General features: G+C 36.5%; 3 protein-coding genes and 1 pseudogene across 3 annotated transcripts in view; 2 read left to right on the forward strand and 2 right to left on the reverse strand.

The window, feature by feature from the left end:
* Positions 1 to 13,296: 13,296 nt before the first annotated feature.
* Positions 13,297 to 64,528, reverse strand: cplane1 (ciliogenesis and planar polarity effector 1). The gene is made up of 32 exons (XM_073830192.1): positions 64,415 to 64,528; positions 64,195 to 64,330; positions 63,997 to 64,116; positions 61,501 to 61,739; positions 61,311 to 61,417; positions 58,917 to 59,073; positions 58,722 to 58,825; positions 58,460 to 58,642; positions 56,173 to 56,422; positions 55,945 to 56,094; positions 53,385 to 54,058; positions 51,759 to 51,940; positions 46,769 to 46,849; positions 46,537 to 46,692; positions 38,963 to 39,118; positions 36,128 to 36,356; positions 35,939 to 36,054; positions 33,936 to 34,153; positions 33,685 to 33,849; positions 31,946 to 32,075; positions 31,321 to 31,430; positions 31,102 to 31,248; positions 28,689 to 28,815; positions 28,261 to 28,547; positions 24,917 to 25,771; positions 22,378 to 22,538; positions 18,777 to 18,901; positions 16,614 to 16,681; positions 15,440 to 15,498; positions 14,009 to 14,068; positions 13,784 to 13,934; positions 13,297 to 13,467 (listed from the first exon to the last, which is right to left on the reverse strand). The coding sequence occupies exons 1-32, from the start codon at positions 64,493 to 64,495 to the stop codon at positions 13,297 to 13,299; spliced, it is 5,955 nt and encodes a 1,984-aa protein (XP_073686293.1). The 5' UTR covers positions 64,496 to 64,528.
* Positions 64,529 to 81,726: 17,198 nt separating this feature from the next.
* On the forward strand, positions 81,727 to 82,701 carry ora5 (olfactory receptor class A related 5). The gene is made up of 2 exons (XM_073830240.1): positions 81,727 to 82,367; positions 82,452 to 82,701. The coding sequence occupies exons 1-2, from the start codon at positions 81,727 to 81,729 to the stop codon at positions 82,699 to 82,701; spliced, it is 891 nt and encodes a 296-aa protein (XP_073686341.1).
* Positions 82,702 to 85,221: 2,520 nt separating this feature from the next.
* On the forward strand, positions 85,222 to 86,993 carry LOC141299829 (rhodopsin-like; annotated as a pseudogene).
* A 4,294-nt stretch (positions 86,994 to 91,287) lies between these two features.
* nup155 (nucleoporin 155) overlaps positions 91,288 to 109,415 on the reverse strand; it is a 48,884-nt gene continuing 30,756 nt past the window's right edge. The window contains exons 3-14 of the mRNA XM_073830193.1: positions 108,969 to 109,107; positions 108,738 to 108,873; positions 107,674 to 107,827; positions 106,000 to 106,104; positions 105,759 to 105,913; positions 104,131 to 104,260; positions 98,107 to 98,220; positions 97,905 to 98,025; positions 97,721 to 97,831; positions 93,568 to 93,704; positions 92,074 to 92,180; positions 91,288 to 92,000 (exon numbers count right to left, since the gene is read on the reverse strand). Of these exons, the coding sequence (XP_073686294.1) occupies positions 91,862 to 92,000; positions 92,074 to 92,180; positions 93,568 to 93,704; positions 97,721 to 97,831; positions 97,905 to 98,025; positions 98,107 to 98,220; positions 104,131 to 104,260; positions 105,759 to 105,913; positions 106,000 to 106,104; positions 107,674 to 107,827; positions 108,738 to 108,873; positions 108,969 to 109,107 (1,548 nt within the window). The 3' untranslated portion in view covers positions 91,288 to 91,861. The remainder of the gene's footprint in view (positions 92,001 to 92,073; positions 92,181 to 93,567; positions 93,705 to 97,720; positions 97,832 to 97,904; positions 98,026 to 98,106; positions 98,221 to 104,130; positions 104,261 to 105,758; positions 105,914 to 105,999; positions 106,105 to 107,673; positions 107,828 to 108,737; positions 108,874 to 108,968; positions 109,108 to 109,415) is intronic.

Raw genomic sequence — 109,415 nt, forward strand, 5'->3', positions numbered from 1 at the left:
ATCTTTGGTAAGCGTACACATTTTGAGGTTAGGGGCCAGATACAACTGCTCGTTATTATCGTGGTAGGCGACGACCTCGGGAGTGTGTATTTTGACATAGGTATCCCTTTGCCAAAAGCCCACGTTCACGACGTCCTTTAACCGGTAGATGTTATTGGAGTCAATGATGGGTAAACTGAGGAGAAAGGCTATGTCTCCTGCATCTGGGTCGACATACAATGGGATGGCGCTGCCCAGGGAGTAGGCGAGATGGGCTTGAAGGGGATTAGCGGGACCAGTGGTCGAGGCGGCTAGTATGTCTTGGACTAGGCTTAGGGGTATTAGGTAGGGAGGAATTCTGCCCATGGCTAAACTGTCAATTGAGGAGCTTATCTCTCTTAACATGTCAGTCATGAGATTGGTTAACAATTGAATTTGAGCTAGGTCGTCTTGCACGACCGAAAACAGCTTATTGAGGGCATGGATTGTTTGGTTGAGCAGAGTGCTGTGGGTGTTCAAGACTGTAATGGTGCCGTTCAGTGATTTTCCGAAAGTTTGTAGGGCCAAGCTTTGGACTAGAAGCTGGTGCCGGATGTCGGGTATTTCGGCTTGGATCTCACCCACATGTCGTCTGACTGTGGCCAGGTTTACCGCATTGGCGGTAGTCATGCCGATGTTAAACAGAGTTCCTACAGCCGCGGCAGCTCCCAACAGGGCGCCCAAAAACCGTTTGGAACGTCGGTTGTACCCGCTTAACTCAGCTTGGGTTACGGTCATTTTTTGTAACTGGCGCAGCATGTGTGTCACATCTGCTTGTGCGTGGGTGAAGGCTTCCCGAGTCCAACGGGTGCCTGCCCACGTGGTCTTAGGAGATGGGAGGGTGTAGTGTGCTCGGAAAACGTCGCGGGGGTTGAATCGGACGTACACCTTTTGGGTGTAGGTTTTACAATTAGTGATCAATAATCCCGGTTGTTCGCGGAGTACGATCCCTGACGCTGGTCCGAGCGTGGCGACTTCTGGTTGGGGTACGACCCCGACTACGCAGAGCAACAGGACGGCGAGTCTGAACATCTTCCTGGTAACAGAGAACACAAAAGGGGACAGTTAGCTATGAGGACCATGGGTGGCGGAGCCGCCTTTATTGTTAACCGAGATTTGTGACAATAGTTTGCTCATAATTTGGCGCACAGTGTCAGTTCCACCTTCAGAATCTAGGCTCAAAGGAAAAATGGGTTAAGTTTTGGTGGGGCCTAGAGGAAAAGGAAAGCGGAAAAAGGGAAAACAACACACAAAGACGTTAAACGAGGTTAGACGTCTGGGATGATCGTCTCCTCGCAGAGAGGCGGTGAGGACAGGTGTAGGTGGTTTGTGTTGTGTTTGTGAAGGGGGTTGTGTGTGTTTTCCTAGGGGGATAAAACAAAACAAAAACATACAAACAAAACATAACAACTTGTGTTAGCGTGAGATGTGGTCTGGGCTTGGTCTGTGTCAGTTGGTCTGGTCTTCCCCCTCTTCTGATCTGTTGGAGCCCCAATGTTTCTTGATCTGGTTTCGATGTACCCATCGAAGTACTGGTTCGTTGCGGCCTTGCCTGATTCTGATTCGGTAGGCAACGGGCGAGAGCTTGTCTACGATCTGGTGGGGTCCAGTCCAGTGAGGTAGGAATTTCTTCGACAGACGATAGGGCCCGCTTTGCCGCGGCTGGGCAAAGCGGAAGTACCACACTTTGTCCCCAACATTGAATTCCTGATGTGAGGCCTTTTGGTCGTAATAGGCTTTACGACCTTCTGCGCTTTTTTGGAGTTGTTGTTGAGCGAATGAGAAGGTCGTTCTCAGGTGTTGGTGCAGTTCTTCAAGGTACTGGTGAGTGGTGTATGCGGTGGCGAGGTTTGTATCTCCGGGTTGGTACAGCAGGTGTAATGGGAGTGTCATTTGTCGCCCCGTCATCATTTCAAATGGCGGTACACCAGTGGACTTGTGTGGGGTGGCTCTGGCAGCCATCAGTACCAGGGGCAACTTAATGTCCCAATCCTTTTGGTTGGCTGCTACATACTTTTTCAGCATGCTGACCACCGTGCGATGAACCCTCTCAACTTGCCCAGAGGCTCTTGGATGGTGGCTTATATGTAGCTTAGCTTGTATCCCGAGCAGTCTCCAGACTTCCTGCATTACTTCAGCTGTGAAGTGGGTTCCTCGGTCCGAGTTGATCCTCAGAGGTAGCCCGAATCTTGAAAAGACGTGATTCATCAGCAGGCAGGCAGTGGTTTCTGCGGTGTCATTAGGGGCGGGGAGGCACTCCACCCACTTGGTGAACTCGCAAACCACGGAGAGGAAGTATTTGTTACCTCGGGTTGACCGCGGCAAAGGTCCCACCCAGTCTATCTGAAGGTCTGACCAAGGGAAGGTGACTCCTTTCCGTTGTAGTGGTGCTCGGTGATTTGAGTTTGCTGGTTGGAACTGGCAGCAAACTAGGCATCCCTTCACGTAATCTGCAATGTCTTGCTGCATTCCAGGCCAGTATGCCACCTGTTTCAGCGTATCGTAGGTGGCCTTTGCTCCGTGGTGTCCAGCACATGGGACATCGTGAGCGTGCGCGAGCATAATCCCCCTCTGGCACTGAGGGACCACAAGCTGCGGCGCAGTGAGTGGCTCAGGGACGTATGTGAGGAGACCGTCGCGTAGATGCAGCATGTGCTTGATAGAATGGAGCGTGCGGAGGTCGGAAGACCGTGCTAGGTCGGAAGGAGAGATAGGGTGGTTTGTTGGATCGGAGATATGAGAAATAATAGTCTGTAGTATTGGGTCTGAGGCTTGGAGGGTGAGTAGGTCACTTGGACTGAACTGTGGGGACAGTTCGACATGGGTGGAGGCGGGGCTGTGGTTGGCATTGGCCTGTTGGCGGCGGGTAATAGCGGAGACAGCGGGGTAGGGTGCAAGGGGGGGTGGGGTCCACGCTTCTCCATGCAGTGCACCTGTTTTAGCTAGTGCATCCGTTTGATCATTAAGGTCTTTGTCTTGGCCTGGTTGTCGTGAGTGGCCTCGGACCTTCTTCCAATACACGGTTATATCATGGTTTAGGATGATGGCCTCGCATGCTTGGAATAGCTCTTGATGCTTGACAGGTTTGTTGTTGGCAGTCTTGTATCCATTTTGCTTCCATCCCGCCAGGTGGCATGTGAAGCTCGTGCGAGCGTAGTTTGAGTCAGTGCAGATGAGGAGTTCTTTGATGTTGTGTGATGCAGCCAGCTGCAGCGTGATGAGGATGGCTGCCACTTCTGCATATTGAGAGGAATGCGGGCCTAGTTTGAAGTGTTGTGGTTGGCAGGGGTTGTTGTTGAGCCAGACCACGCCAGCGCCCGCTTTCAAGGTTCCTTGGTTGTTGTAGGAGCAACCGTCGACATAAGCAGTGGGCATGCCTTCGCACACATTCTCATCAAAGTATTTGTGGTTTGTAAGCAGTGGTTGCGCTGGTTCGTTGGGCTCTGTGATTGTGCATTGTGTATCGCTGGAGCAATTCTGGCAAGCTGCAAGTCCATTACCCAAAGCTGATTTGTGGTTTTGGGCATATCGTGCCTCGACATCGCGTCCTTGAAGCGTCATCAGCCAGGTGGCTATGCGTGCGTTTGTTACCACGCCATCTCGGATTCGTTGGCTGTTGAGGAAAGTCACGGGTTGGTGACAGGTTTCTATGATGACTTTCTGGGCTCCAATGTAGTTAGAGAAGCGTTGAATGGCCCAGACGGTGCACAACAGAGCTTTCTCACAGTCTGAATATTTGCATTCAGGTGGTAACAGTGTTTTACTGGCGTAGGCGACCACTCGCTTGTCTTTGTCATGTAGCTGATATAGGCCTGCGCTGAGGCAATGTTTGGAAAAACCTGCTTCCAGATGGAATTCTTTTCCTGGGTCTGGGTAGGCTAGACAGGGAGCAGAGCACAGACGTTGTTTAAGCTCGCTCATCGCTTTGTCCTGGTCTTCCGTCCAAATGAAGGGTTCATCTTTCTTGAGGAGAGATGTGAGTGGTCGTGCAATGTCAGAATAATTTTCAATGAACTGTCTTGAATAGTTGCAGACTCCCAGGAAGCTTCGCAGCTCAGTGATATTAGTGGGGGGTTTTATGGTTTGGATTGCTTGAGTGCGGCTGGATTGCGGTTCGATTCCTTCTCGTCCAACAAGGAGGCCGACATAGTTCACTTTGGTTTTGCACCATTGGCCTTTGTGGAGTGCAATTTTGGCACCTGCTGTAGTCAGTTGATTTAGGACGTGGTCGATTTCCTTTAGATGGTCTGCCGCGTTGGTGTTCTGCAAGAGCAAATCATCAACATAGATTATGTTGCCTCTGGCTCTGGCATCAGGGCAGGCTTTGTTTAGAAAGATGTTGAATTCAGCTGGTGAGTTGGCATAGCCGAAAGGACACCGCGTGAAGGTATATTGTCGGTTGCCAAAATTGAATGCCAGCTTGTGTTGGTCGTCTGGATGTACGGGAATGGTCCAAAATCCGGAGGCAACGTCCATAGTGGATAGGATCGTGGAGCCTTTGATTTTGGGTATTTCTTGGTCCAGTTGTGTCATGGGCCATCGTGACAGGGGTACCTGTTTGTTCAGTTTACGATAGTCAATAGTAGGCCGCCATTTGCCGTTAGGCTTGAGAACTGGCCAAATAGGTGCAGAGTATGTGCTGTTGCAGGGGCGGATGATTCCCTTTTCTAGCATGGAGTCGATGATTTCTTGTACCGACTCATATGATGCGATAGGAATTTTGTACTGGCGCACATATGTGGGTGGTGCACTTGGGTTTGTCGGAATGCGCACGGTGTGGATGTTGGTTAGGCCACAGTCCAGAGAGTCCTTAGCAAAGGAGTCTTTGTATTTATGTAGGACTTCTTTGAGTCCCTGGCGCTCAGCGTCGCAGTGGAGGGCGTCTGCTTCCTCCAAGATCTGTTGGATCTGTGCGTTGAACCCGGGGTAGGGTTCATCTGTGGGTTGTGTGTTTAAAGAGTTCTGAGCCATGAGGGTCACTTGTTCTGCTTGTGCTGTCAGAGGTTGGGAGGAGACAGCGTAGACTGCCAGGTGTGTGTCATCGGTCAGCTCTGAACGACAGACGCTTTCTTTGGATACAGGCAGCACAGATGTGATGGAGATAGTTCCATGCGGTTTAGTGAAGATTACGGCATCGTCCTCTTCGTCTGTCAGCAGCTGGGCTGGTATGGGGCCTATGATAGGTACTGTTAGCTCAAAGTCATGGAATTCTTGGCTGATGAGCCATCCCACGTGGCTGGCTTTAGAGAGTTTGATGTCTTGAGCCGTGCAGTTGTTGACCAAGACGTATACGGAGCGGGATGACACTTCCATGAGGGGCGTGGCTTCCAGGGTCAGACCTAGCCTTAGGTAGGTCCTGGAAGGATGGAAGAAACCTAGTTTGCTGTTCAGAGCTTGTCCTGGTCGCATGTTCAGGCGGACGCTGACGCTCTTTCTGTAGGCAGGTATGGTGACTTCCTGTTCGTTAATCATGGCACAGGCGTCCGGCACTGTCTGACCAGATTGAAGGTTTTGTAGGTTGACAGTGGGGTTCAGTTGATGTGATGCCGGGGCCCAGATGATGTCATTCACCGTGTCGATGCAGGCGTTGAGTCTGACAATGATGTCGGCTCCAACATATAGTTCGTGAGGCAGATCAGGGATTACCAGGAAGTAGTGGCTTAGCAGCCGGTTGTTCCACTGTATGTCTGCTGCACAGATTATTTTGGAGGTAGCCATTGTTGTTGATTCGGGACTGAGAGGGAAGCGGCTATGCTTGGAAACATGTGGCAGGTGCTTTTGTCTCTGCTTCAGCGTTTTAAAAAGGCTTAGACTGATGGCTGAGATCTCAGTCCAGAGAGCCAATACTGCATCGGACACAGGAAGGTCCTGGATGTTTACAGCAGTTCTGATTTGGGGAGGACCTGAGGTTGAGTCCCACGTCTGCAGTGCGCAGAGAAAAGGGTCGAGAGCTTTGCTAGTTGCAGCTGGACTTGGGCTTGGCTCTGACCTTGACCTTGCTTCGTCCTGTCGTAGACGATGGTCGGTGTCTGTGGTTTGACACTGCGGTGCTTGTGGGTTTACTGACTGTAACGGGAGGGGCTCGCGGACCTGTGTCCACATCTTCAGGTGTTTAAAGTCAATTAGAGGTTCAAAGCGATTTAGCAGGTCTTTCCCGATGAGAAGTGGGTAGGTGTTTAGTGGTGAAATGTAAACTGGGTGGATGAGATCCATTGGTCCTACAGTTAGCTGGATCGGGGCCACGTGTTTGAGTTGCAGGCCCGTGTGTGAGTATGCTTGGAGGTTTAGTTCACACCTTTGGAGCTTGAGGGTGCTGTTTGCTCTCCTGTTTCTCTCTTGGATTTCTTCCAGGAGTTCAGTTGACATTAGAGTGATGTCTGCTCCTGTGTCCAAGAGGGCTTCCACTTTGATGTGGCGTTCGATGATGATGGAGAGGTAGAACTTTTTAGCGATACCCTTCTCGATGAGGTCGCCCAGAAGTTGAGGCACTGGAGTGTGGGGTGAAACGGGTAGACTATGGAAACTGGTTTGGGTTTCTTCAGAGGCATGGCAGACAACCAGAACGGCACTTTCGGGCACTGTGGTGGTATCATCAGCAGGGGGTGATGGGCAGCTGCTAACATCCACCGTGCTAGGTGTTAGGTCGGTGTCACCCGCTGGAGCGGGGTGTTCGGGGTGACTTCCCTGTTCACCTGTGGTTGAGATGGTTGCAATATTTTGAGGGTGAGGTGCACGGGTGTTTTGGTCTGAGGTTTGTTGTGCCAGGTGGGTGCTGTCTTGTTGTTCTGCCGCTAGTCAGGCCGAATCTGGTTTTTCTTTCTTTTCCCATTTCCGATCCTGCTCTCTGCTCTGGAAGAACTCTTTCATCATCATCTTTAACAGTTCTTGAGAGTCAAGACTAGTTGATGTCTTTTGCTCTTGTACAGTTTCTGTTTGGGTTCTGTCAGTATGGAATCTCGGTGGGTTTTTCCGACGGTTTCTTGGGCTGGTGGCCCCAGAGCGTGACTGTCGCGTCCCGTTGGACCCTCCGTTAGAGTCCCAAGATCCTCTGCCTGAGTGTTGCGAGTTCCATGATTTTTCCCATCGGCCTTCCTGCTGCCGTGGCTGGTTCCACGATCTCTCCCAGCGTTGTCCAGTTGATGACTGTCCATCCCAGCGGTCGTTTTTTTGTTTTGGTCGGGTGCCACTTTGGAGGTTCCGCTCCTTGTTAAGTGAGGATGACTTCCATTCTTTGGGTCGTGGCTTGACGCTGTCTTGGGGACCGGCGCCCTCCAGTGCCATCCCTTGACTTTGCGTGTTGATGTCAAGAATTGCGGCAGGTTTGGAGCCCTTTTCTGAAGCCATTTTTTGCTTGGCGTAGGCTTTGTGTGCCAAGTCTCGCAGTTGCTGAGATGTCATTGTTCGTGGGCATGCTAGGACGCCAAGGTGGTGGCTTACCCCAGGATGGAGATTTCTGAGGAAGAGAGTTCTGAAATTCTGGTCTTCTTCCATGCCCGGCTCATTGCGAGCTCCGAAGTATGATCGTCTCAGTCGGTTGTAATAAGCTTGGGGCGTTTCGTGACGACCCTGCTTGGTCTCCAGGGCGGCCACCAGTCCTTGCTCTGATTCAGGGTCTGCGAACTCTTTGATGAGGGCTTGGCGGAGCAGATGGAAATCAGTCTTTGTGTGTGAAGGCTGTCGGTCCAAAAAGCTTCGTACCTCAGGGCTCGAAGTCGATCGCAGAAGATAAAGTCTGTCTTTGTCCGTAACATTGGGTCTCATTTCTAGATGAAATTCTAAGTCTTTCAAGTAGGCGTGGACGTCTTGAAAACCTTGAGCACTCGGGGAAAACTTGCTTATGTTTCGAGCCAGCTTGTCGAGGTCTTTTAGGTCCAGTCCGTGCGATGCTTGCAGGCCGGCCCGTGGAAGTTCTCGTAGCTTGGGTGTGACGTAGGTCTCTTCGGAGGGAGCTGGTGAGGGTTTTAAAGTTGCTCCCTCCCCCTTTTGTTCACGTGAGGTTCCAGGGACGGGGGACCCAGGCCTGCTTGGTAGGGGTGAGGCCGGGGCCCGTCGGGTCCTGGTTGGCTCGGGACGCAGCTCATAAGCGTGTTTGAGTTCATCTCTGACACTTTCAGCTTCTTCTTTTATGTCGTCCAGCTGTTGAGTGAGGTAACTTAGTTCAGTCCTTGCCTCGTTCAAATGAGTTTCGAGGGCTTTAATTCTGCTGTTCTTGTCTTTGAAGTCCAGTTGTGCCTTTTCTAGTAGCTGTTCGGCGTACCGGAGCTTGTCGCTGACTTCCGTGTAGGCTGCCTTTGCTTGTTCCATTTCTTGGGCGGTGGTCGCCAGAGTTTCTTTCAGTTTGTTGATCTCCTCAGTAGTTCTGGGGTTCGTTCCGTCGGACCATTCCTGATGGTCTTGAGCCTCCAGTTCAAGCTGTCCGATGCGTTGTTGTGCGCTTTTGAGCTCCTGCTGGAGATGGGCGGTTTGCCTGTCACTCAGTTTGAGGGAAGCGATGAGGGTGTGACTCAGGGAACCGGTGATCTTGGCTAGCTCTTTGTGTCCATAGCTTTGGCTGGGATCATTCTCCATGATGCCTGTTATGTTGTTGTCCAGTTGGTCTTGTGTCTGATGTTTGACAGCTTCGGCGGCTTTGGGTAAGAGGCTGTCCGTCATGGCGCTTAGCCAGATTTCCAAGTCCTCCCAGTGGCCAACGGGGTCTGTGGTGCGAGACATGTTTCGATGCCGCGAGGGGAGACCAAACCACTGACTGACACAGACCTGAAGGAGAAAGAACAAACAAAAACAAAACAAAAAGAGAAACAAACAGACAAAACTGGAACAGGGGTGTGAGTGTAGTGATGTCAGGTGTAAGTGGTGTCAGGTGTAAGTGGGGTCTGGGCGTGTGGTATGGAGGTGAGCGTGTTTCTCCCCACAGGTGGCTCGCTGGTGTGTGTAGCCTCCAGCTAGTGTCGCTTTGACGGAGGGTGAGGGGAGGTGTCACGGGTGTTGTAACTGAAAAAGAGAAAAGAAACAGAAAAGAACACACAGCAGGGCCGGCGTGGTCGGCTGCTTCTCCTTTTCCTAAGACAAGAGAGAGAGGAGACAACACAAAGAAACAAACAAACAGGGAAAAACAAAACAAAAACAAAACAAAAAACTGTGCACTTAGGGAAAGGCAGGAGGAGAAGAGAGAGATTGGGGCTTTGCCCCGCCTGGACTATGACTGCTATTGCAGCTTCCTCCGGGGGAGGAAGCGTACGATAACAATGACAGTGTCGGCCTTGCAGCTGGTAGAAGTGACACTGTACACCAAACAGAGAGTTTCTGCTGACGGCTTCACGACCGGTGCCTATCGACCTTTGCTGTGCTCAGTGGGGCTTTATCTGTGGTAGTTCAGATGGGGAAAAGAAGGGAGAGTTAACACGAGTTTAAATGACAACCTCAGGTTGACTGGGTATCGATTAATTGTCTTTTAACAGCCCAAATTCTCTGCTTGCATGATTTTCACAGGCACAATTGAGGAAACAACAGGTCCATCCCAGAGGAGAACGGTTAGAAGGAGAGAGAGAAAGGAGGGAGTGAGGGGAGAGTTATCCAATCAGAGAGTGTGGTTTTGCTCCCGCCCGTCTAGAAATGTGACCGGTCCTACCAAGACGATTCAAGCTTTGCTTCACCGAATAAATTTAGGTTTACATTCAGTAGTGATGGTTATAAGACTCGATTGTTAACACTTGTTAATGTTTTAATCAGCTGTTGTGATCAATTAGCCAGTACAAACAATTGAAGTTTAAGGATGAGAAGTGACTATTGATTGAGAAATACTGAGTCTTGTCTCAAATCAGTAAACAACTGTTTCTGTTTACAATTTGGAAGACCTCATCAAAATCAGTCAAGCCACCGTCATGTTACTGCTCAAATGTGCATCATATGACATATGATATGAGAGTGGAAAAGCAAAAAAAAAAAAAAAAAGTTTTATTAAAAAAAAAATTATTTTTATTTTTATTGTGATTAAACTTAAAAATCAGAAGTGTTAAAATTATAAATTAAATCAATTACTTGATTAATTAATTTAAAAACATAACGTAAGCATCAATTTCAGAATTAAAGATCAATAATCTTAAAATTAGGAATTAAAGTTGAACAATCACAGTCCAAAATTTAAAGTTCAAGATGTAAGATTTAAAAGAAAAGGAAAGAAACAAAATTCAATTTTGTATAAGTTTTCCACTTGGAAATGACAGGTGGTGACCAAACTTTAATAATGTCACATTAACTTGTTTACTAATGATCAACATCAAATCAAATCAAAGGAATGTACTGTAGCAAGGAGATGTTGTTATTTATCAGTATTGATCAAAGTAACCAAATTAATCAGCTTTAGTATTTGATTGCAAAGCTCACCGCTTGGGGTCTTTGGACAAACATGCACTCAGCAGGAAATGGAGCTTTTAAATCAAATACATGTAAATAGACAAACCACAAACTATAATGTAATTTCGAGATTCTATAATAATATGATATAGTAATGATAATGATTCTGATGGCTGGTTACAGTCGCATCAAGAAGGGACTTAAATTTAAAATGAAATCGTCAGTATTCCTGTCAGATGGGGAGAGCAAAGAACAAAAAGGAATCACTGTGCAGCGATATGAAGTTATGAAACTTTGGGAAGTGAAAGTCAGACAGTTAGACAGAACGTTCAGCAGCTTGAGATTAAGTCACTCAGAAAACGTCACACACACTGCTTCAACTGTTACAGATCCACAACAATCGCTATGTGCTAACTGCTATTCCTCAAAGCTAATGGCTTTTACATCGGCTTGAATTAGCTTTTGCTATCTTAGCTGTTCCGCTGTTGTTTACAATCGTGCAAGGGCGGACTGCGCCTGCGCACCGAGGCTTTACCCGGAAAAGGTTTGTTAGGACTTCCGGGCCGTTTCTATGGCTGCGGAGATACAGTCAGCATGAAGTTCGGCAGTTTTAAATACCATGCATGAAATGGCAGCGCATTTCGGATTTGCACAACAAATAAGCACTATTTATATTCTCATCTTATGGCACTGGATCATCTCAGCTCGTTAGAGTGAGGCACATTTATCCACAGCTTTACTGCGAAAAAAAAAAAATACACAAATTGTACAGGTCTCGGCGGACCTTGAACCACTTAATTTTATTTGATTAAGATATCACAGTGCTCCCATAAAACGACGCTTGTGTGCTCGCTCTACGCGGCGCGTCTCAAGTTTACTAGTTTTAAGCAAATACTTGGTAAAAGATCGTTAGTTAGCTATTCTAGCGATCTTAAACGTGGGAGGTGTGTAACGTTAGCCTAGTTGAAAACAACAGTGGAACACGCACCGCGTCGCCAGGCTACAGAGCTCTATTTAACAGAAAAACAAGGAATTCGCTTACTTTCCTATTATTTTGTCTCGGCGGACAATTTCTAAACGTTTAATCTGTAGTTTAAATTCTTTAGAAGACAACTCGAGGCACACTTTTCACTCAATCCAAACCGTAGCCACAATAAAACTTGTTAACACAATAAACTGTTTCACTATCTGGTCTATTTTCTTCCGGATAAAAATAGAACAAATACATACAGAATGACTTGAATTTTATATCACAAAGTACAATTTGCCCGCATTCTCCACCATTTATGTAGAAATTAACTCAAATTTAATGTTGATTCGGATATAGAATCGAATCTAAACTTCAGGGAAATCAATTTAGAATTAATAGTTTATATTTCCTGACCGGTCGTCCACCGAATCGGTCAAATCAATACACTTTATCAATTCCAAAGTCTATTCACGTTCATTGGCAGGAGCGTGAATAAACTTAAATATTAATTTGGGAAACTAAAGCCAGGTAGCTTGATCTAGGCAAAATAGTACTTTGTGAACACAAAAGGCAAGACAATTCTCTCAATGAAAACAATGATTTATTGAAACTACACTAGGATTACAAAACTAAAACTACTCAAAACACGAACACATACACACACATTCACACGCACACTCATACAGTTTCAGAGATGGGATTTTATGAATTTTGAGAAGACCCAAGACTTGTTATATTACTGTTACTAGCTTCTCAAATCGCAACCTCAGAAAATCATCAAGCAGAGATCTAACTTAAACAAAACGCACCAGATTTCAACAAGAAATGGTAGACCTTGTTTACTTGCTCTTGGCCGGAATGGGGATTCCGTCCTGGCTGGAGGCTCGTCTCAGCGGATGCCCTGGTTGGCTGCGTGCTAGTCGGTCTCTCGGATGACGTCTTAGGGAATTCCTCAGGAGCTTGGAGTTGGGCAACGTGAGTTGCTCTCAGAGTTCGATTGGCGCTTGGGTTGCGAGGCGCGTAGGCTCTGAAGATTCAAACCGGGATGCGGAAGTCTTTTGCAGTTTCTTGTGAGTTCTGGAGGGCAAGAATGCCTTGTAGTTGGAACGAGCAGGCGATCTTCGGCAGAGAAAGTTTAGAGTCTTTCAGGATGTTTCAAGGCTCTTCTCGCTCAGTTCAATCAGGTCAAGTCGGCACTTCAAGCACAATTCAAGTCAATTCAAGCCAAGTTTCTGGTTCGGGTCAGTAAGTTTTAAAGGGTCTTCCTAAGTACCACCCCGAGGGCTGCGAACCAATGGGGTGGCCACGGGGCGGGGTCCCGCACCCATGCCACTCCTCCTGGCATGTAACTTTATTTGGGATATAGATTTCTCTGCGATTTAGTTATTAACTTCTGTTAACTAGCGTAATGCATACAATACACACAAAAATGAAATTCTCATTCACTCAGACAACCTGCAGTCGTTATGATCTTTCAAAAGAGACTAAATACAGAACTATAAGGTTACACATGGGATGCATGCTAAATAACTTGATTAATTAAGGCACAAGGTATAGTAAAGTACATGAATACACGACACCCATTGACATACAGAAAGGAGGGTGTCCTATCCTTTTGCATAGTAAGTTCGAGTGATCGAAATAAAGTTCTTGGTATCTTTTTTTTTTCTGTATCATATTTGTCCGCACATCCTTTGCGCGGTGGGGTATTTCTGGGTTTTGAGTGGAAAAAACCCCACGCTGCTTGAGCGGAGGTCAGTAAGAGTTCGGCGGGCCAGAACGGGCAATCTGGAATTGATCAATGTTCTTTGTTTATTCGTGACTCAGTTTATGATGGTCTCGGCCAAAGTGCGCGAGACAACTGGCTCTTTGTGGAATGTCGAGGGGGAAGACGATCTTTGGGGAATTGTCCTTTTCCGGGAGTTTCACCAGGATCAACAGATTGTAGTCATGAATTAGCGATTAGCTAGTTTACGCCGAACACAAATCACCGTTGTCTCCCTAATGGGATTAAGTTTATGGCCGCTCTGTTCCCTGCGGCGTAGCAAACGGACCATCGGGTAGACATCGTGACGCCAGTGTTTTCGCGCCGTTTCGGCAAATGGTTCAGACAAAAGAATCTTGATCTTCACATGGAGTATGGAGATTTGTTCATTACTTATGGTTTTTGCGTAACTAAAATCCTACAAAATATTTGATAAATTATTTAATTATATATTTATATATATATATATATATATATATATATATATATATATATATATATAAATAATTAAATAATTTATCAAATATATGTATTGTTTATGAATAAATAATACTGATACATTACTAGTATTATTGCTAAATTATTAAAGATATTATTGATTAATTATTGATGAAGAGATGCTTTGGCAAAGCATCTGTCAAACAATCCCTTTTTAATAATTATTTAAAAAAATGCACCTGCACTAGTCTGAACAGCTCGTCCTGGAGCAGCTGTCTGACGGGGTCTGGTTGTGTTTGGGTTTCGCTGTGAGGCGGATCAGCGCCGGGTCTCATGGGTAATGATGCTCCGTCTGTCCGCTGAACACCGACTGAAGCAGAGAGCTCAGGTCTGAAAGGAAAGCATATATGATTTCAGAGAAACACGCTGAGAGACAGTGTTTACAGCAGTGAGATGATCTTCACCTGCGTGTGATAGGAGGCGTGTGGTCCAGCGATGCACAGGAGATGTGATTTCCCTCAGATCTGAAATGAGATCACACACACACAGATGAAGGAAACATGAGCACCTGAGGTTTGTTTACCATCTCCATGGGAACTGAATCACCTGTGACTGAACAACTCTCAAAGATACAACACCAGGGGCCGGATTCACGAATATCTTCTTAAATAAATTGATAAATTCTAAGAAGTTCGTAAGAATGTACTTAAGTGCAATTTTTGAAAAAATCTTAAGAAGTTCTCAAAGATGTTCTTAAAAACATCGTAACTATTTTCTTAAGAAAAAAAATGATACATCTGAGTGAATGCATGGCTGAAGACGCATTTATAAACACTTAAACGTCTTTTTTTGTGGTTTCGGCAGATTATCCTAATAATCATAAACACACACATTTTCATCACGAACTTGACTGGCGCTTGGCTTCATGTTTTTAATGCGCCGTGTTTGTGAACCGTTACTTTTAAAGGGTCTGTCTTAAGCTTTGGCGATCAGTTTTATTCACTTTTTGTGTTGTTTTTGTTCCCTCGTCCGAATAAATGCTTCCGGTATGTGTGTGCGCTGCTACAGCAAACGCGTCCTGCACATATGAGCTAAATACGGCCAAAGATTATGTCGTATTTATCGGCCAAGTAAAATAAAAAATGTTTAATTAAACCTAACTAACTCGATTTTGTAGAGTTTTGATGTCGGCAAAAAGTAGGGTCATACATAGGCTAATCATGACCGATCATTGTTTACATTATCAGTCATTGCTGTCACTTCAGCGAACTCATGTTCATCTCTATTGATAGTCCTAATAAGTATTATATGTAGCTAGTAGTGTTGCAATGCTTAAATATAACAGTTAATTTGAAATAACCCAATCAATTAATTAAATAATTATTACCATTTGGGATTTAAGACAAGTCTCGGGCTATCCTAACTTTAAGAAGTTATTTACGATGCTTTTTAAGAAGATTCTTTTCAAGAATTTGAATTTTCTTAATTTTTGTCTTAAGAACAATCTTAAGTAAAAAGATAAGAATGTTCTTAAGACGATTTTTTCCGGGAATACAAAATATTCTTAACTTTTTTCTTATTTTAAAAAATAAGAAGAAAATGGCAGTTAAGAAGAAAATTCTTCTTAAGAATGTTTCGTGAATCTGGCCCCAGATTATTGAGCTTTTCCAGCCTCTTAAAGGTTGTATCAGCGATTTCAAGCCTGAAACATAAAGTGTCAAATTCAGCTGACCTTTCTTCACGATCCGCTCGCTGCCTGCCCCATAAATCGACTGTAAAAAAACTGAATTTGACACTTTATGTTTCAGGCTTGAAATCGCTGATACAACCTTTAATATGCGACAGAACGGCACTGAGCCTGTTTTATAGGTTAAAGTTGACTTGCACAGACTCACTGTGATTGTAATGAATGATCATCTGTGTCTGGACACTCAAGATCAGCCAGTGTTAATGCCTGTGGAAACATCAGGAGAGCTTGTTGACATCTGGATCTGACACTGACTACAGCGATGCATGTAATGAACTAACTGGACAACTACACTTCCAGCTTATGATATTGCTATTGCCATCCTATTAAATAACTAACTAAATAATAGAAATAAAAATTAAGTTTTGAACTTTATAAAGATAGATTAAATGATTAGCATGTAACTAGAATGTAGCATGATTCTAACATTTTTCTAAGATGTTTAGCATGATTCTAGCATGATTAGTAAGTTATTAGCATATTTCCAACATGACTAGCAATTTGCTAGCATGTTTCCAGCATGTTTCTACCATGAATAGCAAGTTGCTAGCATGTTTCTAGCCTGACTAACAAGTTGCTATCATGCTAACACGCTTCTAACATGTTTCTATCTATTTCTACATATGAATAACAACATTAATTATGATTGATAAATATATATTTTTAGTAAATTATATTATTGTATAATAATTACAAATAATCAGTACTGACAAATAATAATTCAACTTTACTATATACATCTATACATGTTTAATTATCATCAAAATAATGTCCTGTAAAAATCTTATTCTAAGGTAGGCTTGAATTTCTTTGTGCAAAATAAAATGTAACACTTCATTTAGATTTAGATTTGGTGTTGAAACTTGACCCAGTCAAATAAAAATAAAAAAGTAAACAAAATAAAAATCAAATACAATTAAAAAAATTAAGGAAAAATAAAATAAAATAAAATATTAGGTAAATGAACACAATAAATCATTTTAAATAATATTAAATAAATTATATTAATAAAAATAATTAATATTAAACATATAATCAGTGAATAAATAATACTAATAAATAAATAGTTTATTATTCTTGCTAAATTAATAAATAATTATTGATAAATGAATTATTTCTGATAAATATTATTGATCAAACTGAATCTACTTTGAGCTATATAGCTTAGTGTCATTAGACTGAATGAATGATGCGACAGATCCATGTAATGATGTCTTTTTGGACAATATTTGACCTCAAACCATTCAAAGCAAATGAGCTAGAGATGCAAATAATCTTTTAATTGATAATCTCTGTGGATTGATAGGGCAGCACACTATCACCTGATCTCTGTGAGCCTTGCTCTGATTGGACCGTGATGCCTCTGCAACATCAGCAACACTGCTCTCATCTGTAAACAAAACTACAATCAACAACAGTGGAGAAGACAGTTTTAATTGACATCAATAATAATTAGTGTTAATAATTTGATAAGGAGGCAACACTTCACAATTAGGTTCCTTAGTTAACATTAGCACAATTTGTTCGTGTGTTAGTGTATACATTAATGTTGACAAATGACACCTTATTGTAAAGTGTTACCGATAAAGAATTCAAACAGATTACTACGAGCGAAAAGGCATGAATATGTTTTAGTTTAGTGTAAAGCAGAGGTCTCAAACTCAATTCCTGGAGGTTTAGCTCCAACCAACTCCAACTCACACCTGCTTGGAAGTTTCTAGTAATCCTGAAGACCTTGGTCGTTTCTCAATATGCGTTTCTTGTCTGTACTTGTGGACTTGTGAAACGTACAGTAGCAAGTACAGTTCAAATCCCCGGATGTGTTCTTGCTCCGCCCCTTTTATCAAGGATGCATCAAGAGGAGACTTGTGCGAACTTGAGGCAGCCATGTATCCCAGAATGCAGTTTGCACCAATGAGAGGAGGAGAAAACCTGCATAATTTTCAAAATATTACTGTTATTGTGTCATGAAATGTAGGTTTAAGAGTATTTCAGGCGAGAATGTAGTTGTTTAAAACTCAAATCTGCAGTTTATTCACAAAGACAGCGCCTATTTGAAAATTTCGCCGATTTCGGAGATGCGAGTTCCAGGCGAACACTGGGTGCTCAGTGGTCATGTATCCCGCAGAGAGAGCCTCGCCACGGCTAGTCCTTCTGACGTTTGCCGCAGGTCCTGATGTCTCTGTAGTGGTTGAACAAGAGGTATAATTAGTTTTGGGTAAAGCTAATTTTTGGTCTCGTGAATCTATTATTTATTCCAGGTCGTATCGTTTTGACTGAGGACAAAGTTATGCTTCATAAATTATTTATCAATTCAACGCTGACTTTTTAGCATGCATTTGACCGAATTGTCTGCTTTTGTCTATATTTCCGATTACATACGTCTCTTATACTTTATACTTATACTTTTATAATGGCTAATATTGTTCATTAAAACTGACATTTAACAAAAAAGGCAGAGTTGTGCTTGTCATGTTTCATTTTATTATGCATAGAGTAAAGATGCATTATACACAGTGCACATATAGCTTTGTGGTGACCCTGGACCACAAAACCAGTCATAAGGTTAAATTTGACAAAACTGAGATATATATACATCATATGAATTTGAAAATCTGGAATCTAAGGGTGCAAAAAAATCAAAATACTGAGAAAATCACCTTTAAAGTTGTCCAAATTAAGTTCTTAGCAATGCATATTACTAATCAAAAATTACATTTTGATAGGTTTACAGTAGGAATTTTACAAATAATCTTAATGTAACATGATCTTTACTTAATTTCCTAATGATTTTTGACATAAAAGAAAAATCAATAATTTTGACCCATACTATGTATTTTTGGCTATTGCTACAAATATACCCCAGCGACTTAAGACTGGTTTTGTGGTCCAGGGTCACAAATGTGTTTTATTATTTTTAAAATGAGTATGAAAAGAGAGTTGTGGTTTATATTTTTAAGAAAAGAAGCAGTGGATATCACTTCCATTTATTGCAATTATTGTTTTGTAAGGCGTTGCATGAACCACATTTTTGTCGCTATTAATATGTTTAACGTTAAATGAAACGGAAAAGAGGCAATGCTGTTTGATATAACGTAATATTTAGTTTCACTCTAATGTTGTACATTCCATGAACTACGTTTTTGCAGCTATTAATATGTTTAAATGAAAACTGAAAGATGCAGAGGTGGTTGAAATCATATTTCGTCTTATTGTAAATAAAGTTACATACAGTGAAGATAACCGGAGTAGAAAAGGCGAGCTGACTGACGTTATCAAGTACGCTGCTGTTCCATTCGCAGCCAAGTCAAACTTCCAAGTCCGAACTACGAAGAACAAAAGACCGAGGTTTGCGCATTTTGGTATTGAGAAACGGCCCTTGATTAGCTGGATCAGGTGTGTTTGATTAGGGTTGGAGCTAAACTGTGCAGAGCTGTGGCGCTCCAGGAATTGAGTTTGAGACCAGTGTTGTGCAGGAATCAGACCGTCTTCAGCTGCAGATGTGTGTCTGATCTCAGTGATGTCCTTCTGTTCATCAGAGATCATGGTGTCCTCATGTTCAGAAAGCTGATCGTCTGTTTGATCCACGGCCTCCTCTGCATCATCCACACTGAGAACCAACATCACACATCATTAAGACTGCATTTGCATTGGTTCATTCTAATTGCCTTAAATTTTGGACAAATGCACTTCTAGTGTTTTGTAATTATTTTTGACATCTTTAAACTCTTTGACTCGATTGTCTGACTCTGAACACATTTGACTCTCTTATATTTAAGCATCTTCTTTGTGTCACATGGTTTTGTTACTACATCATTCCCGGAATTACAAGTTTATAATTTTTTTTAGGTTGGCTTAATATTTTTAACCCATTTAACTCTAGTCAAGCCTAGCAACTAGAATCATGCTAGTAACTTGCTAATCATGCTAGAAACATGCTAACAACTTGCTAATGATATTCTAATAATGAAAATAACGTTAATTATGCTAGAAACATGCTAGCAATATGCTAACAACTTGTTAATCATGTTAGAAACATGCTAATAACTTGCTAATCATGCTAGAAACATGCTAACAACTTGCTAATGATATTCTAATAATGAAAATAACGTTAATTATGCTAGAAACATGCTAGCAATATGCTAACAACTTGTTAATCATGTTAGAAACATGCTAATAACTTGTTAATCATGCTAGAAACATGCTAACAACTTGCTAATGATATTCTAATAATGAAAATAACGTTAATTATGCTAGAAACATGCTAGCAATATGCTAACAACTTGTTAATCATGTTAGAAACATGCTAATAACTTGCTAATCATGCTAGAAATATGCTAATAACTTGCTAATCATGCTAGAAATATGCTAATAACTTGCTAATCATGCTCGAAACATGCTAACAACTTGCTAATGATACGCTAATAATGAAAATAACGTTAATTATGCTAGAAACATGCTAGCAATATGCTAACAACTTGCTAATCATGTTAGAAACATGCTAACGACATGTTAGTAACTTGCTAATCATGCTAGAAACATGCTAACAACTTGCTAATGATATTCTAATAATGAAAACAACGTTAATTATGCTAGAAACATGCTAGCAATATGTTAACAACTTGTTAATCATGTTAGAAACATGCTAACGACATGCTAGTAACTTGCTTATCATGCTAGAAACATACTAATAACTTGCTAATCATGCTAGAAACATGCTAATAACTTGCTAATCATGCTCGAAACATGCTAACAACTTGCTAATGATACGGTAATAATGAAAATAACGTTGATTATGTTAGAAACATGCTAGCAATATGCTAACAACTTGCTAATCATGTTAGAAACATGCTAACGACATGCTAGTAACTTGCTAATCATGCTAGATATATGCTAACAACTTGCTGAAGATACGCTAATAATGAAAATAATGTTAATTATGCTAGAAACATGCTAACGACATGCTAGTAACTTGCTAATCATGTTAGAAACATGCTAACAACAATGCTAGTAACTTGCTAATCATGCTAGAAACATGCTAACAACTTGCTAATGACACGTTAATAATGAAAATAACATTAATTATGATAGAAACATGCTAGCATTATGTTAACAACTTGCTACTCATGTTATAACATGCTAACGACATGCTAGTAACTTGTTAATCATGCTAAAAGTATGCTAACAACTTGCTAATGTCACGCTAATAATGAAAATAACGTTAATTATGCTAGAAACATGCTAACAACTTGCTAATGACACGCTAATAATGAAAATAACGTTAATTATGCTAGAAACATGCTAGCAATATGCTAACAACTTGCTAATAATGTTAGAAACATGCTAACGACATGCTAGTAACTTGCTTATCATGCTAGAAACATGCTAACAACTTGCTTATAACACGCTAAATGGAAATAATGTTAATTATGCTAGCAACATGCTAGCAATATGCTAATCATGTTAGAAACATGCTAACAACATGCTAGTAACTTGCTAATCATGCTAGAAACATGCTAACAACTTGCTAATGACACGTTAATAATGAAAATAACATTAATTATGATAGAAACATGCTAGCATTATGCTAACAACTTGCTACTCATGTTAGAACATGCTAACGACATGCTAGTAACTTGCTAATCATGCTAGAAACATGCTAACAACTTGCTAATGACACGCTAATAATGAAAATAACGTTAATTACGCTAGAAACATGCTAGCAATATGCTAACAACTTGCTAATCATGTTAGAAACATGCTAACAACAATGCTAGTAACTTGCTAATCATGCTAGAAACATGCTAACAACTTGCTAATGACACGCTAATAATGAAAATAACGTTAATTATGCTAGAAACATGCTAACAATATGCTAACAACTTGCTAATCATGTTAGAAACATGCTAACGACATGCTACTAACTTGCTAATCATGCTAGAAACATGCTAACAACTTGCTAATGATACGCTAATAATGAAAATAACGTTAATTATGCTAGAAACATGCTAGCAATATGTTAACTTGCTAATCATGTTAGAAACATTCTAACGACATGCTAGTAACTTGCTAATCATGCTAGAAACATGCAAGAGTCATTCTAGCAACTTGCTAATCATGCTTGAAACATGTTAGAAACGTGCTAACTTGCTGATAATGCTAGAAACATGCTAGCAACATGCTAATCGTGTTAGAAACATGCTAATGACATGTTAGTAACTTGCTAATCATGCAAGAAATATGCTAATAACATGGTAATAACTTGCCAATGACATGCTAATAATGCAAGTAATGTTAATTATGTTAGTAACATGCTAGCAACATGCTAATCATGCTAAAAACATGCTCGCAACATGTTAGAAACATACTAAACATGCTAGAAAAATGTTAGAATCAGGCTAACTACTTTGTAATCATGCTAGCAACATGCTAATCATCTAATCTGTCTATATTAAATTCAAAACTTTTACAGCTGCTTTAAACTGGCCAACCTAAAGTTTGACTTGACGAACTTATTTATCTAGTTATTATTGTAACACACCACTTGGGAAAGAATTATTAAATTTTGTATTTTTGTTGGTTTAAAAAAAATGCAGTTTATAACAATAATAAAAAATGACTGGCACATAACAAAATGAAAATCTCAGCCATTTCAAAATACTAGCAAAAATTACAATAATATACTCATAATACTAGTCAAATAATATATCGTATGAGAACACAAAGAAATAAATATAAAAAAACTAATTTTTACCCAAAAATTACTACAATATGTCGAATTAAACGTGAAATCTCAACCAGAAAAAAAACATACTCCAATAATCTGTTTCATTTAAAAATTACATTTCAAAAACATCTTATAAGGTGCATATGCAAAGTATTCAGAATTAAGAATAAACAGATGTATCTAAATTGGTTGTGCATGCCAATGTACTGAAAAAGCTTTTGCTGATGCACTGCACACAGTTTTGTTGCTCACATGTGTTTCCTACGCACATACTTCTCTAGATCATCAGTCTGAGGTCCTTTGTGTTTAAAGGAGTGTCTGTCAGTCATGTTTTCAGCAGATGTGTGCTGTGGACTCACTTGTGGCTCTGGCTGTGTTGGACGTCCAGCTCTGGGAGTGTAATGGGCGTCCCTGCTGACCCTGGGTAACCCGTGTCCACACTGCTTTCTCTGTCCCGCCTCCAGCCTGTGATTGGCTGAGCGACTGACTCCTCTCTCTGATGGAGCGCAGGAGAGCGACGCTGCTGTGAACAGAAAGTTCAGAGTGTGTTTCACATTTCTGCTCATGTCCCTGTGGTGTCGTGATCTGGATCAGCTTTCAACTAAGTTTCCTCTGAGGCCCTGTATTATCATCCATCTCAGGTGATCTGATCATAAGTGGTCACTCGAGAGAGATCACAGTTGACACGGCATTAATATGCATCATAAATGTGTTTCCTGTGACCATGTGAGCAGCGTGACTGGATTTTATTAAGAGAAGACCTGATTTCATTGTCAGTGTGTCACTGCATGTTGATCGGGGTTGTTATTGTTCAACTAAAACTATTAAAACCATTTTTTGTTAATTGACAATGTTAAAATAAAAGACACTGGATGAAAAACTGAAGTACAAGCTGAAGCACTAAAATGACTAATTGTAGGGCCCTATGATTTCCAGCAATGTGCGAAAACATGGACTGAATCACAGAATTTGAGAAAAACTATTGTCATATCATATACAAATAGAAACGTACAGTTCTTTGCAGCAACCAGTCAAAATAAAAGCCCAGTTTAACTTAAATATTACTAAATGTGTTGATCGTACTACTACTAATAAAACTATTATTAAAACATTATTTTTTAAGAAACATTTACCAGAAGAAAATATTTACCAGAAAAATATATATTAAAAAAAAAAATACTAAATTAAATTATTTTTATTAAATCAATTAAAGATGCTTTTAATTATTAACAGTTAACGAAACCAATTAAATACATTAAATAACATTAAAAGGAAATTCAGAAAATTAATTGGTTATAAAATAACTAATAATAAAATATTTATTGACAGAAAAAAAATATTACTAAAATGTAATGACAGTACTGCTGCTAATTAAATTATTAAAACATTTTTTATTAAGAAATATTTATGAAAAAAAACATAAAAACACAGTAATTCTGAAAATAAATAAATATATATATATAATATATTTTATTTTATTATATCAATTAATTAGATATGCTTTTTAATATTAAAACTGAATGAAGCCATTCAAATAGAATTCAGAAAATTAATTGAAAAAACAAACAAACAGAATTTGGTAAAACAAAAATGAATTTGAGAAAGAAAAAAAAAGTGTAATTCTTAGGGCCTTAAAATATTAGTTTGTTTAACTTTTAATAAATTGCTGTTGAATTGTTTCTTGATTTAAATTAATAAGACATTCTTTTTGTTTAATAGCTTAATTTAACCATTAAAACAGTGTCCAGAAAAATTTAAACGGAAAAAGGCGAAATCCCCAAAAAAATTAAAATGAAAAAAAAAAAAAATTGGGGAAAAAAAAATATATATATTTTTGATTAAATCAATAAATTGATAATTAAAAAAAAATTTGCCATTAAAATTAAATTCAGAAAATTAATTGAAAAACTAAGAAAGAAAGAAAAAAAGCGTATTTCATAGGGCTTTAAAAATGTCAATTTTGTTCAGCTTTTAATAAGCCGCTGTTAAATTGTATTAAAAATACTTGTTTAATAATTATTCATTTAACCATTAAAACAGAGTCTAGAAAAAAAACGGAATCCAACAAAAATTAAAATGGAAAAAAATAAAACAGATTTCATAGGGCCCTATAATTGGAAATAAAACACAAACTAAATTAAAACTAAAACAAAACTAAAATAACAAGAAATTAAACCTAAATATAAAAAAAATAAAATCACACACTGGCTAAAAATGAAAATTAATACCATAAAAATGTAAAGCTAATTAAAATATTAATAAACACTATATATAATATATAAATAATACTACAATATAAGACAAAAACAAATCAATAAACGAAAGTGGGAAACAATTAAATTACATTATTTTATTATTGTCATTTAGTGTTTATTCTCATTGTTTTAAAAAAACAAATATTATTAAAAGAATAATGAAATGTCTAAAAAATTTTATAGAGAGAGAGAGAGAGAGAGAAAATAAATATATATTACTGAAAATATATGCACACATACATATATAATTATAGATAATACAATTTTAATATAATTGCATTATATATGCAATTATTTGATTTATTATAATTTATTTTTTATTAATTTATTTATATATTTTGCAGTGGTATTTCAATCAAAGTTCCATCACAATCCATTAGTAAGTTTTGTTTGCTTCTTGACAAAAAATGTTTGATAGGGATTAAAACAAAGGTCCTGTTGCAATTTAAAAAAGCCTTACAACCAGATAAACTTGTTCAACAATTCTACCACTTCTAAATAGTTTTTGTCTTTGAATGACTTTGCACTGCCACTAGTGAACCATTAAAAATAAAACAATCACATGACACCCACCCTGTTTTAAATGTAAGAATATGGAATAACAGTTTAATATAAAGCACTACATCTCAAAATGCAACCTTACCTCGGTATGGGAGTAATTTAAGCTTTCACCCAGCAGGGCGGCGCTGTACCTCCGCTCCAGCAGCTCCAGCGCTGTCAGCACCGCAGGAGTCGAAGCTTTGACCCTGATGACCACCGAATCACTGGAGCCCTCTGATGTCTTTCTGACCGGCTGAGAGAGCAGAACCCGTCTGTCGGCCCAGCGCATCATCCACTCCAGCAGCCGGGCAAGCTGAGGAAACCGGGCCTCGAGTGAGGAGTCCAGCTCCATCTGAACGTCTAATTCAGCCTCCGGGACGATCCTAAAGGATGTGGAGTCGACAACTAAGCCAGTCGAATTCACTTTAACATCTTTGGACTTTAACGTAGCGTGTTGACGAAGGCTGAAAAGACCTTGATGTTTCCCAGTATGGAGTCCAGGAAGAGCCCAAGGGGACATGGTGTTAACGGCAGCATGAGCGTCGGACTGAACCGGATCGACGGACTGTGGAGGTTCAGGTTTAACAGGAAGAGTTTGGAAGCAGTGACCGGCATGGAAGAGAGGTACTTGTGCGCTTCTTTTACGATCCTTCTGACGGCGTTTGAGAGTGGTCAGCATGTCAAAGGTTACCGAGTGCAGCTCTCTAGTATGGAGCTGATGTGAGAAGCTACTCAGTAAAGGCAGCTCGGACTCTTCTGCATCTAGTCTGTCTTTTCCGAGCATGTAGCTGAGGAATAAATCTAGGAAGAGCGTGTAATCCTCATCCTCCAGCTCAAACTCCCAGGTTCCCACTGTGGGTACGGTCGAGTCGGGTGCTTTGGGTCCCACTGAGCTGGATCTTTTATCACTTTTTCTGTCTTGTGTTGATTTCTCAGGTGCATCCAGAAACTTTGCGGTCTTGGAACTACAAACACAAGAGAAGAGGTAATGTTTACCACATTCACGCATTCATTTGCTCAAGCAAATTACTACTCAAACTATATTTGAAGTATGCACTATGCATACTGGGAATAGAACAGAATAGAATAGAAATATACCTCTACCTAACTTTCAAAGAATACTAAACATTAGGCTACAATGTGCATGTCCAAAAAACTACTAACATGTTAGTTAGTTAGTTAGTTAGTTAGTTAGTTAGTTAGTTAGTAAACTTTATAACCTGGTTAACTCAAGGTTATGAACTAACTCCCAAAGAATACCAAAATATTACAAAGGTACATGTCCAAATAAATTTTTAACATGTTAGTCAGTTAATAAGTTAGCAACCTCTACTTTAAACAGGTTAAATAAAGGTTACTAACTCAAATAGAACACTAAAACATTGCGTGTCCAAAGCAACTACTAACAAGTTAGTTAGTAACCTTTATTTTAACATGGTTAAATAAACCAGTCTAACTAACTCTCAAAGAATATTAAAATATTACAATGATACAATTCCAAAAACTACTAACATGTTAGTAAGTTAGTTAGTAACCTTTATAACCTGGTTAAAAGTTACTAACTCCCAAAGAATGCTAAAATATTACAAAAGTACACATCCAAAAAAGTTACTAACATGTTGATCAGTTAATAAGCTAGCAATCTTTATATTAAACAAGTTAAATAAAGGTTACTAGCTAACCCAAAAAGAACACTAAAACATTGCAATGGTATGTGTCCAAAGCAACTACTAACAACCTTTATTTTAACGTGGTTAAATAAACCAGTCTAACTATCTCTCAAAGAATATAAAAATATTACAGTGGCACAAGTCCAAAAACTACTAACATATTAATTAGTTAGTTAGTTAGTTAGTTAGTTAGTTAGTTAGTTTATATTATAAACTATTACGTTTATAACCTCATTAAGCACATTAGTTAGTAAGTTTTATTTTTTCCTAGTCAAATAAAGGTTACTAACTAACTCTCAAAGAGTACTAAAATATTTCAATAGTACATGACTAAAAAAAACACCTTAGTTAGTAACTTTTATTTTCCCTGGTTAAAAAAAGGTTACCAACTCTCAAAGAATACTAAAAACATTACAATGAAACATATCCAAAAAACTACTAGCACCTTAGTTAGTTAGTTACCTTTATTTCAATCTGGTTAAATAAATCTTACTAACTAACCCCCAAAGAATACTAAAAACATTGCAATGGTACATTGTCCAAAAAACTACCAACACATCAGTTTGAGTTAGTTAGTTAGTAACTTTTATTTTCCCTAGTTAAATAAAGGTTACTAACTTTTACTTTTACTAACTTTAACTCTCAAAGAATATTAAAACATTTTATTGGTACATAACCAAAAAACACTAACACCTTGGTTAGTTAGTAACCGTTATTTTCCCTGGTTAAAAAAAAAGTATACTAAAATACATTGCATTTGTACATTACCAAAAGAAACACTAACACCTTGGCCTTTATTTTAGCTTGTTTAAATAAATGTTACCAACTATTACTCGTAGTATTTAGTATTATCGCTAAGAATACTAAAAAACATTAGTTAGTTAGTTAGTTAATTTGTAACCTTTTTTCAGTCTGGTTAAATAAAGGTTACTAACTAACTCGCAAAGACTACTAAAACTTTACAATGGTCCATGTCCAAAAAACTACTAACACATTAGTATGTAACTTTTATTTTTTCCTGGTCAAATAAAGGTTACTAACTAACTCTTAAAGAAAACTAAAACATTTCAATGGTGCATGACTAAAAAACATCTTAGTTAGTTAGTAACTTTAATTTTACCTGGTTAAATAAATGTTACTAACTAACCCTCAAAGAATACTAAAAACATTACAATGGTACACTGTTCTAAAAACTACTAACACATCAGTTAGTTAGTTAGTTAGTTAGTTAGTTAGTAACTTTTATTTTTTTCCTGGTTAAATAAAGGTTACTTACTTTTACTAACTTTTTTTAAACTCTCAAAGAATATTAAAACATTTTATTGGTACATAACCAAAAAACACTAACACCTTGGTTAGTTAGTAACCTTTATTTTAGCCTGGTTAAATAAAGGTTACTAACCAACTTTAAAGCATACTAAAACATTACAAAGGTACATATAAAAAAAAATGATAATATTTATTTATGTCAGACAAATAAAAAAATCTTTATCTTTAATCTGATTAAATTAATGTTATTAACTTCCAAAGAATTCTAAGAAAAACTTCCAAAAAAAAACTACTAATAGTAGTTACGGCAAGTAACACACTGAATTAAACGTGAAATTTTTAAAGTAGACTGAATTTCCTTATAAAATACACTACAATAATCAGTTTTATTTACAGTGTGGATGACCTATTTGCCTCAATGTGCAGTTTACAACACATGCATATTGTTTTACACGCTATTAAAAAAATAGTAGCAGTATACAGTACACTAGCAGAGTTACCTGTGTGCAGATTTGGTCTGCAGCTCTGGGGAAAGGGGCTCTGACAGCGTCTCAGCCGTGTCACCCTCACTGTACACGAGGGGGCGCCCACAGTCTGTCAGCGTGCTGTCACTCAAACTAGTCCCGAAAGAGAGGCGATTCTGTATGGAGGAAGCACCTCCCCTGTCCTCCTCCTCCTCCCTCTCCCACAGGTATGGCTCTGGGATGCCCAAGTACTTTGTCAGGCGCCGAAGCTCCCGGCGTCGCTGCCTCAGCTGATCCTGAATCAGAATCAACATGGTATCGCCGCCCTCATCTTCCCGCTCGCTTCCTGGTGGCACATCTGTGAACATGAGCACCCCTGGTTAGTGGCTGACATCCTGACCAAAGGCTCTGATTTCTAAACAAAGCGAGGTATGACAACTTTGGGAGAGTTATTTTTCAAAGCAGCTCTTGCCTGGTGTCGAGGTGTCTGACACTATCACTGGTCTCAGTCTATGCACTAGTGATGTGTACTTCTCCCGCAGCGGCACACGAACAGACTCGATCTCATCAGGAAACGCTCTCGCTAAAGTTTCTGCCGTCTTAACGTTAGAAATGAAACACAAGCTTGAAACAACCGTGCTACAAAAATACTGTTAAGGTACTGTACATTGATGGATCAGAATAATACCAAATTATTACAAAGGTACATGTCCAAAAAACTACTAACATGTTAGTCTGTTAATAAGTTAGCAACCTTTATTTCAAACATGTTAAATAAAGGTCACTAACCCAACAAGAACACTAAAACATTGCAATTGTATGTGTCCAAAAAACTGCTAACATGTTTAGTTAGTTAGTTAGTTAGTTAGTTAGTTAGTTAGTTAGTAACATTTATATTAACCTGATTAAATAAAGGTTACTGACTCTCAAAGATTATTAAGATATTACAATGGTAAAATTACAAAAAACTACTAACATGTTAGTTAGTTAGTTAGTTAGTTAGTTAGTTAGTTAGTTAGTTAGTAACCTTTATAACCGGGTTAAATAGAGGTTATTAACTAATTCCCAAAGAATGCTAAAATATTACAAAGGTCCACATCTAAAAAAGTTATTATTATAACTGATATATAACTGATATTAGTCAGTTAATAGGTTAGCAACATTTTTTTAAACAGGTTAAATAAAGGTTACTAATGAATTCTAAAAGAACACTAAAACACTGCAATGGTATGTGTCCAAAAAATACTAACAGGTTAGTTAGTTAGTTAGTTAGTTAGTTAGTTAGTTAGTTAGTTAGTTAGTTAGTTAGTTAGTTAGTTAGTTAGTAACCTTTATTTTAACCAGGTTAAATAAAGGTTACTAACTCTCAGAAAATATTAAAATAATACAATGGTACATGTGTAAAAACTACTAACACTTTATTTTTTAGTTAGTTAGTTAATAAGTAACCTTTATTTTGTAGCCTAGTTAAATAAAGGTTAATAACTTTCAAAGAATATTAAAATAATACAATGGTACAAACGTAAAAACTACTAACACGTTAGTTTTTAGTTAGTTAGTTAGTTAGTTAGCTAGTTAATAAGTAACCTTTATTGTAGCCTGGTTAAATAAAGGTTACTAACTCCCAATGAATACTAAAAACATTACAATGGTACATATCCAAAAAACTACTAACACATTAGCTAGTTAGTTAGTTTCTTAGTTAGTGACCTTTATTTTAACCTGGTACAAACTAACTCTCAAAGAATATTAAAATATTACAATGGTAATATGTGTTAAAAAAAATTGTTAAAAACTATTAACACATTAATTACTTAGTAAGTTAGTTAATAAGTAACCTTAATTGTAGCCTTTATCATATTGTATAATGTGATGGTACAGTGATGGATCAGATATGATTATTTCAATTACACTGATATTTATGCAGATTTTGTTATATTAAACTGGTTTTGGACCATCACAATGCCTTAGTATTGTTTACAAGCTAGTTAGTAACCTTTATTTAACTAGATTAAAAATAAAGATTACTAACCAACTAACTAGCTTGCTTCCATTTACAAGACATCCAATGGTATATGTAAAAGTTAGTTATGTTTATTTATAATCTGGTTACTACAACATTATAATGGTAACATAATACATGATACTTAGTTAAATAGTGAGTAACCTTTATTTTTACCTGGTTAAATAAATGTTACCAACAAACTCCCACAAAACACTCAGACAAAGCGGTACATGTCCAAAATACTACTAACATGTTAGTTTTACTTAGTTAATAACCTTTACTTAACCAGGTGATATAAAGGTTTTAGCTTGATCCCCAAAAATAAATATTTAGTAAACATTACTTTACCAGTACAATGGTATGTGTCTAAAAACTACTAACATACTTTTTAGTTAGTTAATCACTAAGCTTTAATAACCAGGTTAAAAAAAATCCCACAAAGAATTCTAAGATAATAGAGTGGTTATTGGCAAAAAACTACCAACATGTTAGTTAGTTAGTTAGTTAGTTAGTTAGTTAGTTAGTTAGTTAGTTAGTTAGTTAGTTAGTTAGTTAGTTAGCTAGTTAGCTAGTTAGTAACCTTTATTTTTAATCTGGTTAAAAAAAAAACTTTACCATCCAACTCCCACAAAACACGCAGACAAAACAACAGTACATGTCCAAAAAACTACTAACATGTTAGTTTTACTTAGTTAATAACCTTTACTTAACCAGGTGAAATAAAGGTTTTAACTTAATTCCCAAAAATACCAAAACATTACAATGTTATGTTAGTTAGTAAACATTACTTTTTAACTTATGAAAAGACACTGATAATTTTACAGTACAAATCATAAATGATCCTTAACAAGTTTAAGTTTAGATTAGTGGTGTACATTACCACACGACTGGGTGGCAGTTCAGACACCAGGCTGAGCACCAAGTCCTGCAGGGCTTCCTCTGCATTCAGGAAACGGCAGAACGGCAGGAGACGGCACGCCCAACACAAAGCCTCAACACACAGATCTGATACACTCATGTCACTGACCTGAGAGACAAAGATATGGATTGACACACCTGGCATCTCTGAAATACTCATACATTCATTCTTTAAACACACCTGAGTGTCTTTCTCCCGTTGCCTTGCAGCCTGGTACCTTCTACAGGAAATGCTGAGCTGGTCCCTCACATGGAGCATCCAGCAAAGTGCACACAACTCACGGAAACAAACTGAACAAAGGCAGAAAATCATATAAATACACAGAGCTTCACATAGACACCACTATCTGAATAATCTAAAAGCTAATTATACCAGGGTTCATACAGAGACTGTTAAAAAAAAAATCTTTTTGGATTTTCAAGGACTTATACAGATATCTCACTTATCAAACAAAGTCTTATATTTCAAATTCAAGCAATGTCTGACTTTGGAAACTAATTTTCTCCTTAAATAAGAAGAGATCAATCAACAGATTAATGAGTTCATCCAATTTTCACAAAGAGCATATGGACGTTATTATAATATAAGTCAGACATTTAAGTGAATTGCTGTTTTTGTCACTTTTCTGAGAAAGATTCATTCAATTATTTGTCAATGAACCATACAGAGATATTGTGATCAGATTTATTAAGGTTCATCCAATCTCAGTTTTGTCAAAACTGTCTCTCTATTCATTGTCCTCTTTTTTTTTTTTTTTTGGCAACACCTCCATTACTCCAAAAAACAAACACATCAACAAACACACCTATGGTTTGCTTGGTGACACTATCCATGTCTTTACTGGGCCCCGATTGGAAGAACCCACAATGAGTGGAGAATTTCTTCAGTCCATCAGGAATCAATTCAGCTTTGGGTTCGGACGCTTTCTTCTGGATCTACCAACAGAAACCTCAAGATTCTTAAAACAACCCCCAATGAATACTAACTAGTAATTAATCCATATATTTTTGTACTAAATCTAAGACATTACATTGATACTTGTCCAAAAAATTACATGTTAATTGATTAGTTGGTTGGTTATTTAGTAATCTTTATTTTTAACCTGGCTAGATAAAGTTTACTAACTTCCAAAGAATACTAAGACATTATAATGGTACATGTCCAAGTAACTGCTAACATGTTAGTTAGTTAGTTAGTTAGTTAGTTAGTTAGTTAGTTAGTTAGTTGGGTAGTTAGTTAGTAGCCTTTATATTTAACCTGGTTATATAAAAGTTTCCAACATTTGAAGAATTCTAAGACATTTCAATCGCACTTGTTTAACAAAATACTAACATGTTACTTAGATAGTAAGTGACCTTTATATTTAACCTGGTTAGATAAAGATAGTTACTAACACCCCAAAAATACTAAGACATGACAATGGTTCTTTGTCCCAAAAACTGCTAACATGTTAATTAGTTAGTTGGCTGGTTGGTTGGTTAGTTTGTTTGTTAGTAAGTAACATTTATATTTAACCTGGTTAGATAAAGCTAGTTACTAACACCCCCAAAATACTAAGACATGACAATGGTTCTTTGTCCAAAAAACTGCTAACATGTTAATTAGTTAGTTGGCTGGTTGGTTGGTTAGTTTGTTAGTTAGTAAGTAACATTTATATTTAACCTGGTTAGATAAAGATAGTTACTAACACCCCCAAAAATACTAAGACATTACAATGTTTTTTGTCCAAAGAACTGCTAACATGTTAATCATTTACTTAGTTGGTTGGTTAGTTAGCTAGTTAGTAAGTAACCTTTATATTTAACCTGGTTAGATAAAGATAGTTACTAACACCCCAAAAAATGCTATGACATTACAATGGTTCTTTGTCCAAAAAACTGCTAACGTGTTAATTAGTTAGTTGGTTGGTTGGTTGGTTGGTTGGTTGGTTAGTTAGTATGTAACCGTTGTATTTAACCTGGTTAGATTAAGATAGTTACTAACACCCCAAAAAATGCTATGACATTACAATGGTTCTTTATCCAAAAAACTGCTAACATGTTAATTAGTTAGTTGGTTGGTTGGTTGGTTAGTTAGTATGTAACCGTTGTATTTAACCTGGTTAGATTAAGATAGTTACTAACACCCCCAAAAATACTAAGGCATTAAAATGGTTCTTTGTGCATAAAAATGCTAACTTGTTAATTAGTTTGTTGGTTGGTTAGTTTGCTAGTTTGTAAGCAACGTTTATATTTAACCTGGTTAGATAAAGCTAGTTACTAACACCCCCAAAATACTAAGACATGACAATGGTTCTTTGTCCAAACAAGTAACAGTTAACTGTTAACCAGGTTTATAGTTAACCTGGTTAGATAAAGGTTAGTAACACACATAATTTTAAGGCATCACAATGGTACTTGTCCAAGAAACTACTAACATATTAATTAGTAATATTTTATATTTACCTGGTTAGATAAAGGTTACTACACCCAAATAAGACATTATAATGTACATGTACTGGGTAACTCGGTAAGTAGGTGTAAGGCGGACACAAGGGAAACACACCTTGTGCTGTAAGTGTCTGCAGCGATGCAAGCTACTGATGTACCACTGCGCCGAAGGCCGAGAGATGTGTGCCACCCTGAAGAGCATCAGAACCTTCTGAACCAGCCCAGAAACTTGACAGCGAGACTCCCTCTCCAGAACCAGAGCTGCATCTCTCACAGAGTCCTGAGGAGATATAGACATAGTTAAATATGAGACAGATGTGACACAGATAGACATGACGGTTGGGTGTCTCTGTGGGTAAAATCCACCTGTGTGTTCGGTGAAGGCTGTGGACAGTACAAAGGAGGAGCAGGCAGGTAGAACATAGCAGGAACCAGAGCAGGAAGTGATGCCGCTCGCTCTTTGGCTGCGTCCAGCAGTCGTGTTAGAGGCTGAGAGATGACGTCCACCTCCGCCATTACAGACGCCTTCAGGATCTCCTGCACAGAGACCTGAACCAGATCCACATCCTCAACAGCCACTGTGCCTAAAGGAAAAACAAACAAGCAGCATATTAGCTGTAAACTGATCATTTATTATATTTTTAGAGTCATTTACTATCATCATCATATAATTCACCCTAGGCCTGTCACGACTATTAAATAACTGTCTGATTGTGATGAACAGTGTTATCAAAGTGAGCAGACATGAATCGCCATATTTTTGTCTTATTTTTATCATAAAGCATTTGGATTTTGTTTTTTCTACAACTAGTTCAGTTCGTTTTCGCACACACTTCATTAGAGCCCGAGTTCGTATTTTTTCCCCCTTCTCCCAAAACAGCTTACCATTTCAGGTATTAAAATAGTTCCGTTTTGTATGTAATGGCAAAGTTTTTTTATTAAGTTAATTTAGAAAAAACGTTTGTTTGTTAAATATAAGTTTCTGTTTTCTGAAGTAACAAAGAGCGGCCAGCGGAAGACTGTTCCGTTTAATCAATTTGCCTTCTCAAATCATCACGACTTGCCTAAAATAAAATCTATAGATATAAAACTACTTTTAAACTATTCATCAATAGGTTGTTTGCAATCACATGGTTCTGATGACACGCAAAATGCAGCTGGAGGGCAGGAAGAGATTTTTCCCAATAGGAATAAATAGCAGAAACTTGAAGTTGTTTATGGAAATTGGTAAAACCTAGAAATTTAATTTAATTTCATGTATGAAAATTTGCTGTTCATAAGGAGGAAAATGCAAGAAATTGACTGAAAAACACAGAAATGTAGCTTGTAAACCCGCGTCTGCGGTCAGGAGGAGAGTCGGATAATGCTTGTGTGTGCAAATGGTTTAAAAGATATAATAATGTTAAGATATAAATAAATATATAAATAGATACAGGGTGAGACAGTGAGAATTTGCTAAATATCACACATAGACACGATGTAAATAAGACATTATATGTGACCCTGGACCACAAAACCAGTCATAAGGTTAAATTTTACAAAACTGAGATATATACATCATATGAAATCTCAATAAATAAGCTTTCTACTGATGTATGGTTTGTTAGGATAGGACAATATTTGGCCGAGATACATCTATTTGAAAATCTGGAATCTGAGGGTGCAAAAAAATCAAAATACTGAGAAAAACACCTTTAAAGTTGTCCAAATTAAGCTCTTAACAATGCATATTACATTTTGATAGGTTTACAGTAGGAATTTTACAAAAAATCTTAATGTAACATGATCTTTACTTAATTTCCTAATGATTTTTGACATAAAAGAAAAATCAATAATTTTGACCCATACAATGTATTTTTGGCTATTGCTACAAATATACCCCAGCGACTTAAGACTGGTTTTGTGCTCCAGGGTCACATATTTGCGATTGATTACAATGAAACCTTGTGAGATTGCCATAAATTGAAGTGAGTGACCAGAATGGTCCCAGAGAGGACAGAATAGATGTGAAAGCAGAAAATACTGTAAAGGCACAGCAAATGCACTGTTTACGATTCTCAAAATATTAGAAGAAAAATCTATGTATTGGGGTGGGGTTGATATGAATGTGTCTCCAAAGATAACTGGTTTTGAGAAACATTTCCATGTTATGTTGTCCCTAATCACAATCCTTTGTAACAATTTAATGAACAATGTGCATAAAAATGTTTCAGCCATAAAACAGACAATTAATTGCCAAAATTGTCGATGCCCTAAACCAGACAATTAATCGACATAATCGCAATTATTTCTTAGACAATTAATTGTCAGCCAAATTTCATAATCGTGACCGCCCTAATTCACCCTGATTATAAATATCATATTTTTACCAGTGTTAGCATCTCCTTCAGACCCAGCCATTCGCCCCAGCAACATCTCCAGCTGATCCTGGAATATCACTGCAGGCTTCAGCTCGGTGGGAAGGTGCAGCTCTCTCCATCGCAGGCTTGAGAAATACGAAAACATCACTGTAAGTTTCTAAAACGACAGTGTACCAGATTGTCATGCTGACAACAAACCTGCTCATGTCTAAATGTGCACTGCAGTAGTCGGTGTAGGCCAGGCCGAGGGTGGCCGCCATTTTCCAGTCGCCCAGACGAAGTGCCATCCACGCAGCCTCAGGTATCAATCCGCCAAGCAGGAGAAGCTCCAGAGCGTAATCCACCGTCCACACCGCAGAGAGCTGCTCAGAGCGCACCGACAGCGACACACGAGTCTGACACAACTCTACCACACGTCCACCAGCGTCTATTAGACAAAAATCAATTCAGTTCAGTTTGTTTCATGACCTAATCTATCACACTCTGCTTTATTAGCCATATGAGACTTGAGTATGATTTTACATCATTTTTACATCATTTCGGGAAACAATACACAGCAATTCAGTTCATTTCATTACTGTCAACAGGGTTATTTTAGCATTATTAGGGGCTGAAATCCTATTGCAATTCTTAGAATGTTCACAATCAACAAGCTCCACATAAAACTGATCATGCACACCAAACAATAAATCATAGAGACTTCAAACTTGGAGGGATGATAGTACTCACACCGCCTACAATACGACCAATTTAAGTTAGCTTTAATGGTCACATATTGCACACCTTTTTGGAGGTTTGTTTTAGCTGTTGATGTCCTTAAGAATATATATGTGACCATGGATCACAAAACCAGTCATAAGGTTAACATTTTACAAAACTGAGATTTATACATCACATGAAAGCTCAATAGATAAGCTTTCTATTGATGTATGGTTTGTTAGGATATGACAATATTTGACCGAGATACATCTATTTGAAAATCAGGAATCTGAGGGTGCAGAATACTGAGAAAATCACCTTTAAAGTTGTCCAAATTAGGTTCTTAACAATGCATTTTACAAATCAAAAATTACATTTTGATATATTTACAGTAGGAATTTTACTAAAAATCTTCATGGAACATGATCTTTACTTAATTTCCTAATGATTTTTGGCATAAAAAAAAATCAAAAATTTTGACCCATACAATGTATTTTTTGGCTATTGCTAGAAATATACCTCAGCGACTTAAGACTGGTTTTGTGGTCCAGGGTCACATATTTGCGGTATAAGTGCCAAAAACCATCTCAATATATATTTTACAGCTCTTCTCTTAGGAGCTCTGTCAAGAACAGGTCGATTTTGACCCGACTAATTAATATTCATGAGCCTCTCTTCTGATTGGCCTGTTGCCTTTTGAGTGACGCCAATCACAGGTAACTACTGTCATGTATGCTGTAGCCTACTGTGGCTTGGTGATACTCAACAGGATGTTTCAGATTGGTAATTAATGTTTTTTTTTTTCAAACACGGAATGCAGTAAGCTACATCACTATTGCTTTAGTAAAGCCCCTTTCACACTTTCCACTGCTCTTTTATATTGATGTTGTTCAGAAGCCTGTGTAATGATGTAGTTTCCTGACATCCATCGACTGAACAGAGTTTTCTCCACTTGATTTCATGTTGTTGTTGCTTAGCAATGGAATGGACACGATGTTGTCTGGGGGTTTGACAAAAGGAGGGTGGGATGGTGCTTGGTGCTCTGGGTGGTGACTGAGTAGATCGGACGTCACATTTTTACGGAAGTCACAGTGGCTCGTGAAAAAGCACAGCTACTTTTTTGCAGGCTGTGTGCATTTTACTGTGGATTGACTGTTTTGGAACTTATATGATAGTTACATAGTCCCTAGACCTTAGTTATCATGAAAAAAGCCAAGAAATTAACAATATTGGAACTTTAATTTATTTTATTTCATTTTTAATTATAGTCATTTTAATACTTCAACTTAAAAAGCTGTTTTTTTTTCATATTTAACTTATCTATGATTTCAGTTTTAGTAATTTTAGTACTCAGCTTACTTATTTTTTGAAGTTAGCTGCCAAGGTACACATTTCTAACTTTCTAATATTTATAGTTCAGTGTTATTTTAGTATACACTGGTATATAAACAATCTTAAAAAGCATTTATTTTAATATTTTGAATGTCAACTTGGCAATTATATGTGCTTTTGTGAATCGCACTACTTCCAGTTTTTCTAATAAGTTTATTTATCTTTAAATTAAGTTTTTTAATAATTTTTGTAATATTATTTGATTTGAGCAACTAAATTAAGTGTTTTTCATCTTATATTTATATTTATTTTATTTCAACTTTATTTAAATTACCAAAAAAGATAACCATATGTGACCCTGGACCACAAAACCAATCTTAAGTCGCTGGGGTATATTTGTAGCAATAGCCAAAAATACATAGTATGAGTCAAAATGATTGATTTTTCTTTTATGCCAAAAATCATTAGGAAATTAAGCAAAGATTATGTTCCATGAAGATTTTTTGTAAAATTCCTACATTAAATATATAAAAATGTAATTTTTGATTAGTAATATGCATTGTTAAGAATTTAATTTGGACAACTTTAAAGGTGATTTTCTCAGTATTTTGATTTTTTTGCACCCTCAGATTTCAGATTTTCAAATAGATGTATCTCAGCCAAATATTGTCCGATCCTAACAAACCATACATCAATAGAAAGCTTATTTATTGAGTTTTCATATGATGTATACATCTCAGTTTTGTAAAATTTAACCTTATGACTGGTTTTGTGGTCCAGGGTCACATATATGGTTATTTTGCCTTTTATCCTAATTTTGTCTGAAAATGTCTGACATTTTAGTAGTCGGATCAAGTCAAGATAAGAAATAGATAAATTCATTTTAGGTTTATCTATCACATTATACAAAAGAAGATCAAGGGCAACGCATTACATTATGCGAAAATAACATACCGCTTGCAGAAACAGTACACATTCATATTTCATTAGTCCTGAACTCACCGTGTGGTAAGTGAAGAGGCGGCAGCACGTCCACATTGTGTGGAGGAAGTATGCAGAGCGGCCGGTTGGTGAAGTATGCAGCCATAAACCTGCCTAGAGACTGAACCACAGCACAGGCCGCTTCACGCCCCACCGGACCCTCAAACACATGATCATCTGCAGGGAGAAACACCACCAGTTATATAGGCAATATAGGAATACACTACTGTTTAAAAGATTGAGATCACTATGAATAATTAATAAATAATCAGAATAGAATGATTTCTAAAGGATCATGTGACACTGAAAACTAAAGTAATGATGCTGAAAATTCATCTTTGATCACAGGAATAACTGACATTTTAACAGATATTCACATAGAAAACAGGTTTTTTAAATAGTAATAATATTTTATAATTTTTACTGCATTTACTATATTTGTGACCCTGGACCACAAAACCAGTCATAAGGTTAGATTTTACAAAACTGAGATGTATACATCATATGAATACTCAATAAATAAGCTTTCTATTGATGTATGGTTTGTTATGATAGTACAATATTTGGTCGAGATACATCTATTTGAAAATCTGGAATCTGAGGGTGGAAAAAAATCAAAATACTGAGAAAATCACCTTTAAAGTTGTCCAAATTAGGTTCTTAACAATGCATATTACTAATCAAAAATTACATTTTGATATATTTAGAGTAGGAATTTTACAAAGAATCTTCATGGAACATGATCTTTACTTAATTTCCTAATTATTTTTGGCATAAAAGAAAAATCAAAAATTTTGACCCATGCAATGTATTTTTGGCTATTGCTACAAATATACCCCAGCGACTTAAGACTGGTTTTGTGGTCCAGGGTCACATTTTTAATAAACAAAAAGCTGTCTTGGTGAACGTTTAAAAAAAAAAAAAAAAAAAAATCGCACCACTTCAAAAATAATGAAGGGTAGTGTTTATGTAGGCTATAATATATGCACAGAAGTGGAAAGTTTTAGTGTTTTTTTTTTACACTATAAAATTCTAATACAGCATGCTATCCTCAAATGGAAAGTTTCCAGTTTTTAAGAATATGTGTGAGTGTGATGAGTTTGTAAATGCAATTTAAAATAAAAATTGAAATAGATATTACTGGTTTTTATGTAGGAAAAATTCATTAATGAAAAAAATGAACTTTATATATGCTCAAAAATTTGGGATCAGTAAAAAAAGTCTCTTATGCTCAACAAAGTTCCATTTATTTGATCAAAAACAGAAAAAAGGTAATATAAAATATTATTGCAATTCAGAAGTTTTTATTTTATTTTAATATACTTTGTAATTCATTTCTGTAATGCAAAGCTGAATTTTCAGCATCGTTACTCCAGTTTTCAGTGTCACATGATCCTTCAGAAATCATTCTAATATTCTGATTTATTATCAGTGCTGGAAACAGTTGTGCTGCTTAATATTTTTTTGGAAGCTGTGATACTTTTTCAGGATTCTGTAATGGATTCTTTACACAACTTAACACGTCCTTGCTGAATAAAAGTTCAAAGAGAAAAATAAATAAAAATATAAATAAAACAATGACTGACCCTAAAATTTTAACGAGGTGTTTATTGTTGCAAAGGTTTTCTATTTTAAACAAATGTGGTTCATTATAACATTTAATTTATCAAAGAATCCTGAAAAAAGTATCACAGGTTCCAAAAAAATATTAAGCAGCACAACTGTTTTCGACATTGATGATAAATTTAGCATATTAGAATGATTTCTGAAGGATTGTTTGACACTGAAGACTGAAGTTATGATGCTGAAAATTCAGCTTTGCATCACAGAAATAAATTATATTTTAAAGTATGTTAAAATAGAAATCCACTATTTTAAATTGCATTAACATTTCACAATATTACAGTTTTTCTGTATTTTTAATCAAACAAATGCAGCCTTCATGAGCAGAAAAGTCTCCTTAAAAAAGCATTAAAAATCTTACTGATCACAAATAAAAATACAATAACAAAAGTATATACTTATATGTATGAATCAAGGTTATTTTTTAGTTACGGAAACTAAAACTAAGACGAAAACGATTGATCTGAAAACATTTTCGTGAACTGAAATAAAAAAAAAACGTCAAAATAAATGAAAAACTAAAACGAAACTAAGCTAACAACTTTTATTGAAGAACTAACTGAGCTAAAATAATAATTATCAAAAATTAATAACCGTTTTCGTAATCATTACGTTTTCACCCCATGACGGAAAAATAATAAAGACTGCTACCTAAACAGCACCCGCATCTAATCTAGGCTACTGCATCAGTTTTAGGCAAAATTATGTTGTTTTTTTATGTAACACAAGCAATCAACCAAATTTACTAGAGCTGATTAATCGTTAAAGGAACAAGATTCAAACAACCACGCAATCTCATTTCTAAATGACAACGATTCCTCATGTCTATTAAACCTTTGAAAAAGTCTTACGGATCATTCAAATCTGTATTTGCACTGCCGCTAACACAGAGAGAGCAGTCATAATGTTTACATAAGAAACAGCTTCACAAACAGTGTTTTCAAATACCCAGTCGTTCATATTATCACTGCAATACTGGGATTAAAGGTTAGAGCTTAGATATTAACATTGATGTCTATGGTAGAGTTCAAAATAAAGCACTTCATCTTTTGAAAGTAACTGGCGCTTCACATAACGTTTGTGTCGATCGCATTGTTTCGCCACTAGGTGGAAACAAGTAACTGTACAGGGTCATTTATATGGATACACCTTAATAAAATGGGAACGGTTGGTGATATTAACGTCCTGTTTGTGGCACATTAGTATATGTGAGGGGGCAAACTTTTCAAGATGGGTGGTGGCCATTTTGAAGTCGGCCATCTTGGATCCAACTTTTGTTTTTTTCAATAGGAAGAGGGTCATGTGACACATCAAACTTATTGGGAATTTCACAAGAAAAACAATGGTGTGCTTGGTTTTAACGTAACTTTATTCTTTCATGAGTTATTTACAAGTTTCTCTTTGTTCACAGCCATTGACATGTCGAAGAGGTTAACACGTGAGAAGCGGATCGAAATTGTGTTGATATCTGGTGAACGCAGTAACCGGGTCATTGCAGCAGATTTCAATGCAAGACACCCTACGAGACCACCCATCTCCCATGCTACAGTTAGCAAACTGCTTGCTAAGTTTCGTGAAACTGGTTCAGTGTTGGATTTGCCAAAATGTGGACGCATGAAAACTGTCACTAATGTAGAAACATCAGTGGCATTAGTCAAACATCCCTTCGGCGGATATTAGCTACTCACAAATGGCACCCTTACAAACTCCAGCTACTGCAGCACAGAATTTGCAGGATGGGCAAAACAAAAATTGGAACAGGACTAGGGCTGCAACTAACGATTATTTTAATAATCGATTAATCTGTCGATTATTTTTTCGATTAATCGATGAATCGGATAAAAAAAAAACAAGGGATTTACAACCCTTTATTCAAAAACAGAACTAAAATCTTTAGAAAGTGCACGAACATGTTGCTCCTTGAACTGTTATAATAATAATAAAATAAAAATGGACTAACACAAAAAACACACACATGTATGCTTTACATCTGTCAAATATATAGACTAAATAAACTAAAATTACTATCCGTCAAGACAGCGGCTTGCTGTGGTGTACATGCTGCATGGTTGGCATTTCCCATCAAGAAGCCTCTCAAATTAAATTCCTCAGTGCGCATTAAAAAAGTCATGTGACTTTGCACGCTGGAACGGGATAACTTGACTAACTTTCTGCTACATTCATTCTGCCATGGCGGTGTTTAGTGTCCTGCCATCAGCAGCGACCAGCTGGAAGAGTTCCGCATTCAAATGCACGCAAAACTGGCCTCAAAGCCCCAGCAAAAGTAATTACCATGAATGAGTCAAGGCAAAAATTAAGAAAATATTCGAATTACTTATTAATAAACTAGTATTTTCTGATTCAGTGTTGCAAAGATGAATTTGACGATCCTGCCATCTGCTCATTAATGCCTAATGCAGAGGTCTCAAACTCAATTCCTGGAGGGCCGCAGCTCTGCAGAGTTTAGCTCCAACCAGCTCCGTCTCACACCTGCTTGAGTTTCTAGTGATCATGAAGAGCTTGATTAGCTGGATCAGGTGTGTTTGATTAGGGTTGGAGCGAAAACGTGCAGAGCTGTGGCCCTCCAGGAATTGAGTTTGAGACCTCTGGCCTAATGCATCTTTATGGATTAGCTAATGAAAGAGTTTTGTTTTCGATTTTAATTATTTCGTTTTATAGTAAAATAATAATTTAAAGCTTTCTATAGATATTGTGTTTGTGAGGCAATTACCTGGGTTTCGGTTAATTATTGTGAAGCGCTCCTGTTTAAACCAAAGATATCAAGCGTATTCTGTTTGTTTTCTTTAAGAGCACATTTTGTTGATACTGTTAGTACACACAAACTAAGCTAGACCCTTTACAGTTCCGGCCCGGTGGTAAATTACTCTTACCTTTATGAGCAAAAAAGAAATTTCACATTGCACTGGCGTCTCCATGTCCTGCAAAGCGCGCTTCTCTCCGCACAAACTTTGGAATTATCTTGATTGAATGATTAAACTAATATAGTGATATGTTTTAAGTTTTTTATATCAATGGATTTTAATTTAAATCGCGATGAATTAAGCAGGCTTTAGATCTGTCTGCCGCTGTTTGCTAGGTATAACTTTAAAAAACAAAAACTTGAATTTAACAAACAAAAAGTGTTCCAAATATATCTCTAAATTAACTTTATAAACTAAAGGAACGAAAATAAATGTAATCACTTTGCTATTAAAAACAGCAGCTGTGTAATGAGGAAGAGAAAGAGAAAAAAAGACAGTCGGACTGGAAATTCAGTCGGCCAAAAATTGATGAGCTGTCGGACATTTTTACAAGGAATGTTTGTTTAATAGCCTATTTAATACTCTTAGGCTACTTTCTTAATTAAATATATTATTTCTTTGATTTATTTTAGCGTTTTTAGGCTGCTTGTTCGCTGACTGAAGTGTAGGCTATATATAAAAAAACAACGTGCCACCGTCACAGCCCTATTCAAAACTGAGACGATTTCACCTCAGCAGAGCTCCTCTTTCTCCTTATGGTTGTGGTATGTTTTCGACACATTATACAGACAGACAGTGTTACAAAAACTATAGAAGTAGTTTTCTCCATCTCCACTATCCAACGACCCGTACAGCAGCTGTTTTGCGATCGAGCATTGGCTGCTGTGAAAGTACGCTAGCCAAAGTAGGCTTATCAAACATGTTTGATATAAATCGGGGCAGCATATATATATAATGTAGAAACGGTGCTTTATGCTCAAATGTTCCAGTTTTGCGCATAAGTTAAATTCGCATTTTTGGATGGAAACACAGCTTATGAGGTGCCGAACTCTGCTGGCATCAGTGCGGGAGAGAGACCGAATGTGTCCACTCCGCTCTGCGCTCAATTTTTTTTTTTAATATATATACTAACAACCAAATGTCTCTGCGTCGCGCGACACAACGAATCGATTATGAAATTCGTTGCCAACGCTTTTAGTAATCGATTTTTATCGATTTTATCGATTCGTTGTTGCAGCCCTAAACAGGACCCTCAGTTCACGCAGAAGATTTTGTTCAGTGATGAGGCCAACTTTTATGTGAATGGCGAAGTTAACAAACAAAACCACCGCTATTGGTCTGACACTTACCCACATTGGATAGATCCCTCAAAGACTGTTGGAACAAAAAAAGTGATGGTATGGTGTGGTATATGGGGTACAAAGATAGTGGGGCCATCCTTCATCAATGGAAACCTCAAGGCCACTGGATATTTGAAATTGCTACATGATGATGTGTTTCCCTCTTTATGCACTGAAGCTGGCACGTTCCCTGAGTTTTTCCAGCAAGATGGTGCACCACCACATTATGGGTGTCAGGTCCAAGCTTTCCTAGATGAACAGTTTCCTGAAAAGTGGATTGGTTGTCGTGGGCTAGTTGAATGGCCCCCAAGGTCTCCAGATCTGACCCCCTTAGACTTTTATCTTTGGGGTCATCTGAAGGCAATTGTCTATGATGTGAAGATACAAGATGTGCAACACCTGAAACTACGGATACTGGAAGCCTGTGCTGGCATTTCTCCTGCGGTGTTGCTATCAGTGTGTGAAGAGTGGGAGAAGAGGGTTGCATTGACAATCCACCACAATGGGCAGCACATTGAACACATTGAACACCACAAGTGGTCAGAAACTTGTAAATAACTCATGAAAGATAAATTGACGTTAAAACCAAGCACACCGTTGTTTTTCTTGTGAAATTCCCATTAAGTTTGATGTGTCACATGACCCTCTTCCTATTGAAAAAACAAAAGTTGGATCCAAGATGGCCGACTTCAAAATGGCCACCATGGTCACCACCCATCTTGAAAAGTTTGCCCCCTCACATATACTAATGTGCCACAAACAGGACGTTAATATCACCAACCGTTCCCATTTTATTAAGGTGTATCCATATAAATGGCCCACCCTGTATTTATCATTGAATAGAGAGATTCATTCAAAAATGTTGATTCATTCAGTTATGTTATCACGCACAAGTTGTTTATTAATTCAAACCACTTTTTCATAAATTTAATATTAAAAAATGTGTATATTAAACATATATTTAAACACATATATTATGTATTAAAATGTTTAATAATTTATTCAAATGAATTAAAACTTTCAAATAGACTGCAGCAATTGATATGCTGTCTCATTATTTTGCTTAGTTTAGAATTGCGGGGAAATCATGATCATTATATGTGACCCTGGACCACAATACCAGTTATAAGGTTAAATTTTACAAAACTGAGATGTATATACAATATGAAAGCTCAGTAAATAAGCTTTCTATTGATGTATGGTTTGTTAGGATAGGACAATATTTGGCCGAGATACATCTATTTGAAAATCTGGAATCTGAGGGTGCAAAAAAAATCAAAATCCTGAGAAAATCACCTTTAAAGTTGTCCAAATTAGGTTCTTAACAATGCATATTACTAATCAAAAATTACATTTTGATACATTTACAGTAGGAATTTTACAAAAAATCTTCATGGAACATGATCTCTACTTAATTTCCTAATGATTTTTGGCATAAAAGAAAAATCAATAATTTTGACCCATGCAATGTATTTTTGGCTATTGCTACAAACATATCCCAGCGACTTAAGACTGGTTTTGTGGTCCAGGGTCACATATGATCTCTAAAAAACTAAAACTAAAACTAAAACTGAAACTAAACTTTATAAAAAGTAAATAGAAATGTGTTCTCAAAATAAAAACGAAACTAAAACCAACAAAATAGTTAAAAAAAAACTAATAAAAACGAAACTACATTTTATTGCAAATTTGCAAATTATATTAAAATAAAACAAATTCAAAAAAGCAAATCTATAATAACCTTGGAATGAATTTGCTACTATATAGTTTAGAAGTAGGCATATTTGGACACAGCATTAGTCTGACTAATATTTGTCTATTTTGAAATGGTTTCCACTTGGTACTAGCCCTAAAGTAGTAATAACCGTACCTGCTGTTTCCTCTTCCTGTGGTCCTGCTGGCATCTGTAATTGACGTGCCAGACGGTCACACAGACCTTGAGCCTCTCGCAGTCGATACTGGAAGAGCTGCGAGTAGAGAAGAGCCAGACAGCAGCGTGTTTCCAGGTAACACGTCATCGGAGCCGCTGAGAGACGCAGGACGGATAAAGTGAGTGACGCGTGACATTTAATGTGAGAGTTTGATTAAAAACAGCGACTGACCTCTTTGTCTCTCTGCCCTCAGTTCAGCCCTCCAAACATGAACACAATCCGTATATACTCCTGAAATAAAGTGCTGTTCACCTGCGGATGGACAAAAGTAACATATAGCACCATGGTAATATACACTATATTGCTAAAAGTATTGGGCCACCCCCTTCTAACGAACAGGTTTGACTACTTTTGTAATTTCCATGAGTACAAATCTTAATGTTTAAGCACAGTGGTCGGGAACCTGTGGCTCTTTGACAAAATGAGATGGCTAGCCAGCTGTCTCCCTTCTCTAATATATGTGACCCTGGACCACAAAACCAGTCATAAGGTTAAATTTGACAAAACTGAGATTTATACATCATGTGAAAGCTCAATAAATAAGCTTTCTATTGATGTATGGTTTGTTAGGATAGGACAATATTTGACTAAGATACATCTATCTGAAATCAGAAATCTGAGGATGCAAAAAAATCAAAAAGACTGAGAAAATCACCTTTAAAGTTGTCCAAATTAGGTTCTTAACAATGCATATTACAATCAAAAATTACATTTTGATATGTTTACAGTAGGAATTTTACAAAAAATCTTCATGGAACATGAACTTTACTTAATTTCCTAATGATTTTTGGCATAAAAGAAAAATCTAGACCATGCAATGTATTTTTGGCTTTTGCTACAAATATACCCCAGCGACTTAAGACTGGTTTTGTGGTCCAGGGTCACATATTACAGTAAAAAAAATATAACCGTCACTAGAAATCAGTTCCCTGCGGGAAAATAAAAGTTGTACAGCAAATCAAAGTTAACTAAGAGTCCGTTTACAATAATATTACGTTATTCCGGTGCTTCAAGCGTCATAACACACATTGAGCGTGCAGATTTAAAGGTGCCATAGAATGGAAAACTGTATTTACCTTGGCATAGTTGAATAATAACATGACATCCTGTAAGTCTTAAACACTATTGTTTCCTCCTCCTTATATAAATCTGGTGTTTGCAAAAGACTGCATTTAAAGTCACACCAGAGGTGTTCAGCTGGGCCTTTGTTTTCTGCAGACCACTCAAGTTCTTCCACACTGACTGAATCAAAAATATCTTTTTGAAACTTGTCTTATACACAGAAGCATTGTGTTAGAATAGAAAAGGGTCCTGTCCAAACTGTCGCTATTAAATTAGGACAACACAATCCCCTATTATTACATGCTTAAACATTAAAGATGCCATTGAATGCATTGAAACAATATTTTAAATTGTTCTCTGATATCTACATAGAAGGTATATGGCATAGGAAAGGCCAAAAATTCTCCAGAAACGGTCCATAGACCTTTCTCACAGAAACCGGAAATACGAAATCGCAGGGTATGCAGACTTCCTGTGTAATGTCAACACAGCAGAAAGCCGGGTAATTTAAAATTAAAATGGAGAGAGTCTACACAACTTCCCTCACTGGTTTGCCAAAGATAACTTTTGCCGACGTGATAAGAGTCGTGGAGGAAAACTCCGTCACAAAGAGGAACAAATTGGATAAAGGATATAAATTTTTCCACTAAGAGTTTATCCGGGACGTTCTAAAAAAGCGTAACGTGAAAAACGCTTAACGTGGCTTAACGTATGTAAAAAAACGACCAGGAAACCCCAAGTTTCTGTCAAACCTTACTTGGAACAAACACTAACTACTATCAAAAGAACGAGCCCTTATTCCACAGATAAAGTGAATAATATCACGTTAAGCGTTTTCTCCCCTTAAGAAGCCCATTATAAGGAAACTGCTTAACGTGGTTTAACGTACCTCAACAGCGACCAGGGAAAACCAAACTTCTGTTAAATTTCACTTATAATAAACACTTGCTGCTGTCAAAAGAATGAGCTCTGATTCAGCATATAAAGTGTATAATATAAATTGAATAATATCACATTTTTCTCCCTATAGAACTCCATTAAGGAAAAAGCTTAACATGGTTTGTTATAATGGGCTTCTATGGGGGAGAAAACGCTTAACGTGATATTATTCACTTTATCTGTGGAATAAGGGCTCGTTCTTTTGATAGTAGTTAGTGTTTGTTCCAAGTAAGGTTTGACAGAAACTTGGGGTTTCCTGGTCGTTTTTTACATACGTTAAGCCACGTTACGCGTTTTTCACGTTAAAGGAACCGTATGTAGGATTGTGGCCAAAACTGGTACTGCAATCACTTTCAAAATACTGTAGAACGGTGTATCCCCTCCCGCTCCCCCCCTGACTCCAGGTTGCCAGCTAAGCTGCAGGAGTAGGCTGCTAGTGCTAAGGAGCTTCAATGGCAAGTGACGAGTCCTACACAGTAATTTGTTTTTCTTCTGTTAATTATGTTTATGCTTCACAAGGGATGTTTTGCGAAGTAATTATGTATCGCAAAAATTTACAGATGGCGATTAGCCAAATATTTCGCAAAGATGTACTGTAATACCACATTTCAGTCGGAACATAGGTTGTTTTCATACCCTGCTAGTGGTGCGATATAAAGCTTTTTATGAACGCATTTAGCACGGCCGACCGCGAAAAATCCACTGTGAACGGAAGCAAAGTTAGCCAAACATAGATGAATCTTACCTGTCCAGGAGAAAATCAGCAACGTTGGCGTCTATCTTCAAATTCTTCTACGTTTTCAGCCGTCTCCATCTGTCAAAGGCATCTCCTATACCAATCCTTGTTTTATTTCGGACTTTGTCACGACGTATTTCGGATTCATAACGAGGTCTTTTAGGTTTCGTAACGTTATACATGTTTTATTCGACACGTTCGTGCAGCTGTAACGCAGCTGTAACAGAGCTGGCAACCCGTCTCACAAAACTCTACTGACTTCGTGATTGGTAGATAGCTGGAGGGTGGAGCCTCAGACCAAAACACAAAATGACAACAATAACATCAGTTGTGGGCTGCAACTCTCACTTTTAAATGACAATATCCTGGCCGGACCACTGTTGTCAGTGATATAAGTATTTGAAATGAACATGATTTCTTAATGTCTAGTGACATGTCAGGGCCATTTTATGATTAACTGACATAAATTTCTTACATACGGTTCCTTTAAGCGTTTTAGAACGTCCCGTTTATCCATAACTTTCAAGGTAAGTAACGTAGCTAACGTTAGAGAGCAATCAGGCTAACAAATTACTAGTGTGTCCACTTAGACCGAGGACTAGGGTTATAAGGTTATGTATGGATAGTATAGAGGACATGTACAACTTTATTAAAGCAATATAACAGTCGTGGTCGTGATGTTACAAACAATCTTGCTCGATGTTTGCGCCGTCTTTGTTGTTTAAAGGAACACTCCACTTTTTTTGGAAATAGGCTCATTCTCCAACTCCCCCCGAGTTAATAAGTTGATTTTTACCGTTTTGAAATCCATTCAGCCATTCTCCTGTTCTGGCGATATCACTTTTAGCATAGCTTAGCATAGATCATTGAATCCTATTAGACCAATAGCATCGTGTTCAAAAATGACCAACGAGTTTCGATATTTGTCCTATTTAAAACTTGACTCTTCTGTAGTTATATCGTGTACTAAGACCAGCGGAAATGCAAAGCTTCAATTTTCTAGGCTGATAAGATTAGGAACTACACTTCCATTCCGGCGTAATAGTCGAGGAAGTTTGCTGCCGTAATAAGGCTGAAACAGGAGCAGTAATACCACGCAGCACATGTGCAAATGCTAAACTAGCTGGGAACTCATTTCTGATAATACTCCGCCTGCTTCAGCCTTATTACGGCAGTTAACTTCCTTGACTATTACGCCGGAATGGGAGTGTAGTTCCTAATCTTATCAGCCTAGAAACTCGCAGCTTTGCATTTCCACCGGTCTTAGTACACGATATAACTACAGAAGAGTCAAGTTTTAAATACAACAAATATTGAAACTCGTTTGTAATTTTTGAACGTGATGCTATTGGTCTAATAGGATTCAATGATCTATGCTAAGCTATGCTAAAAGTGATATCGCCAGAACAAGAGAACGGCTGAATGGATTTCAAAACGGTAAAAATCAACTTATTAACTCGGGGGGAGTTGGAGAATGAGCCTATTTCCAAAAAAAGTGGAATGTTCCTCTAACTGGTGACCGGCATACCGGGGCGGAAATAGGTTTACACAGCAATTGCGTATTTCCGGTGCAAAATACGGAAGTTGTGAGAAAGGTCTATTTACAACCCTAGGATTTGTCCCTAGAATGAAATGCTGTTATTGCCTTATTTGGAAGCTTTGTGAATATTAATGAGGGGCTCTGCTCTGATTGGCTGTTTCATAGAGCTGCTCATCTCAGTAGCTCGCACATGGAGGAAAATATATATTTAATTACGGAGCTCTTGTCGCTTTTAATATGCGGTTTGTTGAATCTGCCATTTTGACTCGTTGACATTTTCCTCTCACTATTGTGGTCGCATGTGCTCTGTGTAAAGTTATAATGCAGAGATACAAGTACTTACCCACACAAGTTTAGATGCTTGTCAGTGATACTCAAGATCTGTAAATCATTCACCATCATCAGCGCAGTCATCTCTCTGTTTATGTGGTAAGTGAAATCTTATGTACTGCAATGTAACAGGCTAGCGCTAGCATTAAGCTAACCATGTCCCTTCAGTGACTCGCCTTATTTTACTGATGTGCTGACGTTACTGATGATTGGGCGATGCAGATGTTGGGGGCGTAACTATTAACGATCCTGGGGCTATTGCGTAATAGTCTGTTATGTTGGAATTGACGTATTTTTCAGTGGTCTTTTGGAAACACCAGATTTATATAAGGAGGAAATGGTGGTGTTTGAGACTCATGGTATGTCATGTCCATGTGCTGAACTGTTATTATTTAATTATGCCAAGGTAAATACAGTTTTCCATTCTATGGCACCTTTAAGATTTGTACTCATGGAAATGAATAAAGTAGTCAAATCTGTTGATTAGAAGGGGGTGTGCCAATACTTTTGGCAATATAGCGTAAGATGCTTCTGTTTCGGTTGCTTATGCTCACCGCTGAAACTACGCAGCTGGTGGCTCTCCTCAAGACGGTCTCCAGCTGACTGTAAAGCTTGTTGGATTTGAGGTATAATAAGTGACATCTTCTCCAGCTCGTTTTTTACACCTCTGTGGTGACGTAATTCCTCCCGGTACCGTAAAGCCCTTTTGTACACCTCACGCCAAATAACCACCAACCTGAGAAACACAAGAGACGTCAGACCAGACCGAAGGTGCTTTCTCACATTTGTTATAATAAATAAACGAATGAATGAATGAATAAACAGACTTGATTAACTTATTGTATAACATTAGTAAATAAATGGAAATTTAAATAAATACATTTCAATGAATTCATTCAAAATTAAAATTAATTTAAAATTAAGTAAATTAAAAGTAAAAAAATAAATATTTGTTATTTTGATTAATAAATGTTGTAATTAACATAATAAATATATGGAAATTTAGGAAATACATTTAAATCTACTAATTTAAATAAATAATAAAAAAATAATTATTTAATTAATTGAAAAATAGTAATTAATAAAAAAAAATTATGTAATAAATAAATACTCTAAATAAACCGGTTAAAAATAAATGAATGTATTGAAATAAATAAACATAAAAATTCATGAATTAACTTAAAATTAACTTTATGTAAATAAAAAGTAATTATTTAATTAAAATTAAACACATTTAAATGAATTAATTATGATTCATTAATTGAACAATTATATAAATGCATAAAATAGTAATAAATAAAAATGTAATAAAATAAATACTGAAAATACAAGCTTAAAAATAAATGAATTAATATATTGAAAAAAATAAATATAAAAATAAATTAATTTACTTAAAATTAACTTTAAATAAAAAGCAGTTATTTAATTAAAATTAAATACATAAATAAAAAATACATTTAAATTAATTAATAAGGTTTTAATTAACATAATTAATAAATAAATGGAAATTTAAGAAATAAATTTAAATGTATTAATTCAAACTAAAAAATTATTTAATTAAAAATTAATTTCAATTACTCAATTACTAAATAAATATAAAAATTAATTAACTATATTTATGTTATATATTTAAATGAATTAATTATAAATCATTATAATTGAACAAATACATAAAACAGTAATAAATAAAAATAAATTAATGTATTCAAATAAATACTGAAAATACATGGTTAAAAAATATATCAATTAATGTATTGAAATAAATAAATATAAAAATAAATTAATTAATTATAAATCATTATAATTGAACAAATACATAAATACATATAACAGTAATAAATAAAAATACATGGTTAAAAATAAATAAATATAAAAATTAATTAATAACTTAAAAAGTAATTATTTAATTAAAATTAAATACATAAATTCAAATACATTTAAATTAATCAGTTAATTCTAATTGATAATTATTTAACAAATAAATCCATTCAAATCAATTAATTATAATTCATTATAATTAAACAAATATATAAATACATAAAATTATTGAAAAGTAATTAATTGTTTTCAAACTAAAAATACTGCAATAATTTTGTGAGTGGTGCTTGCAATGATGCTAGTGTGAAAACCCTAGTCAGGCAAAAACATAGTACTCCAGTACACCAAAAAAACACAAATACCTCTTAGAAGGTGCTGTCTGTGCTCCTGTCTCGGCGTCAGCATCATCTTGCAACAGTGGGACAGAAAATATATCAGAGTTATATGTTAGCTGGCCGTCCTCCCCATGATGCACTGCTCTCGACGGGAGGCTGTAGGTTCGATCCACACTGCGAGACGCTTGCTGCAAGACAATGAGCGCTGCGTTGAAGTTCTGGGAAGAAACTGCCACATCTGCTGATGAAAGTGAGAGGAACATGTCTACAAAACATCTGGTGAGCTGTACGGTGATCCCCAGACAGCTACGGCCTGCGGTGCGTGTGGCGTCCCACGGCAGGAAGGACAGCAGCGTCCTGAGGGTGTTAAGGGCGTGAGTGACCCACGTGCTTCTGCTCTTTCTGCCGGTTGAGTCGCTAAACCTAAGGAGGTTTATGAGACGAGTGACGCAGAGGACGGTGTATTTGAGGAGACGCTCTCTCTGCTCAATGAAGCTCAGAGAAACACCCAGAGCCCAGGCTCTCATGAGGCTCTTGTGAATCTTGTTCAGATCCTCTTGCAGATTCGAGGACGACGGACTGGGATGAGTTTGTGCTTGAGCGTGAAGTGTGTCAAACATAGATGCAAACTCCAGCTTGCCTCCGTCTTCCATGCGTGAGCGGGTATACGGAGCTTCGTCAGAATCGTGGTCTTCCTCATCCTTAGAAAATCATATAAAAAAATAAAAAATACAATTATATATACACTACCAGTCAAAAGTTTTGGACTCTCTCTTTGGTGTCTCTTCTGCTCACCAAGCCTGCATTTATTTGATTCAAAGTACACCAAAAACAGTAAAATTGTGAAATATTTTTACTAGTTAAAATAACTGCTTTCTTTTTGAATATATTTTAAAATGCAATTTTTTTCTGTGATTTCAAAGCTGAATTTCAGCATCATTACTCCAGTCTTCAGTGTCACATGATCCTTCAGAAATCATTCTAATATTTTGATTTGCTGTTAAAAAAACATTTATTATTATTAAGTTCAAAACAGCAGAGACTATTTTTAAATAAAATAAATAAATAAAAATACATAATATTTTAAACTTGTTTAAAAATTAATTGATTAGTAGAAATAAAAAATAAATAAAATTAATTTATTTAAAGATAAGTAAATTAAAAGTAAAAAAAAAAAGAAATATTTGTTATTTTAATTAATAAATGTTGTAATTAACATAAAGAAATATATGGACATTTAAAAAATACATTAAAATGTATTAATTCAAATAAATACAAAATATGTTTTAAATTACTTAATTTAATTATGGTTTCTTTGATTATTAGATAGTTCATCAAAAATTATATATATAATATACATAATAAAGTAGTAATAGTAATGTTAACATTTTTATTTTTTAAATTATTTATGAAACTGTTATTGAGTGATTTGTAAAATAAATAAAAAATGCATATATAAAATACATATATAATCACTACAACATTATAATCAAAATTGCAAAACTAATTTAATTTTAATAATTTAAAGGATCTAATTATATGTTATTCATTTGTAAACATTTTATTAAATGCTTAAATATTTACATTACAGTTCCTTTATAAACGTTGTCTTATTATACAATTATAAAATAAAATTTAATAAAAAAAATATTTATGAAACTGTTACTGAATCTATTTGCAAAAAATAAATTATTTATATAATATAATATATAATATTTATTTTAATAATAATAATAATAATAAATTATTTTAATAATGTATTTAATGAGTCAAATTATCAGTAAAAGTTAGTTTAAAAAATGTAATTAAATGTGTAAATATTTATATATTTCTTTTAAGTTAAAATAAAAGTTTTAAATAAAAGTAAAACCTTAAAATGGTTTATAAACATTAAATAAATTAGTTAAATTTTTAGATTAAATTAATTATACACTTCTCATAGACAATACAATTATATATATAAAAAAATATATATATATATATATATATAATAAAATATAACAGTTCCTTTAAAAACATTGTCTTATACAATTATACAAAAAAATAATATATATTTGTAATATATACAATTTTTTTTAATAATAATAATTTATTTTAATCATGTATTTAATAAAGTTATTTAACTTTTTATATTACGTGTAAATATTTATGTAGTATTTTTTAATTAAAAATGTAAATAATTAAGTTTTAAATAAAAGAAAAACCTTAAAATGGATTATAAATGTTAAATTAATTTATTTAATTTTTAGATTAAATTAAATATACACTTTAACTAATACGATTATATAATAAAATATATAATAAATAAATATATAAATATCAAATAAATGTATTATATATTATAGAAATATAGAAATATTATTAATATAAATAAAATATTTAAAATAAAAAATTATTTCTATATTATATATTATATTTTGTCATATCTGGCTTTTTTTTAACCATATTGTTTATCTTTTTTGCTTGTTTCATTGCTTTTTTTTTTTTTTTTTCTCATATTGCCATCAGCATTTTACTTGCAGCTCAATCTTAATAAATTGCATTTAATGGCCTTTATATGCAAAAAAGGTGTTTGACATTGGCTCACCTGAGTTCTCTCCGTATATTGTGTGAGGTCTCCTGTATCCTGCAGGTACAAAGGTAAAGTAGACAGCGGCGTTTCTTTCTCTTTAAGAGCCAGAAGACTTCCTGTGAATGTCAGAGTGGACATGGACTCCAGCCTAGACCTGAACTGAGGCTGAAACACCCAGAAGACACTAGTCAGCCATTGTAACAGCAATAAAACACAACATTAACTAACATCCCCTCCGCTGACCTGAGATGAGCACATGACCTTGCGTACGTCCTCCAGACCCTGAGCAGCGTCCAGCAGGGCGGCGCTCATAATGGCGGCAGCAGACGGCCGTTCTTTCGTCCTGAGCACAGTCACCATGTAGCCGTCGGACACGATGAGGAAGGGCTGGCGAGGATGCCATGTGACGGAGTAGCGCTGTCTCATGGGGTCACGCAGCGAAACGCTGGAGCTGGAGATGCTGCCGTCTTGAGTCTGTACAGCCACTGGAGGTCTGTGGATGAAATTGATGAATGTAGTCAGAAAACTTGAGGTTCAGAATCATATTCATGCATGACAGCATGCATCTGATATAAAGCTTGCATTTATATTTTTTATAGTGTTGCACATCATAAATTTGAGAGTACACTATTTGATGGAAAGATGAAAAATGTTGAATGGTCATTTAATAAGAAAGGTAATATATATAAAATATTTTGTAATAAACTTATTAAATTTGTAAACATTTGTACAATATGAATTAAATAATAAATAAAATATTTTATGCATTTTATAAAATGCATAATTGTAAACATTTGCACATATAAATGAAATATTAAATAAAATATTTTATGCATTTTATAAAATGCATAAAAATAAAAACATTTTTAATTAAAAACATAACCTTTTATTTAGAAACAGTTAAAAAGATGTAATTGTCTGTAAACAGTTAAAAAGATGTAAAATCCTGAAAGATATTTTAATTAAATTATTGTAAATATTTGTATAAAATTTTGTAAATTATAAAAATAAAATGAAAAATTAAATTTTAAATAATTTTTTTTAAAACATGCATTTTTATTTATAAACAGTTAAAAAAAATGTCAAATCCTAAAAGATACGTTGAAAATATTTGTAAATATTTTTATAATATGAATAAAAGATTAAATAAAATATTTTATGCATTTTATAAAATGCATAAAAATAAAAACATTTAATTCAAAAAAATCTAATTAAAAAATATTTTTTTATTTATAAACAGTTAAAAAGACGCCAAAAGATAAGATGTTGAAAAAATATTGTAATGACCTTATTAAATTTGTATAATATTAGTTAAATATTAAATAAAACAGTTATGCATTTTATGAAATTAATACAATTATGAAAATAAAATAAAAACATTTTAATTAAAAATGTCAAATTATTAAAAACATACATTTGTATTTCTAAACAGTTAAAAAGATGTCAAATCCTGAAAGATATACATTGAAAAAATGTTTAATAACTTTTTAAATTTGTAAACATTTGTACAATATGAATTAAATAATAAATAAAATATTTTATGTAAATATTTAAAATATTTTTAATTTTATAAAATGCATAAAAGAATAAAATATTTAAATTAAATGTTAAAAATATTAACAGTTAAAAAGATGCAAAATATTAAAAGATATTTTGAAAAAAAATGTAACAACTTTATTAAATTTGTAAATATTTGTATAAGTAGTAAAATGAAACCTTTTATGCATGCGTGTAATTAATACGATTTTACACCTAAAATAAATACATTTTAACAGAAAATGCTAAGTAATATTGGTTTTATTTATAAACTGTTAAAAAGATGTTCAAAAATATTTTTAATAACCTTATTTAATTTGTAAATACTTGTATAATAACAACTGAAATGAAATATTTTATGCATTTTGTATAATTAATCAAATTAAAAAAAATTATATAAAAACATTTAATTAAAAAATTCTAATTATTAAAAACTTTAAAAATATGTTGAAAAAATGTTGAAACATTTTTATAACCTTTTACAGTTATTACAACCCATTACTTTACTAAATATTTGCATAATAAATAGTAAAATTAACACAATAATAAACATAAAACAAAAACATTTTAATAAAAAATGCAAATTAATAAAAACATTTATTTATAAACAGTTAAAAGATGTAAAAAAATTACCTATTAAATCAGTAAATATAAAAATGAACTCTTTATAACATAGAATTAACAAAATGATAAAAAGAAAACATTTACATTTTTTTAAAACATTTAACTGTTATATATAAACAGTAAAAACACATCAGAAAATCTGAAAAATATGCTGGAGGAGAAAAAAAATGAATATAGATGTAAAAATGTTAATTGAAACAAAGAATAACAACGCTATTTTAAAAAGTGTAAAAGCTGAAAAATAAAAAATAGTTTTTGATCTCATAATGTTTCTAAAACCGCATGAGAAAAACAAACCCATCTAATAATTCACTCAGTGAGATCAAAAAGGTCAGTAAATAACGTCAACAAGAGGAAGCAATTAAATCACCTGTATGTGACCAGCGGGTGAAGAGGCAGGAAGTGGGCGGCTCCAAACTCAACGTTGCATCCTGTTGTTGACAGAGAGACGAGTCCACCCAGACGTGCCAGCATTAGCAGAGAGCCTCTCTTCAGCACACAGGCCAGATAAAGACCTTCTGGAGTCCAGCTCACAGAACTGGCCCAATACGACCTGCAGGAAAAATATCTTTCTCAACTTACTGTTCCCTAGTAAGTGCAATCAGACGCCAGAGACTTTTTAAATGACCCACCTCACATATTTTGCTGGTATATTGAGTGTTTTAACGCCACATCCTCCTAACCAGCTGGAAACGGTCACAAAGTTCTGAGTGCTGATGAACAACACCTGTGTGGCCTGAGAAAAACACACACAGGCTTTGAATCACTGCACAGATCTAATAGCTGCAGGTCTGATTTACTGCTAATGAATGCAGTGTTGAGTTTACCTGCGGGTCTTTCTGGTTAAGGACAACGGCGAGGAGTTGACCGTCTGGAGAGAACGCAGGGACTAGAGCACCTCTGGACTTCACCGGTTTACATGGAGGAAGGAGCTGGTTGAACGAGTAAGACTTAGAGATCCAGCGAATGCTGAAACCAATTGAACTGTCAAACAAAAAGCAGGGAATTTTAGGAAATGCATGAACATACACATATAGCTTAAAATGCAATGCAAGATTTTTTCTCCTCTTCCTGCTCTACCAGTCAAAGGTTTTTGAACAGTAACGTTTTTTTTAAAATAGCTTCTTTTGCTCACCAAGCCTGCATTTATTTTATCCAAAGTACAGCAAAAACAGTGAAATATTTTTACTGTTTAAAATAACCGCTTTCTATTGGAATATATTTTAAAATGTAATTTATTCCTGTGATTCAAAGCCGAATTTTCAGCATCATTACTCCAGACTTCAGTGTCACACGATTCATCAGAAATCATTCTAATATTCTGATTTGCTGTTCAATTATTGTTTTAAAAACAGCTGAGCAGAATTTGATGAATAGAAAGATCAGAAGAACAGCATTTGTCTGAAACAGAAATCTGTTGTAACATTATAAGCGTCTTTATCATCACTTCTTAAATCCTTGCTAAATAAAAAATATTAATTTCAGTCATTACTTTCCCAAAAATTATACTGACTCCAAGGTTTTGAATAGTATAGTGTATAATGTTACTAAAGCTTTTTATTTTTAAATAAATGCTGATCTTTGGATCTTTCTATTCATCAAAGAATCCTGAAAGAAATGTACTCAGCTGTTTTAAATAATGATTAAAATTCAGCTTTGATCACAGGAATAAATTGCATTTTAAAAAATATTTCAATAGAAAACACTTATTTTAAATAGTAAAAATATTTCACAATTTTACTGTTTTTGCTGTATTTTGGATCAAATAAATGCAGGCTTGGTGAGCAGAAGAGACTTCTTTAAATAACCTTAAAACTCTGTTCAAAAACGTTTGACTGGTAGTGTATATTATATAAATACATACACACATACACACAGTGCCTTGTGAAATTATTCATACCCCTTTATTTTTTCACATTTTGTTATGTTGCTGCCTAATATGTTAAACTACTTTAAATTACTTTTTTCCACATCAATCTACAGTCCCTACTCCATAATGGCAAAGAAAAAAATTGATTTTTAACATTTGTGCAAATTTGAAAGATCCCGTTGCATAAGTATTCACACCCTTTTGTGGGACACTCGAAATTTAGTTCAGGAGCATTAATATTGCTTCTAGATGTTCCTACACTTGGAGTGGAGTTAAACTGTGGGAAATTCATTTAAATGAGTCTGATTTAGGAAGGCAAACACCTCGCAGAAAAGGTCTAACAGCTGAAAATGCATATCAGAGCAAAAACCAAGTCCTGTGGTCAAGATAACTGCCTGTAGAGCTCAGTGAGAGACTTGCGTTAAGGCGATGATCTAGGGAAGAGTTCAGAAACAAATCTGCTGCATTGAAGGTTGACAGAAGCTTTATCCATAATGGAAGACGACTGGAACAACTAGGACTCTAGAAAATGTCTGACAGAGCTTGAGAGGTGAAAAGGTGACGCAAAGAATGGCAGATAATTGCCAAATGCAGATGTGCAAAGCTTGTCACATCAGACCCAAAAAGACTTGAGGCTGTAAAGGTGCTTCAACTATGTACTGAGTTAAGGGTATGAATACTTATGCAATGTACTTATTTCAGTGTTTTATTTTTAATACATTTGTAAAATTTGCAAATCTGTTTTTTTGCTTTGTCATTATTATGGTGTATGGAGTGTAAATTGATGTGGGGAAAAACTCATTTAAAGCAGTTTAACAATGCTGCAATAAAACAAAATGTGAAAAAAAAAGAAGGGGTATGAATATTTTTGCACAGTATATACACACACACAGCCGCTCAAAAGTTTGGGATCAGTAAGATTGTAAAATAACTGTTTTCTATGTGAATATTTTTCCTAAGACTAGAGTAACAGCTGATGAAAATTCAGCTTTGAATCACAGGAATAAATTATATTGTAAAATATACTAAAATAAAAAAACATTATTGTATATTGTAATAACATTTTGATCATTTCTTGATCAAATAAATAGAGGCTAAATGAGCATAAGAGACTTCTTTAAAACACATTACAAGTCCCTGATCCCAAACTTTTGAGCGGCAGTATATATATACTGTTTTTATTCATTTTATGTAGTCATGAAAAAAACTAAGCAATATAATGTTCAATGTTCAATAAATTATTACATTTATTAATAACAACCACCATAAAACAAATCAACAAATTGTGCTTTTAAATGAACATTATTGCTGGAAATTATAATACATAACAGGACATCTAACATCCTCTAACCTGAGTTTGTTGTCCCATGTCGAGTCCCACTGGATCTTCAGTAAGGTGACGATGAGCTGCGCCTCAGAATTGAAGACAAATGTGCTCAAACACACATCACCGACTGCCTAAAAACACCAGATCAAATATAACACACATGCAAGAAACCTAAACAACAATATCAATAGAGAAGTGTTTTTGCTGTTTTTACCTGGTTCTTCACAAACACACTATGAACGGAAGCCTCTTTGTCTTTTGTGGAGGGTAGCTGAATGTTTTCATGGTATGATATCTGACTCCAGCGTCCTGAGACGGCGGTATCCCGCGGGCCGCTCAGGTCCTGAGGTGAAGTACATTCCCAGAGGAACACCTGTCCTGTGACAGCAGCCAGGAAAACTCTCTGTGCATTCTCCGAAACCAGCAGAGAAAGCCGTATTATAGTCAATGAACCTTTGGAAGATAAGAACATGTTCGTTTAAGGGTGATTTACTCACCCTAAGGCCAACCAAGATGTAGATACGTTTGTTTCTTTATCAGATTTGGAGAAATGTAGCATTTGTAGCACTTGCTCACCAATGGATGTGAATGGGTGCCGTCAGAATGCGAGTCCAAACAGCTGATAAAAACATCACAATATTCCACACTACTCCAGTCACACATTAAAATTCAGCCACATGTTTGTTTAGAGCTGTTTTGGCTTGTAAACTGTGCTTAATCTGTGCAGATTTCTCTCCTGATTCAGACCAGACCACTTTTTCACTGGAGGAAGTGTTATTATGGATTATTCCTCCATTATTTTAGTTAAAAATGTCTTAAGGATGGATTTGTTTCTTACAAACACACAGCTTTTGGCTTCTCAAGATGTTAACTGATGGATTGGAGTGGTTTTGGATTAGTTGTGAATTATTGTCATGTTTTTATCAGCTGTTTGGACTCTCATTCTGACGGCACCCATTCACATTCATTGGTGAGCGAGCGACGGAATGACACATTTCTCTACAGCTGATGAGGAAACAAACTCATCTACGTCTTAGATGACGTGAGGATAAGTCAGATTTCGTCAAATTGTAATTTATTTAATTCACATCAATAATGTTATTTTTTTGTTTATTACCGTGAAGCTGCTTAGTATAAAAATTTAAATCTAAAATTACGAGATTAAAGTTGGATTATTCCGAGAATAAAGTCTAAATGTTTTCAGAATTAAATCGTAGCAATTACAGTTATAATATTTTAGGAGTATAGCCTACGCTGCAAATGGCTCGGATTGGGAGCACCGGGAGAAGTTGCTAACCACCAGAATTTATTTGAATATATGTGGGATTATTAGTAGAAATCATGCTATGTGTTTTACTCACAGGGACAGTACGCTTGGAAGTAACATTTTATGTCTTCGATTGCACACTTTATTCTCGTAGTATTTCCACTTTATTCTCAAAACATTCCGACTTTATTCTAGCGGTTTTTAAAATTTATTCTCGCGATATTTCGACTTTATTCATACAGTATTTCGACTTTATTCTAGCGGTATTTCAACTTTATTCTCACAATATTTCAAATTTATTTTCGTAGTATTTCGATGTTATTCTCGCAGTATTTCGGTGTTATTTTTGCGATATTTCGATTTTATTCTCTTAGTATTTCGATGTTATTCTCGCAATATTTCGACGTTATTCTCGCAGTATTTCAACTTTATTCTCGCAATATTTCGACTTTATTCTCGTAGTATTTCGATGTTATTCTCGCAGTATTTCAAAGTTATTCTCGCAGTATTTCGATGTTATTCTCGCAGTATTTCGACGTTATTCTCGCAGTATTTCGACGTTATTCTCGCAATATTTCGACGTTATTCTCGCAATATTTTCGACGTTATTCTCGCAGTATTTTGACGTTATTCTCGCAGTATTTCGACGTTATTCTCGCAGTATTTCGACGTTATTCTCGCAGTATTTCGACGTTATTCTCGCAGTATTTCGACGTTATTCTCGCAGTATTTCGACGTTATTCTCGCAATATTTCGACGTTATTCTCGCAATATTTTCGACGTTATTCTCGCAGTATTTTGACGTTATTCTCGCAGTATTTCGACGTTATTCTCGCAGTATTTCGACGTTATTCTCGCAGTATTTCGACGTTATTCTCGCAGTATTTCGACGTTATTCTCGCAGTATTTCGACGTTATTCTCGCAATATTTCGACGTTATTCTCGCAGTATTTCGACGTTATTCTCACAGTATTTCGACGTTATTCTCGCAGTATTTCGACGTTATTCTCGCAGTATTTCGACGTTATTCTCGCAGTATTTCGACGTTATTCTCGCAGTATTTCGACGTTAATCTCGCAGTTTTTCCATGTTATTCTCGCAATATTTCGACGTTATTCTTGCAATATTTCGACGTTATTCTTGCAATATTTCAACGTTATTCTCGCAATATTTCGACGTTATTCTCGCAGTATTTCGACGTTATTCTCTCAGTATTTCGACGTTATTCTCGCTGTATTTTGACGTTATTCTCGCGCCATTTCGACATTATTCTTGCAGTATTTCGACGTTATTCTCGCTGTATTTTGACGTTATTCTCTCAGTATTTCGACGTTATTCTCGCTGTATTTTGACGTTATTCTCGCGGCATTTCGAAGTTATTCTCGTGGCACTAAAACACTGTCGTAGCTAAGAAACATACAGAAATAAAAAAAAAACTCAGACCTTTGATGGAAGAAACCAGCTGATGAACCGCAGGAACAGCAAAGACCATCTTTAACGTATCCTTATCTTTATTCCACAGGAAAAGTTCTCCAGAGACCAGAAGACCCACCAGCCACATGCCTGCAATCAATAATAATAAACACACTTGTGACCTGCAGCACTGAAGATCCATCACAAAACAGATCACAAATAGTTTACCATTCTGAGACGCTGACATTGTCACCACCCTCGTCAGCAGCGGCTGGAGTTTTGGGGTCTTCTTTTTGGTCCGTCCCGAAACCAAATGTATTTCGCTGATCCGATTGTCATCTAACAGAAAAACACCCTCCTTTTCCTGAAAGCAAATACAGCTTATGTGTAACATATATCAGTGTTTGTATAAAACAACAGCAGATCACTTGTAAGTGTGTGATCTCACCCTGCCCAGCCAGCAGAATCTGGGCCATGGCTTCCTGCGCTTGATGCTGGACGACAACAAAACTTCCAACTTCACTTCCATTCTTGGCACTGACTGAGAGTTTCAGAGGACATCCAGACGGCCTGTATACTACAGCATTCAGCTTCATGTGGTTATGAAATTAAAACAAGGATAGGAAAATAATCAGTGAAATTGACTCGTATTTTCAGCCAACATAACATATTAAACAAGATATAAAATGCAAGATACTGAAGCAGCTCTATTAGCAATGGAATACAGCCTTTGAAGCATATGCAGTTGTTAATTTGTTTTTACCTGGTTTACAGCTAAATTATCAGTACAACCACAAATAAACATATTTAGTTTTCATTTTTATATAAGAGAAAATGCTTATTACTGAATATGTCAAGAGTCTTAAATTAATTGCATTATAATAAAAATACATAATAAATATATAAATTTTTTCAACCTGAGCAGTCAATTAGAGAGAATTACATGCATATAACTAAAAATTATCATATTGATTATAATTTAAACAATTTAGTCAGATAAATCAAATCAGGAGCCAAAATAAGGCATTTAAGAAAAAGTTTACAACTGAAAAAAATAATAATTTACTCTAATTAACATAAAATTAATTGCATTATTATTATTATTATTATTGTTATTATTATTAGTAAACAAATTAATCTGCAGTAGTCAGTCAGAAAATCAAGAAAGAATCAAATCAGCAGCCAAAATAGGGTATTTATTCAATTAAATGCATTTAATAAATTCTTAAAATCATATTGACTCAGTCTGTGATATTTTATCTAAACTTAAATGCATTATTATAATTCAAATAAATTAGTCAGATAAATTAAATCATAAGCTAAAAAATATATAAGTACATGCTTATAAAAAAAAAACAATTCATCCGCAGCAGTAGGTCAGATAAATAAAATCAACAGTGAAAATAAGATATTTAAGTAAATGCTTACATTTAAAAAAATAATAATTACTCTAAATAACCTACAATTGTATTAGTAATATTATTGAACAAATTAATCCGCAGCTGCAGTCAGATAAATCAAACCAGCCAAAATAAGGTATTCAATTAAATGCATATAACTAAAAAAAATCATGCTGGTTTAGTCTGTGATATTTAATTCAAATAAAATGAAATGCATTATTATAATAATGTAAAAAAAAAATCAGATAAATCAAATCATCAGAGTACATGCTTATAATTAAAAATGACAATATTCAACCTATTATTATATTTTTAAAAATTCATTCGCAGCAGTCAGTCAGATAAGTCAAATCAACAGCCAAAATAAGATATTTAAGTAAACTCTAACAATTAAAAAAAAAAAATCATATTTATTTAAGTAAAATTAATAGCATTATTATTATTGTCGAATAAACTCATCCACAACAGTCAGATCAATTAAATAAGCAGCCAAAATAAGGTATTAAATTAAATGCATAAAACTAAAATTTATCATATTGACTACTGGTATTTAATCTAAAATGAAATGCATTTTTATTATTATAATGTAAAAAAAAATTGTTAGATAAATCAAATCATCAGCTAAAAAAAAAGACTTAAGTACATGCTTATAATTTAAAAATTATTATATTTAATTTCAAATTAATTGCATTATTATATTTAGAAAAATGTATCCACAGCAGTCAGTCAGATAAGTCAAATCAACAGCCAAAATAAGATATTTAACATTATTATCATTATGTAAAAAAGTTAGACAAATCAAATCATTAGCCAAAAATTGTTTTAAGTACATGCTTATAATTAAAAATTATTATATTTAACTTCAAATTAATTGCATTATATAAAAAAAATCATCCGCAGCAGTCAGTCAGATAAGTCAAATCAACAGCCAAAATAAAATATTTAACATTATCATCATGTAAAAAAAATAGTTTTTTTTTGTTTTTTTAAGCACATGCTTATAATTAAAACTTTATATATATTTAACCTTAAATTGCATTATTATATTTAAAAAACGTATCCACAGCAGTCAGTCTGATAAGTCAAATCAACAGCCAAAATAAGATATTTAAGTAAACACTTACAATTTAAAAAAAGTAATTGAGTTATTATTATTATTATTATTATTATTATTATTATTATTATTGAATAAACTCATCCACAGCAGTCAGTCAGATAAGGCAAATCAACAGCCAAAATAAGATATTTAAGTAAACACTTACAATTAAAAAAAAAAAGTAATTGAGTTATTATTATTATTATTATTATTATTATCATTATTATTATTATTATTATTATTATAATTAATCTTTTTGTATAAACTCATCCACAGCAGTCAGTCAGATAAGGCAAATCAACAGCCAAAATAAGATTTAAGTAAACACTTACAATTAAAAAAAAAGTTATTATTATTATTATTATTATTATTATTATTATTATTATTATTATTATTAATCTTTTTGTATAAACTCATCCACAGCAGTCAGTCAGATAAGGCAAATCAACAGCCAAAATAAGATATTCAAGTTAAATAAAAAAAAAGTCGTATTTACTTTAAATGAAGTAAAATTAATTGCATTATTGTTATTATTGATAACAATAACAATAACTCATCCACATCAGTCAGATAAATTAAATAAGCAGTCAAAATAAGATATTTAAGCAACTGCTTACAATAAAAAAAAACAAATTCATCCGCAGCAGTCAATCAGATAAATCAAATCAGAAGCCACAATAAGAATGCTTACAATTAAAAAATCATGTTATTTACTTATTTACTAAATAACCTAAAATTAAATGCGTTAGTATTATTACTTATTTATTTACTCACAACATCGAACAGCAGCTGCAGTCAGATAAATCAAAACAAACCATGAAAGCAGCCAAAATATGGTATTAGATCAGCTAAATGATGAGTATAAACTCAAATATATTTTATTCTGTTTGGAACGGATGAAAGAAACATTTGTAAACGCTAACATGACCAATAACTGAACTCAGAATAAATCAATCAGCTGAATTGTGATTAGCGTGTGCAGTGACACCGTTAGCTCCAGCATGTCAACACAACATCACACCCGATTCACACACACGAACTGAACTTCTGTACAGTCAGAAAACAATATTAAAGCGTATTAAAGCGTCTTTCTACTCTACCATCATGCCATGACTTGGATAAACACATTCCGCGACTGTTTATTCCACTGTTTTCGAATCTCCCTCCACTTCCGGTTTCCCAAACAGCGAACGCAATCCCCATGATTCCCGCTGCGTTGCCATAGAAGTTGACGCGTACGAGCGCAGCCAGCGCGCATGCGCGTTCAGAGGGTGCACGAGGACCACTCGAGTACGCGCAGATTTGTATGTCAGTGGTGTGCTCATTCTGTCTGGAGACGTTTTAACGCAGAGAAAATTAAATATTTAAAAACTGATTACCTTACCTTAAATGGTCAATTCTACCTAAAATGAAGGAATGAAGGATGCTCAGTTTAGAATTGTTAACAATGTTTATCCAGCTGCTGAAATTTTACGAAAAAAGATTCCATTTCGAGGTAGATCTTTTTGTTTTTCTTTCTTTTTTCTTCTTTAGAAGGGCCTAAAAACTTTTTTTTTATTGCAACACTTTACAACCAAACGAGGTACATAATTACAATCCAGAATACACTCAATTTTGTTTAGCCTTAGTTGAGCATAACCAAAAATAAAGCAACAAATACAAAACTAAACCAAAAGAAAAAAGATAACTAAAAAGTAAAATACAACAAAGAGGGCTTTTACAATAAATTGTACAGATCCAAGAGAAATATAACTCAAATGTATCATATTGACTCAGTCTGTGATATTTAATCTAAAATAAATGCATTATTATTATAATGTAAAAAACTGTTAGATAAATCAAAACATCAGCTAAAAATATATATTTAAGTACATGTGTTTGATTAAAAATGATCATATTTAACCTCAAATTTATTGCATTATATTTAAAAAATTCAAATCAATAGCCAAAATAAGATACTACAATTACAATTAAAAAAAATCATACTTACTTTAAATATAGTAAAATTAATTGCATTATTACTATTATTGAATAAACTCATCCACAGCGGTCAGGTCGATTAAATCAGCAGCCAAAACAAGATATTTAAGTAACCGCTTACAATAAAAAAAAAACATATTTACTCTAAATAACCTCAAATTAATTGCATTATTATTACTGAACAAATTAAGATAAATCAGATAACTAAAAAGTAAAATACAACAAAGAGGGCTTTTACAATACATTGTACAGATCCAAGAGGGAAGTTAATTTAAGGGCTTTCTTATTCTTAACAAATTTTAAAGATTTGTTTAAGAGTTTTACCCACTGATCTATAATAGAGAACTGGATTGCTCATGACGTCATAAAAGTGAAGCCACCGCGCCGCCATATTAGTATTCCCTAGTACTCGCATACATTCTATTGAGTAAATAGGAAATTATAAGATTTTATTGAGAAAACATCACATAACAAGTCAGTGTTTTTATACCTAAAGTCTCACTGTACATTTTCACAATGCAAACGTCCTAAGCATGTAAACGGTTAATGTTGGGAATTCCCTCTGCTTATTAAAAATGTATGTTCATAGCCTACATTACAGTCGCGTACAACAGATAAACAAACATCATATGATCTTAGTACAGTTATTCACGGTTTATGTCATTTTGTTGTTTATATTCGTACAGTAGACTAACTGCATGTTTCAACAATATTTAACAGTAATTCATTTTGAAGCAGGTAATGATTTGTTCGTTAAATTAATAATTAATTCAACATACACAGCATTTTACTCAGATGGAAACGGTAATGTTAGTAAATCATTACAGAATTTGCTGATCTGAAGAGTCTGAAATAGATGTTGCTCAATCAGGCACATTAAAAATACACACCATGACTCGGAGAACACCGCTGACTACAAATGGTACGGACACACATAAGCTTTATTTCAAAGATTTGAATTTCAATATAACGAGCAATGTAGTAACAGAGACTTGTATTGTATTATTTACTGTATAATCGAATCAATTTCAGATACTAATACCAGATATAAGGTACTGTGTATTATTTCCTGCATAATTAGGTACATAAAGAAATATATTTAGTGTTGGATCAGTTACCTGTTTCTGCAAGTGCGCAGCTGACACGCCCACCAAAACGATTTCAATATATCACTTATCCAGCCCGAAAAGACCATTAACATTCCAGAAAACATCTTAAGTAAAAATTAATTTACATACACATATCCTAAAAACTAATCCTGTGTGAAAGATACGCTTCAAATCGGGTGATTTTAGGTCAGCAATTTACATGTGACTCAATGGCGCTCTCTGCAGGTAGGGAATAGTAAGATGGCGGATCGAACACTTCCGGGGGCTTCACAGCCTAACGGCAGTTTAGAACGCAATGAGCAATCCAGTCATTATATAGATCAGTGGTTTTACCTCATTCTGCCACTGAAGTTGGGTTTAGATTTAAACCATCTGCACTTGTGAATAAAAAAACTTTCCAAAACTTAACAGGAAATGAATAACAAATTCAAGTCTTTGTTTTCAAGAAAACATACCAAACCTGACTACCTCAAGTGGTGGAAATTCAACATCCTTGGTTTTGCAACTCTCTCCAAAAAGGTTGTACCATATCACACAAAAAGAAAACATGATCTAAAGTTATAAAAAATACAATTATTTACATCAAAATTAAATGTAATTCTTAAAGATTTGTTAGTAGGGTAAATCTCGTTTAGAATCTTGAAGCTCACCTCTAGCTTTTGGAGGAAAGGGATATTTTTTTTTTTATTTCAAGCGTATCAAAATCTTTAAGCATATATTCCCTTTTAATTGGGTTTGGATAATAAGCCTGTAAGTTATAATTTTTAATAATCTTACTTGTGCATTTTTTCTCACAAAAATCAAAACCTTCTAAGGAAAGCTGCCTTAATTCTTGGGAAACTTGTGAGTGTACAATATCTTCTTAAACCATTAATCTCAAAGCAACTGGAATGGCTCTAATCATTCTTTTATAAATATTGACAGTACAGTGTTGGAATTTCTCACAAAACTTACTATGCAGTAACAAACTTCAAATATCATCCAAAAAATCCCTTCCTCAAAATAAACAGACTTTCTGCCAAGCTTAATGTATCTATTATTCCAAACTGGAGTGTTATGAGGTTTGTCAAATTATGCTTGAACAATAAAAGCAGCACTTGCTGATGGAAGTTAGAAAGTTTAACTGGTAACGAAGTACACTCAAAATCAAAATGTAAAAGAAAGGCCTAAAACTATTTGCCTTTTTCACACTTCCATGTTTCTGTCTTCCGCTTGCAGGGTAAAAATTTTTCCGGTGACAGCAGCGGCCGTACTCAAAGTCTATTTTTACTAAATAGATACTATGATATTATGACATATACCGGTTTTACTCTACAAAGAGCAAACATTTCTTTAAAAAACTTTGTGTCCGCTTCGGCTCATCACAAGTACTGTTTATTTAATTCTGAATGTTGCCACTTAGAATTCAGTACATTTTTGAGTTTTGCCGTTCTGTCTGTTTGGTGCTGGCTGTGCATTAAGACTCTTCACATGAATTTTTTTTCACAATTATAATAATGATAATTATTATTATTGGAGATTAAAGGAATAACAAAGGAATAATAAAATATTATTATTGCATAATAAAATAATATAATATATAATATATAATATATAATGATATAACTAAAAAAGAGAATTATTTCATTTATTCTTGGAAAAATGGGCATTTGGATATAAATGCTCTCAAATGCTGTCATAATTTGTTATGATGTAGTGATTCGAGGGAAATGACGTAAATTGAGAAAATACGCTCAAATATACCGACAGCATGTTGAGCATATTATTTTGACAAGTCAGCGGTCTGAGTGGCCATATAAATAACAAACATGTAAAATGTTGTTTCTTTGTTGATTACATAATAACAACTTGGAAAACAGAAAAGGTAAAAAGCATTAGAGTTATTTATTGTCTAATTGAGTTATTTTATTATTCTTTTTTTCTTTTTTTCTTTTTCCAGCCACATTGTAGTTCTGGATTTTTACAGCTGGCTAAATATGCTGATTGTACTTCGAAAAAGAGGTCACTAATCATTATTACAATGGGTAAATATCATATACACAAAAGCAAGTGATAACAGTAAACCGTCTAGAAATTGTTTTAAAAAATGTAAAATACTTAGAATCTTTTAAAACACTTATTATGAGTCTCTTTCCTTTTTTTTCCCTTGCAACCCCCTGATTTTTTTTAAAGAATTTTTTGTTTATTATATATATATATATATATATATATATATATATAGTCGTGGCCAAAAGTTTTGAGAATGACACAAATTTTATTTTTTACAAAGTTTGCTGCTGAACTGCTTTTAGATCTTTGTTTCAGATGTTTCTGTGATGTACTGAAATATAATTACAAGCACTTCATACGTTTCAAAGGCTTTTATTGACAATTACATGACATTTATGCAAAGAGTCAGTATTTGCAGTGTTGGCCCTTCTTTTTCAGGACCTCTGCAATTGGACTGGGCATGCTCTCAATCAACTTCTGGGCCAAATCCTGACTGATAGCAACCTATTCTTTCATAACCATTTCTTGGAGTTTGTCAGAATTAGTGGGTTTTTGTTTGTCCACCCGCCTCTTGAGGATTGACCACAAGTTCTCAATGGGATTAAGATCTGGGGAGTTTCCAGGCCATGGACCCAAAATTTCAATGTTTTGGTCCCCGAGCCACTTATTTGTCACTTTTGCCTTATGACACGGTGCTCCATCGTGCTGGATAATGCATTGTTCTTCACCAAACTGTTGTTGGATTGTTGGAAGAAGTTGCTGTTGGAGGGTGTTTTGGTGCCATTCTTTATTCATGGCTGTGTTTTTGGGCAAAATTGTGAGTGAGCCCACTCCCTTGGATGAGAAGCAGCCCCACACATGAATGGTCTCAGGATGCTTTACTGTTGGCATGACACAGGACTGATGGTAGCTCTCACCTTTTCTTCTCCGGACAAGCCTTTTTCCAGATGCTCCAAACAATCGGAAAGAGGCTTCATCGGAGAATATGATTTTGCCCCAGTCCTCAGCAGTCCATTCGCTATACTTTTTGCAGATTCTCAATCTGGGTATCATCTGAATAGCTGTGATATGCAATTTGGTTCTTTCTCATTATTTGATTTAGTGGGAGCATATACAGGCTGAACAACAGCGGCGCCAGAATTGAGCCTTGTGGGACTCCGTATGTCATGGACGTCCACTTAGGCTTATGTTCTCCTATGGTCACATAATAGCCTCTCCCTTCTAAGTATGACCTGAACCATTTGAGAACCATCCCAGAAAGCCCGACCCAGTTTTCCAGTCTATCTAGAAGAATGTTGTCGACTGTGTCGAACGCAGCACTGAGATCTAGTAATACCAGCACTGATATTTTGCCAGAATCAGAATTTAGGCGAATATCATTTATTATCTTTATGAGTGCTGTCTCTGTGCTATGATGTGGTCTCAAACCAGATTGGAAGTGGTCCAGGTATCCATTTGAGTTTATGTAGTGGTTCAGCTGTTTAAAAACAACCTTTTCAATAATCTTGCCTATAACAGGAAGATTTGATATTGGTCTATAGTTGCTCAATATGGTGTTATCAAGATTTCTCTTTTTCAGAAGGGGCTTAACAACTGCAGTTTTCAGGGAGTTTGGAAAAGTCCCAGAAATAAGTGAGATGTTCACCACTTCTAAGAGATCTGCTTCTAAACAGTTAAGCACACTTTTGAAAAAAGATGTGGGAAGTGTGTCAAGGTAGCAGGTTGACGATTTGAGGTGCTGTACTATTTCTTCCAAAATGTTGCTATCAATTGCTTCAAAAGTAGACATGGTGACTTCTTTTTGAAATCGCGGTCGAATCTGTCTGACCTCTGCATAACTTGAGGGTGTGCTAATTTTCTTTCTGATATTATTGATCTTCTCAGAAAAGAAGGAAGCAAACTCATTGCACTTGCTGTCAGAGAGCATTCCGCTAGGGATCTGACTAGGGGAGTTTGTTAGTCTCTCAACGGTAGCAAAAAGAGTGCGAGTGTTGTTTAAGTTGCTGTTTATAAGGTTTGAGAAGAACATTTGTCTAGCTTTACCTAGTTCAGCATTGAAAGCATAAAGGCTGTCTTTATAGATGCTATAGTGAATTTCAAGTTTCGTCTTACGCCACATTCGCTCAGCTTTTCTGCAGTCTTTTCATACTCTGTACTGCTGTTGATTTTCTCCACGGTGATTTCTGTCAGCCAATCATCTTTCTGACTTTCACAGGTGCAATATCATTAATGACATTCTTAACTTTTGAGTTAAAGGACTCCAGGAGAAAATCAACAGAGTCTGCAGAAATGCTTGGCATTGAAGATATAGCCTTCATAAATAGCACACTAGTGTTATCGTTAATGCATCTCTTTCTGACAGAGACAGATCTAGAGTCAGTGGTAGCAGAGATCAATATATCAAAGAAAATACAGAAGTGATCAGATAGTGCTACATCCTTGATAACAGTGGATGAAATCTTTAGACCCTTACTGATGAGTAAATCAAGAGTGTGTCCATGATTGTGTGTAGGCCCATGTACATGCTAAATCAGGTAAAAAGTGTTCAAAACTGTTATAATTTCTTTTGTAGTTTTGATTTCTGCAATAGCAATACAGTCAAACTCTAAACAAATCATGAATAGCAGTTCCGTGAACTCTTCAACAAAGGCTGGAGAGTATTTTGGGGGCCTGTAAATAATGAATAGAATGCGTGGAGCACCTTTCAGCACAATCCCTAGATATTCAAAAGACAAGTACTGACCAAATGACACTTGCTTGCATTGATAGACATCTTTAAATAGAGCAGCTACACCTCCACCTCTCCTACCAGCTCTGCAGACACTCATGAAAGTAAAGTTAGGGGGGGCTGTTTCATTGAGGACTGCACTGCAGCTGTCTTCTAGCCATGTTTCATTTAGAAACATAATATCCAGGTTTTTTGTGGTTATAAAATCATTAATCAGAAGTGATTTATTTTTTAGTGAGCGAATGTTTAAAAATGCTAGCTTGATGACATTACTTTTTTGTATCTAGAGCAATCTTAGTTTGATGCCTAATAGGCCTCAGATTAGATGGGTCAACCGGACGACTTGAGACGGCCTTAGACTTTCTATTACATATTAAAACAGAAATAGGGAAAACTACAGGCACACTGGGTTCCCGCTTGTTCTGTAAACATTCCAGAGTGTTGCTGCTATTGTAGCAGGTACCCGACACATGTCACTGAGAGCTGTTATCAGTTGTTTTTGGTTCACTCACAGCAGATGCAGGAGGGTTTGGGCCCTGACGTTGTGGCAGCGGCCGGAGAGCTCTCACAGGAGGAGGAGGGTGAGCTGGACCCACAGGCTTTGGTGGTTGTGGTGCCTGCCGTTTTTTAGTTGATAACTGGGGGCTTGCAGCAAAAGAGTGGGAGAGTCTGGTTCCAGCATATACCAGTTCCTCCATTTTCTGTGCGAAGCTTAGAAGTGGAGGTTCTGGAGAGAGGGATAATGTGTCTGGTGAATGGAGCTCTGGCTCTGGTGTTTCCGGTGGCTGAAATATGTTGTCCTGGCTTCCCTGGATGTTTACCAGAAAGTCGTCCTTCGGTGCTGAGTCTTGAAACTGTTGCGATACGTCACAGTCTGTCTGTGATGAGCTCTGTGGGCAGGGCTCAGCCAGGAAAGTGTCCATAAGCAGTGTTTGTTGTGGCTGCGTGGCGTCGTCAGTGTCCTTGTGGGTTGTGTTGACCACATAATGACTCTTGAAGCTGATAAGATGTCCTGTCATCACTCATACTTTGTCCAAGTGTGTGTGTGCCATTCATGTTGGGTGGGCTCACACATTCTACTGATGGATGCCGGAGTGAAAAATAGATATTGTCCTTTAGCGCTCTCGCACCAAGTTTGTTTGGGTGGAGGCCGTCCAGTTTGAACAGTTGTCTATGGCCCCAGAAAAGACTGAAGTTGTCAATGAAGTTGACTCCTTTTAGACTGCATGTTCTTTGTAGCCAGGTATTCAGCCCAAGCAACTGTGAAAACATGTTAGTTCCCCTTGCTGGGAGTGGTCCACTGATGAACGACTGAACTTCAAGTCTTCGATGTGTTTCAATGAGTTCACCGAAATCCTTCTTTAGGAGTTCTGACTGCTCTTTCCGAATATCGTTCTTTCCCACATGGATGATGATTCGATTTGCAGACTTGTGTTTCATTAGAACGTTCCGAAGTTCCTTGTTCACATCGGAGACGGTTGCTTGAGGACAGCAGCATGTAGTTGTAGTTCTGCTACTGATATTTCTGATAATGGAGTCACCCACTATCAGAGTCCTGGGCTCGGCTGCGCGCTGAGCTGAGTGCCACTGTCTGCTTAGTCTCAGCCTCAGACGTCACGCCCAGGGTTTAAAATGGGCCGGGGCCGTCCGGGACTGAGCCCCTGCACATAGACTCCAGGGCCCGTCATTAACGCTTCATTAACGCCAGACAAGTAACCCTAATTAAAACATCAATAACCAAAAATAACTAGGCAATCACAAAACGCAAATGTTATTCTGATTTTATTACATTTAGAATAAGTGGCGAATAGTGGATATATAGCTACTGTAGTATATGCATGTACGGGCGGTATAAGGTTGCGCTGCTGAGGCGAGGCTCAGAAGAAATCAAAACACGCATCAAAGAAACTCTTCTTAAAAACATGCTGATGTAAAAATTCTAAATTGAGTTTTTATATTTATTTTATATTTAAATATTTATATTTAAAATACAGTTAAGAAACATCACACAACGTTTCCAATTTCATCATCACGACTGTTCAATAGTTCGGTAAACAGTTCAGTAAGCAAGTACAATATTAGGCGCAGTTACGTTCCTCCAGACTGCAATACTATTTCAGCAGCAAAAATAATTATACAGGGCAGAACCACAGCGCATCTCACAGCAACCAGCCGATTCAGTGTTTTAAAATAATCGGATGAGTTTAAAAGTTTAATTAGTCCACGCAACGCATAAACATCTGATGAATCAGCTGTTTGAACGGATCGTTTGATTAAAGTACTCGACAGATGCTCACTTGCCGTCATCTATTGGCGTTTAAAATAAAAAAAATAAAAAGCTGGTATGTATGTAACGGAGGCCAGCTAGTGAGTGCTGTGCAGGTAAACCTCACTCCCCGATCTCACGAGACGCACTAGTGACTGACGCTAGAGGTTGCAGCCTTTAGCCTCCTTGTTAGTGCGTCCGCCTCCTGTGCCGGAGACCCGGGTTCGAGACCCGCTCGGAGCGGGTGCGGTAGGACCCGGGTGTGAGGGGTTACATTGGTGCCGTGACCCGGACGGGAGTGAGGTTTAGGGGGGTGAGTGTAACGGAGGCCAGCTAGTGAGTGCTGTGCAGGTAAACCTCACTCCCCGATCTCAAGAGACGCACTAGCGACTGACGCTAGAGGTTGCAGCCTCCTTGTTAGTGCGTCCGCCTCCCGTGCCGGAGACCCGGGTTCGAGACCCGCTCGGAGCGGGTGCGGTAGGACCCGGGTGTGAAAGGGGTTACATGTAAAACATGTTATGAAGCAGGGTCACTTGGGGCAATGAGAATGGGGAAACACAGGTACACAAAACTGTAAGATAGGCCCATATGGTGACACAAGTGAAAAACAAAAGAAATCACTGAGAAAAAAATAATAATGAACACAGTTTGTCACACAGTCACAAATTAGCAGAAGACATTTTGAAAAAACAAGGCGAGAAAGCTCTAGAATCAAGCTTTCTGAAAACACAAAGTGAGATTTTAGCTTCAACCTACAATGTATTTCGAACAGCATATTATATTGCAAAAAATAACCGGCCTTACTCGGATTATCCAGGATTACTAGACCTTCAGAAAGTAGATGATGTCAATGTTGGCTGGGTTCTTCACTCAATGTCACATGTACAGACATTGTGCATTTTATAGTCAAAGAGATGAAGCAAGCATTATTGGCAAGCATCAGAGCGACTCGAGCAAAGCTGACTGTAATTGTGGATGAAAGCACTTCGTTAAGCAAGAAGTCTCGCTTAATTGTGTACCTCAGAACATCAGTTAATAGCTCAGGATCACTGACCTTCTTCTTAGATCTTATTGAGCTAGAGAGTACAACTGCAGATGGAATCAGTAGTATGCTAATCAACTGCCTGCAGAAACATGGTCTTGATGATGCTTTTCTTAAAGAATGCCTGGTGGGATTCTGCTCAGATGGAGCATCTGTAATGGTAGGGAAAAAAAATGGAGTGTACTCAAAACTGAAAAGTATGTTCCCAGGACTTATCAGCTGGCATTGTCTAAACCATAGACTGGAGTTGTCTGTATCAGATGCACTAAAACAATGCACAGAGACCAACCATTTCACAGCTTTCCTTGACAAGTTATACTGTTTGTATAACCAGTCACCAAAAAACTTAAGAGAGCTTGATGCTGTAGTCTCTGAATTAGGTGTATGCTTGAGAAGAATCGGTAGAGTTCTAGGGATAAGGTGGGTGGCCTCATCTTTCAGAACAGTAAAAGCTGTCTGGACAATGTATGCTGCACTATACAATCATCTCACAGCTGCAAGTAAAGATATGAGTCGAAATTCAAGTGAAAGGTGCATGTATAATGGGCTAGCAGCAAAGTTGAGTTCAACTGCTATTGTGCAGAACCTTGGTCTAATGATGGATGCTCTTGAAGAGCTTAAAGACCTCTCTGAGGCTCTGCAGGCCAGAGACATTACACTGTCTCAATCAGTGAATATGATTAAAAGGCAGGTAGATGTTTTTAATGCCATGAGCAGGAACCCAGACAATGGTTCACTCTACAAAACCGCATGTGTTGCTGTGCAGCAGGGTGCTTTTAATGGCATAACACTACAAAGTGACAGCAGGCAAAAAGTAGTAGATCCCACAATGTTCTATGAAGCACTATGCCAAAGCATGCAAACAAGGATGGTCACAAATGAAGAGGAATCACTCTTTCATAAAATCAGTGTGTTGGATAAAAACACATGGCCAAGCCCTCTACCTTTAATGTATGGGGAAAATGAAGTGAGAGAACTGTGTGATCTTTTGAAAATAGGATTCTCTGGTGTTAGGCAAGGTTACAGGGATTATAAGGAGAATGCCAGTGCATCAGTGCACAAGCCCCTTCTGAATCTGAAATACGCAGTCGAAACAATTGTTGTAAGCAGTGCAGAGTGTGAGAGAGGTTTTTCAGAAATGAATTCAATTGTCACACCATTACGTTCAAAACTGAAAATTGAAAATGTCTCTGCTCTAATGTTCATTAAAATGGTTGGACCTCCTCTTACCTCTTGGGACCCCACAAAATATGTCCGGAAGTGGGTAGCTAGCAGAAGGTCCACAGAGCATTTAGCTTGTAGACAGAGATGTAACAACATACAGGCTTCCTCATATGAGCCCATCTGGGATCTGATGAATTAACTTTGTACTGACAGAGTTTTGTGCGTTTTTGTTTTATATGCTTTTTTTGTGGGGTTTTTTGTGACAAAAGTAATAAGTTGAGCATCTTTTGAAGTTATGAAATTTGTTGAACTCCATTTGATGGAACTGTGTAATTTATGTATTGTTATGCTGTTAGATGTAACTCAGTTCATTTGAGAGCTGTTGAATTGCCCAGTCACATTGAGGCATACATTTTGAAGTTATGGAGCTTGACGGACTCCCTTTGATGAAATGGTGTAAATAGAACATGTTGGATATAACATAATTCCTTTTAACCTTCCTAATAAAAAGACTGTTCTACTCTTAAAATGTTATATTTATATTCTCTCCTTTAATGGTAATATCACTCCTTTGATACCGACACAAAGGAGACAACACAGGCCCTATAAAAAGATTTTATTGTCATCAGATGTAGCTTTGCAGACTGCCACCATCTAGAATGATTTTGATCAACATTTTAGTGTTAATAACAGAGGGCTTTCTTAACTTGTTATATTTTACAGCTTATCAATTGATAAGATTTGCATACACGTGCTAAAATCCTACGACATACAGCCCCCCACATAACAAATTCCAATTTAACCCCTGGTCACGCCCACGGAACGTTGGCTAAACGTCTGATGCATATGGTACCCTTAACTGGAAACACTTCAGGAATGTCGAAGTCGTCATCTGGTTAGTTGAATTTGACCGGATTTCCGGAAGACGTGAGTGTCGCGTTTATTTTCGGTCCGCGGGGATTTTTTTTAGCGTTTTGCTAAAATGTGCTTATGCAGACACCATTGTTGTTATATTATATATACAAATTACTGACTTACTGCTTGTTCTCCCTCTTCTTCGTTATCTTTCAATGCTGGTTATTTCAATGACTGACTTGTTGCACGCCAGTCTGTTGTTGTGGGGGCATTTCCACGCACAGAAATGACACGCTGAACGAAACGAACTGTGATTGGTTGTTTGACATGTCGATCAAACGGTCTAATGGGCGGGACTTGGCCAATGAAAGCTGCCATGAATTCCAGACCTTCAGCCTTCAGTCTGAAGGTCTGACTACGCGAGACTACTGTCTGCTCGACCTTGCACGCCTGTTTGTAGCGATGTTAGCAGCTGGCTGATACAATCCATGTTCAGTCACATTTGGGGATTCCTCATTAATGCTTCAAATCTGTTTTCAAGCAGTATAGGGGGTGGTAAAACACCAGTTTTGGCAAGCCTTGTCATAGCTGTATCTGGGGTAGAGGATGCTACCGCAGCAATATGAGATACTCTTGACAGTCTGATGTCTCGAGTGCCTTTGGGTCTCGCTCCCTGTTTGTGCCATCGATTTGTGTGTCGATCAGTTTTGGCTTGTTCCTCTACACTTATAAACTGTCGATATTGACTAGATTCACAGGACTCACCGGCTGTATGCTGAGGGGGTCCGTGATGATGATCTTCTGTGTGTTCCGCCTGTTTTGGAAGTCCAGCAAGTAACTTTGTTTCTAAAACCACAATCCTTTGTAGAAGTCTGTGGCAGTTCATGCAGCAAGTAGATTCCAGAAGAGGCATTTTCTTTCTTGTCTGTTGAAAGTAGGCAGCTGTTTTCCCGTCTCCGGAATGTAAGCTGCTGGCAGTCGGAGGCAAAAAGTCTCCTTTTTCGTAATGTTTGTATCAAAAATGTGTTGTCTGAGCACTGTGCTGATCTGCTGAAGTTAAAATCTTAGAAAAATGTGAGAAAAGTTCATATACAGGAAACAAAGCGCGGAGCAGTAGCAAGAGCGTCCGAACAGTAGCAAAGCCGGAAGCCAAATAATATCATGATTAGCATGATTCTAGTTGCTACAGTTGGAGTTTGAATAGTGTTGGCTCATTTGAACATTCCCTCAATGTAAGTCTATGGGATTTTTCCCAGTTTTATTCGTCATTTTTAGGAAAACCGTGAGTCCGATCAGTTAGAAAAGATTCGGCAACTGGAGTCAGATCAGTCTGAAGATCTGGGCTGAGTTAGGAGTTTATAGAGGTAAAGCTCTAGGAGGAGTTAGAGTTGAAAATTTTAGTCTCAAGAAGAAAAAGTTTAAATAGCATTTCAGTAAGTTGGCTTTCTCAAGCCAACTTAATTATATTTTGAAGTATATTCAAATAAAAACCATTATTTCATATTGATGAGCATAAGAAACTTCTTGTAAAAACATTAAAAAATCTTACAGATCCCAAACTTTTGAACAGCAGTGTGTGTGTGTGTGTGTGTGTGTGTGTGTGTACCTGGTATTCATCACGTTATAGGGACCAAATGTCCCCACAAGGATAGGAATACCAGTAGATTTTGACCTTGTGGGGACATTTCTCAGGTCCCCATGAGGAAACAGGCTTATAAATCATTCACAATGAGTTTTTTTGATGAAGTAAAAGTGTGCACAATCTCCTCTGAGGGCTAGGTTTAGGTGTAGGGTAGGTGTAGGGCGATAGAAAATACGGTTAGTACAGTATGAAAACCATTACGCCTATGGAATGTCCCCATAAAACATGTAAACCCAACATGTGTGTGTGTGTGTGTGTGTGTGTGTGTGTGTTTAATTACAGTTCAAGCATTTTAAAACACAGCCATTGTGGAATATCAGTGTGCATGATGTTAATTACACACATACTGCAATTAGGCAACCAGGACAACACTGATAATATCCTCTTGATGCCGTCATCAACTTCTGTATGATGTCAGTCAATCATCTTATAAATTCAGCCGTGAACCAACTAAGTGAACCACTAACCTCCATGCAGCCAAATCAAGAGATGCAGCCTCTAGACTGGATCGAATTATTCATGAGAGCTTTCTTCTGCTTCACCGGTATAATAGGCAACGGTTTGCTGGGTTTGCGCTCTCTGCCCAAATCCAGATCCCAGCTGCGAACCGGCGACGTCCTCTTCGTCAACCTCGCCGTGTCCAACCTTATCACCAACTGCTTAGTGGACCTGCCGGAAACCATGGCTCACTTCGCACAGACCTGGCTCACGACTAAAGAATACTGCGGCGTGACTCAGTTTTCTCACGAAATCTCGGAGACAAGCAGCATCTTCTCCACCATGTTCATCAGCATGTATTGGCACCAGAAGCTGGTGGGCTCCATCAAACGTGGAGGAGCTCCGGTGCAGATGGACAACTTGAGGCTCGTCTTTGCTTTGCTCTCCGGGAGCTGGATCGTGTCGACAGCGTTCAGCCTTCCGCACATCTTTATCGCAGAACACAATGCAAACGAGAGTTCGGAAGTTTGTGAAGAGCGCTTTGCATCACCCGCAGCCAAGCAGACGTTCGACGGGATGTACCTTACCCTGGCCAACGTCGTTCCAATGATCGGGATAACTTACGCCACCGTTCAGATTGTCATAACGCTGCTCCGGAGTCAAAACCGAATCAAGGATCACTCCAGAAACAGAACAAACCCTCCACCTTCATCTGTAGGCCAGAAAATGGAAGCCTCTTCTGAAAGATCTCCGATCCCTTCTGGAGCCATTGCTCACCAACAGAAGATGCCGGTTAGAGTCAATCCGTCCTCGAGCAATCAAATTCGGGCGGCCAAAAGCGTGGTTGCAGTCGCAACCATCTTCATCTTCTGCTGGTTCACTCACCTCATTCTCCGCATCTACAGCAGCTTCAGAGTTTCTGTCCTGGCTGTGAAATTGACCAACTTCATAGGAGCTTCTTACGTCTGTTTCGTTCCGTATGTCTACTTGCACGGTGTGAAGAAACTCAACTGCTCGTGTTGGTAAGCTTGGTGCATCCTGGGAAACCATAAGTGCATTCAGTTGACTGCACCTTAAGCATAGGTTTAGACACACAAAGATTGAACTTTAAAGATTTAAACATTTAGATATGAAATATATATATATATATATATATATATATATAGGACTAGGTGTAACTAAGGAAAGAAATTGAAAATGATTGTTCTCTTGTGCTTTGATAATTGCAGTCAGACGTCAGCGCAATTATTTTTGGCGAATTAAAAACTTGCTTATGTGCGCAATTATTCTCATGTTATTTTTTCTCTCAAATAAGCGGACAAATCCTTGCGTCAGCTGAGAGGGTGAAGAGCACTGGACCTTAAAACCAAACTGAATTAACCCTATACAGCCTACTTGTGCTTCACTGTAACGTCTCAAATCTGATCACTGGGAGCTTTTGAGGGACGTTTGTTCCAGGATTGCTTTTACTGTTCCTCGGTGAAGGAATGATCTTTACAAGCCTCCAAAACATCTCATATTTTTTGGAGGAATGTTTATTTGTTCATCTCTCAATCAGCATTGAATTGCATCACAGTATATGTTTGGATCATTTCTGCATTATATGTTCAGATCTCATTGGTTTACATTACAAATGGCAGAATTGAATCTCTTTTTGTCTATATACACTAAAGTTTTTGAACAGTAAGATTGTTTTTAATGTTTTTTAAGTCTCTTTTGCTCATCAAGCCTGCATTTATTTGGACTGAAGAGCAGCAAAAGCAGTAAAATTATGAAATATTTTTACTATTTCAAATAACTGCTTTGCATTTGCATATATTATAAAATGTAATTTATTCCTGTGATCAAAGCTGAATTTTCAGCATCATTACTGCAGTCTTCAGTGTCACACAATCCTTCAGAAATCATTCTAATATTCTGATTTGCTGCTTAAAAAAACATTTATTATTATATTTAAAAAAACAGCTGAGTAGAATTTTTTCAGATTTCTTTGATGAATAGAAAGTTCAGAAGGACAGCATTTATCTGAAATGTCTTTTGATCAATTTAAAGCATCCTTGCAAAATAAAAGTATTAATTTCTATCATTTCTATCATTTCAAAAATATATATACTGACTCCAAGTTTGAACGCTATAGTGTATAATGGTACAAACGCTTTTTATTTTAGATAAATGCTGATCTTTAGATCCTTCTATTCAGGAAATAATCCAGAAAAAATGTACTCAACCGTTTCAAATAATGATAATAATAATAATATTAACAATCTGATTTCTGTAGGCTGCTGAAGACCGCAGAAATAAACTACATTTCAAAATATATTCAAATACAAAGCAGTTATTTTAAATAATAAAAATATTTCACAATTTTGCTGTTTTTGATGTACTTTGGATCAAATAAATGCAGGCTTGGTGAGCAGACAGACTTCTTTAAAAACAAACTTTTGACCGGTAATGTAAATATCAGCATTCGCACCAAACTGCATATTTTCTCTCAGTTTGGGACTAAATTAAATGACTGACTGTCAGAAAATGTTCTAATATTTGTGTATTGTGTACATGAAAATGCACTTAAAGGGATAGTTCACCCAAAAATGAAAATGTGATGTTTATCTGCTTACCCCCAGGGCATCCAAGATGTAGGTGACTTTGTTTCTTCAGCAGAACACAAACCAAGATTTTTAACAAAAACCGGTGCAGTCTGTCAGTCAAATAATGGCAGTGGGTGGGCACCAAACCTTTAAAAGTAAACAAAAACACGCTCAGACAAAACCAAATTACACCCTGCGGCTCGTGACGATACATTGATGTCCTAAAACACGAAACGATTGGTTTTTGCGAAAAAACTGAACAGTATTTATATTAATTTTTACTTTTGATACACAGCCACGTCCATCTGTCCTGAGCACGAGTTTAGCATCCGGCTTGTTACATGTGAACGCGCTCTGGTGTAGAATACGCCGGAAGCGATCTATCGCATGTAAACGACACTCATTGCGGCTATTCAAAATGGTAATTACTTGAGCTTATCCTGATTGTTCAAACCGATTTAAAGCTATAAGATTACGTTTGCTTGCGCAAACTCATCTGGGACTTTTCACCAATTTCCCCTTACGGCGTTTGCGTATCCTACGCCAGAGTGCGTTCACATGTAACGAGCCAGATGATGAGCTCTTGCTCAGGACAGATGGACGTGGCTGTGTATCAAAGGTAAAAATTTGAATTTGTATATGCATGTTTTTGTTTACTTTTAAAGGTTTGGTGCCAATCCACTTCCATTATTTGGCTGACAGAATGCACCGGTTTTTGTTAAAAATCTTCGTTTGTGTTCTACTGAGGAAACCTACAGTCTTGGATGCCCTGGGGGTAAGCAGATAAACATCAAATTTTCATTTTTGGGTGAACTATCCCTTTAATACTAGTTCTTGGTTCATTCTCACGATAGCAGGAGGAGATTTGACTAACATGTGACTGTGATTTCATCAGTTCATGCATTATAAAGCTGACCGCAAACCTCTGGATCTGTACATGCAAGCCAAAAGCTTTGAGATGGAGCTTCAAGACTGGATCGAATCATCAATGCGAGCGTTTTTCTGCTTGACTGGCATTACGGGTTTGCTCTCTGCCCAAATCTAAATCTCAACCGAGACCCAATGATGTCCTCTTCATTAACCTGGCCGTGTCCAACCTGATCACAAACTGCTTGGTGGATCTTCCAGACACACTGGCGCAGTTTGTGAACAACTGGTTCCTGGGTAGAAACTACTGCGGCGTGCTTCAGTTTTCATCCGATCTCTCAGAAACCAGCAGCATCTTCTCCACCATGTTCATCAGCATGTATTGGCAGCAGACGCTGGTGGGTTCAGTCAGACGTGGAGGAGCTCCGGTGCAGATGGATAATTTGTGGTTGGTCGTCATATTGCTCGCTGGGAGCTGGATCGTGGCGCTGATGTTCAGCATCCCACACGACGGGAACGGAACTTTAGAAGTTTGCGAGGAACATTTTCCAACACCTGCTGAGAAAAAGACATTTGATGCATTGTACCTGATTCTGGCGAGCGTCGTTCCACTTGTTGGGATCACTTACGCCAGCGTGCAGATGGTCTTGGTGCTCCTCCAAAGTCAAAGACGGATCACGGATCACTCCAAAGGAAGAAATCCAGCAGGTACAGTAGAAAACACAGACAAAAAAAACACAACAGAAGATGCCGGTCAAATTCAATCCGTCCTCGAGCAACCAAATTCGCAAATGTAAACAAAGCTTGAGTTGTGAGCAATTAGTTGTTTGTACACAACAGATACCTCTTGTTTTTTTTTGTATAATATATAAGAATATATATATATATATATATATATATATATATATATATATATATATATATATGTATACATAACTGGTGTATAATTTTTTCCACCACCAAAGCAAAAGCAGAAGTGATTGTCCCTCCAGTGCTTTGGTAATTGCTGGCAGCGATCACTGTCATTATGTTCGTTAGGCCACTTAACAAATTATAAATCTGCACATGAATGCAATTCTACTCTTGTTATTTAAACAAAACAAAGGACTGCATATTATAGTCAATGTATTTAAGTCATATATATATATATATATAAAATATTTTTGTTTTTGTCTTTCTGAGCAAAAAAAAATAAAATTCATATATTTTTCCCTAATTTATAGAAGACACTCACTAAAATGTCATTCAGTGTAACAATCTTTTCAAACATATTTACAACAAAAATTAATTTTAGAAGACATTAAAAGATGAATTTCTTAATTTACTTATTTAAATAAAATTTAGTATGCTCCCTCTTTCTTTTATATATTTTAATATGCACAAGTCAGAATAAGCATGTTGTTTGATTTTTGCATAAATGTTTTGTTACACTGAATGACAATGTAACATTATTTCAACCAAATTTTGACATTTTATTCTCCAAAAACCTTAAAAGTAGACACTTACATTAAATGTGATTTCTATGAACATAAAATAATTTATGTAAAATTCTTTTGATGTGGACATCTTAACATCTTTGACCCATATATTGATTATATTAATGTTCATTTTGTATTTTTGTTTTCTGTTTTAAAGATGTTTTCTTTGGATTGTTTGACTACTCAAATGAGAACAGAGGAAAAACTTCACTTAATTTGTATTTCCTGTTAGCTATTTCACATCTATAAACTAAAATTTACAGGCTCTAAACATTTTTTTTTAATTCAAAGTTACTCGAGAGAAGTATATGGAAACTATCCATATTAATCCTAAAGCTGTCAAAACTGCATCTCTATGTTCATCCTTTGTGTCCTCAAGGTCTAAAGTTATTACAAAAAAACATGGTTTTGCTTCACTAACCATAATAAAACCATGGATAATTTATGTGTTTAGTTTCTTTCTTTTTTTGTTTTTATAACTGTACTGCCTGATTTGATGTATTGCACTGTTTAATTGTTTAATAAATAAAGCAAGAAAAAAAGAAAGAAAATGATGTGGATTCGCGATACACATTCCGAAGTTCTGATCTAAATTAAATGATTCATGATCTCTGCAAATGATTTGCAAAACCGTCCCTAGTTCTGATCTAAATCAAATGATTAGCAATCCACGTTCCAAAGCTCCGATATGATCTAAATCAAATGAATCGTCATTCGCGCCCCAAAGATCCGATCTAAATGATTCACGAATCACGCCTCAAAGTCCCGATCTGAATCAAATGATTCGCGAACCGTGTACAATGTTCCGAAATGTATCAAATGACTCGATAACTGAATCAAATAATTCGCGATTTACACAGAATGTCCTGAAATGAATCAAATGATTCGCGAACTGAATCAAATGATTCGCGAATTGCACAGAATGTCCCAAAATGAATCAAATGATTCGCGAACTGAATCAAATGATTCGCGAACCGCGTACATGTCCCGAATTGAATCAAATGATTCGCGAATCGCACAGAATGTCCTGAAATGAATCAAATGATTCGCGAACTGAATCAAATGATTCGCGAACCGCGTACATGTCCCGAATTGAATCAAATGACTCGCGAACTAAATCAAATGATTCGCGAATTGCACAGAATGTCCCGAAATGAATCAAATGACTCGCTAACTGAATCAAATGATTCACGAATTGCACAGAAATGTCCCGAAATGAATCAAATGATTCGCGAACTGGATCAAATGATTCGCGAACTGCGTACAATGTCCCGAAATGAATGAAATGACTCGCAAACTGAATCAAACGATTCACGAATTGCACTGAATGTCCCGAAATGATTCAAATGATTCGCGAATGGAATCAAATGACTCGCGAACTGAATCAAATGATTCGCGAATTGCACAGAATGTCCTGGAATGAATCAAATGAATCGCGAACTGAATCAAATGATTCGTGAACTACAATGTCCCGAAATGATTCAAATGACTCGCGAACTAAATCAAATGATTCGCGAATTGCACAGAATGTCCCCAAATGATTCAATTGATTCGCGAATTGCACAGAATGTCCCGAAATGATTCAAATGATTCGCGAATTAAATCAAATGACTCGCGAACTGAATCAAATGATTCGCGAACCACTTACAATGTCCCGAAATGAATCAAATGACTCGCGAACTGAATCAAATGATTCGCGAATTGCACAGAATGTCCCGAAATGAATCAAATGATTTGCGAATTGCACATAATGTCCTGAAATGAATCAAATGATTCGCTAATTGCACAGAATGTCCCGAAATGATTCGCGAATTGAAGCGAATCAAATAATTTGCGAATTGCACAGAATGTCCTAAAATGAATCAAATCATTCGCGAACTGGATCAAATGATTTGCGAACTGTGTACAATGTCCCGAAATGAATGAAATGACTCGCGAACTGAATCAAATGATTCGCGAATTGCACAGAATGTCCCGAAATGAATCAAATGACTCGCGAACTGAATCAAATGATTCGCGAATTGCACAGAATGTCCCGAAATGAATCAAATGACATGCGAAATGAATCATTCCCGAATTGCACAGAATGTCCTGAAATGATTCAAATGATTCACGTATTGAATCAAATGACTCGCGAACTGAATCAAATGATTCGCGAATTGCACAGAATGTTCCGAAATTAGTCAAATGACTCCCGAACTGAATCAAATGATTCGCGAATTGCACAGAATGCCCTGAAATGATTCAAATGATTTGCGAATTGAACCAATGAGTCGCGAACTGAATCAAATGATTCGCGAATTGCACAGTATGTTCCGAAATTATTCAAATGATTCGCGTATTGAATCAAATGATTCGCGAACCGCGTACAATGTCCCAAAATGAATCAAATGACTTGTGAACTGAATCAAATGATTCGCGAATAGCACAGAATGCCCCGAAATGAATCAAATGATTTGCGAACTAAATCAAATGATTTGCAAATTGCACAGAATATCCCGAAACGTATCAAATGATTCGCGAACTGAATCGAATGATTCGCGAACTGCACAGAATGTCCGGAAATGAATCAAAAGTTTCGCAAACTGAATCAAATGATTCGCGAACTGCGCACAATGTCCCAAAATGATCAAATGATTGACAATCAACGTTCCGAAGCTCTGATGTGATCTAAATCAAATGAATCGTGATTTGCGCCCCGAAGTTCCGATCTAAATGACTCGCGCCTCCAAATCCCGATCTGAATCAAATGATTCATGATTTGCGCCCGAAGTTCCGATCTCATAGCCTGGCTAACGCCAGACCACGTTATGACTTCGTCATGATTCGTGGTCTGGGAACCACATGTTCATTTTCTCGTATTTGAGGCGTGGTTTACGAATGTCCAGAGCCGTTTATTGGGCGATACGAATGTCTATCGTATGCGCCTGTGCGTAGTTCATAGCCAATCGTTTCAATTATACCGGATGACGTAGGTAGAGCGAACGGCAAAAGTTGCTCTTTTTTCAAAATAAACTTGCGTTCTAAACTACTACGAACACTACACCGTGTCTACACCGGACGCGACAGTTGCTGCGCCGCAACAGCTAAAGTCTGTCTACACTGGACGCGACAAGGCGACCGTTGCAAATCATTTAAACTTTTGTGTGAGCACGTCATAAATAGAACGCGGCAGCAGATTACTGTCGGGATTTGCCATGTCTCGCCGCATCCAGTGTAGACAGCATAATAGGTTCTAATGTCATTTGTCGCGTCGGGTCACGCCGCTCGCGTCCGGTGTAGACACGAAAGATAACTTCGCGGCTGCTGCCATGCTGGATCCATAGTAACAAACTGCTTCGGTGAGTCGCATAGAAGGCGTCATCGTCTTGCTGCTCCCTCCCCGTTCTGTGATTGGTTCCCTATCTTAGGTGAAAATTAGGTCCATGGTTTCCAGACTAGACTAGAAGCGTGAATAAAATCGCGCTGCGCAAGGCAGGATGGGGAAACCCAGGCTACCGATCTCTATGAAATGATTTGCGAACTCGCTGGCAATCCCTAATCTGAATAATGCTTCACGATCCACGTTCCAAAGCGCCGATGTGATTTAAATCAAATGAATCGTGATTCACAACTCGAAGATCCGATCTAAATGATTGACACCTCAATTCCCGATCTGAATCAAACAAAGTTCAAATGTAAAAAAATTAAATGATTTGCGAACCTGCTGCCAATCCCTGGTCTGAATCAAATTATTTATGATTTGTGCCCCAAATTTCCGATATCAATGAAATGATTTGCGAACCCATTGCAAAGTCCAGATCTGATTTAAATGATTTGCGATTTGCTCCCCTAAGTTCTGATCTCAGTAAAATGATTCGCGAACCTGCTGTTAATCCCTGATCTGAATAATGATTCATGATCCACGTTCTGAAGCTCTGATGTGATCTAAATCAAATGAATCGTGATTCGCGCCCCGAAGATCCGATCTAAATGATTCGCGATACACGATCTGATAGAATCGCTTTCAAAACAGTGAATCATTTTGCGACTCAATGGTTTAAACCAGTCGGATTTTCGAAAAGCTCAGTTTCACCCATCACTATGTGCTTTGTAAATCATTACAAGTGATGTTGAAATTCAAATGGCTCTTTTGAACTGGATTTTGCTGGCGAATTGCTTGAAATGTAAGATTGAAGTCATTTTCAGCTTGCTTTGAACATTCCGTTTTACTACCTTTTATGTTTTTGAAAGCTCAGTTTCCTAGCTCATCTACTTCTCAGGTAATATCAATGGTATTTCAGACAACAGTGGTGACAAAGTTACATATATTTAGTTTGATCAAAATCATTGATAGGAGCTCACCTGAAGCAGACGTTTCTTTTCCCGCCAGGAACATGGAGAAACCAAAGAACGCAAGCTGAGGTAAAATTGAAAAGATTGTTTCCCTCCAGATATGCACTTTTCAAAAATGATTCTCATATACATTTTTACAATATGACATTTAAATCACAGTAGTCTGAACATAGCCTTTGTAAAAATATAAAGCAAAACATATGAAATATGAATTATAATTCACAAGTTATAAACTTGATTTAAAATCATATATTTGTCAGTTTAATACATAAATCTTTTTTTTTTTTAAACAGTTACTTTTTTTTAAACATGTTAAAACAATTACTCAGAAAATGACACAAATGTAATTTAAAACAAAACTTTCTTTTATTATCTTCAGACCATTTGCAATACATATTACACCAAACTAGAGGGTGGTTGGAAAAGTTTCAGACTTTCATAAAATGTCTTTTTCATAAGATTCCCTTGCTGAACCCTGGCGACTAGTACAAAACGCATCAAGCATGGTGTTTCCTTTCATCCCGTTCATCCACAACCACATCCCAGTCAAGAAACGTAAAAAACAGCATCCATGAGGATGTTTCCAATTATAGATTGTGTTTCAACAGTAGAAAATATCCAGAATAAGTGCCTCCTTACATTACAAACACAGACTGTACAGACACCAATGATTAATTAGAACTGAATAATCAATGAAAACACGTATGGCACACCTTCATATCTTGCTGATGACCACAAAAACGTCTGCAAACCAAAGTAGTACACATCTGAAGTGTTTATTTCGGCCGTCTGTTGGGCTGGATGAGTGAACATTATTTATTTTCAGTAAATATAAAGACTGAAGTCTTGGCGTCAGGCTGCTGTAGTATCAGGACGTCCATCAAAATGATAGCATTAACAAAATGGCCTTCATAGTCATCAATGAAGCTTCTCCAGTTTGGCCTGAAGGCATTTGAAGTTGCGTATAATGTCCTGCAGGGCTGCGTTTGGACTCAAGGACTGCAGCTCCACCAGATAACCGCAGATGTTATCCAGACAAGCGTTTGTAAACCTCCGTCTGCAATTAACAGTAAAGTGAGTGATGGAGAAAATGTGAAATATAAAGTATAAGATGTAGACATGACGGTTACCTGTCATAGGTGGGCACACGGCTGGGATCGTTCACATATCCTGACAGCAGCACATGAATGCACTCCACCAGATGAAGCGGTTTCTTCAGGCGCTGCCAACATGGGTCCTGAAAAACAGCAAAGAAATGAACTACTGTAGCATGCACAGATAAATATAGATTTTTAAAAAGGGTCTGAGAATCGAGTTATTGTTGATCAACAACTAACTAGAATCAAGTCTTGTTTACACAACCCTAATACTGTTTACACTTAAGAAACGTAGGACACCATGTGAAGTTACACTGAAAACACTTGTTCAGCTTTTAGGTACAGCAATAATAACAAAAAATTAAATAAAACTACTAAATATTTGTAAAAAAAAAATCAATTCTGAAATAAAATAATAGTAATAATTATAATAATAAAAAACTACCATGAAGCAATCTCAACAAAATAAATAATCAATTGAATATTATTTTTTTTAATATTTATTCATTTAATTTGTTGATATTTTTTGTTGTTTTAATTAATTACTTCATAATTAATTAAAACAAGAAATATCAACAAATTAATAAACAATTACATGAATATTATTTATTAATGAAATGTATAAAATGTTGTATTTATTTATTAATAAATAACAAAATAAGAAATAATATACACACCGGTATAAATATAATAATTATGAATTAATTAAAAAAACAATATATAAATAAATAAATACATAAAACTACCATTTAGCAAACCTTAAGATGATTATGCATAAATAAATAAATGCTGAAATACATCAATAAATAATATACAAGTAAATACATTTTTTGGCTAATATTAAGAGATCGTAAACAACAAAAAAGTAATAAATCAATTCTGAAATAAAATAATAAAAAAACGAAGTCCCATGAAGCAGATCCCTAACAGGGTTATGATTGATTAAAAAAAGAAATCAACAAAATAAGTAAACACACACACACACACACACACACACACACACACACACACACACACACGTCAAAACAACGAAAATAACAATAAATGAATAAATCTGAAATCAAAACAAGCATAACAATATCATAAAAAACTAAATATAAAACAAAACTAATGTTTAGCAATCCTTAAAAGGATTATAGATTACCAAATAAATATGAATAAGAAATTACAAGTAAATAAATATGTAACTGCAATTATGCAATCCTTAGGAGAATAATGGATTAATAATTAATAAAAAACAATGAAAAGCAAACCAAAAAAAAAAAACGCTATAAATATTAGTATTACAAAATAAATGTGACTACCATTAAGCAATCCTTAAAAGGGATGTAGATTAATAAATAAGATTAAAATTTACATTTAGAAAAATAAATGTGTAAATAACATTAAAAAATATATTATCTTTAAGTAATCTTTAAAAGGATTATGGGATAATAAGATGCAGAAAGTGAAATTTGACAATCAGCCTGTGGGCTTTGAGTGTCAAATAAAAGCTCCTAATCTAAACACAGCAGTAGTTTGTCGTACCCGTGTCTTGAAGAGTTGGTCATAAACCTCCAGCAGCCGTGGAAGCTGAACTCCAATCTCCTGCATGGTGAAGGTGACGAAACCCACGTCCCAGTTCAACCGGCACACTTCCTGCTCCAGAAACTTCACCAGGAAATCTGAACAGCACATAAAAGCCATGAGATCAGATGACCATTTACATTAAGCAGACACTTTTATCCAAAGCAACACTTAGACAAACTGAAGTTGGCTTGAGAAAGCCGGACCAGAGAGTTTAAGTTTAAAAAGTTTTAAGTTTGACGGTTTTCAGTCTGAAATAGTTACATTTGAAGTAGTTTTAAAAGCGTACAGTTTGATAGATATACAGGTATGTGCCAAAAACTTAGAATATCGAGGGAAAGTCCATTTATTTAAATAATTTGTTTCAAAAAGTGAAACTTGTGTGTTATATTAGTTCACTACACACAAAGTCAAATATTTCAAGCCTTTATTTGTTTCAATCTTAATGATTATGGATTAAAGACAGTATTTCACAAAATTAGAATATTTCATGTGACCAATAAAAGGATCTTAAACACATGTTGGCCTTCTGAAAAGTGTGTTAATGTACTGTATTATGTCCTCAGTACTTTGTTGGGCCTCCTTTTGCACTAATTCCAGCATCAAGGCGGCGATCAGCCTTTGACACAGTTGAGGTGTTATGGTAGCCCAAGTTGCTTTGATATTGGCCTTCAGCTCATCTGCATTTCGGGGTCTCTGTTCCCTCATCTTCCTTTTGACAATACCCAATGGATGGGTTTAAATCAGGCCAGTTTGCCGGCCAATCAAGTACAGTTATTCCATGCTATTAAACCAGGCACTGGTAGTTTTGGCTTTGTGGGCAGGTGCCAAATCCTGCTGGAAAATAAAATCCTCATCTCCAAAAAAGCTTGAATATGCATCAAGCCACTCCTGAACCAAAAACAGCGTCAGAAGCGTCTGTGCTGGGCTAAGGAGAAAAAGTACTGGTCTGTTGCCCAGTGGTCCCAAGTACCGTTTTCAGATAAAAGCAAATTTTGCATTTCATTTGGAAATCAAGGTCCCAGAGTCTGGAGGAAGACCGGAGAGGCACAGAAGTCAAGCTGCTTAAAGTCCAGTGTGAAGTTTTCACAGTCAAGTCAAGTCAAGTCAAATTTATTTATAGAGCACAAGTTTAACACAACCGTAGTTGATCCAAAGTGCTTTACAACAAAGATAAACAGCAAAAGATAAAACACATAAGAACAATTAAAATGTAAATTCATAATAACACAACAATTTTAACACAAATTAATTAATTATTCATGATACATCACCCAAATGCCAGTGAGTAAAAATATGTCTTTAAGCTCGATTTAAAAACATCCAACGATGTAGAAGCTCTGATGTGCAATGGTAAACTGTTCCAGAGTTTTGGGGCAACTACTGAAAAAGCCCGATCACCCTTTGTTTTACAACGTGAACGGGGAACGGATAATAGTAACTGATCATTAGATCTTAAAGACCTAGAAGCTGCATAGGGTGTGATTAGTTTGCAGATATATTCTGGGGCAGAATTATGCAATGCCTTATATGCAAAAAGAAGAATCTTAAAATCAACTCTAAATTTTATAGGGAGCCAGTGCAATGAGGCAAGGACAGGGGTGATGATCCCTTTTCTTAGTTCCTGTTAAGAATCTGGCTGCCGCATTTTGAACCATCTGTAACCGAGAGAGTGTAGATTGAGGTAGGCCAACGTACAGAGAGTTACAGTAATCCAGACGAGAAGAAATTAACGCATGAATTACAATTTCAAGGTCTTTACTGGATAAAAAGTGTTTCACCTTAGCCAATGATCTAAGATGAAAAAAACTACTCTTTACTCACTCAAAGTGGAGAAGAGGATCGAAATGGACTCCAAGATTCTTCGCGCAGTCGTGTAGGTTGTTACTTAGAGAACCTAACTGTGTTATGATAGAGTTATTTGTAACAGCAGGGCCCAGTAGCAACACCTCGGTTTTATTTTCATCAAATTTCAAAGAGTTTTTTGCCATCCAGGTCTTGACTTCACTAAGACATGACAAAAGATGATCCAAAGAAAAGTCATTTCCTGGTTTGAGTGGAAAATATAATTGGAGGTCATCAGCGTAGAAATGGTAATTAATATTATGTTTCCGGAGAATTGAGCCCAAAGGAAGCATATAAATGGAGAACAAAAGGGGCCCAAGAATGGATCCCTGTGGAACACCACGCTGGATAGGTGCAACGGGAGAAGTCAAAGATCCAATATTTACAGAGAAAGTTCTCCCCTTTAGGTATGAGGCAAACCACTCTAAAGCTAAACCCTGCACCCGACAGCACACTCAAGTCGATTCAGAAGAATATTATGATCAACCATATCAAATGCAGCACTTAAATCCAGAAGTATTAGGATAGCAGAAGATCCAGAGTCATTGAACAGCAGAATGTCATTTGTGACCTTCAGCAATGCTGACTCGGTACTATGCAGTGCTCTAAAACCAGGCTGAAACGGATCTAAAATATTATGTGTGTCCAGATATGAAGTACACTGTGATAGTACAACTTTTTCCAAAACCTTTGAGACGAAGGAAAGTTTAGAAATAGGACGATAGTTATGTACTGCGGGGTCGAGATGAGGGCCTTTCAATAAGGGTTGAATGATAGCATGTTTAAAACTTTCAGGAAATGCCCCATTTATTAAAGAGCTGTTTACAATAGCTAAAAGAGTGGGACTGATTGTTTCTAAAACCTCTCTAAACAAACAACCTGGCAATATGTCAGATTGACAAGATGTGAGTTTCATCTGAGAGATTATTTTGAGTAATTGACATGAAGACAGTCAGTGATGGTTTGGGGAGCATGTCATCTGCTGCTGTGGCTCCATTGTCTTTTATCAAGTCCACAGTCAACGCAGCTGTCTACCAGGACATTTTTAAAGCACTTCATGCTTCCTGCTGCCGACAAGCTTTTGAGATGATGATTTTATTTTCCAGCAGGATTTGGCACCTGCCCACAAAGCCAAAACTACCAGTACCTGGTTTAATAGCATGGAATAACTGTACTTGATTGGCCGGCAAACTGTCCTGACTTAAACCCCATTGAAAATCCATTGGGTATTGTCAAAAGGAAGATGAGGGAACAGAGACCCCGAAATGCAGACGAGCTGAAGCCCAATATCAAAGCAACTTGGGCTCCATAACACCTCAACTGTGTCAAAGGCTGATCGCCTCCATGCCACGCCGCCTTGGTGCTGGAATTGGTGCAAAAGGAAGCCCAAAGTACTGAGAACATAATACAGTACATTAACACACTTTTCAGAAGGCCAACATGTGTTTATTGGTCACATGAAATATTCTAATTTTGTGAAATACTGTCTTTAATCCATAATCATCAAAATTGAAACAAATAAAGGTTTGAAATATTTCACTTTGTGTGTAGTTTCACTATTTGAAACAAATTATTGTAATGAATTGACTTTCCCTCGATATTCTATTTTTTGGCACATACCTGTAGTTTAATATTTTAATGTTAAAGGTGCCATAGAATGAAAAACATTCGGTATTTACCGTGCTATCATTGAATAATAACAGTTCAGCACATGGACATGACATACCATGAGTCTCAAACACCACCATTTTCTCCTCCTTATATAATTCTAGTGTTTGCAAAAGACCACTGAAAAATAGGTCAATTCCAATATAACAGACTATTACATAATAAAATGAGAATAAAATGTCGCGGATTCAAAACGGCAGATTCATCAAACCGCGGCTAATATTAAAAGCGTCTAGAGCTCCGTAAATAAATATATATTTTTATCAATGTGCGAGCAATAGACATGAGCAGCTCTGTGAAACAGCCAATCAGAGCAGAGCTCATTAATATTCACGAACATTCCAAATAAGGCAATAACAGAGCATTTCATTCCAGGGACAAATCCTAGGGTTGTAAATGGATCTGTGAAACCTTTCCTATGCCATATACCTCCTATGTAGATATCAGAGAACAATTTAAAATATTGTATAGATACATTCTATGGCACCTTTAATTAATATTAGCATGAGTAGCATGATTCTAGCAGGATCAAACCAGGAGAGCAATCACCAGATGAGCCACATAGACACAATCTCACAGTTAAAGAGAGTGAAAGCAGTACCTAATGGAAAGTATCGTGGCGTTCCCGCGTATAACTTTCCCAGCGACACGAGCTTGAGACTCAGAGCTCTCATGCGGTCCGGCGGGCTCATGGCCACACTGTCGCTCACCTCTGAAATACAAGAGCAACCGTCAGACACACCGATCCACAATAAAAAGAGGTAGACGTCAGCGAGAGGCTTTACCCTTGTCAATGATCTCCTGCCACAGCGTGTGCACCAGGATGGGGTCCGCATGTCCCGCGCAGTGGATGATGGCCAGCTTACACTCCGACAGCCGGAAATGATCCGCAAACTCGCCGTACAGCTGCGGAGATCAAAACCACGGTTATGAAACAGCAGATCTGAAAGTGTGTTTACAGCATGCTACTGAAGCATCTTCGTTTACCTTGGTAATGTCCATGAGCTCAGAGTCCAGTTGTGTCATGGCTCCCTGCACTGAGGGATGCTGGGAATACTGTCTGCGGAGGGTTTCCTGGATCTGAACCTGAATCCGCACCACCTGGAGGATCACAGCAGCGTTACAACGCAAACTAATGAACGGCTTACGTTTAAGTCTCTTTATGTGATTCTGTCATTTTTATTATTTTTGGAAATGTCTTCTTAGCTTTATTTGTACATTTTTTTATAATTTCAACTGAAATTTAAGTTTAGTTGGAATTAAGCAATTGGTAATCAAAGCAACAAAAAGGCAGCATTAAAATAAGTTACAAAAGTAATAAAAAATATTACTGATCTTGATTTCATTTATTTTTTTTATTTTTATTTTTTTATTAGTTAGTTATTATATCCTTTATTTAACCAGGAGAAGCCCATTGAGATTAAAAATCTCTTTTGCAAGGGAGACCTGGCCAAGATAGGCAGCTAAGTTACATCACAAACAGTACATACATACAAAGACAAAATAAAAACAAATAAAGAAAGAAACAGTTTGAAGGCCAATTGTTACAATGAAATCTCAGTTAAAAACATGTGAGTGAGTCCAACTCGAAACATCTCATTTTTGACTTAAAAACACTCAAAGGAATCAATTTACTAAGTTTTAAGTTGTTCTGCAGCAAATTCCATGTGAAGGGTGCAGAATAAACAAAGGCCCTTTTACCCAGCTCAGTTCTGACATGTGGGACAGAAAGCAAGACAACAGCCTGAGAACGGAGAGAATAATGACCGGTAATTTTTTTCATAAGAAGTGAACATAAATAGGATGGAAGCACACCAAGAATAGCCTTATATATAAAGGTGTACCAATGACAGAGCCTCCGTGTGGCCAGAGCAGACCATCCCACACGAGAGTACAGCTCACAGTGGTGGCTGCAAGCTTTACAGTTGGTGATAAATCTCAACGAGGCATGATAGGCTGCGTCGATCATATGAAGGCATTGAGCAGATGAATGCATATATAAAATATCACCATAGTCCAGCACAGATAAAAAAGTGGATGCCACCAGCCGTTTTTTAACGTTAAAAGAAAAGCACAGCTTATTTCGAAAATAAAAACCCAATTTTTGCCTCAACTTTCTCACTAGGCTGTGAACATGAGGCTTAAAAGACAGGCAGTCATCAATAACAATACCAAGATACTTATAAGTTGTAACAATCTGTATTTCCCATCCATCAAGAGTAACCACTGAGGGAACATTCAGTGGTCTATTCCGAGGGTCCGTGAAAAGCATAAGTTTGGTTTTATCTGCATTGAGCACAAGTTTCAACTGTAGCAGAGTGTTTTGGACCACAGTGAAAGCATTCTGTAAATGTTCAATGGCTTGCTTAAGAGAAGGTGCACAGCAGTAAATAACTGTGTCATCTGCATAAAAATGAAAGTTTGCATCAGATACATGCCGATCAAGGTTATTTATATAAATAGTAAATAAAAGAGGGCCTAACACAGAGCCTTGTGGCACCCCTTTAAAGATTGGTAAAATACTAGAGTGAACACCATCATGCTTAATACACTGGGTTCTGTCACTAAGATAGTTTGAGAACCAAGAGACAGTTTTCTCTGAGAACCCCGAATTAAGAAGCCTAACCTTTAAAACATCATGATCAACCGTATCAAAAGCTTTTGACAAATCAATAAAAAGTGATGCACAGTGCTGCTTCTTATCACGAGCAACAGAGATGTCATTTATCACCTTCATTGCAGCTGTGATGGTACTATGTTTTTTTCTAAAACCTGACTGAACTGGGGATAAAATGTCCTGTACATGCAGGAAGTCTTTCATCTGATTACTCACCAGGGACTCAAGAGTTTTGGCCAAAACAGACAGATTAGAAATGGGCCTGTAATTATTTAAATTTGACGGGTCACCCCCTTTCAATAATGGACAAACAAATGCAGATTTCCATACTTTGGGAATGGTGTTGCTCTCTAAAGTGAGATTAAAAAGGTACGTTAGAGGCTTTGCTACACAATCAGCAGCTATTTTTAAAAAATAGGGCTCTATAAGATCAGGTCCTGGAGGTTTTTCAGGAGCCAGCTCTTTTAGGGCTTTATGAACGTCAGCCACTAAGAATGGAGTGAAATTGAAGACACTTGTAGAGACTGGTACATCTCTACAAGGTGTCACAGTAGTAGGACCAGCAATGTCACACAAAGAACCAGACTGAATAAAATGCTCATTAAAATGATTCAATATCTCCAGCTTGTCATGAACAACCGCAGACTCTTTCATAATAAAAGAAGGAACATTAATACTATCTTTGTTTAGTGAAAGTGATTTTATAGCCTTCCAAAATTTTCTGGGATCATTTAAGGTGTCTGTAGTGGCTGACAGATAAAAGTCAGATTTTGCTTTCTTAATAAAAGAAGAGCATTTATTTCTTAACTGCCTAAAAACAAGCCAATCTGAAGAAGAGCCCGTTTTTCTTGCTTTGGCCCAAGCTAAATTGCGGTCATGAAGAATGTCTCCAAGCTCAGAGGAAAACCAGGGGTTGTCACGCCCCTTAACTCTGAAGCTCTTAAGTGGGGCGTGTCTATCTATGACTTGCAAAAAACTGTCCCTGAAAAAGATCCAGGCTGACTCCACATCAGGAATCAGCTCTATTCTACTCCAGTCACAATTAAACAAATCATGGCAAAAACCCTGTTCATTAAATTTTTTGAGATTCCTCTTACAGATTACTCGCGGTTTACATTTGGGCATCTTAGTGTTCCTTACAGCAGCAACAACACAGTGGTCACTTAAGTCATTGCAAAAAACACCAACTGCAGAGAATTTGTGCGGGACATTAGTCAAAATTAAATCAATTAAGGTGGATTTCTCATGGCACTTGAGATTTGGACGAGTGGGAGAATTAACTAACTGTGTGAAATTAACAGAATCACAAAATGACTTAAATTCATCTGAACAAGGATTCAGCCAGTCCCAGTTTAGATCACCTGCTAAAATAATTTCAGAGTAGTCCAATCTGGATAAAAGTTGCATTAGAGTCTGCAATGCAGTACTCAGGGCAGAAGGAGGCCTATAACACCCAACCACAGTAACATAAAGGCCCTTGGACAATTCCACCTTCACTGCCAGAAATTCCAGCTGCTTACTGATTGATTCGGAATAAACTAACTTCACATTAAATTTAGATTTGACATAAATAGCAACCCCACCACCCTTCCTTGGCCTGTCAGCACGAAACACGTTATAACCAATCATTCCAATATCAGTATCAGTAATTGATTTTGTCAGCCAGGTTTCAGACAGCACAACAATATCTGCATCTGTTAAATTCACCCAAATTCTAAACAGATCCATTTTGGGTAACAAACTACGAACATTAAGGTGAATTACACTCAAACCAGACATGGATTTCACATCAGATGGCAATGGAATACACTGCAACTCAGGGCCTGGGTTTGGCTGCACATTACCAGATAAAAGCAGCAATAACAATATTAACCATCTCTGTTTGCCATTAGTATATGAGGAATCTGTAGTGGTTTTAGAATGAGAGTCCCAGCAATGCCTGCCATCAAACACAAAATAATCACTTAAAGTCAAAAGATTTTGAAGCTGGAGTATATCTCTAGGTAGAAACCAGGCTAAGTTTAAGTCCTCTGCCAACTCTTTTGGCATTTGAGGGGAATGCACAAAGGCTGAGCGGTTGTATCCAAAGACTATGTCCAAAGAGCCACAGATGTTGTAAGATGTACTCACCCCGTAAAAATCGCTTGATCTTAAATTCTGCAAGAACAATGAACAAAGCAACATTAAGAGAAGAGCCATGTTAGCAGAAGATATTGGCAAAGCCAGGAGAAGCTAGCAGGGCCTCAGGATCCAAGTAGAACCTGGAGATGGTAGGTGGGCTGCTAGGGCCTGAAGAGGCTAGCAGGGCCTCAGGATCCAAGTAGAGCCTGGAGATGGTAGCTGGGCTGCTAGCAGAGCCTGGAGATGGTAGCTGGGCTGCTAAGGCCTGGCTAACAGGGAGCTAGCAGGGCCTCAGGATCCAAGTAGAGCCTGGAGATGGTATCTGGGCTACTAAGGCCTAGAAAAGCTAGCAGGGCCTGAAGATGGTAACTGGGCTGCTAACAGAGCCTGGAGATGGTAGCTGGGCTAGGGCCTGGAGATGGTAGCTGGGCTGTTAGGGCCTGGAGATGGTAGCTGAGCCTGGAGATGTTAGCTGGGCTGCTAGCAGAGCCTGGAGATGGTAGCTGGGCTGCTAACAGAGCCTGGAGATGGTAGCTGGGCTGCTAGGGCCTGGAGATGGTAGCTGGGCCTGGCGATGTTAGCTGGGCTGCTAGCAGAGCCTGGAGATGGTAGCTGGGCTGTTACGGCCTGGAGATGTTAGCTGGGCTGCTAGCAGAGCCTGGAGATGGTAGCTGGGCTGCTAGGGCCTGGAGATGGTAGCTGGGCCTGGAGATATTAGCTGGGCTGCTAGCAGAGCCTGGAGATGGTAGCTGGGCTGCTACGGCCTGGAGATGTTAGCTGGGCTGCTAGCAGAGCCTGTAGATGGTAGCTGGGCTGCTAAGGCCTGGAGGACTAGCAGGGCCTGAGGATTCTTGCTGGCTGTTAGCACCTGGTTAAGCTAAGTGGATTGCTGATATAGACATCTAGCCTTAGATTTAATCATTTTTCTGTAGCAAAGTAGTCCATAATCCATTGAAATTTATTTCATTTAAAAACCAAAGAGCTCAGTCATAATATCCACTAAAAATTTACTCCAAATATGAGCACAGAAGCAAACAAATGAGTATAGACAAAGGGACAAACACACATCAGACCATACATGCCGCCATCTTGGATTCATTACACACTCATCCAGTCGATCAAGATGCCATAAAACATGATTCTGACCATGTAATTAAAATTAAGAAGGGAAAAGAAAACATTAAAATAAGTCACAAAAAGCAGATGGAGTTACGCTTCTTTAAATGTCAAAATAATTGTTAATAAACCAAAAAAAATAAAATAAATGCACGCAAAAAAATAGCTCTGCGATTTTATTTTTATATTTCTCTTAATTTAAAAAAAATATATTTTTACTATTTCAACTGAAATAACATTTCAAATTTATTTTATCAAATATTTATCCGTTTTTCTTTTTAAAAGAAAGCTTTATTTTTATTTCAGTTTTAGTAATACTTGAATTGAAATTTCAGGTTAGTTGCAATAACGAAACTTAGCAATTAAAGTTTAATAAGTCACAAATAATTTACAGTCACAGCCAATATAACATGTCTAACTTATATTTAAGCGTTTAAAATTAGTTTTTCCATTTTAAATATCTATTTTCTATTTGACTAAATTTAAAAATATCATTTATTCCTTTGATTTCAAAGCTGAATTTTTTAGCATCATTACTCTAGTCACATGACCCTTCAGAAATCATTCTAATAATCTGACTTGCCGCTCAAATCAGCTTTATAACAGCTGAGTAGAATTTAATCAGGTTTCTGTGATGAATCGAAAGTTCAGAAGAACAGCATTTATCTGAAACAGAAATCCTTTGTAACATTATAAATGTCTTTACCATTACTTTTGATCAATTTAAAGCATCCTTGCTAAATAAAAGTATTCATTTCTATCATTTATTTGCCAACATTGTTTTATACCGACTCCAAGCGTTTGAATGGTAGCGTATAATGTTGTAATATATGAAAATATTGATGATGATGATTATAATAAATGTTTCTTAAACAGCAAATCAGCACGTTAGAATGATTTCTGAAGGATCATGTGACACTGAAGACTGAGTAATGATGCTGAAAATTCTGCTTTGATCACAGGAATAAATTACATTTTAAAACATATTCAAACAGAAAGCATGTATTTTAAATAGTAAAAATATTTTACAATTTTACTGTTTTGCTGTACTACAGATCAAATAAATGCAGGCTTGGTGAGAAGAAAAGACGTCTTTGAAAAACAAAAAATCTCATTCAGTAAATAAAGGCCATCATTAGCTTTTTTTGTCTCAGTACCTCCATCTTCTCCTCCAGTTCATGCAGAAACTCTCCGTCGGCTCCTAGTGAAGACACGCAGGATGAGCTCTTGGCGGAGAGGATGGCCCTAGAGATGTACTCCAAACGCTGCTTCAGAGAGATCTCCGTGCTACAGGCACACAAAACCAACAAACCCTTCCTTTTCATTTCACAGCACCAGACTAAGGCACACTGAACTAATAAGGCTTCATATAAATGTACACAAACAGGAATTTAAAGGGGTCCAAAAATTATGCTTTTTCACTTTTTGAATTTTAGCCAGTGTGTGGTGTATGTTAAGGCATAAAAAAAAACATCTACAAAGTTACAAATCTCAAAGTCCATTCCAAAGGGAGATATTTAGTAAAGGTTGACCGATGTTTTGGCGATTAATCGGCACCTATAGTTGATTGGCGGAACTATCGGTAAAAATCAATGGCGATAGTTTTTCCGGGTTGCGTCTGTTGCTGAAACAGCTTAGAACACACACACACACAGAGAGAGAGAGAGAGAGAGAGAGAGAGAGAGAGAGAGAGAGAGAGAGAGAGAGAGAGAGAGAGAGAGAGAGAGAGAGAGAGAGAGAGAGAGAGAGAGAGAGAGAGAGAGAGAGAGAGAGAGAGAGAGAGAGAGAGAGAGAGAGAGAGAGAGAGAGAGAGAGACGTTTTTCCTGAACACGGAAGTCCGACTCTTAACTGAAAGAATGCTTTGCATTTCCGGTCTGCATTGTTTCTAGTCAAATTAGGGTATATTCCGAGCTAATAAACTAATGTTAAACTTATTAAAATGTTTTTAAAAAGCACATGGCTCCATAGCGCCATCACTTGGCAATGTTGCAATATCCGTCATTTGTCAGCGCCTCACTTTAATGAGTGTAGATGACACGAAGCAGCGGACGTTAGCTACATTAAAAACAGATGGACGCTATTTGAATGGGTTCCTATGGAAACGGGAACAGAAAAGCATTCAATCTGACCTTAGAATTCGTAATGGCGGCGCTCATCGTTTACTCAGGAAAAAGGTCTATATATAATAAGTCAATATTGCCTATACAGACAGCGTGAACTTGTAAAACTGTGGTGTTAAATGCGATGCTGTTGAAAATTTGGGTGCACCAAACTTTTGTGCTAGTGCACCTAAGAAAAAAAAGTTAGTCTAGAGCCCTGATCAGTCCAAAACAAGTCGATCCATAATAAAAAGTGCCTCACAAGGCTCGGGAGGGGTCAGTAAAAGGCTACTTTTTGCGATCCTACGTGTTTTTGTAAGAAAAATATCCATATTTAAAACGTAAGAATCACTTTAATCCAGCTTGCTGCTTTGGGAAGGGGCGTGGCAGGACTGAAACACCGTCTAAGCTATTGGCCAATCACAACGCAGTGTGACTGCTAACCAATCATAAAACATTTTTTTTTATGGAAGGCGGACCTTCATCAAACCCAGAACTAACTGAGCCCTTTGTGCTAGCCTGGGTATTAATGTATTAATTGTAATAATGTAAACTATCAGAAAAATAATACGTTTTTCGAACCACCAAGCATGAAAGCATGTGCTAATGTACCCCCAAAACAAAATAAAGATCTAAATGAATAGTAATGAGAAGATCAGATGGGCGTGGCTATCCAGCACCATACCTGTGCATGTCTGCGAGCCGCGCCAGAACGTGAGACGCTTTGCCAAAGCTTCTGTTCTTCTCGTAGTATCGCCACAGAAGGTCCATGTTACGCACTTTACTCTGGTCCTGTTTGATCATGTGCATCAGATGATCCTCCAGGTACGGCGAGTTCACCTGAAGCAGAGGACAAAACGTCCTAAACACACAAAGCACAGAGATTTAAAGATATGTCGAGTAACTATGTATGCGATCATTCGTACCTCCAGGAGTTTGTCGGTGAGATCGGCCTGAATGAGCCAGTTGAAGAGAGCGATGTGGAAGAGCTCGTCTTGAGATCTCTGAGCGAGACCCAGCATCTGCTCAAACTGAGGGACCAACCAGATAGGATTATTGGAAATGAACCAGTGTTGCTACTGTTAACTTAAACTAACACTAAACTTTTGTTAAGTGGCATTAAAATATAAACGGAAGAGAAATGCAAACATTAGAAATCATGGCAACTACCCGGAAATTAAATTAGATTTGAAAAAAAAAATAAAAAAATAAATAAATAAATAAATAATAACACACACATACATATACATATAAAATATTTATAATAATAATAAATATATTAAGAAAAAAAAATAAAAACAAAATAAACAAAAACATCAAGAACAAATTAAATTTCAAATATTTAATTAAAATAAAACTAAAATGACTAAAATTGAAAAAAAAAGCTAATCATCTATTATAAGAAAAATATAACAGAAATAGAAATAACAGAAAATATTTATAAAATTAATAATGTAACTAAAAAAACCTAAAATGACTAAAATTAAAAAAGCTTAATATTTATTATAATAAAAATATAATATAAAAACAATAAATAAGAGAAAAATGTGAATATTAAAAATGTTGCTTTGCCAACTAATTAAATTAAAAATTAAATAAAAACAAAGTTAAAAAGCTGTTAAAATAGCTATACTAAATAGATATAAAAAAACTAAAAGCTTACAAATCTGCTAAAAATAGCTTTAATAAATATACTAAGAAACAAAAAATAAAAATAAATTAAATACACAAACAAAAAAAACTAACAACTAAATTTAATTACTAAAATTAAACTAAACTAAAATGACAAACTGAAGAAATATTACAATAGAAATAATATTAAAAAAATGAAAATATAAATATAAGAGAAAAAGCAAACATTAGAAAAGTTGATTTGGAAACTAATCAAAAATAAAATAAAAATAAAGTTAAAAATCTGCTAAAAATACCTATAATAAATATACTAAGACACAAAAAATAAAAATAAAAAATAAACTAACAAATTAAAATAAAATACGAAACCCCACCCCAAAAAAAAATGTAAATGAAGAACTAATTAAATTAATAAAAAGTATTAAATAAAACAAATGACAAACTGAAAAAAAGCTAAAAATATTTAATATGAAGCAAACATAATATAAAAAAATATATATAATTATAAGAGAAAAAACTGAAGAATTAGAAATGTTGCTTTGGCAACTAAAAAAATAAAAGTTTAAAAGCTGCCAAGATAGCTACACTAAATATACTAAAAAACAATATACTTAAAACTTCTAAAGATAGCTACAATAAATAAAAAGAAATACACAAACAAAAAAATAAATTAAGAATTTAGATTTATATAATAAGATTTTTTTTTTACAAAAATAATAAAAATAAAAATAAGATAATACAAAAGAACAAACGTAAACATTAGAAAAGTTGCTTTGGCAACTAATCAAAATTATTATTAATACATTAAATTTCAATTACTAAAATTTACAAAAAAGGAAAAATGATAGAAATATATAAAAGGAACAATAAAAATAAAAATATTACAATAAAAAAACAAACATAACACTGCATCTACCAGGTTTAAACGGAAGTACACAAAGAAATGTTCTAGGTGGCGTGTGACTCACATGGGCGGCAGCGTCCTCATTGCTCAACATGTTGGGGTCAGAGGTCATGACAGGCGGTCCGGGTTGTTTGGGGACGCTGGGAGACTGAGGGGCCGCTTTACTCTGGTTCACCAGCTCCTGCATGGTGTCCGAGATGCATTTATAACAGGAGAGTCTGGACAAAAACAATGTTTACAGCCAGATTAGAACCTATGACTCCCACGTGAGCACCTCAGGATGCTACAGTGCCTTGCAAAAGTATTCATACCCCTTTCACATTTTGTTTTGTTGCACCAATATGTTAAACTGCTTTAAATTGCTTTTTTCCCCACATCAATCTGCATCTCATTCACCATAATGACAAAGCACAAAACTGGTTCGTAACAACTTCAGCTCAGGAGCATTAATATTGCTTCTAGATGTTACTACACTTGGAGTGGAGTTAAACTGTGGCACATTCATTTGAATGAGTCTGATTTAGAAAGGCACACACCTCTCAGAAAAGGTCTAACAGCTGAAAATGCATATCAGAGCAAAAACCAAGATAACTGCCTGTAGAGCTCAGTCACAGACTTGCGTTAAGACAATGATCTAGGGAAGAGTTCAGAAACAAATCTGCTGCATTGAAGGTTGACCGAAGCATTATCTATAATGGAAGACGACTGGAACAACTAGGACTCTAGAAAATGTCTGGCAGTCCCCATCCAAGCTGACAGAGATGGAGAGGTGAAAAGGTGAGACAAAGAATGGCAGATAATTGCCAAATGCAGATGTGCAAAGATGGTCACATCAGACCCAAAAAGACTTGAGGCTGTAAAGGTGCTTCAACTATGTACTGAGTTAAGGGTATGAATACTTATGCAATGTACTTATTTCAGTGTTTTATTTTTAATACATTTGCAAATCTGTTTTTGCTTTGTCATTATTATGGTGTATGGAGTGTAAATTGATGTGGGGAAAAACTCATTTAAAACAGTTTAACATAATGCTGCAACAAAACAAAATGTGAAAAAAAAAAGAGGTATGAAAGGGGTGTGAATACTTTTGCAAGGCACTGTATAGAATGAGTCTAAGTGTATACCGACCGCTCCTGGAAGGCCTGCTGGCCGCTGGCGTCCTCCTCCGGCTCTCCGTTCCTGTAGAAGTGCAGCCCCAGTTTCTGAGGGTCTTTTTTATCAGCGGCTGTGAGACAAAGCTCCACCACGCCCTCATAGAAACGCACTGGACACGGACACAACGTCATCAGTTTGATATATAACGATGAAAGCAGGTGAATGGTTCAGTTTCTATGCGTTTTAAGCTGTCTTTGCACTCACCTTGCCGGTACTGCGTGCAGACGAGCGGCAGGTCCGTATGGTGGCTGATCTGCTGATAGAGGCGCAGGGAATCTTTCAGCGTTCGCTCCTTCTCCAGCTTGTTCTGGATTTGTCTGGAGCCCTGCAGAAGCTCATTGGCCTGTTAGGAAGAAAATGAAATAAGATGACATCCGTATTCTCATTATTAAGCATAGTTTTGGTAAAAACTAAAATAAAAACAATTAAATTAATAGTAAAACAAATAAAACAAATAAAAACAGCTACACTAATTAAATACAAAACTAAATACTAAGAGCTTCTCTTTCTCTATATATAAACTCAAACTCAATAACTAAAAACCTAAATAAACTAAAACAATAAACAACTTTATGCAATTAAAACTACAACAACTAAATTAAAAACCAAACAAACTAATTAATTAAAAAAACCAAATAAAATAAATAATAA

This window comes from Garra rufa, chromosome 23, assembly GCF_049309525.1.
Source record: "Garra rufa chromosome 23, GarRuf1.0, whole genome shotgun sequence".
NCBI classification, from domain to species: Eukaryota; Metazoa; Chordata; class Actinopteri; order Cypriniformes; family Cyprinidae; genus Garra; species Garra rufa.

Excerpts from the sequence above, each read along its gene's own strand:
- cplane1 (XM_073830192.1), bottom strand. The coding sequence starts at position 64,495 with ATGGAAGTGAAGTTGGAAGTTTTGTTGTCGTCCAGCATCAAGCGCAGG. Across the intron at positions 28,548-28,688 it reads GTCAGACACCTCGACACCAG|ATGAGGGCGGCGATACCATG; the intron begins GCAAGAGCTGCT and ends GCGAGCGGGAAG. Across the intron at positions 13,935-14,008 it reads ACGCCTCCTATCACACGCAG|ACCTGAGCTCTCTGCTTCAG; the intron begins GTGAAGATCATC and ends CTTTCCTTTCAG.
- ora5 (XM_073830240.1), top strand. The coding sequence starts at position 81,727 with ATGCAGCCTCTAGACTGGATCGAATTATTCATGAGAGCTTTCTTCTGC. Across the intron at positions 82,368-82,451 it reads AAGGATCACTCCAGAAACAG|CCAACAGAAGATGCCGGTTA; the intron begins AACAAACCCTCC and ends AGCCATTGCTCA.